Genomic DNA, 144179 nt, shown 5'->3' with positions numbered 1-144179 from the left:
AAATGCCCTTATGTCCACACTCTAGGCTCATGCTCACAGCATGGCAAGGCTCACCTAGTAATTATCCAAGAATTCTCAGGAAATTTTTGAGTTTATCAATAAATGCTTGGTTCTGAGACGTTCATAACAGCTTTATAGTAAATAAAGGAGGAACAATCTAAACGTTACATCAGAAAACACTTAAGCACATGGTATGTATATACTGATATATGATATATATTTTACATTTTAATTTAATGAAAAATGCAGTGGAATTTCTGGCTTGCTTAATGACATCAAACCTTCAGTTCTTCGACAAACCTTTGGTGACCATTTGTGAATATTGTTGTTAGGATTCACAAACAAGTTTTTATCTTTTCCTATGTTCTCTTTTGAGAAATATAGACTATATCTTACTTTTGTTTTACTTCAGACCCTGAATAACAATGATACTCGATACATGTTTGCAGATTAAACCAACCTTTATCCTCCATGCCTCATAAAAATTTTCCCTTCCAGCTCCAATTTTTCTACCACTCTTTATTTTTTACAGTATTTGGTGCTTTAAGGGAAACCGTATTTTCCAAGTTAAATGTGGTGGCACATACTTGTAACCAACACTTACAGGATAGATGCAGGAGATCATGAGTGTGACACAAATTTGGGCTATATAACAAGCCCTTCTGACCACCCCCTTTCTCTGTCACGCACACACACACACACACACACACACACACACACACACACACACACACACAAAAACTGGAGAGGGGTCTTCAGTTTGTCAGTGGTTAAAATCTTTTTAAATATTTGTTTATGTATTTTATGTATGTGGGTGTTTCATGCACCTACATCTGCACACCAGAGGGACTTGGATCCATTGGACTACAGTTATAGATGGTTGTGAGCCACCATCTGGAAGCTGAGGATTGAACTCAGGTTCTCTAAAAGAGCAGCCGGTACTTTTAACTGCTGAGCCATCCCACCAGACCAGGAGAATTTAATCAATTTGTTCTGACTATATAAAAATTAAGTTTTGGTTCCACTAGTTCCCCATTGTTTGGTTCACCATTTTTCTATCCATGTTGCTTCTCCCTAACAAGTCTATAGAGTGCATATGTCTCCCTCCTCTCTTTTATTTCTCCCAAACCAAAAACTGAAAACACTTCAATTCCAAGAGTCCCTGCATGACTTCCTTTCTTGCTTCTCCTTGAAGGCACAGCCCTGTCTTTCCTCAGTCATGTTAATAAGATTAGGTTTTGCAGTTGTTATGGTGTATATTCATCTTAAAGGCAAAAGATCAGACAAAAGAGGTTGTCATACAACCAATGACCCTTGTCCATTCCCTGAATCCACGTACACATAGAAGACCGGAATGAAGTGCACAGAGTTGTTTTCTGACATCCACATGTGCACTGAGACATATGCACACATGCAGATGTGCACATGCACATACATACATACATACCCCCTTTCACACAAACTGTTAATAAAAATAAAAGTTAAAAGAACTGGATCAAGTTATCACCAGTCCTTGCTAACATGAGACACTGTGAGCATTTATTTCCATGTGGGATGAACTTGCCCTTGTACCTCAGGCCCTGAAGACTGACGTAAAGCACTCTCTGTGAATTGCTTAACTTTATGAGGCCCAAATGGCATCTGAACAAGCTACACTCTGCAGAGCAGTGCAGTGGGCTCAGCATGAAAACTCAAAGAGTCCTAGTTTGAAAATGAGTCGAAAGATTCCTCCACACATTAACATGCAGTAGGCTCTGAAGAACTAGGAAACTGTCCAAAGGGTAAAGGCAAGCCTTAATTTGAATGGAGTGTTGAGAAACAAAGGCCTCCTCAGAGGAACATATCTATGAAGAACAAAGATCTGCTTCCCGGTGAGGAAATATTGATTAATTTGTCTATGAGTAATAAAGTAATAGTTCTGCCTTGATAAAACCTAATTTCAGGCCAAGGTATGGTGGCATATGCATTTGATCCCAGCACTCAGGTGGCAGAGACAGGTGGATCTCTGTGAGTTTGGGACCAGCCTGGTTTACATAGTGAGTTCCAGGGCTCCTAGGGCTACATTATAGAGAGGCCCTGCCTCAAAACAAATAAAACAAAACAAAAACCAAAACAACCAAACAAAAATCCTAATCTCAAACACAAATAGATCAACTGTTAGTTATTTCTTATGGTAAATCTCCCCAGTTTTTTACTTCACTCAATTGCCATAGAATTTATTGGAATTGTTATCTCTTTATTCTTTTCAAAAGCTATTCTTTTCCTAATTCCTTTTTAAAGATTTATTACTTCATTTTATGTATATGAAGTGTTGCCTGCCTTTATGAACATGCATCACCTGCATGCCTGGTGCCTGTGGAAGTCAGAAGGAATAGAAACCCTTAAAACTGAAGCTATGAGCCACCATGTGGGTGCTAGGAACTGAACCCAGGACCTCTGGCACAGCAACGGCAACAAGTGTTTTTAGCAGCCACTTTCCTCTTCTTCTTTAACTTCTTTGTGGTCAATGATTTCAGGTAGCATAAACCAAAGAATTTCAACGACCACAAATGAAGATTGAACAGAAACTTCTGGGTAGCCCCCAAGGAAAGACATTCCCAGATCTTATCCTTTAAGTGAAAACCAGCAGGGACAGTGCTAGCAGAAGTCAGGCAGGGGAAAAGGGACACAAGGGCAACTTGTAGCCATGGATACCTTTTTGTTATTATTACATTTGTTTATTTGTTTGTTTGGTACCTGCAGTGTCAAAGCACAACCAGCAAGAACTCTGGTTCTCAGGTTTGGCAGCAAATGCCTTTTCCAGCCAATTTGTATGTCAGTCAGACAGCCTAAGACAGCATAGAGAGACAGGGACGTCTTAGGGTCATGACAAGGAAAGGCACTCTCTTCCAGGAGTCTGACTTAATCCTCTTGGCCGCAGAGAAGTGGGAATTAAAGCACAAGGAACAACTGTGTTACTAAGTATTGTCCTGAAATGGGTATGTATATTACACAAAGAGAATTTACTAGACTGGTCACATGATAGAGGCTGTCTTTACATTAGAGAGGTTGAGGATCCAGTAGCTACTCAGTCCATGAGAATGAATGTATCACCATCCCAATCCAGCGCTGATCCTGGAAGATCCTGAAAAACTATTAAAAGCTGTGTTTCAACATCTGCAGAGAATGGCAGCAATAGTGGCATTGGCAACTCACAAATAGGACAGATGAACTTCCAGTAATGTATAAAGGCAAAAAGGCAGAAAGCAAAATTCCTTCCTACCTTCTTGTATCTGCACTCGCCTTGAAGGCATCACTGGTACTTAGGGTGTGTATTTCCACTTCAGTTAATACAACCAAGAAAATCTCTCACAGGTATTTCCAAACTTGCCTCCTAAGTTGATTCCAGATCCAATCAAGGAGACAACTAAAATTATCAAAAGTCCTCCTGTCTTTGCCAACTTGATACCCAATTATATTTCCTTATGTCATGCTTAATTTCCAAATGAAAATAATCCTACCTAACATGATGTAACTCTCCCACATCCGTTAATCTACCCCCTAGAATAGGAGGCAATCCCTGGAATAATTCTTAGGCTTTTAATGTCTCATAACTTAAATATGGGCATAGAAATTTGGAGTTGTTGGGGTTCAACTACCACCACACAAACCACTCAGACACAAGTCTCTGCCCTGGTCTGCGGGGATTCAGCGGAGACATGGGAGAGGGCGAAAGAATAGGGGACAGGAGGCACAAAGAAGGAGAGCAAGTCTGTGTTCTGATCAAGCTCTCAAACTTTAATTAAAAAACAGCGGCTTATAAAGACAAGCAGGCGAGAAGGTCAACGAGGACCCAGGACATACATCACTGCCATCACCCTCCCTATAGCCCTAAACAGTAAATTGCAGGTATAGACTGATAAGAACAGAAGGCTGGAGACAGAAGCTGTAAAAGTGATAAGAACGGACAACCGGCTAGGTGTCCCAGAGGGTGTAAGTGGGCTTGACATTCCTGAAAGATTCCTGAGACAGAGGGTGTGTAAGTGGCTTGGCTCCCAGCAGATCTCAGTTACACAGGGCTGAATTGAACACATAAACCAAGACTGATCGATCAAGGCCGGTAGCTCAGACTCGGGAGCTGAAAGCTATGACCATAAACACTGTCCATGGGGCTTGGGGATTTAGCTCAGTGGTAGAGCGATTGCCTAGCAAGCGCAAGGCCCCGGGTTCGGTCCCCAGCTCCGAAGAAAAGAAAAGAAAAAAACCCAAAACACTGTCCAGGGTCAATTCATGTAGGGGGAAAATCCTAATATGCATATAAGCAGATAGAGGGGATGTGGCAGAGTGGTTGGCATTTTCAGTTTCATTAAGTTTAGATATAACAGTTCAAGCTGACCTCTATCTAGCTTACTCCTGAATAAAAGCTATGACTGGGGAATTTCCAACGACAACAACTATAATAAGCATAACAGTTATGTGATCAACTTAACCCTGCTCTGAATCAAATAATTTTTCTGTCAATTAGTTTGGATCAAAGTGGCTACAGCTATGCTAGGCCGGCAGGCCTAAACACTATTTAACTACAGATGCTATCTTTAGTCATGCTAGATTACATGATAAGAAATCAAAGGGAGGGCTGGAGAGATGGCTCAGTGGTTAAGAGCACTGACTGCTCTTCCAGAGGTCCTGAGTTCAATTCCCAGCAACCACATGGTGGCTCACAACCATTTGTAATGAGATCTGATGCCCTCTTCTGGTGCATCTGAAGACAGCTACAGTTACTTATATGTATAAAATAAATAAACCTTTAAAAAATGTTTAAAAAAAAAAAGAAATCAAAGGGAAAAAATCTGCTTGTGTTGTATAGTTGAACAATCTTAACAAATTAGAACAAAAGTACATATAGCATTACAGGCCTCATGTTTGTAAGTAGTCACATGTCTTCCTGCATGTCAGCCTTGAGAAGATGATAAAAGCCTTTGAGAAGAAAATTAATAAATCCCTTAAAGAAATACAGAAAAATACAAACAGGTAAAGGAAATGAATAAAACTGTTCAAGACATGAAAACGAAAATGGAAATAGAAGCAATAAAGAAAGCACAAATGGAGGGAATTCTGGATATGAAAAATTTAGGTAAGAGCAGAGAAACTACAGACTGAAGCAACAACAACAGATTACAAGAGATGGAAGAAAGAATTTTAGGCTTATAAGATACCATAGGGAAAAAAAATGACACATCAGTTAAAGAAAATGTTAAATATAAAATGTTACTGACATAAACATCAAAAAACAAAAAAAACCAAAAAAAAAAACCAAAAAAAAAACCCAGGACACTATGTAAAGACCAAACGACAGAATAGTGGAATCAAAAAACAAGAAGACTCCCAGCTCAAAGGCCCAGAAAATATTTTCAACAAAGTCATAGAAGAAAATTTCCCTAGAAAGAAATGCCTATAAACATACAAGAATCTTACAGAACACCAAATAGATTGGATTAGAAAAGAAAATTCCCCTGACTCATAACAATCAAAACACTAAATTTACAGAACAAAAAAGAATATTAAAAGCTGCAAAGGAAAAAAAAGTCAAGTAGAATTTATAGGCAGACCTATTGGAACTACACCAAACTTTTAAACAGACTCTAAATGCCAGAGTGCAGACTCTAAGAGACAACAGATGTCAGACCATACTACTATACCTAGCAAAACTTTTTTTTTATTTATTTCATGTATATGAGTACACTGTAAGAGGGCATCGGATCCCAGATGGTTGTGAGCCACCATGCGGTTGCTGGGACTTGAACTTAGGACCTCTGGAAAAGCAGTCAGTGCTCTTAACTGCTGAGCCATCTCTCCAGCGCCTAGCAAAACTTTTAATTATCACAGATGGAAAAAAAGACATTCCATGAAAAAAAACAAATTTAAACAATATATATCCACAAATCTAGCCCTAAGGAGATGCTAGGAAAAAACTCCAACTTGAAGAGACTAACTACATCCAAGAAAACTCAGGAAATAAATAATTTCAAACCAGTATAAGCCATTGGTGTTCTGTTCAGGAAAATTTCCCCTGTGCCTATGTGTTTGAGTCTCTTCCCCATTTTCTCTTCTGTTAGTTTCAGTGTATCTGGTTCTATGTGGAGATCTTTGATTCACTTGGCTTGATCTTTCTACAAGGCTATAAGAATGGATCAATTTGCATTCTTCTACATCGTTGAACCAGCACCAATTTGTTGAAAATGGTGTCCTTTTTCCACTGGATGGTTTTACTCCTTTGTCAAAGGTCCAGTGACCATAGGCATATGGGTTTATTTCTGGGTCTTCAATTCTATTCCATTGATCTACCTGTGTGTCTGTACCAATACCATACAGTTTTTCATTTTTTTTTATATTTTTTACATCCAATGAGTGTTCAATGTTTATTCTTTTTTTATTAGATATATTTATTTACTTACATTTCAAATGTTATTCCCTTTCCCTGTTTCCTGTCCATAAGCCCCCATCCCTTCCCCCTCCCCAATATGGGTATTCCCCCAGCCATTCCCCTTACTGCCCCCCCCATATTCCCCTGCACTGGGGGTCCAACCTTGGCAGGACGAAAGGCTTCCCCTTCCATTGGTGCCCCAACAAGACTATTCTCTGCTACATATGCAGTTGGAGCCCTGGGTCAGTCTTTCAGTAGCGGTTTAGTCCCTGGAAGCTCCGGTTGGTTGGCATTGTTGTTTTTATCGGGTTGCAAGCTCCTTCAACTCTTTCAATTCTTCCTCTAATTCCCCCCAAGGGGGTCCTATTCTCAGTTCAGTGTTTTGCTGCTAGCATTGACCTCTGTATTGGACATGTTCTGGATGTGTCTCTCAGGAGAGATCTATATCCGGTCCCTTTCAGCAAGCATTTTTTTTTTAAGCTTCATCAATCTTATCTAGTTTTGGTGGCTGTATATATATGGGCCACATGTGGGGCAGGCTCTGAATGGCCGTTCCTTCAGTCACTGCTCTAAACTTTGCTTCCATATCTACTCCAGCTTGTTTCTTGGGGCCATTTGCTTGAAAAAAATTTCCCAACTTTTTACTCTTAGGTTGTGTATGTCTTTGTCACTGAGGTGCATTTCCTGTATGCAGAAAAATGCTGCCGGTCCTGTTTACATATCCAGTCTGGGCCGGTCATTGGTTGCCCGTTCCCTCAATCTCTGTTCCATCTTTATCCCTGTGCATCTTGTAAGCAGGACAAACTTTGAGTCCAAAATTTTGTGAGTGGATTAACATCCCCCAAAATGGGAGTTCTGCCTGGCTACAGGAGTTAGCCATGTCAGTCTTCATGTCCCATGATGCAATTAGGTCAGACTTGGTTGTAAGGATGGGTACCTCATTATGGTACTAGAACTCTTACAAGAAGACTTACGAGGAGACAGCCTGCAGAGGTGAGCAGCATTTGTGGTACCCTGAGTACAATTGTATATAGCTCTGATCTTGCCCCCTGAGTCTGGAGGAGCTCTGCAGGACCCCAAGAGCATCTTCCTCATGAAAACCTTTGAGGGCTCCAAACTAACCATCTTGGAATCCTGCCTAACCACCTATCCTAGTTGGATCTGCCTACCATTCCAGCTTGGTCTGACTGGGACACAGTCTTCAGAGTAGGGTCTGCCTGAGGCACATCCAACAGAGAAGGGTAGCCTGACCTTAACTGCCCATTGTTAGCCCCACACTTCTGAAAAGTTCTGCTCCCATAAGGATCTCCAGCCAACACCAAGGAAAACCAAATTCCTAAAGAACAATGTAAGAACACAGTCAACCAGACCTAGGACAATATGGCACCACCAGAGCCCAGCTATCCTGCTATAACAAACACTAGATACCCTAATGACACTGCAGCACAAGAAGAGGATCTTAAAGTCACTCTTTTAAAAGTAGAAGCCTTTAAAGATGACATGAATAAATCCCTTAAGACAATGCAGGAAAATATATTCAAACAGGTAGAGGCATTACAAGAGGAAGCAAATAAACATGAAGAAATACAGGAAAATACAATCAAACAGGTGAAAGATATGAATAAAACTGTCCAAGATCTGAAAAAGGAAATAGAAGCAAAACAAGCAGTCCTGGAGATAGAAAACCAAGGAAAGAGAGCAGGAACTACAGATGTAAGCACCACCAACAAAATACAGGAGATGGAAGAGAGAATCTTGGATATAGAAGATACAATAGAAGAAATCAATATATCAGTAAAAGGAAATGGGGAGGAGGAGGTGAGGGAAGAAGGAGAAGGAGAAGGATTGCCAGGTCAAAGCCCCAGAAAACATGTTCAAAAAAATCATAGAAGAAAATTTCCCTAACCTAAAGAAAGAGATGCCTATAAAGATACAAGAAGTTTACAGAACACCAAACAAGAAAAACACTGAACATACAGAACAAAGAAAGAATTCTAAAAACAGCAAGGGGGAAAGTCTAAGTAATGTATAAAGGCAGAACTATCAGAATTACACCTGATTTCTTATCTGAGAATCTAGAAACTAGAAGAGCATGGTCAGAGATCTTCCAGGCCCTAAGAGACCACAGAGGTCAGCCCAAACTACTATATTCAGCAAATTTTTCAATCACCATAGATGGAGAAACTAAAATATTCTGACAAAATCAAATTCAAATACCTCTCCACTAACCCAGCTCTACACAGGATACTAGAAGGAACACTCTAACCCAATGAGACTAACTATACTCACTGATAAGTGAATATTAGCCCCAAATCTTGGAATACCTAGGAAAAATTCACAGATCATATGAAGCCCAAGAAGAAGGAAGACCTATGTGTGGATGCTTCATTCCTTCAGAAGGGAGAACAAAATACTCACGGGAGGAAATACAGGGAGAAAAAGTGGAACAGGGGTTGAAGAAAAGGTTATCCAGAGACTGTCCCACCTGGGGATCCATCCCATATGCAGTCACTCAGTGCAGTCACAATTGCTGATGCCAAGAAGTGCTTGCTGACAGAAGCCAGATATGTGTGTCTCCTGAGAGGCTATGCCAGAGCCCTACTGATACAGATGAGGATGCTTGAAGCTAACCATTGAACTGAACAAGGGGACTCCAATGGAGGAGTTAGAGAAAAGACTGAAGGAGCTGAGGGAGTTTGCAACACCATAGGAAGAACAACAATATCAATCAACCAGACCCCACCAAGGTTCCAGTGGCTAAACACCAACCAATGAGTACACACGTAGGCACACATGACTCCAGTCACATATGTAGCAAAGGATAACATTGTACAGCACCAATAGGAGGAGAAGCCTTTGGCCCTTTGAAGGCTCATTTCCCCAATGTAGGGTAATGCCAGGATTGCTGTTTGACTGGGTGTGTGGAAGTGGGAGCATCCTCAGAGAAGAAAGGGGAGAGGGTACAGGAGAGGGGGAAAGGGGGATGGCATTTGGGGTGTAAATACATAAAATATCTAAGAAAAATAAAATAAAAATAATGGGTTACAGACCTAAACAAAGAATTCTTAACTGAGGAATGTAGAATGTCGGAGAAGTACCTAAAGAAATGTTCAACATCTTTAGTCATCAGGGAAATGTAAATCAAAACCACCCTGAGATTCTACCTCACACCAGTCAATATGACTAAGATCAAAAGATCAGGTGACAGCAGATGCCGGTGAAGATATGGAGAAGAAAGAACACTCCTCCATTGTTGGTGGAATTGCAAGCTGGTACAACCACTCTGAAAATCAGTGTGGTGGTTCCTCAGAAAATTAGACATAGGGCTACCTGAGGACCCAGCTATAACACTCCTGGGCATATACCTAAAAGATGCTCTAACATATAATAACATATAGCACATGCTCCACTGTGTTCATAGTATTTTATTTATAATAGCTAGAAGCTGGGAAAGAACCCACGTGTCCTTCTAATGGAGAATGGATACAGAAATGTGGTACATCTACACAATGGAGTACTACTCAGCTATTAAAAACAATGACTTTATGAAATTCTTAAGCAAATGTATGAAACTAGACAATATAATCCTGAGTGAGATAACTCAATCACAAACATACACACATGGTATGCACTCACTGATAACTGGATATTAGCCCAAAAACTCAGCACACCCAAGGTACAATTCACAGACCACATGAAGCTCAAGAAGAAAGAAGAGTGGATGCTTCAGTCCTTCTTAGAAGGGGGAACAAAAATACTCATAGGAGCAGAGACTGAAAGAAATGCCGTCCAGAGACTAGCCCACCTGGGGATCCATCCCATATACAGTCACCAAACCCAGACAATATTCTGGATGCCAAGAACTACATGGTGACAAGAGTCTGATATATATAAAAATCTGTCTCCTAAAAGGCTCTGCTAGAGCCTGCCAAATATGGAGGCAGATGCTTAAAGCCAACCACTGAACTGAAAACAAGGTCCCCAATGGAGGAGTTAGAGAAAGAACTGAAGGAGCTGAAGGGGTTTGCATCTCCATAAGACGACCCACAATATCAACCAACCAGACCTCTCCAGAGTTCCCAGGGACTAAACTACCATCCCAAGAATACACAGGGATGGACCTATGGCTCCAGCAGCATATGTAGCAGAAGATGACCTTGTCAGGTATCAGTAGGAGGCCTTTGGTCCTGTCAAGACTTGATGCCCCAGTGTGGGGGAATGTCAGGGCAGAGAGCTGGGATTGAGTGGATGGGTGGGTGAGCACCCTTATAGAAGCAGGGGGAGGGGAGATGGGATAGTGAGTTTTTGGAGGGGAACCCAGGAAAGGGGAAAACATTTGAAATATAAATAAAAAATATACAATAAAAGAAAAAAAAGAAATTGGAGAGATCTCATATTAATGAATTAAAAGTACATCTGAAAGCTCTAGGGAAAAAAGAAACAAACACACCCAGGAGAAGTAGATGGCAGGAAATAATCAAACTCAGGGCTGAAATTAATTAGAACCAAAGAGAACCGAATCCTGACACTATTAATGATGCTCTGTTAAGCTTGCAGATAGGAGCCTAGCATCACTGTTCTCTGAGAGGCTCCACCCAGCTGCTGACTCAGGCAGATGCAGAAACTCAATGCTGAAGAGATGGTGCTTGAGGACTCTTATGGAAGAATAGGAGGAATGATCACGGCCCCAAAGAGGATAGGAACTCCACAGGAAGACAGAGTAAACTAACCTGGACCCTTGGGCCCACAGAGACTGAGCCACCAACCAAAGAACATACACGGGCTGGACCTAGGCCTCCCTACACATGTAACAGATGTGCAGCTTGGTCTTATTGTGGGTCTGGAACAAGTGGAGCAGAGACTATTCCAAAGGCTTTGCCTGTATGTGAGATATGTTCTTCTAACTACAGTGCCTTGTCTGGCCTCAGTGGCAGAGGATGCACCTAGCCTCACAGAGAATTGAAGTGCCAGGGTAAAGGAATACTCAGCGGGGTAAGAATTGTGGGAGGTGGTGACCAGGAGGAGGGCAGTAAGCAGGACATAGTGAATAAGTAAGTAAGTAAGTAAGTAAGTAAGTAAATAAATAAATAAGAAACAAAGAGAACAACAAAGAATTAATGAAACCAAGAGCTGGCTCTTTGAGAAAATCAACAACATAGACAAACTAATTAACTAGAAGGCATAGAGACAGTACCTGAATTAATAAAAGTAGAACTGAAGAGAGGAAACATAACAAGACACTGAGGAAATCCAAAACTCATCATGTCTTACTTCAAAAGTCCCTACTCCACAAAATTGGAAAATCTAAATGAAATAGATGATTTTCTAGACAGATACATATTACCAAAGCTAAATCAAGACCAGGTAAACTATCTGAATAGTCCTATAAGCCCTAAAGAAATAGAAGCAGTCATTAAAAGTCTCCTGACCAAGAAAAGCTGGGGGCTAGAAGGTTTAACTGCAGAATTCTGCCAGACTTTCAAATAAGAGCTAATACTCCTCAAACTATTCCACAAAATAGAAACAGAAGGAGGACTGCCGAACTCATTCTATGAGGCCGCAGTCACCCTGGTACCTAAACCACACAAAGACTCAACATGGAAAGAGAATTTCAAACCAATTTCCTTTATGAATGTTGATGCAAAAATATTCAATAAAATGTTTATAAATCGAATCCGAGAATATATCAAAGACATCATCCACCATGATCTAGTAGACCTCACCCCAGGGTTGCAGGGATGGTTGAATATACAAAAATCCATCAACAAAATCCACCATATAAACAAACTGAAAGAAAAAATAAAAACCACATGACCATATCATAAGATGCTAAAAGAGTGTTTTACACAATCCAATGTTGAAAGTTCATGTTAAAAGTCTTAGAGAGAAGGGATACGAGGGGCACACCTAAATACAACAAAGGCCATAAACAGCAAGCCAACAGGCAATACCAAATTAAATGGAGAGAAGGGAGGCCACTCTCCCCATATCTCTTCAATACAATAATTGAAGTTCTAGCTAGAAAAATAAAACAACAAAAGGCTATCAGAAGGACACAAATTGGAAAGGAAGAAGTCAAAGTATAGCTATTCACAAATGATATGATAGTGTACATAAGTGACCCTAAAAATTCGACCAGAGAATCCTACAGCTGATGCACACCTTCAGTGAAGTGGTTGGATACAAAATTAACTCAAAGAAATCAGTAGCCGTCCTATACATAAGCAATAAACAGATTCAGAAAGAAGTTGTGGGGACAGTACCATTCACAATAGTCGCAAATAACATAAAAAACCTTGGTGTAATGCTAACCAAGAAAGTGAAAGACCTGTATGACAAGAACTTCAATTCTCTGAAGAAAGAAATTGAGGAAAATATCAGAAGGTGGAAAGATTTTATTTGCTCATGGATCAGTAGGAATAACAGTGAAAATGGCCACTTTACCAAAAGTAATCTACAGATTCAATGCAATTCCCATCAAAACTACAACACAATTCTTCAGAGATCTTAAAAGAACAATTCTCAACTTCATGTGGAAAAACAAAAAACCCAAGATAGCTAAAGCAATTCTGAACAATAAAAGAACTTCTGGAGGTATCACTATCCCTGACTTCAGGCTGTACTGCAGAGCAATAGTACATGGCATGGTATTGGTACAGAAACAGGTAGATTGGTGGAATCAAATCGAGGACCCGGAAACTAAAGCACACAGCAACAGACACTTGATTTTTCACAAAGAAGCCAAAACCATGCAGTGCAAAATGGAGAGCGTATTCAACAAATGTTGCTGTACTAACTAGATATCTGCATGTAGAAGAATGTAAATAGATCCATATTTATCACCCTGCCCCAAACTCAAGTCCAAATGGATCAATGACCTCAACATAAAACCAGACACACTTAATCTAATAGAACTGAAAGTGGGGAATAGCCTTGAACTCATCAGTATAGGAGACAACTTCCTGAACAGAACACCAATGGCCCAGGCACTGTGATCAAGAATTAATAAACGGAACTTCATGAAAAGCTTCTGTAACCACCATCAAGACAAAAAACACAGCTTAGAGATTGGGAAAAGATTTCCATTAACACTACATCTGACAGAGGGCTAATATCCAAAATGTATACATAATTCAAGAAGCTAGACACTGACAATCCAAATACCCCAACTAAAAAATGGGGTGCAGAGCTAAACAGAGAATTCCCAACAGAGGAATATTGAATAGTCTAGAAGGACTTGAAGAAATGTTCAACATCCTTAGTCATCAGGGAAATGCAAATCAAACCGACCTTGAGACCTTATACCCATTAGAAAGGCTAAGGTCAAAGACTCAAAGGACACACATGCTGGCAAGGATGTGGAGCAAGGGGAACACTCCTCCACTGCTGAAGTACAAGTGAAAACTTGTACAACCATTTTGGAAATCAATTTGGCATTTTCTCAGAAGACTGTAAATATTTCTCCCTCGTTACTCAGCTATACCACTCTTGGGCATATACCCAAGATGCTCTACCATCCCTCAAGGACCCTTATGCTCATAGCAGCTTTATTTGTAATAGCCAGAAACTGGAAGCAATCCAGATGTCCTTCAACCAAAGAATGGATACAGAAAATGGAACAGCATTGAGCTATTAAAAACAAGGACATCATGAAACTTACAGCCAAATGGATGGAACTAGAAAATATCATCCTGAATGAGGTAACCCAGACCCAAAAGGACATGTATAGTATGTACTCACTCATGAGTACAGAATAACCGTGCTATAATCAACAAATCCAAGGAGCCAAATAACAAGGAGGGCTCATGGAAGGATGTTTAAATCATTCTCAGAAGGGAAAACAAAATAGATATTGCAGATTGACAGAAGGAGGGAACTGTGTAGGAGAGGGGATGGGGAGGGGAGGTGGGGAATATGTAAGGAGAGCAGGGGAGAGGGAAGGGAGACCGTCTAGGGAGACGGTCTCTAAAGAAATGCCAGAGATGTGAGATGAGGAGAGGCCCCAGAGGATCTAAGGGGGCAACTCTAGCTCAGAATTCTAACACTGGGGCATATATATTCTGAAGTGACCTCTTCCTGAAGATAGGCAGGACTCCCAGTAGAAGGATCAGAACAGTAACCTACCCACAAGCCCTTGACCCAAAATGTGTCCTGCCTACAAGACGTGCAGGGACAAAGAGCAGAGTCTGAGGGAATGACTGCCCCAAATTGAGACCCATCCTATGCACAAGAACCAATTTCCGACACTATTAGTGATACTCTGTTATGTTTGCAGACAGGAACTTAACATAACTGTTCTCTGAGAGGTTCCACTCAGCAGTCAGTGGAAAGAGGAAATGCAGAGACTCACATCTAAACATCAGATGAAATTCTGTAAGTCATATAGAAGAGTTGGAAGAAAGATTAAGGGACCCAAAGAGGACAGGGACTCCATGGGAAGACCACAGATTCAACTAACTTTTACCCTTGGGGATTCCTAGAGACTGAATCACCAACCAAAGAGTGAGGGTTGACTGGACCTAGCCGCCTGCACATATGTAGCACATGAGCAGCATGACCTTTATTCAGGTCCCCAAAGAACTGGAGCAGGGGCTGTCCCTGAGCCTATTGCCCGTCTGCCCGCCTGTGGATTCCACATCACTGAATAGACAGAGAGACTTGTCTGGCCTCAGTGGGAGATGATGTGCCTAGTTCCTCAGCAACTTGATGTGGGGGGAGGTTGACACTCAGAGAGGGGCTTCCTTTTCTTGAAAGAAAAGAGGAATGGGGAATGGGGTAAGGACTTGTAGAAGGGGGTACTGAGAGGAGAGAATGGGGCTGATACTGGGTTATAAAGGGAATAAAAAAAAATCTAATTTACAAAAGGAGAAGAGTTACCAGAATTTTGGATGTCTCTCTCTCTTCACGATGTGAAACCTTAGCAAAAAGGCAAGCATCTAAAAACTAAATGTGTGAGTTTAGATACCACAAGCCTTGGACCAAACAAGCACATCCTAGCCAGATGGTGGTGGTGCATGTATTTAATCCCATCACTAGGGAGGCAGAAATAGGAGGATCTGAGCTTACAACCAGCCTGTCTACAGAGCAACTTCTAGGACAGCCAGGGGTATACACAGAAAAACCCTGTCAAAAACAAACAAACAAACAAACAAAATACCTTCTAACTACCAACGTATCCCGATTTAGCAGGACTATCCAGAATGCCTTTGACATTTTCTAATCTCTTGGTATCCTCACATTTTCCTTTCTATCAAGTTATCCTTACATTTCTTATTTTTCATATACATAAACCAAAATCTGGAAATACCATGTCACATAGGCAGAGAAAGAGGACTCCGGGCAACCAGGCTCTACACAGAAAGGACTGACCAGAACACATCTAGTCCCCTGATGCCACCCAAGGTTTGAAGATAGCCTCATTATTGTCACATTTTATGGGTCATGAATTAACCGTGACCCACTTCCCAGTCCACAGAAAGTCCCTAGCAGAAACCACATAGGCCCCTAGCTAGCCTTGTCTGTCTGTGGTGTGAAGTCTCCTCATGCTTTGAAGGTTTTAACCTGCAGGAGTGAGTTTTCTTCTTCCAACATGGATCCAGGGAGATGAATTTATGTCGTTAGGCTTGGCAGCACGTGTGTTTCCTGCTGAATCATCTGAACATCCATTAATAAACTTTTCCACCTGAAGGACAATTTAACTCAGAACCTCTTCCTCTCAAATCTCCTCTCCTCTCCCTCTCTAAACCTAACCATCATAACCAGAGTTGTAGAGCAAAAAACCAGGCCCAGGGAATCATAAAAGACTCAGTTTAGGCACCCGCTGTCATGCATCTGCTCACCATGAGCAGTGTAGAAAGGCAGCAGAAGGCAGTGCACATGTGGAAGAGGTGTAGGGAAAGTGATGTGTGTCTACCTAACTTGTCTCATCCCCTCTGTTAAAGGCAAACTGTCCTAAGCTGGCCCGTGTTGCAGGGAAAACAAAAGATAGGAGAGGAGAATAGGAATTGTCCATAACATTGGCTACCTTTGAGGCAGCAATAATCACCTCATGAGAACAGATTTATCTCGAGCCACCTTACAATACCAGTGACGTAGTGACTGACCCAGTGGCACCCGTTACAAACCTCTAAGCAAGTCTGCGTGAATGTTTCTAGATCGAACTGAGGTGGAAAGACCTACCCTAAATGTGGGCAACATGATTCCATCAGCTGGATCCTCCACTGCATGAAGAGAAGAAAAGTAACTAAAGCACAATGCCTGCTATGTTCTTGTACACTTGTCAGACAGCCCTACCTACAGATGACTTTGTAGATATCTCGTCTTTTCTTACTACACTTTCTCCTGTTAAATTCACATTAGATAGAAACTTGATTAATAAACTAAGAGGTCTCAAAAAGCTGATTGATAAACTAAAAGTTCTCAAAAAAAATTTCTATTTCTCCATTTTAAAGAGGTTAAGCCAAGCTTGGTAGTGAAGGTCTATGTTACAGATAAATCAGGAGGCCAAGGTATGGAGTAAGTTCAAGGCCAGCTTTGAAGTGAGATCAGTTCAAAAATGAAAAAGGGGATGATAGAGTCACTTGTTTTCAAGCATGACAACCTAAGTTTTATCCCTGAAACCCATATTGCGAGAGGAGAGACAACTTCTGAGGTTGTCCTCAGACCTCTAAAATACTTTGTAGCAGGTACACACACACACCTGAGATAGGTCAGTGGTAGCACTTGTCCAGCATGCATGAAGACCTAGATTTAAGCATCCCACTAGGAAATGGTCCGGTAAATAAGTTTGTTGGCTTATTATTCTTATTATGACCATACATGCTTCAAAATGTGGGCAAACAAGTTATTTTATTCCTCAAAGAAAAGTAACTTTTCTTATCCGAGGCTGAACATATTCGTTGTGTAAAAGTGACCACTGCACCATGTGAGGAAGTATAAGCAGCAGAGCACTGTCTAGCATGTGCAAGATTGTGGGTTCAAACAATGCCAAGCAACCAGAGCTTCCAGGGACTAAGCCACATGGACTGACCCTGGACTCTGACCTCATAGGTAGCATTGAATATCCTAGTAAGAGCACCAGTGGAAGGGGAAGCCCTTGGTCCTGCCAAGACTGAACGTGATTGTTGGGGGGAGGGCGGCAATGGGGGGAGGATGGGGAGGGGAACCCCATGAAGGGGAGGGGGAGGGATTAGGGGGGATGTTGGCCCGTAAATCGGGAAAGGGAATAACACTCGAAATGTAAATAAGAAATACTCAAGTTAAAAAAATAAATAAATAAAAATTTTCTGTTTACTAAAAAAAAAAAAGATTGTGGGTTCAGTCTTCGGTGCCACTGAAAGAAAGGGAGAGGTGGGGGAAGGGAGAGAGATACCATGACCATAGCAACTCCTCTAAAGGAAAGCATTCAGTTGAGGCTACCTTTCAGGTTCGAAGGTTCAGTCCATTGTCATCAGGCAAGAAGCATGGTGGCACATAGGCAGACACGGTGCTGGAGAAAAGCTGAGTGTTCTACATCCAGCTCCTCAGGCCACAGGAAGAGACAGTGCCACTAGACCTGGACTGAGCGTCTAAAATCTCAAAGCCCACCTCTAGTGACACACTTCCTCCAACAAGGCCACACTCATACCAACAAGGCCACATGTCCTAATAGTGCCACTCCTTATAAGTCTAGGGGACCATTTTTATTCAAACCACATCATTCCAGCAATCCCAGCCCTTAGCAGGTTGAGAGAGGATTTCTACATTTGAGGCCTGCCTATGTGAAAGACTGGACAAGACACCACGTTGAAACTTGATTTTTCAGCACAGTGTGCTAGCATACCCTTGTAAACTTAGTGATGAGAAAGCAGCAGCAGAGTGAGTTTGAGGCTAGCCCATACTATATAGAAAAACCCTGTTTCAAATTCAAAAACAAAAAAGGCAAAACAACTGCAAAAAAAAAAAAAAAAAAAAACCAACCCCCAAAGTTGGGATTTTCAATATTTTTATTTTCCAAACTTATTTTTAAAGTACATTAAAACATCAGAAATAAAAATTTGGCCTAAGGATTAACATAAGAACACTTATTAAATGTTTTAGAGACACATACTTTGCATACAGTAAGCATTAAGAGAAAAAATTAATGTTTCCTGCACATTAATCATATTCAATTAAATTCTCATTACTTTGAGTTATAATTTTTAGCCCTTATGAGGATAAAAGTTATATATGTCTACCTATATCAATATTGTGAGTATACTGTTATAGACAGACATATATAGCTTATGAAGAAACAAGTTACATCTTTATATACAGATGTGAGGACAGTCAAGAATCCTAGCCCACAATGTATTTCATGAAAATCAAATCAATAATTTCTTCAATGAAGACAAAGAAACTGAACACTTTCTATGTATATGCTCTGTCTTCTTTATGCTATGATTTTTACTTATCAAAGATGGGCCCCGTGCTGGTCAAACAGGTCACACAACAAAGTTAATATTAAAAATTTTATAGGTAGTAATTCTCCCTCAAAAGAGATGCATACCTTTTTATGATGCATATTTTCAAATATTTTAAAGATTTAATTTTATTTTATGTATGCAGGTGTTTTGCCTGTATGCATGTCTATGTATCACTGTGCATTATGGTGGGTCACATGGGAAATGAACCTCTTAGCCATCTCCCAAGACCCAGAGATGTACACTTTTAAAGTGTAAATGACCTTGTTGTTGAATACAAACTTATTTGCTTTATTGGACTAAATACTAGGTTTGCAATTAAGATACATTCTAATGGTAATTTGCCAAAGTTCTTTAAGTAATTTGGGGAGAGGATTTCAAATGTCTTAATTCTTTTTTGAAAGAGCTCTGTACTTTATCTCTCTTATGGGAGTATTGGTAAAAATGATGCTGTGTTGAATCTATAAAAACACAGTTGAAATAGGTAAGAGTAACTTCCAAAAAGAGTATCCAGCTACCAAAACAAAGGAGAATGGATATGCTATCAAACTTTATAGCAAGAATAAAGAAAGGAAGAGAAAAAGAGGAAGAGAAGGAGAGAAGTAGGCAGACCAGGCCTAGAAGGTGAATTTGAAAATCTTGTCCTCACAGTTAAATCTCTGAAACAGACCTGACTGGGGTGCATCAGAAGGCATTGTGGCTACAGGAGGCTAGGCCAGTTCTGGCTAAGGAGCTACTCCATCTCTCAGCATCTCCTGTGATCCTGGAGTCTGGCAGAGCCTGGGAGAGGGTGCTCTGAGCTCAGCGCCTTCTGTTCCTTGAACTTCTGAGCTTTGAGAATAATAGTTGGATACAACAGTTTGTAAAGGTACCCTATTTTGAGTCTCCAAAATTCTAGTGAGATCACATCCTAACTGCATGAGGAAAATGTTTTTACGTTGGGAGCCAGAGTACCTAAAAAATTTAGTTTTAGGAGTAATAATAATATAGTTGCTCACTTCCAGCTTAATGTTAATGAGAGTATTAAACAATTAGTTTTGGGTCTCGGGATGCAGCTCAGCAGTAAATTGGTTGCCTAACATGCGTGAGCCTGGGTTCAAGCTCCAGCCCCATTAAAAAATGGGGAAAAAAGCCAAAACCTAAAAACCTCACTCTGAAAATATTAATAGATCTATTAATATTTCAGAAATTATTTTCCATAGCAATATTTAAATAAAAAATGCTATTTCTGAATATCTATGTGAATGCTGTCAGGTAAACAAGGAGAGCCCAAACCAAACCTCTCAATTGCATCTCTATGAAGCTAGTGTTGAATGCATGATCAAAATGTACCCTGTCTTCCACAGACAAACTGCTGAAGCTGACACACCATGTCCGCTCTCTTGGAATGGTGCCCCCTACTGTAGTACAATCCTCTACTAGTGTAGGCTTCTGGAGTAAGCAAGGTTCTTCTGAAACAGCAATTAACTGGTGATACCAAAAACACTTTGTAAAGCTAGATACTCAACTCACATAGAACAATGCTGTATAGGAAAAGTGACAAGAATTATAGCTCTGTATTGTTAGGTTACTTTCTCATAAGGGAAGTGCCTAATAATGGGCGAGAATTTTAATGAGGTCAGAGGTACAGGTAACACATTGCTATTTTCTGTTTTAACAGTAAGTTTTTTATTTAAACCACTTGCCACCAAAAAAAGTACACTGTTTGCTGTTTCAGTACTTCAAAGACACTAATTCCATATTTTTATAAAAATAACACTTCAGAAAGATCATTTTTTTCAAACACCATTTTAAAAATGTAGCCAAATTACAGCAGTTGACAGAAACAAATGCAGTCCCACAGCCAAACATTAGACTGAACTTGGGAAGTCTTGTGGAAGGGTTGGAGAAAGGATAGAGGAACCTGGAGGGAACAGGTACTCCTTCAGAATACCAACTAACCTGGATCCTTGAAGGCTCCCAGGGACCGAACCACTAGCCAAAGAGGCTGGTCCTAGGCCCACCAGCACATTTGTAACAGAGGTGCAGCTTGGTCTTTATATGGGTCCCCCAACAAGTAGAGTGGTGACTGTCCCTGACTCTGTTTCCTGTCTGTGAATCCTGCTCCTAATTGGGCTGGCACGTCTGGCCTCAGTGGCAGAGGATGTACCTAGTCCTGCAGTGACTTGAGGAAGGTTGTTTCCCCAGGAGGGACCTCCTCCTCCTCCTCAGAAATAAAGGGGAGGAGGAATTGGGAGAGGGACCATGAGAGGGTAGTGGGAGGAGAGGTGGGGCTTCAATCAGGATGTAAAGTGAATAAATAAATAAATTAGTGGGGGTTGGGGATTTAGCTCAGTGGTAGAGCGCTTGCCTAGGAAGCACAAGGCCCTGGGTTCGGTCCCCAGCTCCGAAAAAAAGAACCAAAAAAAAAAATAAATAAATAAATTAGTGGAAAGAAAGAAAATGTAGTCAATACATATCTAAAATCCCATAATACTGACTTAAAAGGTTGTCATTAGTAGGATAGTCCCTGACATCTTTTTAGCAGTTTAGTATAAAGTATTGGGACATGGGTCAGAGTATAAATTGAAATAAACTTTTACACTAAATCTTAAAATGTCAAGAAACCATGAAGCCAACCCGGATACTAATACTTCAGGTGAAAGAAAGTCTAATTGTCAAGTCTTCGGTTGATTCCAGGTTTTGCTTTGCCATGGGACTCAAACTCTTTTAAAGGTTTGTTCAGTCCGAAGAGAAAACCATTCCCTCCAGATTCTCTGGCTGTATTAAACAGAGGGGATAGGGATCTGTTTTGCCGACGTGCTGTCATATTCCTGCATCAAGTCATTGGTGGTGTAATAGTGCATGGCGATGTAGGAACTGGCGAAACCAAAAGAGTTCACTGGCTGCAGGTTTGCTGGGCTGCTCTCCTGCTGGGACGGGCTGCTGTTATAGATGCTATAGTAAGGTTCAATCCGAGTGTTGATGGGTGTCGAGCTGCTCTGCCCACAGGGGTGATGTCCAGCAGAGACTTTGGGACTTGCTACACTTTCTTTTGAATGACTTGGGCCACAAGCTTGGTCCACAAATTTCTTCTGTGGTTTTGGAGACAGCATGTAGGCAGAGTTTGTCTCGTGATGGGAGGATTTGTTTCTATTGATTTCAAGGTTCCCTTTCCCCATGGCCCGAAGTCGAGTTTTCTGTTTGCAGCAGAGGAAGCCCAGGCCAGTGTATCGCAGGCACCAGAGCACTTTCCTTCTCAGCCCAGCACTGTTCCGAGAATATATAAAAGGATTTAATCCTGACTTGAAAAATATCAGAGTAAATCCAAACAACTCAAACTGGTAAAGGATGAAGCTGCCGCTGTCAGACAGAACCACTTGCAGCAGGGAAATCCCCAGAGGAAGACAGCACACTAGAACAGACAACACGATGACCATGCAGGTGACCACAGCTTTGGAATCCTTGGCAGTAGAGAGGTTGACCGCTGATACCAGCTGGAGCCGACTGGCTGAGGGGATTGGCATCTGGTTGGCATTCTTAGTGTATCCATGAGTTTGACTGTGCTGCAGTTTGTTATAATTCTGGTTCCTATACAGAGCTGGCATGGTGCACTGGATGGGATCTCCATTTCCCTTCACAGAGGCCCCCATGAATGGCTGTGGTCTGGAAGCATCAACTGTGATCACAGGGGGGCACTTTTTGACTTGGGCATTCTTCCGAAGGGTTTGAGCAATCATGATATAAGAGACAGACACCACGGCCACACAGAAGGTAAAGTCAACAACATACAGAGACAGAATGGCTTTCCCTTCCCCGTCCATAAGACTGGACATGGGGAGACACAGGTGGGACTTACTGGTTCTCAGTGTAGCCAAGGTGGCAAGTGTAAAGCTGGTGGCCCAGAGAAGAAGGGTAAGGAGCAAGATGCAGGAAAAGGAAGCGGTGCAATTAGGCTGCTTCCCCATCACCATCCGGAGCCGGTGCAGGGCAATCACAGCTACCATCTTGAGGGACATGATGATGAAGCCTGAGCTGGTAAGGTGGAAGGTGAAGCAGAAACTATCTGGGATGCTACTGGCTGAGCTGAAGAACAGCACAAAGGTGAACATGGGGGCTGTGACCCCACAGATAAACAGATCACAGAAAGACAGGTTCAAGATCATGAAATCAAAGTTAGTTCTGAACTTTCTGAAGGCCGGGTCAAAGAAAGACAAGAAGACAATAAAATTTCCATAAGAGCCTAGACAGAAGATGATGGCAAGCAGGACCGTGCAGGTCACCAAGGTGGCTGTGTGGATAAAATCTCGAAGACCCTCCTGGAGAGAAGTGTTATTTCCTCCCTGCAGGGGAGGCGTGTATAGCAAGGTGGCATTGGGAACATTCTGAAGCGGGGCACTTGAATTCATCTTCAGAGAGGTGTCTCTTGTGTTTTAAAAACATCAGCAGGGAGAGAGTCAGGATCTCAGCTCACAGACGATGGGCATGTGCCACAGACGGCGGAGGAGGATAAGCCTGCACACACACAAACACACACCCAGAGGCAGAAACCGATTAATGAGCTAACAATTGCATTCTGTTTTACAAAATTGAAAATTTTCACCTCAATTGCTGTGAAAACCATGTTTAAAGGTCTAATACAGAAAAGGCATTGAAACCATGCACTGGAGACACACAGGGACATAACCTCTCCATTGGAAGTCAACAGTCTCTTCCTGGAAGGAGCTCCATCTGTGTGGCTCCAGAGACTGCAGCCAGGAACAGGGGGAACTGAATCCGTCTGAGGCAGAAGCTGAGCAATGGTGAAGGAAGCTTTGGTGTGGAGAAGCTAGGCGGGTGAAAGACGAGGGGCATGGAGAAGAATGAGCATGGAAATGGAGAGTAGGTCTCTGCAACAGAAGGCGGGCAAGCAAGACAATGTTTAGACACAGGGGAGTGTTGATACATAATGTGTCCCTTCAGTAACTGCTCAGAAATCACTGACAAATCTCATTTTTCTCTAGGGAGAAATCTTTATTTCCCAGCACTTATTTCCTTTACTAGTTTGAAAGTTAAGTTTTTGGCCAATTGAAAACCCTCCTTTGGAAAAGAAAATTTAATGTAGGACTACATTTGAAAGAAGAAGAAATCAAGTAATAAGGTGTCTGAGATTATATTTGTAATTTCTGAGGTGCAAAGCAACACTTTGGTGTTTTGGAGAGATAATGCAATGGTGCTGCACCTGTCTAGCTTAGAGAATGTTTTTGTATTTGCTCTCTCTCTCTCTCTCTCTCTCTCTCTCTCTCTCTCTCTCTCTCTCTCTCTCTCTCTCTCATACACACACACACACACACACACACACACACGCCCCACTATGAGAGTTAGAGACATGGCCTAGTTATTAAATGTATGTACTGCTCTTCCTCACCATCAAATTGGAGGTATAGATTCTGCATTTATTCACTAAACTTACACTTAACTACATGTGTGTCTTGCTCTAGCTGCTGAATGTACATAAGAAACACCTGGTACCTTAAAAGACTAACCTTCCTGCTTCTTTCTATCTACAATCATTTTTCTCTCTTATGCAAGGAAATCTAATATACACTCACACAAATTTTCACTGTTCCCAAAACGCCAAAGATGTGTATGGCCTGCTGTCTATCCTCTCCCAAAGAAGAATCCAGCAAGATAGATGGCATTTAGTGCTCTGCTCTTAACAACTGGAAAACACTTGCTTTTATCTAATATTGAAGGGACAACCAATGGCACTTAGGAGGTCCAGAGCCTGTGCTATCAGCTGGAGCTGGATCTCAGTGGCCTCCAGGTGCCAACCTTTTAGCTCAGGGGTTGCAGATTGGACCCAGTCAATAAGTGATTACTGCAGCTCTAAGCACCAACTAAGGACTATCTAGAACAGGTGTCTCTCAGCATTTAAACACAAGTACAGGCTTGGCAGTGAGAATCAGTCAGATCAGTTCTGGGAGAGGCATGTGACCACCCTGTCCCTCATTAAGACAGAAACAGTCTAGGTTGCTCTTGCACTGGCTGTGGACTGCAGAACACACACTATGATGAATTTCTCCACTGCAACGTGGCATTCACTTTTCTGTAAAATACATTTTTAAAACTAAGTTATATGGGAGATAAAAGTATAAATTCAGAACATTTGCTTATCAATGATTAGAGGTAAGTAATAATGGAGAGCTCTTACTATTTCTAGTTTAAGACTGCAAACCTGTTTGTGAACCCTTTTGGTATTGTTACAGTGCAAGAAGACATTTGGTTAAAAAAATGTTTCTTGGAGTTAATTTATGAAAAGGGAGAAGACAAAGGAGAGTAGCAGGGATTTGGTCCAGGGAAATGACAAGAGCTTAGAAAAACAAAGCAGGAGATAATGAAACGAAACTGTGGCAGTTACAGGACCCAAGCTACAGATGTAGGAGATGAGATGATGAGGCACCAACAGTAATCAAGGAAAAGAGAGGAGGGAAAGAGGGAAGTGTATGTGGGGGGCTGTGGGGGTGACCGAGTGGTGGCATAGGCTACTCAGGACACTGAGGCAGAAGGACTATAAGTTCAAAGCCAGCCTGGGCAACTTTGTGTGAACCTGCAGAAAAAGAAAAAGTGAAAGAAAGGCCAGGTGTTACAGCTAGTGGTGATGTACTTTTCTGGCATACACGAGGTCTTAGGTTCAATCCTGGGGTTGGAAAGATGATTTGGAATTACTGTGGGGGCAAAGTGGCATAATTTAAAAATATAGAAATGCACGGTAGGAAATAAGAGCAATACAATCTCTCAGTACAATTGCTAGTATCTATACAGAGAGCATCTATCTCCCTAAATGTTTCCATAGGAACTAAGCAGTTGTTCCCCAACACCCACATTCTTTAACTACATTCCCCACACACATGCACACACACTTACATGGCCACACTCAAGAGAGGAATCCTTAGGTCAAAATTAAATTACAACAGCTCTCATTCATTGCATGGCTATTACATGCTATGTCTCATACTCAAACTTTATATAAGCTATCAAACTTTACTTCACCATCGAAAAAACCTCTGACCTATGAAACTGCCGTTCCCCAGTAAAAGTTCCTGGAATACAAAACTTCAGAACCAATAAAGGAACTGGAAAAAACTCAACCCAGAGTTCAATACTAATTCTTGGGATTTTAAAAGAAAATTAAAAACAAAAATGTAAGCCAGGCATGGTGGCACACACCTTTAATTTCAACACTTGGGAAGTATAGGCAGGAAGATCTCCATAAATTAAAGGCCAGCCTGGTCTACAAATCGAGTTCTAGGACAGACAGGGCTGTGACACAGAGAAACCCTGTCTCAGAAAACAAAAGAACACAACCACAAAAAAGAAATTGTGTGTGTGCATGTGTGTGTGTGTGTGTGTGTGTGTGTGCATGTGTGTGTGTGTGTGCATGCATTCAGTCCTTTAGAGCAAAGTCAGTAGAGGTTAACTATTCCTAAACATTAAATATTATTTCCACTGCATACATATATGTCACTTTTTATTTCTGGGGTTATAGTCAGGTCCTGGAAGATGTAAAAAGTCATATCAGAATTGCATTACCAGCCTTATACATATTCATATCATATTGTATTCATTTGGTGTGTGTATATCTACTGCTATACTATGCTTTCTAGTTCTATGTGAAGTTGATACAGGTTAGGGTCATTTTAGAGGAAGGAACCTCAACTGAGATAACGCCCCCACCAGACTGGCTTGCAGACAAGCCTACAGCACATTTTCTTGATTGATGACTGATATGAGATGGCCCAGCTCACTATGCATGGTTCTACTCCTGGGTCAGAGGTTCTGAGTACTATAAGACAACAATAGGAAGAACAAACCATAGAAAGCAAGCCTATTAGAAGCAGTCCTCCATGGCATCTGCATCAGTTCCTGCCTTGAATTCCTGCCATGACTTTCTTGTGTGATGTGTTGTAAGATAAAATATACCTCTCTCTCCAAATGGCTTTGCTCGCAGTATTTTATTATAGCAATAGAAACCCAAGACAGGCAGACATGTGGAGTTGTGAGAATAATTTGTGGAAGTTGGCTTTCTGTTTCCATCATGTAGGATTGGTGGCAAAGGCCTTTTCTGTGGAGCCATCTCACTAGCTCAGAATGCCAGGTTTAAGTATATTTATTAATCATAGCAAGATAGAATGAGCAGAGTATAATGACACGTAACTGGGGAAGCTCAGTCACTAGGATCATGATTTCAAAACCAGGCAGGACTAGTTTGGACTACATACATATAGTGACACTTTTCCTTAAAATGAATTAATATACACCTGATTACAGTTAAGGAAGAATGTTGAGGTAACTGGAAGCAAGAATCAGGAACAGGCCTTTAATCTCAGTGCTCAGGAGACAGGAGACAGATTTCTGAGTTGGAGGCCAGCCTGATCTACATAGCAAGCTCCAGGCCAGCCAAGGCTACATAGTGACACTCTATTGCAAAACAAATAAACAAACGAAAAAATGTGTGAAAAGCTGAATGTGGTGGCACAAGCCTGTAATCCCAGCCTCTTATGATCATGAAGCAATATCACCTACTTGAAAGCCAGGCTGAGGGAAGGAGGGAGGGGGATCAGGATTAGGTAAGGGGGAAAAGGGGAGGGAGGGAGGCAGAGAGAGAGAGAGAGAGAGAGAGAGAGAGAGAGAGAGAGAGAGAGAGAGAGAGAGAGAGAGAGAGAGGAGGGGTGTTAGGTCCCCAATACTGTGCTGTCTTTTTCTTTTTAATTATTTTGTTTATTTCCATTCCAAATGTTGAAGGATTGAAGGAGCTGAAGGGGAAGACCAACAGAATCAACTAACCCAGATCCCTGGGAGCTCCTAGAAACTAAGCTGTCTTAATTTTTGAAGCAAACATTAGGACATTTACAAGTTAACTCATGACCTGGATTATTTCATTATATGAAATAAATGCAAAGTTTCTTCATGGAAGGCATTTTTTGAGCGCAGCCCTCACACAGGACTAAGTTCTGTCCCATTCCCCCTGATTCGAATGGATCTAGAAAACCTCAGGGAGGTTAAATAACTTGCCCAAGGTCAGTGAGGTATTTCAAACCTCCCATTTCTTTCTAACCACCTGAACTAGCCACTGAGGCTAGCAGTAGCTGATGGGGTGGGGAAGATCTGGGTCTCTGGTGGAAGGATGAGGCGGTTGTGAAGCACAGTGTCCTATAAACTAAAGGAGTGGGAAACTGCAGGTTTATCCCTAACTGTGATTGGTAATGGGTACGGTGCTTCCTAGAATTGGAGGAAACACAGGCCTACAGGCTAGTCTAGGGATGCCTGGATGTGGGTAGTGGGTTGTGGTCCATATAGAGCCTAGGAGCATACAACAGGCTGCCCAGGAACACAGGTGCGCATCCCACCAGGCCAGGCCAAGCTCAGCCTTCTCCCAGTTCCCGCTAGCCTCACAGCCCTGGTGGGATCCTCCCGGTCTGGGCTTGCGGCCTCTCACCTGCCAGCTGGCCGCAGCGCCGCCCTTCCTCCTCCATGTCGCAGTAGCGACCCTATCTGCGCCCGGTGGCCTGGATGCTCGACCCTATCTGCGCCCGGTGGCCTGGATGCTGCCGGGCTAGAGTCATCACCGTCATCGCCGCCGCCTCCACGCATCCCGGGAGCCTAGGCGAGCCGGGCCGGCGGCGCAGTCACAGAACCCGGGGCGCAGCCCCTCCCTCTGACCGTGGCCGCCCCGCCTGTCGTCACCCTCCCTGCCTGCGGGCCTCAGCCTGGTGGGTGTGCACTCAGACCTGCCAGGGCTGCGGGAGAACTGGCCGCTGATACACAGCAAGGAAAACGTGAAAGCCGCCAGGCAGTTTGAGTAGGTCTCTCTGCAGGCCTCTAGAGACAGCTGAGTGTGCGCTGCGGAGAGCCTTCAAACTGCCCGGCCTCCTTGGCTTTCTCACTAGGCTGTCACTTCGAGTTTAGTAATTATGACAAATTGAATCAAACCAACTTCAACACACTTAGGTGTATTAGATAATAGTACGAGGTTGGTGCAAAGTAAAAAAAAAAAAGGTACTATTAAATACCATGTTGAGTGTAAAAATCTTGGGAAGTGATAGTGTAATTCAGCTAGGCCTATTTTAGTAAACACCAACATAAAACATTAGACCAGTAGCTTCTCCTAAAGTCGACTTGTCTAAAATAACAAACTCTTTAACTTTAGTCGAAGTCGTTACATAACAAACATTTTTAAGTATGTTATGCTCAAACATACCTAGTTAACTCCTTCAGGATTTTAATCTGGTTAATTATGATCGACTTTTCTAATCTTATCTAATACTTAAGAGAATGGTATTCAAATGTCCCTTTTGGCTGGTACTAGAAATCCAAGACTTTGATTCCATCCAGGTGAAATACTTCGTGGCACCATTACTACTACAACCTCACTCTATTTTGTTGAGTTTTCCTTTATAAATACAAACTAGTAATGAGTTTCAAAGTAATGTAGTTTTCCCATACTTTTTGCTAAGAAACATGCTGGAGGGCTTTGTGAAATCAGAACTGCTTAGAAAAAAAAATTCAAGAAAAACCCCAACTAATTTACACATAAATCATGTTCTACTCCCCAGACACTTGTCAATCTATCAGTTCTAAGATAGGTTGAGTAACACTGGGCCCTAGAATCATTTGAAGAAAAAAAAGGACTAAGTTAAGCGTGGAAATTCTGACCCAAATTATATGTCTCTCCAAATAAACTAAATATTGCTTGTATAATTTCAAGCAGTGGTCTTCAGAAGTCAGGTATTTGGGTTTGTGCTACCAAAACTTTTTTCCCCTCCTGAAACAAGGGCTTCTCTTTGTAGTCCTGGGTATCTTGGAACTCACTCTGTAGACCAGGCTGGCCCTGAACTCAGAGATCCATCTGCCTCTGCCTCCCAAGTGCTGGGACTGTAGGTGTGCGCACCATTTGCCTCCTGCTTGTTTTGTTTTAACAGAATGTTGTGCGATGACAGAGAAGTTCCTCTGTACTATCACATGTAATAACCACTAGTCCCACATGGCTGATAACCACTTAAAGCATGCCTAGTGAGCATGGCTACTACACTCAACAGAGCAGAGTTCATTCATTCATTCTGGCCAACTGGGAAGACAATCACAGATCTAAACCTAACAAGGCAAAAAGAACCCACAAAGTTGCTGCTATCCCATCTGTCTTCTCTTAATGAGGATAAAAGTCAGGTATTAAAAACAATCCATTTTATTAGGTTTTAAAACTAGTTACACAATTGAAATAGTCAATTAGGTACTACTCTGTACAGGGACTATGCCTGGGTATGCTCACACTTCAATACTGTACTAAGCCTACTGTGTAGATTGAGACACTCAGCATGTAGATACTAAAAAATAAACTGTAGTATTCCTTTAAGGAAGATTGTAAAGGGTGTGTCACAAGATGACATTCATCAACTTTGAATTATTCCAACTAGAAGATATTTTACACTCTAAAGTTGTGACAGGCAAACATGTTATTTAAAAATGCACACAAAAAGGTACATAAAAATCCAGATATTCTAATGATAAATGAACTTAAAAAACCACCTATGTTTCAGCTTTTGTAACATGAGAAGATAAAGAATATAATTTTAAAAACACACATCAGAAAAAAGAAAAAAGAAAAAAAAAAAAGGCATTCTGTAGGTACAAAAGCAAAGAGCTGTGTGTGAATCTTTATAACCAGTTCCAGACAATGGTCTGTGTTAAGGGCTGCATCTGTACAAGTCTTGTCATTGTCATCTCTACAGTTTATACAATCTTTTACATCTACATAACATACTAAACAAGTCAAATATCAAGTCTTATTAATCTTAATGATTCTGTAGGCGGGCATACAGGTAGAAGGGAGAGAGGGGGAGGGGGGAAGAGAATGAGAAGATGGGAAGGGTAGGGACAGAGAGAGAGAGAGATCAAAAATTACAATCTTCCATTCATATGAAGTGTAATGTATCTCAAGGTGGGGTATAAAACAATATTTGTGAGGATTATAGGGTAAAAAACAATCAACCAGGGTGTTTATTGATGTTCTTTTTTATTTTTAAAATCACACTGTATACACATACAAATCAGTCTAAAATTTATTCACCAAACCCCCAGTTTTTCAGCAATTAGTTCTTACTCAGCACCAAAAACTCCAGTCTGTGGAGACAGACAGACTTCTGCAGTGTGGTTGAGCATTGTCAGGTCCTAGGTTAATTCCGAGACTTGCCCCCTTTGATCCTTTTCTCTTCATGGCTCTCTAGACACAGGCTGTCAAGACTTCGGATTCATGAGCCATGACTACCACGAAACTCAACAGCCTTTGGAGAAGAACTCAAAATAACGAGATGACTGAAATGAGAGACCCTACATGACTGGTGAGCACTCTCCATTCCAAGGACATTGTTATTTTTAATAAGTTTCTAGACTGTTTGGTCATAATGCCATGATCGCACTAGGTTATTTCTAGCCTGAGACTCTGTGACTTTGTCATACATCTCAAAGAAAAAAGTGATCAGTATTGTGGGAACACTTCAGGACAAGTTAGGAAATCAAACGGCAGCTGAGAACCTGTGAACACAGACTAATGAGGCCAAACACAGAAGCCACCAAAATGATGAAAGCTCAACAGAAGCTGTGTTCTGAAACTTGCAGAGTCACCACGGATGATACCTGAGGATCGGAATTTTTGATGAAATGAGCCCAGAATGAGGAATAGTCATCTGCAGTAAGAAAAATAAAATACAAAATTATGTTAGGCTAACGAGACACTCAGTTCTAAAATTCTACCATATAGATTTTGTTTATTCTCCTTATCCTTGTCTATACAAAGACTTCCTGGCCCTCTCTTTTTATAGAAGGTAATAAGCACTTGAGGATTTAGATGAGTTGTGCACGATAGGGAAAGTCCTTCATACTTGAGAGAGGGGAGAGGTGGAGGCAGATTTAGATGAGTTGTGCACGATAGGGAATGTCTTTCATACTTGAGAGAGGGGAGAGGTGGAGGCAGGAGGAACTCTGAGTGTTTGAGGCCCCTGTTCAACATGGTGACTTCTAGGATACCCAGGGCTACATAGAGACAAAAACTCTATCTGAAAATTAATAAAACAAAAAAAACAAAAAACAAAACAAAACAAAAAAAAACAAAAAACAAAAAACAAATGAGCAGAAGAATCCAGATGGTGAGGTAGAGAGAAGGCTCAGCAGTTAAGAGCATATGCATCTGTCCCCAGCACTCACATGGAGGCTTACAACTATCTGTCACTCAGTTCCCTCTTCTGGCCTCCAGAGGCATGGCATGCTCATGTGTATAACACATGCGTACAAGTCAAACTAAAACATCCAGATGAAGTGTTCTCATGATTGTAGAACCACGAGTTGCTAGAATAATCCCAAAGTCCCACTCAGGAAGCAAATTGGCCTGTGATTTCTCTTCTTTCACTTGACTATCTCAGGTTACTAATGCAAGTTATTTATTTTCTAACTGTCTCAATGCAGTCACATAAACTGCCTGTCTAACAGTGGAAACAAAAATCATGAGAAATCCTATAGGAGTTATTTCCATTGACCACAGAAAAAGCCATATTTACAACCAACCCAACAAAATCCTCTGAAAGTACAGTCACAGGCTACCATGTTTGTTTACCTCAGCATTGGAAATTAAATTAGGGTCTCATCTTTGCTAAATTTGGCCTCTTCCTGTAAACTATATATTCCCCAACCTCAAAAGTCATGTTTAAAAGCATTTAAGTGTAGTGACACATAGCTGCAATCCTAGTATTCATGAGGCTAAGGCAGGAGAATCATCCCAAATTCAAGGCTAGCCTAGTCTACATAGCTAGCCCTACCTTCAAAAGTCAAAACAAAGAACTCTCTTCACTTTATCTAAGCAGTTACATCTAAAATGTCAGCAAACCTTAAAACCTTATAGATATTCTTTCCTTGGCTATGCTGGGAATGTCACACATAACTCACCCCTCTATGCATAATAGCATGGTGACACAAGGAGGTCAGTGAGGACAAGCAGCTGGTCATCAGTGAACTGCTGCTTGTGTTCTTGCCAGTTGTCATGATGTGTCCTTCGGAAATTGGATAAGGTCTTCTTGACAGTCATCTGTAATCAACCCACATACATTTTAACCTCTAACAACCAGGGTCACATGTGGGTTATCTTCAGTTATACTATATCCACCTAGACCTCAGCTCTCACGATGTTAGAAAACCAAGTCAATTTTCTGTCACCAAACCACTAACATTCTATTAAAATTACTAGCTTCACTTCAGGACAAACATTGTCACATTGCTAGACCAATTCGATACATATTTCCATACATCTACAAAGGTGACCTGTTTAGCTTTGGAGCATGGATGCTTACTACTAGATAAAACAACCACTATTTCTACTTTAATATTAGCTTTCAGTAAGATGGGAGACTTTCCAGGTACAAAATGCAAGAATAACAGTAGCACGAAACCTAACTTCCTAGTTAATGCTGTCAGGATTCTTCATGCTGGGTTTGGAAGAATAGAAGCTACAGAATTTTATTTTGTTGTACACAGGAGAAATGTCTCTAGCTTTAATAATTACAGAGTAAACTTGACCAGATCAGTGGTAGCTTTTTAAAAAAATAATATATTTATTATTATTTTCTGTATTGCCCTAGCTGTCTTCGAACTGAAGAGATCCATCTTCCTCTGCCTCCTGAGTGCTGGAATTAAATGTATACAGGAAAGTATTTATCTATCAAGTAATACAAGTAAACTATCAGAGAATTATATGCTCTGGAGTGTACATTATTTTGGTAGATTGTCATGTGCTGTTTGATTTCATTAAGAAGTTGGAAGTGGAATTGTCCATAAGCATGTGAATGCTGTGTCCCTCTAAGGTCCCTAGTCTGGGAATGGTTTAGCCTCTTTAACTCTATGGCAGGAAGGAGAGAATGGCAAATCAGCTCAAGAGTAAAACCATGTTTGAGGACACCTGGAAGGCAAATTATTTCCAGCAGAGGCTGCTCTGTTTGTCCAACGAGGTAAAAGCACCTGCAGTGGGAAAACTGAGAAGGAGCCATGGGGAGTTCGCCTTGACTGTGAACTCTAGCTACTTGCCCAGTAACATTATGCTGCTATAAGCACTTGACTCGACGGTATTATCTCGATCTGCTACTTGTTCTTTTACTTGAAAGGGCATACTCTACTCTGCCAGAGATTCATTCTTATGGGGTGCTCCAGCGCTAAAGGAGCTTTACCAGTGGATTTCTGCTAGATGTGCTGAGCCTCCAATTTGATGGTATTTTGTTGCCTGTCTATCTGATATGTGCTTTATTACTTGCTATTTATCCTTTGGCTTGCTGTGTACTTAAATTCACTCATACCAAACTGAAGATATGACTATTATAGATCATTCTTGGGACCATGTAGAACATACTTCAATAGGCTGAGGATCATTCAAATGTGCACTGAGATTCATAAGGAGCTGGGGCATCCAGGTAGGAACATCATAAGGGCTAGAAAGAACACACGCACCAAGTCCAAGCACACCAGCATGACGTTTGACCAACTCTGCAACAAAAATAACAATATGTCATTTACGCTGAAATAAATTTTCATTCATGCTAGATGTACTTTCAGTGTGCATATTTTCCATTTAATATAAATTTACAAGTGTATACATAAAAGCATGATTTTTAGGGCTGAACTAGAAACTGCAAATTCTGAAGATATTCTATAGCTGTCTCTTGGTCTCTTGGCATAATTGTTTCTAGCCAGGAACAAGTCATTGTTAAAACCAACATAAATACAATTTTTTTGATCAGTTCATTCATATTCTAAGTCCTGATCCTGAAACAATTTAAGAGATTAGGTAATATCTTCTCTATTGGACTGTCCCCATACAAAATGCATGACACCCCACCATGCATGATATGAACTGCAACACATGTCTACCTTACAGGGTCTGTTCCTTCCTTCCAGTAGAGTAAGTTCAAGTGTTGTCAAATGCCCACATTCTTGTTTCCTTTCTTGCTCGGCCCCTTACCCCTTGCTGGGTGCTGGGATTAATCAAGCACAGGGCCGCACACGAGCTCTATCTCCATGCAGGCCTCAGTCTCCATCTCCTTTTTGGCGGTGACTGGGGTTGAGCTCAGGATGTGATGCATATGAGCCAAAACCTCACTACGCTGAGCCATGGTCCTAGCTCCTCTCAGAGTTTCTTAACAAAGCATGATGCACACTCTTTTGTAAATACATTTTAGGTGCGTCCATGAACAGAAGGAGAAGGTAATAAAATGAGATTTTGGAGCACAAAAAATTACAAATAATGCCATTTGGTATAAAAAAAGACTTAAAACTAATTGGTACTAATATTTAATATATAAATACTACTTGCTATTAAGTAATTATGATACAACTGTGGCTCTAAAGTATAATAACTTCATATTCTAGGTACTCTGTACAAATTAAATTTCATACTAATTTTTTATTTCTCTGGGGTTAGATCAGATGTTTATCTGTTGTCCCACTTAAATTTCTCTTTAAACAAAACATGGTAGTCAGACCTTTCAGCATCTGGCTTATGCTCAATTACTTTAGAAGCTCCTACAATGACTCTTCATTGTTTTATCAACTGACTAATAAATACAGTCTACACTGGGTTCACATTTTGGGCAATGGATCACACAAAAAGAAATTAACTTGGTAATACATTTCTTTGAAGAGATCTCCCTCATAGAGCCACACATGACTATTCAATATTCCCTTCTCTAGACAAGCAAGGGAACTCTGGTTCCCAAAACATCACCTTTTTTTTGTGTGTGTGCATATATTTATGTTGCATACATGTGTGTGCACATGAGCGTAGAAGCAGAAGTCAACCTTAGATGCTGTTGTTCCGCAGGAGCCTTTCGTAAGTTTTTCTATTTCATGTTCATGTGTATATGTATGTGCACATGCGTCCAAGTACCCAGAGAAGCAGAAAGGAGTGCTGAATTCTGTGGAGCCAGCTCCAGATGTGGATGTTAGAAACCATAGTACAGTACGCTTAACCACCAAGACATCTCTACAGCCCTGTGCTCGGTATTTTGAGTCAAGGTTTTTCACTAGGATCTAGGGATCTGTCTGTCTCCACTGCCCCAGTGCAGCAATTATGGGTGTCACACTTGGCTTTTCATATAGGTGCTGGGAGTCAAATTCATGGCCTAAGGTTTGTAGGGCAACAAGCACTTTAGTAAATGGGTATCTGCACTTGTACGCACATGAGTCTGTGGCATGCAATTGGAGGTCAGAGGAAACTTGTAGGGTAGGTCTTGCCTTTTATCACAGACCCAGAAATTGAACCCAAGTCCTAGGTGCGACAGCAGGTGCCTTTACCCAATGGGCCAAATTACTGGTTGCATTTCTTCCCCCACTTTCGTGTGTTAATGCACAAATTGTAAATTCTCAAAATAGTTTAATCCTATTACAGATACTTTGATCCAATTTTGGATCTGCTTTTACACATTTATATTTATTTGGGGGAATGGTGAAAGAAATGTCTTATTAAAAAGTTATTGTTGCAGTAGTAGACAGGTTTCTTTGTCAGTACAATTTTAGCCTTTAATTTCAGGGCCTATCTTCTTCAAGCCAACTCCTAACAAATAGGAACAATTATTCTCTGCATTTAGTAAAGACCTGAGCACAAACACTTCAAATGCTTAAGCAAACTGCTTATTTCTTCAAAGGAATGGGGATTTTTAACATTACCTGCAGAAGGAATGGTATCTCCCACAGAACCAGGGTCTCGTTTTCTTTTCTTGGGTAGTTTTGTTTTGCAAAGTTGCTCAAAATGACTCTGCATAGCACTGTCCATGGTAAGGAAGTTACACTGTAACAAACCACTTAAGGTAGTAGCAGCCATTTCTCGAACCTGGAGGGATAATCATTTCTATTAGAACTGAGATCCTAAGTCTGAGGTAATAAAGGATCTCAGAGAGGTATGGAAAGCTGAGTGGGGACCTTCCCAGAAATCTATGTAAAGTTTATTTTTTCTTTCTTTTTCATGACAAATGTATCACCAGATTCCCCAGGTATCTGTGGCCTCAAACTAGATAAAAGCTACATAAGGATTATAATAGTATAACTACTATAAAGAAAATAAAATTTCTCCACAAATTAATACATAAACAAAATAACAAAACCTAATGTTAAAAATATAAACAAAATCCCCAACATTTTTCTCTGTATTCCTTGAGAGATTCCTTGTTCTGTCATTTGGTTGCCCTGTTTTCTATAAATATATTGTGGTTCTGGGAATGAATTAAGAGCTTCTTATAAGCTAAGCAAGTATTCTACTACTGAGCCTTCTTTTTATCTTTGCATTTGGAAACAAGGTCTCACTAAGTTGCCTATGCTGGCCTTGTGGTACTAGAGATTAAACCCACGACCCGCCTAGCCTATGTTAGGCTAGTATTCTACCAGTTTCATCCCTAAGCCCTTTTGGTATTTAGGTAGGCAGGATTTTGTTAAGTTGCCCAGGCTGTCTTAGTGTGAACTTGGTGTGGTTCAGGCCGTCTAGGAACTTTCAATCCTCTTTCCTCAACCTTCAGAGTAACAGGGATTACTGCTGTGTGCCACCATATCTAGACAAAATATTCTACTTCATTTGACTGATTTAGGACAACTCAATTTGAAAGACTCAGCAATTCTATAACTATCAATTTCTGTTCAAAGGGTAATACTTATAGTATACTATGATAAAGAATTGGAATGTGGGCAGTAGTCATACTGGCCAGCAGCAACACGTGCTTTACTTTGTGGATAAAGAGAACACATATTAAAAGTAAGCAAGCATGTCTTGTCATTAGCTTGCATTTCTCTGGTCATTATTTGTAGTTTGTATTGCTTTTATGTGACAACTAGTCTACAAAGGCTTGATGATTTTTATATGTCAAAGCATTGTTTTCTAGTAAGTTTTATTTATTTATTTTTTTTTCGGAGCTGGGGACTGAACCCAGGGCCTTGCGCTTGCTAGGCAAGCGCTCTACCACTGAGCTAAATCCCTATCCCCTTCTAGTAAGTTTCTAATATTCTTGTAGAGAAATTTATCTATTTTGATGTCCTCTGAAAGCTTAAAAGTCATCTCTTAGGTTCCAATTAATAGCCAAATCTGCATTTTAGATTCTTTAACTTCCTTAACTAGTAAAGATGTGACCTAAATCTATAATATTACATTGTGTTCTAAGAAGTTATCCATATGTGTGTGTGTGTATGTATGTATGTATGTATGTATGTATATGTACATATGTGTGTGTATATACATCTCCATCACCTCTGAGACCTGAAGTTCCTGCACTGTTCTACTCACTGAACTTTATCTTAGGAAAAATCTGTAGGGACTGCAAGGAGCAACAGGAGCCCAGTCTCTGGCAAGGCAAACAGCACTCTGCTTTATCCAGCTCCTTACCACACACCCACCTCACCTTCCCTCTGCTTTTGGAGATGAGGTCTTACTATATAGTCAAGGTTGGCCATGTTTCACCTAGCTAGCTGCCCAAGAGCTAGGATTCCAAATATGCACCATTACATCCATTTTATGACACTTTTTAAAGTTTCAAGGAGTTATTTCTCACTCCACGATTCTCATTCTCATCCATCTCAGTGATAGGATGCACTTTCACTACAGATCTTGCCTGCCTCCTCCACCAGCCACACTTACCTACTCTCCTCTCTCAGTCTGCCAAGTCCACCCCTGACCCCATATAGACCCATCTTGGTAAACACTATGACAGACAATGAAAGCTCACCAGCAGATTGAGCTTTGGCAATATAATCTGTCTTGAGTGTGTGTGTGTGTGTGTGTGTGTGTGTGTGTGTGTACACGTGCATTTATGTTCTCAAAGAGCACAGCAAACTCTCTCCTGAGGCCTGAAACCAGGGCATTCATACTCATCTTAACCATCTGCATAGTAACTGCAGAGTCCAAAAAGGCTAATCCATGCAATACTCTTTGACTTTGTATGAGAGATTCCCCACAAATACGCATCTCTTGCCTCTAGATGAGATTTAAGATACAAGATTAGTACAAATATGAAATCCATACACAAGCTGGACCCTAGTGTTTGTTATAATCTCGTGGGTATTGTAGTCAATTCTTTCCTAGATGTGGGTTTCAGGACTAAACTCAGGATGCCAGACTTGGCAGTAAGTTCCTTTATTTGCTAAGCTATCTCCTGGCTCATACCAGTAATTTTCTTCCTTCCTTCCGTCTTTTTATTTCCCCTTCCCTTTCCTTTTCCTTCCTTTCCTTCTGTTTGGAGATAAGGTCTCACTATGTAGCCTTGAACTTACAGCAATTTGCTTGTTTCCAGAGCAAAGTGCTGTGATTAAAGGCATGCACCACCAGGCCCAGCTCTATGACAGCAAAGTTTTAATCACACAGCACTGTTATAGATTGGATGTTGGATGTCCTTGTCCTTCTAAAGTCCATGTGTTAGAGGCGAACTCTCCTGGGGCTGCCTGGAAGTGGTAGAGCTGAAGAGGCTGAGCACGTGCTCTCCTTCACATTTAGAGTGAAGGAGACGGTGAAGGGGACGGTGGAGAAAGTCTCTCTTCTATCTTTTGTACACTTTGGGACAGAAGATGAATGATTTTACTCCACCACATATTCATACCACGATACACTGCTTTACCATATGCCTGCAAGCAACGAGGTCAATCTGCTATGACTGAACCCTCCAAAACTAAATTTGAAATACACAAACCTTTTCTCTTGCTGTGGTACTATCTTCAGGCATTGTTATGGTCAAAGAAAGCTGACTAATCCTCTAAAACTGGGGACTGAAAGAAAATGTTATTTCTCAATTTCCACTTTCCCATTTTTGTTCCTTTAGTTTCTAAGAAGCACAAGAAATATAAGTATTTTCACTGAATTTGTTATAAGCAGTCTGTCAGTTCCCTTGGGTCTGGATATTTCCTTGCTGAACACAGAAAAGCTGGCCAGGCTTATTAGGGAAGAGGAGAAACCACCATCCCACTTCCCTTTAGATAAATTGGTTTTCAGTACTTAGAAACAGATACATAAACACAGAAAGTTCTCTATTACAAACAGGTTTTAAAGTCGATAAAGTAAGCAATATTTTTATGAAAGTTTGTGTATTTTCTTTTCCCAAGGTCAATTATAGTCTATGGCTGCACCATACTAATTGTGCCCAATCTCACTTGCCAAGGTCAATTGTATATATGTATGTATTTATGTATTTATTTATTGCAGCCTGCTTTTCCTATACTGGGCTAACTGAGTTAAGAGATTATCTTTTGGTACAATATAACTAAAACCTCTGCATTAGTAGAGGTAAGGGTAGTGGTCATAATTTAACTTTACTGGATAATAGTGTATTCTGTGCTCTTCAATCTGCCTTCATGTATTTCTCTAGTTCCTTAAGAATCTTTACTCTTACATTCTGGTGTCTTAAGTGTGGGAAGGTTATAGGCTACCAAAGGAGAAACATCAACCCAGCCAAAAAAACCTTTTGACCTACAATCTGTCCTACCTGCAAGATATGGTGGGGCAATAGTAGCACAAAACATGTGGGTATAAACAACCAATGTCTGATCTGACTTAAGGCCCACTCTATGGGCCATATTCAACACTGTTTGGGTGACCAAGAACCGGAGACTAGATAACTCAAGAGACCTAGGGTAAAGCCAAACACTACTGGTTAAAACAAACAATCAGCAAAATGACTCTTAATGATATTCTGCTATACTCATAGCTCAGTGAATAGATCAGTGATCACCAGAGAAGCCTCCTCCTACAGCAGAGGCGCATCCCACCACAGCCAGTACTCAGGACAGAGAGGGAGGCTGGGGGGGGGAGAAGAAAGAAGGTAAAGGACAGACCTCATTACACACAACTCTAAACATGAAGGACGCCTTTATCAAATCCCTCCCACAGAAAATCCCACTGGACGAGGAGGTGGAAAGAGTGTAAAGAGTCAGGAGATGGAGGACTGCAAGAGAGAAGACCTCTGAACCAACCAGGCAAGGCTCATATGAACTCAAGAGACCAAAGCAGAAAGCACAAAGTGTGCAAGGCACCAGCAGGTCCTGTGCATTAATACTACAGCTACTTAGGACTTCACATTTTTATGTAACTCTCGAATGTGTGAACCAGTGGGTCTCTGATTCTTGTGCGAGCTCTTAGAACTCTTTTTCTTCTGTTGGTTTCCTTGTCCAGATGAAGTGATAGTTTTTGTTTTGTTTTATTATGTTTGGTTTTTATTTATCAGCCTATTCTTTCCTAAAGGGACAGAAAGGGAGAGGATCCAGAGGGGAGAAGAAGAGTAGAGGGAAGGGAAACTATAATTAGTATGAGAAAATGTTTTTTTCAATTAAAAGGAAAAAAAAAGAAGAAAAGAGTAATTACAACTTTCCTTTACAGGCAAGAAAGCCCAGGTTTACCAGTGATGTGCTAAGCAGCTGTGAGGGGAGAACATCAAGACCACACCCAATAACTTTTATCTGTGCTACAGCAAATCATGACTTCACACAAAGATTAAATGTCTGAATAAACACATCTCAGGAATTGTAGTCAAGGCAGGGCTTGAACTTATGGAAATGCTCCTGCCTCAACCTCATAATCATACATTTTTAAAAGTAACTCAATTTCCATTTGTTCTAACTTAAATTTTACCTCTAACTGTTCATCCTCCAAAGGCGTATAATCAGCCATCTGATGTCTTTAACTGCATCTTCATTGTTTAGGAAAATAAAGAGGTTATAAAATACCATGGTCTGGAGGTAGGTCAGCACTGTATATCTTGCATGCCAAGAACTGCTTCTTGCTGTCTGTGAATGAGAAATACATGATAGAGTATATATGATAGAACTGACTAGAAAATGAGATGACAATGACGTTATATACAAGCAATACAATATTTGAGCTTGACTCTGCTTTCACAGGAATAGCTGAAATAAGCTTAATCTTCTATTTCCTTCTAAGCAATGAGAAGCATGGTCAAGTTCCCAGGCATCAGAATGCCTCAAAGTTCTGTAGTGGGAACAAAAGATGCTGGTAAAAGTCAAAATATTCTCTTGGGAGAGAAATAGTTATAATTAAGACAACTGAATCCTCCAAGTATCATATATTTCTTTATTTTACTTTCCATAGTAGTAGGTAGGGCATGGAAAACAAAAAGAATATGAACCATTCATGTCAGTATGTACTCCATCTCATGGAATGGACTTAAATAAAAAATGGTTGGTTCCTCCCATCACATCTGTGCCACTACTATCTCAGAATATCTTGCAGGCAGGTCTTCTGTTATAGGTCTCAGGGCTTGCAGTGACTGGGTGGTTCTGATGATTACTTTCCTCCTCTGGTAGTGTGCAGAGTGCCTTCCAAGTACCATGAACAAAGACAGTAGGGTTAAAGCTTCTGGTTAAAACTGGATCTATCTCTTGATGTTGGCTGACAGAAGTGTGGTCTTCAGCAAGAGTCTCTTCCAATCAGATTGTGGAGATGAGCCAACAACTTTCTTTGGCAACAGCCTATCATGATTTAGGGGAGGTGTCTATAAATCCTTTTGGCCAACAACTTAATAAATTGTAACCCATTCTTGGCTTTGCAGGTTTTAACTGCTTTAGCAGGTTAATTTATCTGGGGAATTGTCTCCACCATATATGATGACTCCATTTAAATACTTACATATATGCAAATATTTTAAAAAGCTTCCCCACATCCCCCTCCCAATTTAATCCTCCTAGTCTAGCTTTCCCTTTATCTCTTTATAGAACTACATCCTATTTGCTCTTCCTTGCCTAGTCCCTTATCTAAACTCAAGAAACAGGTAAGACAGGCATAGGCTCTAAGGGAAAACACACTATTACTCTGTTAAAGGAACAAGAAAAAAACAAATCCTAATGATACAGCCATATCCATGGATCAGTGCACTGCTCAATCCTCATCAGAGAAGCTTCTTCTTGCAGTGGATCACACACCCACAACTGGACAATGTGCAGAAAGTGAGAGGCTTTGAAGCACCGAATCCTAAATGAGATTCATCCTTCCATCCATCCATCCATCCTTCCTTCCTTCCTTCTTTCCTTCCTTCTTCCCCTCTCCCCCTCTCCCTCCCTCTCCCTCCCCCCTCCCCCTTTCTTTCATCAAACACCTATTTCTAAGGCTCAGGGATTCATACAGAAGAGACGAAGAGATTTTAAGAGTGAGAGGTGGTAAATGGTTCCAAGGAAATGGAATCTTCCAGACACAATAGGACTGATGCACATATGAATTCAGAAAGAATGTTGTGACGGCATGCACAGGATGTGTACATGTTCAAACCAGACAAAGTCCCAACACGGAGTAGGGGAGGTGGGCACATAGACTAACCCCTAACTAAGATGCTATCGGCAGTTGATGCCTACTAGGAAAAAGAAAAACAGTTTTCCCTAATAGTGTCAGGGGTAATTGGCTGACACAAAATGGAGTCCTTTTTTGGGGGGGGTGGGGGAGGTGGAGTGGGTGGGTGGGTAGGCTTTTGTTTCTATTTTAGTTTGGTAAGTCTTATGTTTGTTATAATTTTTGGCTTTTGTTTTGTGGGTGGGAGGGATGTGAAATTGGGTAGGGAAGATATGGGAGGAGTTGGAGGAAAGGGATGAAAAACAAACAAACAAACGAACTAAGTATATAAAAACAATAAATGGTTAGCCTGTTCATATGTATTTGGACACCCACATACACTGGAAAAGAAAAAAAGAGGTCATGAATTTGAAAGAGAGCAAGGAGGGTTGTTATATAGTCAACTTTGCTGGGATAAAAGAGAAGAGAAAAATAGTGTAATTATAATTTCACAAATGAAAAATATTTTTAAAATGCTATTTAGCTTTAGCATTTATTTAACACAGGGTAGAATAAAAAAAATTTTAAGGGAAGAGACAACACTCTTTTTAACACAATGGCATTCTAGGCAGTGAGGATCTATACAAGACTTTCATGACAACTGGAGCTATATTGCTTTACTTCCTATCATGGAATATGTAAGGTACATAAGAAATATTTGAAAAGTGGGAAAGAGAAAGAGGGAGAAAAAGAGAAGACATCAGAATAAACAGGAAGGACATAAAGACAGGAAGCAAAAAAGTGAAGGATTAAGGGGCTCCTTGAGATCAGGTGGAAAAACAGTTCCAACTTCTTGAGGAAACTGATGGGGGGGAAGATTAAATGAGTCTTCAGAAGTCATACAAGTGAGTAAAACACAAGTTCACAAGGCAATAAAGTTTGAATTCAGGTCTGTCGGCTTCCAAATCCAAGATCTGCAGAGTCAGCTGAAGAGCAAATAGGTACAAAAGGAGAGGTCGCTGCAGTTTGTACAGATAGACAACATTACCCCTCTACTGACAGCCATTACAGAAGGAATTCTCAGCCCCCCTCCCAACCTGGAAGAAGTATTCATCATCTAATTCCTAAAGGAATACTGGTACGTTTCATATTGATTCTCTAGTCACTATAATTGTTTGTTTGTTTCTCAATTGGGAACAAGGTAGAAATAAGCTGTGGTCAGTCATTACAGTTAAATAATGACTGATTAAATAATTAAATAAATAGAATGACTAAATCCCATGCCTCTAAAATATCACTTTAGATTGTTGGGAAATATTTTTCAGTGAAAACTGCAAGAACAGCTTTACTTTTTCTATAGTGTGTATGACTGGCTCTGCTCTGTGACTGTTTTGCAATGTAGTCTTAGTACCTGAACCACTGTTAAGTGTCTGTCACAAACCAGGAAGGAAAATGGCAAAAGAGAATGACAGATCCTTTCTTCATTAACACCTGGTATTAATACATTTTAACACATCATCTCTTGAACTCGCCTAAATTCCAAGAAGTCTGTTGCAGGATATTAAATCATACTCTGAACCCCAAGATTGTGTTGTTTACTGGAAAAACCTGTTTCTAGTTGCTCACACCTTTAATCCATTTGGCTGGAATACAGACACACCCTTAGCACACACCTTTAACTCCAAACAATGAAGGTAAAGTTAGTTTGTAGAAGGAAGCTTTCTTTTATAAGTGATTTTAACTGAGTGGCAGACAAAGTGACAAATCAGAGAAAGATCTGACAGAATAGGATATGCCCAACTCTCACAGGAACAGAGAAGAGAGAGAGAACAGCACAATGAAGCAGCTTTACTTAGAGTTTGTCCAGGACAGGTTGCAGAGAGAGAGAACAAGCTAGACACAAATGAAGACAGAATGAGACAGAAAATGAAAAGGAGCCAGAAGATTAGAAGATTGCCCAACTTAGTGTGAGGCCAGTCACAGAAACTCAGGAGAAGCAGAGAGAAGCCAGAATCAGTCAGGCTGGAGAGGAGTTTTGAGTCAGAACAGCTGAGTTGAACCAGGCAGTCAGAAATCAGAAAGAATTAGGAAGGCATGAGCTTATTCAGCATTAAGTCTCAGAGGCTGAAAACATTCTAGGTCTAGATTGCACGGAGGCTAGAAGCTTCCAAGACTAGATCTAAGTTAGCAGACAGAGGCAGTGAGTCTCTGAGATGACAATTACCCCAGGTAAATAAAAGTTACTTTTATAGAATTTGGCAGCTGAACCAGGTATAAATCAAAGCCTGGTTTGGGTTTTTTATTTTTGTTGTTGTTGTTTTGGTTAAAGAAAACGAAAAAATTCAGAGGCCTGATACGATACCACACATTTGATCCCACATGTTTAATCCCAGCACTTGGGAGACAGAAGCAGGTGGATGTTTGTGAGTTACAGGCCAGCATGCTCTGGTTGGTGAATTCTGGGCCAGTTAGGGCTACATACTGACTCTATCTCAAAAGAAAAAAATAGGAACAAAAATCAGGTATTGTGTATCTACAGTTCATTGTGAAATACTCGAGAGTGACAAAGCAGGGCAGACAGAGGATGTAGATGCTGTAGCCATGCACTTACCTGGCTTAGCACCTGAAGTATCAAAGGCACTTGCTGAGGGTAGAGCAACCCCTGAGACATTAGTGATAAACAGAGCTTTGCATCTCTTTTCAACTCATCATAACTATTGTCATTTTCCACTGGGGCGATCTACAAAACAAAACTAAATGGTTACCACATCCTACATCTTACATGAGAGAAATTCCAGCACCCAGGAGGCCAGCCCAGGCTACAGTCAATACGAAGCCAATCATGTCTAAAGAGAGACTGTCTCAAAATGAAAACTTAAAACAAAACCACATTTTTACTTTTAACAACTTGAATGTGAAACTGCAAACAAATATATTAGAAATACAATGAACACCTTATGATCCAATCACTTCTTAAACAGTGACAAAATCATGGATAATCTTGTTTCATTTTTGCTTCCCACTGTCCCCTTTTATCAACTAAAACATCTGACACAAGCCCGTAGATATTCCCTTATGTCATCTTAAAAATATATAATCTAGAAGGACACCATCATACATGAAATATTATTATAGTCACAATAAAAGTACTTGACAGTAGCTAGAACTAAGCCCTAGCACTCGGGTCTCTGTGAGTCTGAAGAAAGCCTGGTCTACTCAGTGAGCTCCAGGCCAACCAGTGATACATGAAACTGCCTCAAATAAAAACAGCAAAATAACCACAAAAATTCTACAGTGCTTAAACTACCCCCACGGCAGCACTGGCACAGCAGATACTCCGGGCTCACCCAACATCATAATAATCATATGATGCTGTGTTTCTAAATGTCTGAAAATTCCTTGCTATCTGATTTTTAACATATGGAGAAAGAAACTGAGGTCTCGTTTAGTAATTTCCTCAGTCATGGTCTCCCTCTGATTGTATCTACTTGATGGTGTATTTTGGTTTCGGTAAGTTCTGTACCCTGGCCAGTGGATTTAGGTTTCATTTTACTGAAATATAATATTGGGCACAGCATAAAAATTGTGTTCTTTTTTTTCCACAATATTTTTTCTTATGCAATAGTCCATCATAAAAGAGAAATTTACAAAGTGGCACTATTATAGCTCATAATCTTCACTGCTATCCAAAATATTTTGTATATGAAAGCTTTTGCTTGCTTAAAATATTGAGTTCCTTCCTATACTGCAATGGTGAACAGTTACTTTCTTAAAGGGTACTTTTATTATTATAAACCCACTAATTTTAACAAATCTGGTAACTTTGTATTACTTTTGTACTCTTTAAAGTGATATTCGCTAATTAAACTCAAATTGGTGCCTTGATTTCAGATATGATATGCCAAAATAAGCTCATTTATCTTAGATGTTTCTTATTTCTCCAAGAAGCCCTGATTTTCATAAGAACTGTTACTAAGAAACCAATGTCCAGGTAACAGAAATACTGTTACCACTCTGTGAAGGTTTCTTCCTAAGTTTTTTAGGTTGAGAAAGCTGGGAAATAAACACATTCTTTAAAGACAGAAAAAGCTTATACCGGGGGTTGGGGATTTAGCTCAGTGGTAGAGCACTTGCCCTAGCAAGCGCCAAGGCCCTGGGTTCGGTCCCCAGCTCGAAAAAAAAAAAAAAAAAAAAAAAAAAAGCTTATACTGATATTTTCTATTTAAATTTATAATCGTTTTAAAGCTACATTGATTGTGTGTGTGTGTGTGTGTGTGTGTGTGTGTGTGTGTGTGTGTGTGTGTGTGTGTGTGTGTGTATCTATGTGTGTAGGCTGTGGAGGTCAGAGGAAAGATTTTTTGCAGGAGTTAATTCTCTCCTCCACCATAGAAGTTTGAACTCAGTTAATTAGGCTGGGTGCTGAGCCATCTCACCAGCCCCACTATTTAAATCTTTCAAGGTAAAATTTATAAAGAGGAGCTAAAGATATGGCTTAGTGGTTAAGAGCATGTGCTGCTCTTGCAGAAGACCCAGGTTTGATTCCCAGCATTCACAATGCAGTTATTTCTAACTCCAGTTCCAGGGCATTCAACACCCATTTTTTCCTGGTCTTTCTGGGCACAAGTCATGTACATATACACGCAAACAGAAAATATACATAAAAAAAACAAATGCTTTAGTCAGACAATGGTGGTACACATATATCTTTAATCCCAGCACTTGAGAGTCAGAAGTCAGTAGATATCTGTGAGTTCAAGGTCAGACTAGTCTACAGTGTGAGTTCTGTGACAGCCAGGGCCACACACAAAAAAAAAGCCCATCTTGGGGGGTTGGGGGGAATGTATGAAATAGGTGTAATTAGGAGACTGTCATAGACAGAGCTAGAGAGATGGCTCAGTGATTAAGAGCACTGACTGTTCTTCCCAAGGTCCTGAGTTAATTCCCAGCAACCACATATGGCTCACAATAATCTGTAATAGGATCTGATGCCCTCTTCTGGTGTGTCTGAAGACAGCTACAGTGTATTCATGTACATAAAATAAATAAATATTAAAAAAAAGAGACTGTCACAGTAATGAAATAGTTCTGTCTTTGTGGCAGTACATATAATATTAATCTGTACAGGTGATACAATGACACAGAATTATGTAGTATGTCAGGTTCCTAACTATGGTATTATACTACAGTTGTGGAATATGTTTAGTGTTAGAGAAAATGGAGTGAAAAGTACCATAAAATTTTATTTACTTCGTAACTTCCTGTGAATCCTTAATCAATAATTATTAATTATCCTTAATTAATAGGTTTTTGAGAATAAAAATAAAAATTCATAAAAATCAGGTGATTCGATTTTTTCCTAACATGTAAAAGACAGTTTAATGCATATAAATATGTGTACATCAATGCCAAATTGGTGCAGACACACCAATTTTCTTTTTTTTCTTTTTTTTTTTTTTTTTTTGAGCTGGGGACCAAACCCAGGGCCTTGCGCTTGGTAGGCAAGCGCTCTACCACTGAGCTAAATCCCCAACCCCCAATTTCCTTTTTAAGCATTGTCCTCTCTTACATTCTGGAGGGCTGTCAATCAAGAGACCCCAGGTTCAAGAGAGGCAAAGGGTCAGTGCCTATTCAGTTTAACCTTGGATTTGGGCATGTGGATCTTGAAGAGGTCCAAGGAGCAATGCCCAAGAGTCGAATCCTATTCTTTCCTGTAATCTAGATTCTATAATCTAGAACCTTGGAGTTATGGCACCTACTCAGCTCTTCAATTTTTACTTGGTTGTATAAACCACCTGGACATTTTCTGGTAATATTAATTTACTACCTTTGCTTTACAAATCAGTAGATTTCTAATGCTTGAAATTAAAGAACCTTTATCAAATGGAAGACTAGGGTGGAGAGGTAGAAGGTGGCTAAGAGCGCTGGTGGCTCGCCTAGAGTACCTGGGGTGGGTTCCCATTGCCCATTACAGGAAGCAGCCCACAGCCACCTGCAGCTCCAGGTCTAAGGGATCTTACACCCTCTTGAAAACACATCAAGCATGCACAATGTGCAAACTTGTGTGCAAACATATATGCACACAAAACACGCATACACATAAACACTTTTTAAAAATTAAAAAATGTAAGACTCTCTATGTTCCAGAACCGGACTCTATTGATTCCTGTAAGAGCAGATTTAAAAAAAAAAAAACATCAGAATAGAAAAAAGTATGCTAATTTTTGAGACAGAAAATCCACTCTGTAGCCCAAGCTGGCTTTGAACTAGATCCTCCCCCCTCAGTCTCTCAAATGCTGGGGATTCAAGGCATTCATCAACATACCTAACTAAGAATTTCTTGATTTCGATGGGCATGAAACTGCTTCATGTAGTACATAGGTTCACTTTATGTTAAATTTGTGTGTGCACGCATGCACACACCACAGTAAGCATGTGCAGGGTAGAGGACAACAACCTAGGGCTATCTGTCCTCTCCTTCCATCATAAGGTTTCTAAATTAACTTCAGGTTTTCAAGTTTGACAGCAGGTACCTTTACCATTGAGCCATTGTGATAGCTCTAGGGTTAACCCTTTAAATAAAGTGTCAATGTACCATATCTGGTAATTTATTAAAAAACAAACACAACATGCAAGTGTGAAATGCATGTTATACAGAAGATGTTTATGAATGAGTAAGAACACAGTGAGAGGGGCAAATGATTATACCCCACTCTTGACCAGTTTTAGTGTTCTCCATATGCCTGACACATTCACTGAACACTTTGCACAGGCAGGCAACTTTGTTTTTTACTTGATTTAGAATCCAATAGATCAGTGTATTTTTTTTTTTAATCTTGTCTTTGCTAATTTAATTTAACTTATTTGGTCTTTGCTAATAGCAATGTGAGTAGTAGAAAATTCAGATAAAATGATATTCATGTTCAATCACAGAACTCAATTTCAAGAATGAAAGATATGTAATATTAATCCACATAATCTTTACTCCACCCTAAGAATGTGAGTAGATGCTACTCTCAATTTGCACATGAGGAAAAAGAAGTTCTGAAAGCCAGCAATGGAGCCAAGACAGATTCCAAGCAGCTTGACTCCTATTCCTGCCTCTTCCCTAGTAAATGTTTGTAATAATAAAAATGATGATGATGATGATAAAAATTAAAGCTACTATATATAGCAAATGATTTATTAAATTACAATAGCTACATAAAGAATACTAAAATAAAGTCTCATTTTACTCATTCATATTTTCTCAAAGGAAAACTAGCCAATGGTTAAAAAAATGCTTGCCCAGCAAAACATTTGTGTATAACTGGGTGTGGTGGCTCATGCCAGTAATCTCAACATTTAGGAGGTGGATTCAGGAGGGTGAGCAGTTCAAGGTCACTTTCTGCTACACAGCAAGTCTGAAGCTAGCCTGGGCTACATAGGATCCTATATTAAAAGAGAGAGAGACAGACACAGAAAAGGATATCTATCTATCTATCTATCTATCTATCTATCTATCTATCTATCTATCTATCTATCTCGGTTGGCTTTCACATTGTGGTGGTTTGAATGGAAATGTCCCACCTAGACTCATATTTGAGTGCCTGGTTCTCAGGGAGTGGTAATACTTAGGTTAGGTGGTATGGCTTTGGGGTAGGTATGGCTTATGGAGGAAATATATTATTAGGGGTAGGTTTCAAGGTCTCAGAAGCCCAAGCCAGGCCCAGTGGCACTCTTTCCTTCCTGCTGCCTACAGATCCAGAAGTAGACCTCTCAGCTATCATGTATGCCAGTATGCTGCCATGCTCCCTACCGTGAGGATAATGGACTAAACTTTAGAAACTACAGGCAAACCCCAATGCTTTCTTTTATCAGAGCTGCCATGATCATGGTGTTCCTTCACAGCAATATATCATTGATTAAGACAATTGTCATATATATATATATATATATATATATATATATATATATATATATATGTTAATAGTAACTATATATTATATGTAAATCTGCACACATATTTTCAATGTTAACTACTATCACCGAAGAATTTTCTGTGACAACCTATCTTGAGATGAAATAAAAATTCAACCAGTGCATAAAAACATAGAAAATATCTTTCCTTATCTTGACTGATATGGATTGCTTTAAGAGTGGATTAGGAAAGTATCAGGATAAAAAAAGTATGTAACTTTCAGAGTTTGAGACAGGAACTTACTCTGTAGCTCCAACACACCAACCACTGAATGATGGATATGAATGACAGCCAGTGGGACATTTTTTCATTTCAACTTACAGTCTTACCTTAAAGAACAGAGGCAGAAGCTGAAGCTGCTCTTTGACTGCTGTAGAAAATGACCTTCCTGCACTTGCCATAAGCAATTTCAATACTATTTGGAAATAAATACACAGAATCAGCCAAGCTATTAAGTTAGGGAGCACGGATAATGATGCAATTCTAAAATCCCTGACAGCTACAGTATCTCAAGTCAGACTGATTCATTAGCAATTAATAGCATCCACAGTAATCAAGTAATTGAGGGTACTAAGGGAAGAAAAAAAAAAACTATGAAATATGAATAGCCTACTAAGAACTTTTAATATATTTCAAACTAGTCGAGAATTCTGAGGCAGTTAAAATAATGACAGTGTAGCTTATAGTTAATTTTTTTTTTTTAAATTAGCTACTAAAAAGAAAACTGAGTAGCCAAAATATATTGAAAATTCTAAGACTCATACTTGGTGATTTTAAAAACTTACTACAAATCCAAAGAAATCAATAGTACAGCACTGACATGAAGGCATGCATACAAACCAATAGAATACAACAAATGCAGAAATAAATCATCACAATGTGTGCTGATCGGGAGCACCAAATCAATGTAATAAAAAAGTTTTCTACAAGCAATGCTGGGAAAAGTTACTGTCCACATTCTAAGCAATAAAGTTAGATTCTAACTTTATAGTCATATTCAAACTAACTCAAGGTGGACTAGAGACATAAACATGAGCCCAAAGTGTATTTTAGAAAGATAAACAAACAAACAAACAAACAAACAAAAAACCAAACCTAAGCCAGCCAGGCATAACAGCAAATCTGGCACTAAAAAGGAAGAGGGGCCCAACTAAGAAAGATCCTGTCTGGAAAAAACAAAATGAAACAAAACAAAACAAAACAAAAAACCAAACAACAACAACAACAACAAAACAAAAACCAACCAACCAACCAAACAAACAAACAAAAAAAACCCAAAACAAAACCAAGAAACAATAATAACAAAACCAATATTCAGATGGCAGAGGAGGGGAAGGAAAAGTGAAGAACATATATTCACAGCAGAAAATATATTTACTTAATAATGTAATAATAGCAAGAACATATAAACAACTATAACTTGCAATCAACAAAATACATGATTTTAAAAAAAGTGAAGAAAAACCAGTATGATGTTACACTTAGGAGACAGAGACAGAGGATCTCTTGAGTGCAAAACCATACTTGGTTCCAGGATAGTCAGGACAACATAGAGAAACACTGTCTCAAAGAGAAGAAGAAAATCTTTCTCCAAAGAAAGTAGACAAATGACCAATTAAGCACATAACAAGATGGTAAGCATCATTTGTCATCAGTTAAACAAAAGTCAAAATTACAACTTTCTAAACCTATTAGGATTAAGTGGGAAAAAGGAGGAAGATCTTATACAAAAATTATAGAGTAGACAGGGATAGGGGACAGCATTTCATAACAAGACTGTAAAACGGGTGGCCACTGAGAAAAACAACAGTTGGGCACACCTCACAAGTAAGCACAGACATCTACTCTTAGGGATACACACAAAAAAATTGAAAAATTTAAATGTCAACCAACAGATGAATAAATAAAGAAAATGCAGTAAAATGAATTTCTTATTTATGGTTCAACATGTGGTGCTTTAAATAGAATGGCCCCAATTGGCCCACTGGGAGAGGCACTGTTAGGAAGTGAGACCACTAGGGGAGGGGTGGGCAACATCCCAAAACCCAAATAAACACCCCCCCCCAAAAAAACCCAAAACCACCCAAACTCAAACAAGCTAACAGAAAAAATTAAAATTAGAAAACACATACTGTTTTATCATAGGAAAAATTTTGTGTGTGTGTGTGTGTGTGTGTGTGTGTGTGTGTGTGTGTGTGTGTGTGTGTGTGTGTGTGTGCGCGTGCACGCGCGCGCATTGGGAAAACCTCCCAAATAAACTAAAAAGAGCTCTGTTTTCAAGTGAATTTCTACCAGTTTTAAAGACTCACTGGTTTTTAAGAGTTTAATGCCCTGAGTCCGTTCATCTTCTTCACCAATGCCATTTTCTTCCATAACATGGTTCTGAATTTCTTCATCCACATCTGTGAGAGGTTTCAGTTTTTCTAGGACTCGCGCAGTAAACTCAGGGATACAAGGAGATGTTGTTGGAGCAGTATTTGGCAAAGAAACATCGATCATGAATATGTAGGTCAGAACACTGTTAAATAAAATAGAGAAGAGTAGGGAGTCTAACATGAAAATGAAAACTGAGGTTCAAAAGTTACAGCTCAGCCAAACCAAATTTTCAAAAGATAATTTCCAGGGAGGTTCTCTGATTGTTCCCAGTGTAAGACATGCTATCGAATTCTGAGGGGCAACCCTGTAGTATGATGGCTGTTCATTGGTGGCTTCTGAGCACAGTGATCCTAATTCATATTCAATGTCTTACTTTTCAGAACATAATAATGAACAAAACATGAGGACAACACCACCACACTCACTGGGAACATGTACTGTTAGTATTAAAACGAAGTACAAAGACTCAAGACTCCAAACCAAAAAGAAAAACTACACATACCTCCCTATCCTTTCTCTGACATTTTTGTAAACCTGGGTGAGTTTCGGTTCCAGGTACTTCAGAAGTCTGTGCAATAGTTCAGGGACTCTCCATTCTTGCTGGGCAAGGCCACCTTGTAGCACATAGAGTCGGCTACAATTAAAGGATAGAGACGTTATGTTACACATTGCTTTTCTATGCTGAGAGTATAAACAATTCCTATATTACATTTTAATTTTTTTTCTGCTTTCTCTTAGATCACCACAAATAGCTTCTTCTCACTAAATATACCTTCCACAATTCAAAATAATAACATCTTGAAGATTGCCTTCCACATCCTTTTTCTATCTTTTTTATATGTTTACCTTTTTATGTTTAAATCTATTTTTAGTGGTATTATATTTACTACTATTAAGTTTTGAAAGAGCATATTCATTGACCTTTCTTTTAAATATTTATTTATTTAGTGTGTGTGTGTGTGTGTGTGTGTGTGTGTGTGTGTGTGTGTAAGTAGGGTTGGGGCACATGCATGCTGCAGCATAAGGGTGCAGGTCAGAAAACAAGTCTGTTTTCTTTTGCAACCATGAAGAGTAACAAAACCAAACTTACGGTATCAGGCTTGAGACAAGTGCCTTTACCAGCTCAGCTCACTAGCCCCATTGTATGTCTTCTTTTGTGTGTGTGTGTGTGTGTGTGTGTGTGTGTGTGTGTGTGTGTGTGTGTGTGTGTCTATGTATGTCTCCTTTTATCATGTGGTCACCATGTGGGTTCCAGGAATTGCACTCAAAACTGTCATGCTTGCAGGCAAAAAACTATATTGCTCAGCCATCTCACTGGCACCTGACCTAATGTTTTGAGAATAATAATTTAAGTGTTCTCACTAACGAACATTCCTTTATTATAATTTTTAATAGCTCCTGCTTTTCTCTACCTTCACAAACTCTGCCACTAAACTCTCCTTTATATCTGTTTTGTTTCTGTGGTGATACAGAGCATATGTTAGGCAAGAAATTGAGAACTAAACTATATTCCAGGCCCTCTTCTTTAGGTTTTTGGTAAAGGAAAATATGAAAAATAAGATTATGACAAAGAAGTCAGTATAGCACCTCAAAAGCTATGGCAGCACAGAAGGCTGTGTGTGTGACTTATGTTGGAGCTGATACAAAGTTACAAAATGAAACACCAAATCTCATGGGGGAGAAAACTGAACACCCAAATGTGTGGACAATCACAAGACCACATGACAGAGAGTTACTCCTGCCCACCTCTGCCCTCATCCCTGGCCCAAGAGGAAACTGCATAGTGCCTCTGGATACAGGAATATAGGAGCAGTCAGCGGCAGGAATCTGCTGGGTCTGGCCTGTGCCCAGAACTGGAGAACCAGTCAAACAGCTCCCTGCACTCAAATCCCTTGGGGAAGAGAGCTGGAACTGAGACCTCAGAGGAAACTACTCTCTGCCCACATTCTGGACTCAAGAGGAAATTGCCTAGTGCCATCTGTGCCCTACTGGGCACAGGAACCTAGAAGCAGTCAGGGGTAGGACACTTAGGGTTTCTACCCGAGCCAAGAGATGAAAGCCAGTTTCCAGGAGCACCTACACACCTGAGAGCAGAACTCTGTTCCTAGGTCCAGCTGAAAGAAAACAGGTCTATGGGAGTGCTGACACACAGGTCTACAGGAGGGTCACGCCAGTGTCAGAGACAGCAAGACAAGCTAACACCAGAGACAACCTGATGGCAAGAGGCAAGCACAGGAACCTAAGCAACAGAAACCAAGGCTACTTGGCATCATCAGAGCCCAGTTCTCCCAACAAAGCAAATACTGGATATCCAAACACACCGGAAAAGCAAGATTTAGATAAAAAAAAAAAAAAATCACATTTTATGATGAGGATGGAGAACTTTAAGGACATAAATAACTCCCCTAAAGAAATAGAGGCCAACACAAGTAAATATATAGAAGCCATTAAAGAGGAAACACAAAAATCCCTTAAAGAATTACAGGAAAACAAAATCAAACAGGTGAAGAAATAGAAAAAAAAAAAAAAAACCGTCTAGGATTTAAAAATGGAAATAGAAACAATAAAAAAAAAAGCACAAAGGAAGACAAACTTGAAGACAGAAAACCTAGGGAAGAGATCAGGAGTCATAGACACAAGCATCACCAACAGAATACAAGAGATAGAAAGAGAGAATCTCAGGGGTAGAAGATACCACAGAAAACATCGAAACAACCTTCAAAGATAATGTAAAATGCAAAAAGCTCCTAGCCCAAAACATCCATGAAAAACAAGACACAATGAAAAGATCAAACCTAAGGATAATAGGTATAGAAGAGAGTGAAGGCTCCCAACTTAAGATCAAAAACTCAGATGACAATAGATGCTGGTGAGGATGTGGAGCAAGACAAACACTCCTCCACTGTTGGTGGGATTGCAGACTAGTACAACCATTCTGGAAATCAGTCTGGAGGTTCCTCAGAAAACTGGACATTGCACTACCTGTGGACCCAGCTATACCTCTCCTGGGCATATACCCAAATATGTTCCAACATACAACAAAGACATGCTCCACCATGTTCATAGCAGCCTTCTTTACAATAGCCAGAAGATGGAAAGAACCCAGATGTCCTTCAACAGATACAGAAAATGTGGTACCGCTACACAATGGAGTACTCAATTATCAAATACGATGACTTCGTGAAACTCATAGGCAAATGGATTGAACTAGAAAATATCATCCTGAGTGAGGTTTTCAAATGTTATTCCCTTTCCTGGTTTCCCGGACATAAGCCCCCTATCCCATCCTTATTCTTCTATAAGGGTGCTCCCCTCCCCCTCCCCCCGACATTCCCCTACACATTTATTCATTAGTTATTATAAAATCTTTGGTGTAAACCATACAGGTTTTCTTTTTACATACCATGCATCTACAAAGGACCCCCCTTCACCACTCAATGGTGACTCCAAGAGCAGCTCAAAAAGCCAATGAAGCTTCCGGGGATCTCTGCTTTCCTGTGTTGAAGATATAAAGTAATAAATTAGGCAAAAGACATAACTCTGTAACTCAATCAGACTCAGTTATATTACAAGTAAGTATGAAAAAGGCAAGCCAAACTAAAACCAAGGAGTGAAATACAAATTTAATTATCATTACTTGTATTAAAAGGGAGAAAACTGTTAGCAAAATGGACAACTTAAAAGCACATAAGCAATGGGCATACTTGGTATTAAGAACACATATAATTATTACATTGCTTTTACTATGTGTAAACATTTCCCAAATTTTCTGAATAGACATGAGAACCAGAGCTACACTCAAAGACTGCAAGGAAGGCTGAAAAGCACCATCTTCAATTATGTACAAAAATAAAAGGCATAAACAAAGTGTCGAGATCAAACGGGACACAGAATCTGATACATGTGAAGGCAGTGTCAGCAGGGGCACTAGCAGAAAGTGTGCTTACACAGGATGTGGCTATACAGGTTCCCCAGTCATTGTACGTCTCCACTGTCATGTTGGACAGTGCTGTTCTCAGCAGCGGACACAGGAGCTCCCAAAGCTTCTCCACCTTCTCAAAGTAAAACACAGGAAAGTTAGTGGCACACACCATTCTGTAAACAGCTCCTCCTGGAAATACACACAAACAAATAGGACAGGACTTTGTACACCACCCAAATAAGGGATCTTACTATAATTCCTATAATGTAGTACACAAAGTATACATAATAAATACAATTTCTTTCTCAGAATATCATTAAAAAAAGAGCTCTGATATGAAAACAGGAATTCACTTTAGGTGAGATTTTCAATTCAAATTGTGATAATCAAGGAATGAATGTATTTGTGACTTCAAAACTTCAATAAGCACACAAATCATCCTGTGATCTTCAAAACTTTGTTTAATCTCAAGGGGAAATTGAGATGGTCCCTTTCTAACAACTTCATATTTAATAACCACACTTTACAGCCATGTAATTTGTTTTTTTTTTTTCTTATTGGCTACTTTTCATTTACATTTCAATTGTTTTCCCCTTTCCCAGCCCCTAAACATCCTATACCATTGCCCCTCCAGCTTCTTCTATGAGGGTGTTCACCCTCCCCAACCACTGCTCCTCCCCATCTCCCACCCTAATATTTCCCTACACTAGGGGATCCAGGCTTGGCGGGACCTAGAGCTTCTCCTCCCATTGGACAAGGCCATCCTCTGCTGCATATGCACCTGGAGCCATGGGGTCACTTTAAGTATACTATCACATCATCTGCAAATAGTGATATTTGGACTTCTTTACTTTCAATTTGTATCCCTTTGACCTCCTTTTGTTGTCTGATGCTCTGGCTAGGACATCAAGTACTATACTGAATAGGTAGAGAGTGGGCAACCTTGTCTAGTCCCTGATTTTAGTGGGATTGCTTCAAGTTACTTTCCATTTAGTTTGATGTTGGCTACTGTTTTGCTGTACATTGCTTTTACTAGGATTAGGTAAGGGCTGTAAATTCCTGATCTTTCTAAGACCATTTGCTTGGAAAATTGTGTAACTAACCTTTTACTCCGAGGTCGTATTTATCTTTGTCACTGAGGTGTGTTTCCTGCATGCAGCAAAATGCCGGGTCATCTTTATGTATTAGTCTATTAGTCTATGTCTTTTTATTCGGGAATTGAGTCCATTGATGTTAGGAGATATTAAGGAATAGTGATTGTTGTTTCTTGTTATCAATGTTGTTAGAGATGGAATTATGTTTGTGTGGCTCTCTTCTTTTGGGTTTATTTTAAGATTACTTTTCTTGCTTTTTCTAAGGTGTAGTTTCCACCCTTGTGTTGGGAGTTTTCCATCTTCTATCCTTTGTAGGGCTGGATTTGTGGAAAAATATTGTGTAAATTTGGTTTTGTCAGACAGTATCTTGGTCTCTTCATCTGTTGAGAGTTTTGCGGATATTTGTGTTCTCTTAGGGTCTGTATGACATCTTCCCAGGATCTTCTGGCTTTCATAGTCTTTGGTGAGAAGCCTGGTGTAATTCTTATAGGTCTGTCTTTATGTCACTTGACCTTTTTCCCTTACTGCTTTTAATATTCTTTGTTTTGTGCATTTGGTGTCTTGACTATTATGTGATGGGAGAAATTTCTCTTCTGGTCCAATCTATTTGGAGTTCTGTAGGCTTCTTTTATGTTTATGGTAATCTCTTTCTTTTGGTCAGGGAAGTTTTCTTCTATAATTTTGAAGATATTTACTGGCTCTTTAAGTAGGGAATCTTTTCTCTCTATTATCTTTCTATTTATCTTTTCTATTTCTTTCTATTATCCTTAGACTTGATATTTCCATTGTGTCCTAGATTCCTGGAAGTTTTAGGTGAGGAACATTCTGTGTTTAGCATTTTCCTTGACTGCTGTGTCAATGTTTTCTATGGTAACTTCTGCCCCTGAGATTCCCTCTTCTATCTCTTATATTGTGGTAATGCTTGTGACTATGACTCCTGATCTTTTTCCTAACTTTTCTATCTCCAGGTTTATCTCCCTTTGTGATTTTTTTCATTGTTTCTATTTCCATTTTTAGATCTTGGATGGTTTTGTTTAATTCCTTCACCTGTTTGGTTGTGTTTTCCTATAATTCTTTAAGGAATTTTTGTGTTTCCTCTTTACAGGCTTCTAACTGTTTACTTGTATTGTCCTGTATTTCTTTAAGGGATTTATTTATGTCCTTCTTAAAGTCCTCTAACATCATCAGGAGTTGTGATTTTAAATCTAAATCTTGCTTTTCTGGTGTGTTGGGGTATCCAGGGCTTGCTGTGGTGGGGGAACTGGGCTCTGATGATGCCAAGTGGCATTTATTTCTGTTGCTTTGGTTCTTGCCCTTGCTTCTCTTCATCAGCTTATCTTTGGTATTAGTTGGTCTTGTTGTCTCTGACAGTGGCTTGACCCTCCTGTAAGTGTGTGTGTCAGCCCTCCGGAGACGGGCTTTCTCCCACTGGGATTGGGTACAGAGAGTTGTGTCCCAGGGTCAGGTCTGGGTGCCGGCAGAAACTGGAAGGATCCTGTCCCAGACTGCTCCTCACTGTGTCCAGTGTGTCGGGGGGGGGGGGGGGGGGAGGAGAGGAGGGGTTCCTCTTGGGCCAGGAATGTGAGCAGAACAGGTGGTCTCACCTGTGCTCTCAAGATTGTTAGCACTTTTGAGAATCCAGCTCTTTCCCCATGGGATCGGAGTACAGAGGGCTGTGTCCCAGGGTCCATATACTTTGGTTTTGAAAGGACAAATAGGAAGGTAGTATTTGGGCTAAAAAGTACCAGATTTGTTTTTTTGTTTTTTAATATGTTTTGGTAAAATGCTAATTTAATATTAGCTCCACTAACAGAAATGACAAGGATGTGTGGGTTGTATATAAACTTCCATTTTGAGAGAAACATGCTTTCTGGGTTTTGTTTTTCTTAACATTTTTATTTATTTCAAAGCTGGGTGTGGTAGTATACATATCTTTAGTCCTAGCACTGAGGTGGCAGAGTCTAACAGAACTCTGTGAGTTTGAACCCAGCTTGGTGTACCAGGATATCCACAGCAACATAATAAGACCTTGTCTCAAAACAAACAAAAACAAAGCAACAAAAAGATTTTCTTTTTTTACTACTGTATGTAGGTACATGGAATTATGTTATATACAGATCCCAGAATAGGGAACTGAATCTCCTGGAGCAGGCAGATGTGAGCTGCCCAATGTGGGTGCCAGGTATAGAACCGGGTACTTGAACAGTATACACTATGAACTACTACTGTCTTGGCTCCTTTCTATGAACTGAATGTTACATACAGACCATGAAAAAACTGTTTTGTTGAGGCCTGCTCCTTTTAACAAAGCCATAGCCATTTTTTATTCAGTCTCCATCTTGCTAAAAAGGTGAAATTAAGTTCAGGCTCTCAGACTCTACTTCCCAGAAGGAATTATTCATAGCTGACACTAACGAATATTACTAATAAGCCAAAAAGTTATGGCTGAATCACTTATACCCTGTTATCTGAATGTTCTGAAATTCCCCTGCACCACCTGTCTGCTACCCCTTACCTCACTCAGGACCAATCAGCCTAACGGTTGGTTGATGATACTTTGTCTAGTTAGCCAAAACTGCTGTACCACTTCACTGCTTGCCTTTGAACTTTTGAACCTTGTTTTTCGTATAAAATGCCTGCACTGAGGACAGACTGGTGCCACAATTAGGTTTTTCCTTCTTGTCATCCTGGATGTTCAGTTTTACGGCATCCATTCAATAAACTACTCTTGGTTAACTGAGATTGGTGTACATTATGGTTTGCGTGGCCATCCCCAGACACCAACAGTTTTCATTTCCTTTCTCCTTTAAAGAAAAAAGAATATCCCCTGTATCCCTGGCTAACCTCAAACTAGGTATGTAAAAGAGGATAACTTTCAACTTCTGATCTTCTTGCTCTACAACTCCAGAGTGCTGGGATTTTAAGCCCATGTCACGAAGTATTAAGACCTAACAGAAGGCTCTGTACATGCTAAATAAAGTGTCCACCAACTAGTAAGATCTCATGTAACCCTTGGTAGGCTGGCCTCTCAAGTCCTGGTATTACTTACGTGTCCTGGATAAATGATCAACAAAACCCCAAAACAAACAAAGAAAACCCTCCAATTATTGATCACATCACCTTCTCAAACGTCCAATGCTTAGAACCTCTGATTAAACCAGCTATAATTTCTGCAACACATCTCTGGGTACTTTCATGAGAATCTGCAACCAAACGTTCTAAATGGGGCTTCAGAACAGGCAAAAAAGCATCGTCAAAATTTCTAAATATACCCTATAAAAAGAAAGACAAAGTTAATTCAGTATTATCTTTTTAAAAAGATTTAATAATCTATTTTAAGTATGGGAGAACACTGTAGCTGTCTTCAGACACACCAGAAGAGGGCATTGGATCTCATTACAGATGGTTGTGAGCCACTATGTGGTTGCTGGGAATTGAACTCAGGTCCTCTGGAAGAGCAGTCAGTGCTTTTAACCACTGAGCCTTCTCTCCAGCCCCCAGTATTATCTTTTTAATATTTAAGTTTGCAATTTATTCTCCCCATTAGAATTTAGCTTCTTTAACAAGGTTAGTCACAATAGTAAGAATATTGCAAACTGATATTACAATGAGTTTTTTGTTTCTAGTGCTAATACCATCAATAATTTAAAAGGTTGTCTTTAAAAAAAAGTAAGCCACAGCAATATGAACTACGCAACTTAAGTACCACTTTAGATTAAGGCAGACAATAGGTAAGTTCAAATTTATTTATAAGCCCATAAACTGGGAGTCACTAAATTTTATGAAAACGGTACACAAGCATAATTACCTTAAAGAGGCAGAAGCGCCGGGGACTAAACTTATCTCTTCCTTTTCTGTCTTCTAAAGATAGAAATGTGATTAACTGCTCAACAAACTTAGGGTCAGAAAAACGATCATATATAATCTGTTCTGCCTATAAAGGTGAAAAAAAAAAAAAAAGAACAATATTCAAGGTTTAAAACCTACTTAAGAGCACAAGACTTATAGCTGTAGTTTTGTTCTAGAAATTTTTCATTACCCATAGAAACTACAGTACTTTCTAGAACCAAAATAGTAAATTCAATTAGATGTAAAACTAAAATGCAACTCTTAAAAATATTTAAATTTTTCCCTTTACTTCCCCAGATTTGGATGTCATTTTTCATAGTATGAATTAAAACCATTTCCATCTTTGTATAACACCAACCTTGGTGAGAATCAGGAAATTTAAACATCAACTTGAAGAAAACTTAGCTCTCCCTGCCCATTAATTAATTATTAATTAACTAACTGACTTTACATCTCAATCAAAGTCCTCCCTTCTCCCAGGCCCCCACCCGCTTCTTGGAACATCAATCGCTGTAGGACTAAGCACATTGTCTCCGGCTGAGGCTGGACAAGGCAGCCCAGTTAAGGGAACAGGATTCACAGGTAGGTAACAGTCAGAGAAAGCCAATGCTCCAGTTGTTGGGGGACCTGCATGAAGACCAAGCTGTACCTCTGCTACACATATGCAGTGGTGGTGGTGGTGGTGTTTAGCCTGTGTGCGTTGTTTGGTTGGTGGTTTAGTCTCTGGGAGCCCCCAAGAGTCCAGGTTAGTTGGCTTGTAGGTCTTCTTGCAAGTGCCAACCCAACTTCACTTTTTAAAGCTAATTAATTTTCACAATGATAATGAAGTATATTCAATGAAGAAAAAATCTGTTTCATTTTTGTGGGTTCCTTTCTTTCTTTCCTTTTGTTTAGTTGATTACAGACAGTCTTATTCTACAGTCCAGACTGGCCTTGAACTCATACCAGTCCTCCTTAAAAAAGCCTTGAGTGCAGAAGTTACACTCGTCCTCTAAAATATTTCTTTAAAATCTAGATATCTGTGCTGGGGAGATGGCTCAGTGGTAGGAGTAGCATTGAAGGTCTGAGCTTGTTCCCATCACCCAGTGCAGATAGCTCATGACCTGTAACTCCAGCTCAAAGGGAAACCAATACCTCTTACCCCCCATCTATACCCAGGTGTACACACCCATACTCAGATAAGCATAATTAAAAACAATAAAAATAAATCTTAAACACAATGGAAACCTAAATTGGCCATTATGTTGCTCAAGAGCCTCGTATCATCCAGAACTAACACAAGCTGCTAGCAGTACTGTATAGACCAGTACTCCGTGTAATATTACATTCAGTAGTAACTTAAGGGCAAACCTAGAAATGTTAATAGTGGTGTCAATTAGCCGCTGAGTGATGAACATAGTATACATTTAAAGAAAAGACTGGACTAAGAGCTAAATCAGCAGTCAAGATCCAATTACAACCACAGTAGAATGCATGCTTACCTCTGTCATGTCCTCCCTGCTTCTGCCAAGTTTAGGCTGCTCTTCCACACCAGCATAAACAACCATGTTCCTGCACAGGAAGAGATTTCTTTATAATATCAACAGAAGAAAATGATACAGCTTCAACGGTAAATGTTAGAAGGAATTTTTAACAACGTTTGATTAGAATGAAGTGTAGGAATACGAGGAGATTATAACAGTCTCTGCTTTAAAGTCTACAGATCTCCATGCCTTGGTAACAAGTGACAGAGAGAGAAAAGTGTTTTTGGTTGAGAGCAGCTGGGCAGAGCCTCCCTAACCACACAGTGTGCATGGCACTAGGGAAAGCTCAGAACTACAGTGTAACAACTGGGAAGAAGTGAAGCACAGCAGTGGCAGGAGCTCAAGAAAAACAGGAAGAAGGAAAAGGCCTTTAAAAGTGACTCTGAACCTAGAATTGGATCTAACAAAATTAAGTTCAACAAAAAAGAAAAAAAAAAAAAAAAAAAAAAAAAAAAAAAAAAACGTTTAATGATAAGGAGTGGGGTGGTGGAGGACCATGGCTTACTTTGGCCAGTTGTAGTATCCCCAGTGAGTTTTTTCAACAAAGCAACTTGACTCCCACTCTTTTTTTGTTCTTGGTATATTTTTGCTGTCATAATGCAACCAATGGTTATCAGGTCTATCACCAGCAAGAACTGTGGCAGGTTTAGGACATCCACCTAAAAAAAAGACATTCAGATTTAATAATTTGAAAACAATAACTCCATTAGCTGTTCCAGACTTTCAATACATAATTCTACTACCTTCTTTTAAAAAGGCAGTGTCACTTTATAGCCTTTGCTGGTCTAGAACTCAAAGATCCACCTGCCTCTGCCTTGAAAGTATTGGGATGAGATATGCACTACCATTCTCTGACTATAACTCCCTTAAAAATATATACTTGTATAAATTATACTTGTGCACTGCCTGATATGGGTGCTGGAAATAGAACTTGGTTCTTGCATAAAAATAATACATGTACATAAACACTGAGCTTCCTCTCTAGCTCTACCTGCAACACTTAACAAGAAATCACTTTTAAATAATGTCTTTAAAAAAGACCATATTATTGTCTATATGGCTCACCAGGTAAAGATACCTGTTAACAAGCACAGTAGCCTGAGTTCAAGCACCCTGACCCACATGGTTAAGAGAGAAAAACTCATTGTTGTACTTTGACCTCCACATAAACATGATGGCATATGTGCACCCGTGTACACAAATATGAAAAGAATTGGCATGAGTAAGGTTAGGGTTAGGAGAAAGGGTCAGGTGGGAGGGGGCAGAGTTTGAGGAGGGAAAGGGGGTTTATGTTGAACTATTGAGGGAAAGATGGGATATATGGATTTGGGATTGTTAACTGTTAGGAGAATATGATTACTAAATTATAAGGGCTCGTTAAAACATTTGGTTCTGAATTAATTTCAAGCTTACAAAGCTCAAGGAATTTTTTAACATTATTCTTCACTTACAGTCCTCATACTTTTACATATTACCCTATAGATATTTTAACATATTCTCTTTCCCTACACACATACATATTGGAATTGTTTTATGGGAATTGCTCTCATAATGTCTCTACACCCCACAGTACAGAATACAAAAGTATTTCCTAAGAATGTTCTTTTATATATCAAAACAGTTCTCAAAATAATTAAATTAACATTGATTCTGTGTCATTAATTTTATCAACACACCTTACTAAAATTTTAGTCCATTTATCCACATGTATGTTCTTTATTTCAAAAGAAAGTTTCTTGAGACATTTTTCTGTAGACTATAATCTAATCCAAAATTAAAATATTACACTCTCAGGGCAGCGGTGCATGCCTTAATCCCAGCACTTGGGAGGCAGAGGAAGGTGGATCTCTGAGTTTGAGCCACCCTAATCTACAGAGTAAGTTCCAGGACACCCAGAAACCCTGTCTCAAAAAAACAAAAAAATAAGTAAATAAATATAAAGGGGGAAAAATTCCAAGAACACAGTAAGAAAAGTAGATCTTTTCTAATCTTCTTGCTCAGAAATACTCAATGGATTATGTTAACACAGCTCAAGCTGACTTTTGAAATCTGAACCTTTCTCCCTGTGCTACCACTCCTAACCCTGTGAAAACTCAAGGAAATGTTCTACGTGTTATTTAAAAGCATTGTTATTTACTTGGGGTATTACTTACTGATTTCATAAGGGTTGATGGTCAGCTTTTTGTGAGTTCTCTTTAGCTGCTTGAGAATACCAGCAACAGCTGAGATAGCCATCTACAAACAGGTTAACACGTATATATCAACATTTTGAAAAAACTCTCTTATGACATGCTGTACCATAGTAAAAACTGATTTTATTTTCAAAAAATCCTCCTCCCAAAAGGAGCTCATATTCACTCTAGGTAGGAGTGTAAACTCATGCAGACTCTATGTGCAGAAGTTTCTCAAAGATTAGGTCCCCCAAAGGACTCTGTATCCTGTCACAAAGATACTTGAATATCTATGTTCAATGGTGTACTTCTGACAATAGCAACGAAGTGGAATCAGCCTGGATGTCCATCAACAGACAGATAATGAAAATGTGCTACTCAACCATAAACGGAAAAATGATATTCACAAATGGATGTAGAAATCATAGTAAGTAAAGTATCCCAGACGTAGAAAGACAACCAATACATTGCCGTCTTTTATACAGATCCATAGCTTCTAATTTATAAACAAGTTATTTATGTCAGTGAGCCCGAGAAAATAGAAGTCATGATGCTAGAAAGGGGACACGAGAGGGGAAAGGTTGTAAGAAAATGGGAAAGAGGGGGTGGCAAAACAAAAGATTTGAAAGTGGAAAGGGTAATACCAGGTGAGGTTATTGGAGAAATTAACCAAAAAAGTGCACATGAACACGTTAGGCTTCGCTGGATGGCTCTGCTGCATAAGCTCAATGACTGAGTTCAATCTGATCATCCAATCCATCAGTGCAAGTAGAGACCTATCTCCCAGGAGCTGTCCTCTGACTGCCACATGTATACTGCAGTGGGTGTGTGTGTGTGTGTGTGTGTGTGTGTGTGTGTGTGTGTGTGTGTGTGTGTGTGTGTGTGTGTGTGTGTGAGAGAGAGAGAGAGAGAGAGAGAGAGAGAGAAGAGAGTAGATATTTAGATTAAAGAGAAAAGAGTTAATTAACTAAAGAAATACACTGTTTACCACTTGCCACTGGTGGGAGGAGCACAAACATTCAACTAGGAATCTACCAGCATCTCCACCTTTGAACCTCTGCTCAAAGAACTGCCCTTCCTTTTTAGGTCAACAGTAGCTCATCCCGTTTGTGTTGGCCTCTGGGCCTTTTAATGGGTTTCTTCTAGAAGTGGACAAAGCCAGAATCCTTCTTCAAGCTCATTTGTAACACTTTTAGAACAAAGCCAAAAATTGAACACTTAGATTTGACCCTCTGCTTGCAAAATGGATTTTTGAATTTTTAAAAGTCAAACTTTCCTGTCTGTAAGTTTATTCTCTGCTATAGCTACAGCATTAAATGTATAAAATGCCTGATTATGCCTCCCAATATTTGTTGAACAAGTTATTATTGTTTCTGAGCAAACAGAAGAAGATGCTAAATCATTCCTTTCAAGGTATTGGTTAGACGCTGTCTATGAAGAATTTAAAGAGTTTGTTGAGGTAGATATTCTCAAACCGAACACAGTAACCAAAATAAGTAAAGTATGTACCTTTCGAACAACAATTGCATCATGGTTGAGATTTTCAACAAAAAAACGTATGGCACGAAGAGGCAACACTCTGTCATCCCTTAGGAGTAAAGACAGAAGCCCGATTCCTATATGCTCAAATTTCCAAGGCCTGGTAGTTGAGAGAATGAGAGAAGGTACTTACAAATCAGATTCCTCTTAAAACCCACTTAAAACAAGAATCTGTTCTGAAACTTTTTCTTTGCTTTGTAGCCTCAGACTCCTGAAAACTGGGATCACAGGTGTGTGAAACCCTGCATAACTCTGTTTGACATAATTTCAAGTTTCTCAAGAATTAAGACAGGCCTACTGAAGCAAACTGCCCCTATAATTACCCACGCCCCACCCAAATCTTCTAACACAAATTATTCCATTAATATAGTCATTCCTTTTCCAATGCACAGGATCAATAGAACAGTTAAGACAAATGTTTTGATGGTTATAAAATGTTTTAAAAAGAAAATAATTATACTTACAGATTTCTTTGCTCCACACCATCTAGTAAAGTATTTACCAAACATTCATAGTTCCTTTAAAAAAATGTCAGATAAAATATGATCTTACTATGCTCTTAAGACAAACATCACATAATGTAATATAAACTGACTCTCCTCTTACATCTACCATTTGATCAGACTAAAAGTGAAAAGAGACACTGAAAAAAAGAACACAAACTACCAATTGTTTCTTTTCTATTATTATTCTTAGTTTTTTATTTTTATTTTACTTATTCATTTATTTATTTATTCACTTATTTATTTGTCGATTGATTGAGATAAGGTGTCATACTACATACAGGCTAGCCTTGAATGCCTGATCCTCCTGTCTTGGCACAAGAGTACCAGCATTGTAAGTATGCCCAGGAAACTATTTCTGAGTGTTCCAAAGTAAAAATTAAAACTGTAATCAAAGAGTTAGCAGTATACTCTGTCTGTATAGTCTGCTGCTATCAGAAATCAATTGAACTAGCTATGGGAATTCAGTATTTACAAAGACACTATAGAAAACAAGCTTGGGGGGAGGGTTGTAGCTAGCTCCCATATTCATAACTGATTCATTGGGATACTAAGGCAGGAAGAGCTCTTAATCCCATGAGGTAAGACCAGACTGGGCAATATTCTGATTAAAAAAAAAAAAAAAAGGCACTTTCAAAAACAGTAGGTAGGCATAATCATGTACTAAATCAAGTACTAGTTACATGGTAAACCCAAAACTGAGTTAGGAAGGCTATTACTTTGTTTCCACGGACTTGTATTGGTTTCCCAAGCTAAAAAAAAAAGTTTACTCATATCCTAATACCAAATTTAATCAAAAAGAGATTACTTAAGAGCTATAAAGTAATGCACTGAACTTGAATTTAGGACTTAATAATAAAGTGTACCAATTATATTATGCCTGTATGTATGTATGCATTAGTACCTAAAAAAACAATGAAAAAAAATTCATAGTGAAAAAGATACAACAATAACTGTTTTAGCCTTTTATTTTCAACTCAGTACCTAAAAGTAAAAATTTGGGCCCTTTACAACAATCATCTGCAACTTTTTGCATTTCCCCAGAAATTAATGTGCAAATGGTTAAGTTACACTTATATTTTGAGCTAAAAAAAAAAAAATGTATTGACTGAAATATTTTGTCTTAGCAGAAAGTTTATCAGTTACCTTACAGCATCAGCATTCTTATCCTGTTGACGCTTCTGTCCTTCTTTAATCTTTTCTGGGCAAAGTAGTGTCTGGCTAATGGAAGGATTCTTTGATTGTTGAAGTAATTCTGCTATTGCAGCACATGACTTTGGAATCTTATTAAAAAGAAAAAAGTAGAGTCATGATATATAATGTGTAGTATTTAATAAAATGATAGAGGGGAACTTGCTTTCAAGCATGATGATCTGAGTTCAATTCTTAGGACCATATCTACATGGGTAGATGGAGAGAGGTGATTTCTACAATATGTCCACTGATCTCTATATGTGCCATGGTATGTGCAAACATGGATGTGTATATGTATACGTAATAAGTCAAGAAATGTAACAATTATGCTTTCAGTTCAGGGAGCAAACTCATGTCATCAGGTTTAGGGACAAGCACCTATTCACTTGTGCCATTTTGCCAGACAGACCAATGATTTGGGAATTCCATTTCAAGTTACTTTTATTATTAATTTATAAAGAAAAAAAATCTACCTGGATATGGTGATATATGCCTATAATCGGAGCATTCAGGAGATGAAGGCAGGAGAATGAAGAACCCAAGGCCAGCCTGGGCGGCAGAAGATCATACATAATGTAGGGAGGAACCAATTCTAATATAAGGACAGCTTCAAAGAGCAATGGATGAATTTACATACAGCAACAGCTATAATTCTGGTCATTAGGATGAAAAGCATAGCCAACCTGAGGAAAGGAAGAACTCAACTATCCTCACCAGTCTGTCCATCCTGATGCACTGAGGAAGTGTGAATGTGTGCATTAAGCCATACTCAAGGAAGGTAGCTCATGCATGTAATTTTAGCATATAGAAGGCTAAGACGGGAGCATTGCTACAAGTCTGAGGCTAGCATGGACTACAGAATTAGTCACTGACTTTCTAGCTTAAGTGATGCCCTATCTCTTATTTGAGAACCAGTGAAATTTCTTTTCTCATCCATCCAAAAAAAAATTTTAACATTCGGCACTGTAAGTTAGGAATCCAGCTAATAGTAAGCCTTCTGTGACTTTGGCTAGGGTAGTTAACCTCCTAAAATACAATCAACTCTTTAAAATCCTGCCATGACTGGCATGATGGGTCATGTCTGTAATCCCATCATTCAAGAAGCAGAGTTGAGTTTGAGACCAGCCTGGTAAAGAAAGAAAGTTCTAGACCAACCAGAGGAGAGGAAATCAGAGAGAAGGGAAAGTGAGTGGAGGGGAGGGAGGATAATGCAATGGCAGCATCTATGGGAAAATGGTAAATGCAGTAATGTTAACCTGATTAATTTCCAGACATATTACAACTTGGTGTCCCACCATCATCTATAATAGTGATCACTAAAAAGTACTAGATGGAAAGAGAAAGCAAATGCCTTTTAAAAATTATACTAACAAGCCAAATTATTAGTGAAAAAAGAAGACATGGAAAATAAAAGCCAGAATTTCCACTAAAATATGAGTGAACAAATAAATGGTTTGCTTACTGTGAAGTCTAAGCCAATTGTTTCATATTGTCTATGAATCTTTTCAGCAAGGTCATCAAATAATCTCACTATTGATGGCTTTTCCAGTGACATTGCTTGGCTAAGTCCTGAAGAAACAAGTGCTGGCCAGGTCTGCACAATACAGTCCCAGTCATGAAGGTTTGCCAGGCACACGCCACTGTGATTTCCAAGTAGACAATATAAGGCGCCCTATAAGAACAAACACATTTTACAAAGAAAGCTGAGTCATGGTTGAGTTCAACATGGTTCTTAAATTTTTACAGTGATTATTTATATACTTAAAGCTAATTCATAAATAGGTTTACATGTTTTATGTGATATTTTTAAAACCGTGAACTTGAGGTATAACCAAGTGGCATTTAATAGAGGATTTGTTTAAAGAATGACTATTTAGTCTGTTTAAAAAGGTAGGCATGTTGTAAAAAACAACTCCACTCTTACTTTCCTTAGACATGACAATGGCCTTGAAATGTACCACTGAATATTTTTAGGACCTAAAGTTTGAAAGGATTTATCAAATACCAGCCTTATAAGGCCAAGTTGCTAATTATGTTACTGAGTATATAAAAGATTGGTTACTCAGGAGAAGGGTGGATATGAAGAGACATTGTATGCATGTGTGAAATTGTCAAACAATAACTTAAAAATATCTGTTAAAAAAAATCCAGCTGCTTAACTAAGTTTGACAAGATTGGTCAAATGAGGCAGACCTTCCAGAAAGAATATCTAGCACTGGGGTAGGAAGTCAGCCATCATAAATGAAGGAAGAAAGGAAATAGCTGGTACCTTGGCATAAGTTTCAACTATTCATCTCCAACAACGTGATTGAAGAAGATGTACAAACTACATAAAAGAATGGCTTGTTCTAACAAACTTTACTTTAAAAGTAAGTAACTAAGCCTGGCTTACAGCCTACTGATTTCCATCTTACAAACTAACTGCAGGAACATGCTTAGAGCTCATCTTATCCTCTCCAGAAAGCTGGCACTGATGAGTATTTTTTTTTTCCTGAAAGGTCTATTTATTGCCTTCTGTTTGTTCCTCTCTTTTAATGGTATCTCAGTCAGTTTTATTCTTTGACCTCTAATTTTTCATTTTGTTTTGAAATGGGATCTCACCATGTTGTCCAGGCTTGCCCAAAACTCTTGAGTATGAGGGATCTCCCACCTCCCCTGTAACCACTAGTACTATCCAGAAGCACAGAGATGGAAATACCCATGCGTTAGTCCCCTCATATTTAGCCATCAAGTGCCTACTCTTACCTATCCTTAATATCTCTCAATCTATCTACTTATAAAGATTCATTTACATGTCACCTCTGATATCTCTTAACTTTCTTTTTCTACTTTTATCTATTGCTCAAAACAACCTTATTTCTTTCTGTTTCTGGTCCTCCTTTCACATTGGTTATGCTACTTCAACTTACCTATTTTCCACAGAGGCCTCTACCCTGTATTTTCTCCATAACATTAATCATGATAAAATGTTCTGATACTGTCAACTTACACACATTTTAAGAGATAATGATAAGTGGGCTGGAGAGATGGCTCAGTGGTTAAGAGCACTGACTGCTCTTCCAGAGGTCCTGAGTTTAAATCTCAGCAACCACATGGTGGCTCACAACCATCTGTAATGAGATCTGATGCCCTCTTCTGGTGTGTCTGAAGACACCTATAGTGTACTTACATGTAATAAATAAATAGATCTTTTAAAAAAAGATATGACAAGTAAATATAACAAAATATTAATTGCAGACCTTCAATGACAGATCTATGGATGTTTATGGTGAAAGTTAAACCACAACTTATACCTTGAACTGCTGCTGTGTGACATCCTTTCTATCAGGCCGTAAGAACTCCAAAACCAAGGGGATGATATCTCTGCAACAGAAGTTATAGGCTCCTAAAGCAGCAAAAAATGTTTGCTGAGCTTTGTTTCTGACCTGGGAAAAATTGACAAAGATTTAAAAAGATGTCTAATGAAGTATAAAAACAAAATGATTATAATTTAGATGTTTTCCTAAAAAACAAAAAAAGTAATGGAATAATTATTAAAAAAAGAAATATCATCATGTATTCCCTTTTGATGAGAGGCACGTTGAATGGCACTCATAAGCAATAGCTTATTATCATATCTGAAAGCAAACAGCAGACACTCAAGTTGCTGATGATAAGAAGATCGTCCTATGTCTACACACAGGAAATTATCAAGTTAAAAGGAACTGGTATACACACATCTTGTAATTTCTCTGCTCTATGTGTTAGGTCATAATCTTTTGATCCCATACCATGTAAACAGGTACAGTACATGTTACATTTTAGCAAATCCCTGAAACCTGAGGATTATACACAGAAGGAGTCATACAGCCATTCCAGATTAGCCTTCGAAAGTTCACAGAATTAAATGGGAGTACAATTCTACTAGCACAATCTTTAAAATTAAAAACATAGAGAAACAATAGAAGCTGGAAATGGTGGCGCATATGCCACTAGTCCCAGCACTGTTCAAGGCCAGTCTGGCTAAATAGCAAGACCCTGTTGGAAGAAAACACAGGGATCTAAAAAGAGAAATAATTAGCCAGGAATAGAGGTGCACAAGGCCTGCTGATCTACAAAGAGAGTTCTAGAACAGCTAGAGCTACAGAAAGAAATCCTGTCTTAGAAAATGGAAGGTAGCAGGAGAAATTATACTACAAACATAAATGATTTTGGGTACTAAGGCAAGATTTCAATCCATTTGAAATTTGAAAGGTATTTCTAATGTCATTGGGGTGGGAGTGCTAGATTTTAGTTCTAGTTCTCTTGTTTCCTTTTTGGGAGACCTATATGAGGGAGTATTTAAGCTATACTGTTAAAACAAGGATATTTAGAGTGTATATAACAAATAAAAGTATAGAGAGTGTAGAACCTCACCTGACTGTATGAACTTGTTGATAATCGAAGAAGATCTCTGATCATATCTTGATGTATTTTTTTGTACTCACAACCCTCAACAGTTAGTGTTCGCAACTTTAAAAAGAAATAATAAATAAAGTTTTGGATTATTTACTGAAAGTCCATTTAATTGTGAAAAATACCACAGTAAGTATTTCTTAGAACGGTGCATCGAGAGTTGACTGCTGAGATACTCGCCTCGTGCTGCAGCATCACTCTGTCAATTAGTAGTGCTCTGATATGTTGCTTTTTTCCATGGAGCTGGAAAACAAATAGCAATCACCTCAACGTTTTCACTAAGTGACTTCAACAGTGGATTCCTGAATCCCCTAATGAATATTACTTCAAAACTAAGGGTATAGCCAGACACAGTGGGACATACCTTTAATCTCAGAAGTAGATGGATCACTTTGAGTTCCAGGCCACCCAAGGCTATACAGATTGACCAAGTCTCAAAATAAAACCAAACAAGCCAATAACAACAACAAAAGAGCCAACCCAGACCATGAAAATGGACACAGGGCAGAAAAAGTGACTGAAGAGCAAAACCAACTGCCACATGCCTGACGACCCGAGTTCAGTCCTGGGAGCTGAGAAAGTTGTCCTCTGAACTCCACTCTCACAGATGCATGCCTCCACACACACATCAGTAGATTTATAGAAAATAATCAGCAATTGCTATCCTTCAGTCATCAAAGCCCTCCAATTTTATCTTTTGTACAAACACTTCTATCTGCATCTTAAAAGCCTTGATTCAGGCTTTTCTCCGCCTAGATTCTAAATGTGACAGGACATTCTATAGTATATTTATGTATCTTCCTTATATTCGCATCAAATCCATCCCAGCTTTCAGTTAGGTGTGGTGGTCATGTTTACGATACATATTTCTTTTACTGGCTTTCCACTGCTGGATATAAAACCAAAGGACTTTTTACAACCAAACTACTGACCTAAATTACCTTCAGGCCTTCCACAGCCTGACATGGCTTCCACTCCTGCTCACATACTCTTCTATCTCCAGTGTCCAGCACAGATAATATAGGTATTTAGAGACTCAATGTGATCACCATCATTGTTCAGAAAAGCTTCAGACTATTTTTTCCTTCCACATATCTAAAGAAGGCTAAACTGATATTGGATCACTTAATTAACACAAGAAATGCCTTAGATTCACATGAAGTTCATACCTGTGGGCAATTTTCCTTTTTTTTTTTTTTAAATTTTCTCATACTTTTATAAGATAGCCTGAATGCTAAAATGATCATGAGTAACAAATGTTATCACTCAATAAATTATTTTTAGGGCCTCACACATGCTAGAAAAGCATTCTAAAAGTAAACAATGGACTAAGAAACAGGATTCGTTTGACATGTTTCATGCTTATAATCCTCACATAATATTCATTTTCTAAAATATTTTTTAAAAAGTCATATATTTTATTATTATATAGCAAGAATCCTATAGCAAAAAGGAAGAGGAGGAAGAGGCTGGTTTCATGCAATACTCTTAAAGCCACTACTTATAGGGAAAATTTCTTCTATAAACAATAACCTTCAAATCAGGATTATGCTGTTTTTCAAAAATAGTAACTTAGAATTTCAGGTGAAAATACTGACCCGATTTTCCATTGATTTCTTTACTAAATTAAAGCTTTTCCAGCGGGAGTCAAATTCATGTTTATGAGATCCTTGGAATTGCAGAAGGTCTCCAATGATCTGTGTTAAAGAATTGTAACATTTATTCAGAAGTCACCAGTTAAGCACATTAACAATTATGGAGCTGTGGGGCCATTTCTACCTTTATGATAAGAAACAATGATTTGGTATCATCTTCTGAATTATCAAGTATGTGGCCTAAAATAGGAGAAGAAAAAAAAGTTTTAGCTAATATCTTAAATTATTATATAAACCCCAATCTGCTGTCTAAATGGGGGGAGGTGATATTCACCCTATTTCAACTAAAAAAAAAATTAAGTAAAAGCACACCTGCCACAGGGTATAATTTTAAAGTGTAGGAATGCAGGGAAGTTACAGGTATATATACTTACTAAGAAGTTTCCTTATGACACTAGCAATTACTTCTCGGTGGTTTTCTTTGGATAGGTCTATTTAAGAAATAATAAAGAGAAGGTATTTTAGACATGGAAAGTTCCTGATTTTATTTGTTTTTAACAACAGCTTATCTGAAGGCCCTTCTGAAAAGAAAAGGGGAGAAGACAGATGACTTTGCCTTTAACATAGTTAAATTAGTGGCTGAGCACGACACAGACTAACATTCAAAACTTCAAGTTTAAAGCTTAAGCAGAGAATTGAGGCACACACCTGTAACTTCAACACCTCAGTGGGTAAAATGGGATGGCAGATGGTTCAAGGCTAGACTGGTCTACAAAGAAAGACCCTGTTTCCAGTCAGTACATAAATGAATAAACAGACAAACATATCCGAGCATGTGAGTCACATCTGCAATCTCAGCACTTGGGAATAAGAGGCAGAAAGATCAGGAGCTGAAGGCAAGATGAGCCGCAAAAGACTGCTCTCAAACAACCAAAATAAAATAATTATTTATGAAATATTTTGTCAAGAAGGTAGGGAAGAGATGGTTTGGGTTAAAAGCACTTGCTGCTCTTACACAGGATGGGAGTTCAGTTCTCAGCACCCATATGGCATCTCATGACCAGCTCTAGCTTAAACTCCAGAGCATCTGACACCTTCTTCTGACCTCCATGGGAATGGTACACATACATACATGCAGAAAACACACATACATGTCAAATAAAAAATAAGTATATACTTTTTTAAAGTAGGGGAGGGGAGAGAGAGAAAATACTATTGGGTGGCCCAAATCCAATAGTTATACACCTTAGAAACTAATGTATGTAGCTAATTAACCCATTGGTAAGAAAATTTACTGTCTTTCTATTAAAGTTATAGTCCAAACTTTGAATTAGTATAATAGAACACAGTTGATGGGTGGGACTATAACATCAAATTAAGTCTCAGTGGTAGAACACTTGTCTATCCTCCTCCAATCTCCAGCTATGATTCTCAACACCACATCAAAAATTTTAATTGAATTAAAACTCACTAGATGAACAGCTACAAAAATCACTAGAATATAAAGGCTCCAATATTCTCATCCACTTTAATGTATCATCCTAAAACAATAAAATATGGCTGGTGGGATGGCTTGGCTGGTAAAGGTCTTTCTGATGACTGACAGCCTAAGTCTGAGCCCCAGAATCAACACAATAGAAAAAGAATCCACTCCAGGAAGCTGTCTTCTGACCATGGAGTGTACCTGTACACACGCAAATAAGTAACTGCACTTTTAATTAAAAAAAAAATAAAATGTACATTATATAACAAAGCTTACATCTAGACACAGAAAGCAATGAAATTTACAGACCCAATCTCTCTTATGTATTGTCAATTCTTTATATAATAATTTCTAAAGCCAGAGGCAGAGACAGGAAGATCTCTATGAGCTTGAGGCCAGACTTGGTTACACAGTGAGATTCTGTCTCAGAAACATAGACATTTAGTTTCTTCAGAGAGAAAGAAAACGACTGTTGTATAGTGCATATATTTTATATACTACAAAGAATCTAAGATTTATAACTACAAAACTACTAGTACCATTCTAATCCTTACAAAAAAACCACACAGAAACCTCTATAGATCTACGTCAATTAGTATTCACATACCATGTTCCAGTCCGGTATACAATTTTGTTTCCTCTAAGGACACCATACTTGGTACCCTGTATAAAAACAAGAGAGTTTGCCTTTATTAATAATATAAATACAAAAGGCCAAAGGGGAAAAAAAACCTCATTGTTACAATGTTTACATTAAAATAAAGATAATGCCCTGTATCAAATTTCTACTCTTTAGTACTTCAATTCCTTATACTTCTGAAGATTAATGCTGCTGTATCAGTAAGAACATATAAACTGACTTAAAGAAAATGTTAATTTAGTGCCTTCAAGAAAAAAAAAACATCTCTCAATAGACATTATATTGACAACTGAATTTTCAAATGGAAAAGCTTAAACGCATTGATAAGTATTTATACATCTGCAAAAAGAAAACAGATTTATTATTTATATAATTATACTTTAAAACTCAGTCAACTTTTATTGCTGAAGTAACTAAGACAGCATACATGGCTCTCTAAATAATTATTACTCTTCCTGTTTTTAAATCACCAATATTGACCTTTCCTAACATAGTAGTAAAATGTGGTTTCTAAATGAGTATTTAGAAATGTTTAATCTTAATTAAAGATGAGTCATAAGCCAGGCATAGTGGTCTGCAATCCCAGCACTCTGGAATGCTGAGGCATAAAGATCAGTGTGGCTGCAGAGCTTCAGGCAAGCCTGGATTAAAAAGTAAAACACTTGAAAACACAAAAATCTGCCCAAAAGAAATATGTCAGTATAACCAGACCCAGCTAAGCTGAACAGATGGCTAAGAATTACCTTTAGGTTTATGAGAACCCATTTTATGGGAGAGTAAGAATTTATATCTCCCTTGATTTTTCCCAATTTCAAGGTTTAAGACTTGGCTCAAGCTACTTTAATATGAGGAGAAGATACATTCTAAGATGAAGAACATTGGCACAAGTGCAAAGGAAGAACAAAATGAACAAATCCAACATAGGGCAATGTAATAATACACAAAAACTGTTATTATCTAATACTATAAGCTTGCAACATGTCTAACAGAAGGAAATACCACTTTTAAATTAACATACCAAGGGTACCCCAAAAAGCAGCTAAACTCAAAGCATTATGTCTGACTTACAAATCCTAACCATAGACAGCTAATGACTTAGAGTACTCAAGTGTCGGATCCTCAACTATGCTGTTGACCATAACTCAGATCCTAGGAGAGCAAATCTTGAAACCAAACCTACAGAATATAAACAAGAATTGGTTCTTTTTCACTAATGTATTTTAAGATTACTTAACATTTTATAGTATAAAATGCTACTTTGCTTTTATGAGATTTTCTAAAAGTAGGTTTTCTATAAAGAAACAAGTGTAACGAGGGTAAGTTTCAGCATTTTTGTTAACACTTTATGATCAAAAATAAGTGTGTACCCACAAATCCAAGTCAGAAAAGCATAAGAAAGCCTTACCAATGAGCTTCAAGTCTCTAGTGCACTAAATAGAAAAGAACAATGACCAAGTGTGTGGGAGCCATCACCACCTTCTTGGTGGAACATGGGAAAGGATTTGTTGTTATCCCTGGTGTATGAGAACAGAAACCTTCACTGAGGATACAAAACCACTAGTTGTTTCAGTAAAACTCTAGCTCTATTTGTTTCATATTCAGTACCATATAATACTAAATCAGTCATACTACTACCTTAATAAGATTAAAAATAATTTGTATTGTTATTTTCCAAAATTGTTTCTGCATAAAAAAACATATCAAATGTGTGTAGAGAAATCATGGTCAATATAATGCTTGCTGTACCAGGCTATGAGGTCAGACCCCAGAACCCAAGTAGAAAGCTGACTGTGGTGCCCAGTGCTGGGGAGAATGTACAGAAGAAACTTGGAGGCTTATTAGACAAAGCAGCAAACCCAGGTAAGGGAGAAACCCTATCTATCTCAAACACTAAGGTGGAGAATGATGGGGGAAGAGGTCCAACAGCAACCTCTGGCCTCCATGTATAGACCTCACGCAAGACACACACAGCACATATACTACACACACTATCACTTAACAATCTATAGACCCCACACAAGACACACACAGCACATATACTACACACAATCACTAAACAGTCTACAGAGAGCTTCAATATATGGATCTCTGGCTCTTCTAATAGCAATCATATTGAAAAACAAGGACTACCTGAAAAGCCTGCATCTAATTTCTTAAATTTATGTGTCAACTCTGAATTGCTTTCTATCATTCATCCTAAATTATTTCATGGTCTGTTGCCTAATATCAAATAGGAAAAATAAGAAATCTACTTTTTAAAGATTTTAAAGTATTGAATCTTAAAAACAGTTTATTCATTTCCTACTTTTGGAACACAAATTAAAATACAACTTCCATATCACTCATATATAAGATAATTATATTTAAACTTCAATTATATTTAAAATTTAAGGTACTAAATTTTGTTACCAAGATTTCTCTTTATATTCACTTATCTAAGAATCAACTTTAATTTGATCTCATTCTACCTATCACAAATTAACTCTAGTTGGTTTGACTTATTTTACAGCAAATGTATCTGAATGAGTATATACATCATATATGGTAGCAAAACGTTCATATACTCGAGGTCAGCCTGTGTTACACAGAGAAAACAAACAGAGCAATAGCAGCAAACTACAATTTAAGTTCCATATTCCCCTGGTATAAAGTCCACTCTGCTCACTCATTCGTTCATTAATTCATTTTAGCAGCTAGTATCATTTGCCTTGAAAACTAAACACAATTCTAGAAAAACAATTCCAATATGTCTTACTATAAGCAGTTTTACATGTTAATAATAGTGGAATAAAATCAGTTCCACTGTTCCTAGACCAGGCCACCCACTTGAAAACAAAATATCTTTTTTTTTTTTAAAGATTTATTCATTTATTATATATAAGTACACTGTCGCTGTCTTCAGACACACCAGAAGAGGGCATCGGATCTCTTTACAGATGGTCGTGAGCCATCATATGGTTGCTGGGAATTGAACTCGGGACCTACTGGAAGAGCAGTCGGGGCTCTTAACCACTGAGCCATCTCTCCAGCCCGAAAACAAAATATCTTAGACTACCATATTATCTGTCTTATTAGATAGCAATTGTCTTACACTTAGGAAGAATTAAAACAATTATCACTGGTGGCAAACAGAGGATGCTAAAAAAAAAATGAAGAAATGACAAAAATATAAAGGCAAAAAATACAAGTCAGATGTGTACAAAAATTGGATCAATACATAAAACAGACACAAACGATATTATATATAAGTATTCCACCTTGCTTTCCCAAGAACCCTTTCCCATCCTGAATAAAATAAATAAAAAGATTTGCAATCAAGTCACTGGCAGGTGTGCCCCCATAATATACAAGTGTTTCACAAGAGACAGTTGGCCATCTCTGTGTACCCAGCTCTCTGCATCAACAGCAGATGAAACTAACACAACTGAAAAGCTACCAGGGGACAGAGGACTGCTAGGAGGAACTTTATACGCTGGATCTTTAAAAGTAAGTGTAAGAATAGATTTTCATGTCTGACACACAAAGCTTTTAAAAATCAATGAAAACAATCAGAAGGTGAAGTAAGGAGAAAACAGGGTTACTCACCGTGGAGTAGTAACTGTTTCCTTTCCTGTGTGCAGCTTCCCCAGCAGTGCTGGGTAGTTTCCTGGAGGTGCCAAGAGAGGTTAGCTAGCCCTGCCCCTCATTGTATATGCAACACAACCTTTCACACATCAACGAAATGGTCTCAAGCTTAGATGGTAAGAATTTTTTGAGTGGACAGTTAGTAAAAGCTGAGATCCCAAAAATGATTTGACTATGATGTAACAGATCAGAGGAAAGGCAAACAAAGTAAAGAAGTATTTGGAGATGAAAATGGTGACTCCTCTACCTTGAGTAACCCTGTTTTTTAGATGTTAGTTTCTGCATCCTGTAATATCTGGTTAGGCCTAAAAGATGATAACAGAAAGTGAACTGAAAAAGGAGAAAACTGAGGATTTCAGGACTAAAGGTAATGTCCAAACTTCCTGTGTGACAACGGAAAGACATAATACAATTTTCACATCTATACAGGTAGAACTGTACCTCCTAACTACTGTAGCAGTAGTGCCTCTCTCAAAGTCCCAGTAGCAATGAAGGGAGAAATTCCATTCTAAGATTCATTCAGGAATGTATGGCATCGAACAAAACTGCGAAAACTTCAAACTGTTTTGTTTCAAGTTGTATTAAGCTGAAAACATTTTTAGCCTTAATTACCCTCAAGGACCTTATGCATACACTTTGACACTCAAAAGTTTATGGCAATTACAGGTATTAAGTGACACCCCCCTCCCCAAACACACATGCTCCATCTTCTACTTTTAAACTTTGGATTTAGCTTTTTGTATGTCACTCAGTGTATAGCATAGAAAAAAAAGTTTTGCATTTAGTAGCCATTTCCCTAATAGTGAAATGAAGATCGTCAGATAAACTCCATTAAAAACAAAGCTACTTAGAAGTAAAGTGGGCTTCCGTTTTCATCACAGTTTTCCAGAGGACAAATACAATATCACCAACAAATACAGAAACCAGACCTGATTTGATACTGAGTCACTTGACTAACAGAACATGATACACTTTTTTATACATAAAACTTAGATGAAGAATTTAAACACACATTGAAAAATAGTTTTTGAGTTACCAATAGTTTCCCGAATTGATGTGGTATTTTAATACCTGAGGCTTAACACCACTATAATGCATATGTGGGTTTCCCTCCATTGCCCTCACACTAAGAGTATATCTACCTCAGTGTTCTTTAACTCTCTCAGCTTCTAACTGCGACAGTCTCTGTGCACTGTACTCTATGCACTCTTCACACTTGGGTGTCACAGATGCAGCCATTATTTAATTTTTTTTCCAACTCAATTCAGATGATTTTTAACAACTAATTTACTATAAGAGAGTAAGCATTTTAGAAGTTTTAAAGGCTATTTTATTAGTTTCGGATTCAAGTGAAAATGGTGCACAAGGGAAATAAAAGCACAAAGTTGTGCTCCACATTTCTGGATAAAAACAATTCAAATTACTGCTAGAAATATTTTGTTAGTTATTTAAAAGCCAATGGAAAGTTCTTGTTTGTTTGTTTTCTTTGGTTTATATTTTTAATTCCCACTTAATAGATAAAGCCCTGGCTACTTCTCTAGAGGACCTAGGTTTGATTCCCAGCGCCCAGCACCCACACACACGACGGCTCACAGTTCCATGGAGATGTGATGCTGCCTATGCATATAAAATAATGAAATAAAGTAAAATATTCAAGTTCATGTTTGGCAATTTAAATCAAAGAGATGATGACCTGTTTCTACTCTAAACAACGTAGTTATTACTCTGCATAGATACAGAACCTGTGTTTTAACATGTAAATTGTTCTTTGACTTTAAAAACTATATTTAATGCATTCTGTATGACGTAATTATATTTTGTATTAAATTTTTATCCAAAAGTGAGGGTTTCTGCATCTCCCTACCCGCAAGTTCTTTCTGAGACAAAACCCAACCTTCTGCCTCAGCCTCCTACAAATTCAAGCCTGGCTAAATTTAAAAAATCTAAAGCATAAAACTTTTCAGTCTATTTTTCTGGTGGAAAACCTCATGAATAGAATTCAGTGTCTATTTCAGAGCTTAAATAGTATTGTATTATATTCTGTGGCATTTATTAATATACTCTTTTTTTTTTTTTAAGGAAAAAGCATCTCATATAAAAATCAAATGGGCATTCGTTCAAACTTGCAATCTTCCTGCCTCAGCCACTTCAATACATATGTGAACCTCTGAATCTGGTTATAAGGAACGTTTGTCACAATGGAAGTTCACTTCGAAAGAGAAGACACAGCCAGGCTTGGTGGCTCACACCTGTAATCCCAATATGCTGGAGGCTTCAGGTAGAAGCACTGGTTTCAGGCTTAGCCAGTTCTACAGAGGGACCTTAATCTCAAAGAAACAAAGAAACAAAAACCCAACCAGTCAAGCAAAGAGAAGACCCCAGAAAGACGAAGACTTGCCTCAGTTCACTACATGCCAAGATGTGCTGCAAGGCAAGCCCTCCAGCCTCCTCATCCAACTGCATTCCACCATCTAAGACACATGCTTGAGCTCTCAGACCAATCACGACACCAGATGGCCACAGTCCTTCCTTATCAGCACTTCCTGTACACCTCTATCGACACACCCACAGCGCTTTGTGTGCTATGCAAGGACCGTTTTTACAGTATGGCACAGGGTTAAAATCATTAGAGAGAAAAGGTTCAAAGGGTTCTCATTTTTAAGTATATTTGAAAATTAATCTTTCTTAATAAAAATAAACATTGATAAAATAGATGAGAGAAAAAAATCTAATTTTTTTTCAAAGACTCACCAAGTTCAAAGACTCACAAGCTTAAAGAAGATTTTACCTCCTAAAATTATACTACTATTTCTAAACTTAACACTCTGAAGTTCTGTAAGAAATGTTTTTAGGATGAAATAATAGGAGGTATGTTTTGGAAAGTATAATTCCTAGCGACCATACAAAGAATGGTCATGCCCCTAAACACTCTTCCAGCAAAGCCTTCTGTGTTTCTATTAAAAAACAAAAAGCAAAAAACTGCAAATAATCTCTCCGATCCCCAATTTTTAAGGATAGTTATCTACTCACTTTTTTTTTATGTGATCTTTATTAGCTTTCTCAGCAATAAAATAGATGCTGGGAGAGATTTCACAAGAACTCAGCTGCTAACTTCTCATGCTAAGCGGTGCTTCATGGCACCCCCACTTTGCACCTCCCGGATGGCAGCACCAGCAGTGGGTTAAATATTCTATATGATGCACCAAACGGCAACATCGAAGGAAATGTTCGTAAAGACTCTTCTATAGGATTGGTTTTGGCTGCAGGATCCTAACTCGATGCTGACTGCTGGCTAAATAGGATTTGTTTTGTTTGTTTGCTTTTTTAAAAAGAAGAGTATAATCTTAAATTAATACTTCCTGTTGTTTTAAAATGTACTATCATGTAAATATATTCTAACTTGCAACAATAAGAAAAATCTGATTAAAAACCTTAAACAATTTCACAGACCTAAATTATACCCTAGGTATTTTTTTTTTTTTGCCCTTAAACCTACAAATACGAAAGATTAAATAATTCAGAAACAATATCAAGAACAAAAGCAGTAGCCCACGAAGTAGGTAAACTTAGTCAAATATCAAAAGAGTAAGACATGTTTTTTGGTTTGTTTTTTTGATTTGTTTTGTTTTGTTTTTACTTACAAGTTAGTAACTGGCTCTCCTTTCAGTGGAGGTAGAAGGTTCCCTGAACCAATCAAGCAGTTGTGTACTATAGTCAGACTCTGTAGAATATCATCTCTAGACAATACAAGAAATAGTCATATTTTAGAAGATATCTAATATATTTTATCAAGTTTATCACTTACACAAACATATTTATTGCTAATATTAGGCCTACTTACACTTAATCAGGCTTTAAAGAATCACAAATAATAACTAACTAAACTCTGAGGCTAGTTTAGTTTAATTAATACAAAGATCTTTACCACTAATAAGTAACAGGAGAAAGCATGTCTACCTTATTTCAACTCTTAAACATAGAATTGGGGGAAAAAAAATCTAGCTACAAAAGAATTGGAAAAAAAAAAAAAAGATAAAAGATAAAAAAAACTTTACATATGTGCTTCCAAAAAGCAGTTCAGCATATTGTATAAGTAGGTGCTAGTCAATGAAACTTCTTCCACCTTATGTCTATCAAAGATTTCTGGCATTTGATAAACACTAAATTTCATCTTCTTATTATTTCTGGAACTTTCAAAAATTTAAACTATAAAGGCCCAAAGGATTAAAAAATAGCTATTTCTTGTTAAATTCTTATGGAAAATAAAAATCTCAGTTAAGTAACTTCAATGTCAACAATGAGAACTACTAAAAAGTATCAATGAATTTCTATATTCAGTAGAGATAAAGGTATTTCCTTTGAAAGGGATATACCTCACCTAAACTTTCTAATACAAGCAAAGGAAACTGCTCAGTAGAAAAGTGTTTCTGCCAAAAAAACCAAAAAAACAAACAAACAAACAAAAAAACCTGGGATGGTAATGTGGGGTTAGTTTTCTATTTAAGGTGTTTCGGTTTTATCAGTGTGGTGGGTACAGGCCTTTGCTCCTAGCACTTAGGAAACAGAGACAGACAGATCTCTTAAGTTCCTGGACTATATGGTAAGAACCTGTCTCAAAATAAAACAAAAACAGAAAAAGAAGATATAAACAAACAATACAAAAACCTTAAAATGTTTAGATGGGACCGGAATTATTAGCACAATGTCTATCTAGCACGCATGATGTCTTGGGTTTGACCCAGCCTTGCATAACCTAGGTATGACGGGACGATTATGCTACTAGCATTTGGGAAGTGGAGGCAAGAGAATCAGAAGTTCAGGGTCTTCAAAAACCCAAACTAAACCACACGTCCAAAACAACAGTTGAAACATTGGTGAATTTTGTTATATAGTGTTCAATGTTTTTCTTAGTACATTTAATGCACATTTTAAAAACAAACATTGGATATGTTTATGTATCATGTGGCTACAGATGAAATAGAGGTTAAGAGTACTTGTTTCTCTTGCAGAGGACCTGGGTTCAGTTTGAGCAACCACATGGTGGCTCACAACCAGCAACTCTAAGTTCCAGGGAATCCAAAGCCTTCTATTATATGCACATAGTATAAACATGCAGGGGAAACACTCATACACATAAAAATCAAATAAACCTTAAAAAGAAGATTTAAAAGAAAAAGGAAATATATGCATATAACAAAGGTTGGGGCAGGCACTGAGGTTTTAAAAATACAAATTGATAATAGAAGAAAACTAACCTAGACATTTCAAGTTCTCCATCTCCACAACGCTGGAGTTTGATAAGCTCAGGCTGAAGAAAGGAGTGTAACAAATAGAAGGCAAAAGAGACCTCCTCTGAAGAAGGAACATGCCACTGTATCCCCAGATTCCACAGATCTCCAGGCTTTCCCCAGTCCTAGAAGACAGAAGCTTTTCACTACGTTGTTGAGTCCAAGAAAAACATGTACATATTTCTAAATACTTCTAAAGTTTAAAGGCAGACATATAAGTAATATGAGGTAATATATACAAAAGAGACTTATAAAATTTCATTTTTAATTACTCCTGAATGTCTCCATAAAAGGTACTTAATAAGCATTTACTATAGGAGAGAAAACAGGTTTATATGAAGCCAGCTAGTTCAGGACTAAAATTATATATAACTCTTGAAGTTAGATATGGCACACACAGCTACTGCAAAAAGGTAGAAGACTACCCAGGCACCAGCTATCACAGCACAGGAGTAGATGACACAGGAAGATCACAACTTCAAGGCAAACCTACGCTACATAGCAGGAAGGAAGGGTAGAGTTTTAGCTCTGTGACAAGTTAAAAAGCACAAGGTTACTACATTCCAGTAACAACTTTTTCTGGAAAGTTTTTTCATTTTGTTTGTTTATTCATTTATTTATTATAAGTACACTGTAGCTGTCTTCAGACACACCAGAAGAAGACATCAGATCTCATTACAGATGGTTGTAAGCTACCAAGCAAGTGGTTGCTGGGATTTGAACTCAGGACTTCTGGAAGAGCAGTCAGTGCTCCTAACTGCTGAGCCATCTCTCCAGCTCTCTAGTTACAGCTTTAACCAATGTACGAATTGGGACTGGGGAGATGGCTCAACAGTTAAGAGCACTGAATGCTTTCCCAGAGGATAGGGGTTTGGATTCCATCATCCATGTAGTGGCTCAAATTCTCTAACTCCAGCTTCAGATCAAATGCCCTTTTTCTAGCTTTGTGGGCAATAGGCACCTATATGGTTCAAACCTAAACACCCACAATTAATAAATAAAGAAAAAAAATTTTTTTAAAGACTGGGCATTTCTATACTCAGCTAGTTCATGGAAAATCATCAGTGAATTACTTATATATTCTTTAATCCTAAATGATTGAAAATGCTTGCCTTGATAGGGAAGTATTCAGAAGGCGGCTTGTTAAAGCCACCTGGAACACTGCAGTACTCTGTGGGGTAGATTAGTGTCGTAGAACGAAGAAGATGATGCAGAAGGTTGCAAGACAGTGTGTAGCCTTGCTTACAGGTCAGGTGTAAGGTTCGTTGGAGAATCTTTACAAGCTGCTCCCTATATAGAAGTAACTTCTTCCCATCCACACGAGTAATCTGAAAAGACAGGGAGAGAATACTTGAACGCATTTGGTTTTAAGTCTAGAATTAATAATCAGTTCAAGGTTCATTCAAAACTTGACACTACAGTAGCTTAAAAACAATGTTTCTATAAATGGCTTTAACTCATTGTAAAATCATTTTAGAAGTGTCATTTTTAACTATACTTTAGTAGTTAATTTTTTACAAAACAAAACATATTTTCTAACTTTATGCGTTCACATGCCAAGGTAACATACCTTTCAAAAGAATCAATATTTCTTCAAAGGGACAAAATGTCTGTATTTAAATTTCTAAACTATCTCATAAAGAAAACTCAAGTTTGAATGGTGTAAAAGATTTAAGAGTTGGGCATGGTGGCACATACCTTCAGCTTCAGCATTCTAGGGGCAGGGGGCAGGGGCAGGGGCAGGGGCAGGGGCAGGGGCAGGGGCAGGGGCAGGGGCAGGGGCAGGGCAGGGGGGCAGGGGCAGGGCAGGGGCAGGGGCAGGGGCAGGGGCAGGCAGGGGCAGAGTCAGGCACATCTTGGTGAGCGGGAGACCAGCCTGGGTCACAAAGTAACAGTCCTTACCCCACAAAAAACAAAACATAAAATTTAAAAATCCCAATCTGTTAAACTCCCAAATAAGTTATTCATCTTTCATAGAAACATGGACTGGGAACATTTCCATTGTATGTGACAATGATAGACTTTTAAATATTCCATCTTCCTGAAGCTAAAGCCTGGCTTGGTGCTGTGTGTAAGAAAGAGAGATCACCATGAGTTCCTACAGATTGGATATATATGAGAACTTGAGTCATCAAAACAACACCAATAATATTAAATCCCAGTGTCTGACTCTCATATGCTTTACACCAGTATGACAAAAATAAAACTAAACTACAGAAGCAAACAGTGCTTTCTTCCAAATGCTTATAATACCTCAGACAGAAGCTGAAGGTTCCATAGCAACTCCTTGTCTAGCTCTTCTTCATTCAGTACATCATCATCTACAATGGCAAGATAGCATCAGGAAAGAATCATATGAGCCCAATGGATATACTACATTAAAGTATTTCTATTTTCTATTTCTAATAGTTCAGAAAATCTTTCAGGGAGATGTAAGTCTTCATAAAGGTAAAGTCACTTCAGAAAAGTGAAAAACTACTTCTAAGAAAGTCGCCAGGCTGTGATGGCACATACTTTTAATCCAAACACTTAGGAGGCAGAGACAAGCAGATTTCAGAGGTCAAGGTCAGTCTGGTCTACAAAACAAGTTACAGAATAGTCAGGGTTACACAGAAAATTCTGGTTTCGAAAGAAAGAAAGAGAGGGGGGGAGAGAGAGAAAAAGAAGTGGGGTGGGGTGGGGGGAGGAAGAAGGAAAGGGGGAGAAGATGGAGAGAGAAAGACAAAAAAAAAAGAAAGAAAGAAAGAAAGGAAAAAAAATCCACTATATAAACAAAGAAAAAAAATACACATGATGATCTCATTAGATGCTGAGAAAGCATTTGACAAAATTCAACACCCCTACATGATAAAAGTCCTGGAAAGATCAGAAATTCAAAGCCCATACCTAAACATAGTAAAAGCAACATACAGCAAACCAGTAGCCAACATCAAACTACATAAAGAGAAACTTGAAGCAATCCCACTAAAATCAGGGACTAGACAAGGCTGCCCACTCTTTCCCTACTTATTTAATATAGTACTTGAATCAGACAATCAGACAAAAGGAGGTCAAAGGGATATAAGTTGGAAAGGAAGAAAATATCACTATTTGTAGATGATATGATAGTATACTTAAGTTACCCCAAAAGTTCCACCAGAGAACCCCTACAGTTAATAAACAACTTCAGCAAAGTGGCTGGATATAAAATTTACTCAAACAAACCAGAAGCCTTCCTTTACTCAAAGGATAACAGGCTGAGAAATAAATTAGGAAAACAATACCCTTCATAATAGTAGCAAATAATATAAAATACCTTGGTGTAACTCTAACCAAGCAAATTAAAGATCTTTACGACAAGAACGTCAAGTCTCCGGAGAAAGAAATTGAAGAAGATCTCAGAAGATGGAAAGATCTCCCATGCTCATGGATTGGCAGGATCAATATTGTAAAGATGGTCATCTTGCCAAAGCAATCTACAGATTCAACGCAATCCCCATCAAATATCCAACTCAGTTCTTCATAGAGTTAGAAAGAGCAATTTGCAAATTCATTTGGAATAACAAAAAACCCAGGATATCAAAAACTACTCTCAACAATAGAAGAACTTCTAGAGGAAATCACCATTCCTGACCTAAAGCTGTATTACAGAGCAATCAATAATGATAAAAACTGTACAGTATTGGCACAGACACAGGCAGGTAGACCAATGGAATAGAATTGAAGACCCAGAAATGAAACCCACACACCTATGGTCAACTTGATTTTTGACAAAGGAGCTAAACCCATCCAATGGAAAGAGGATAGCATTTTCAACAAATGGTGCTGGTTCAACTGGAGGTCAGCATGTAGAAGAATGCAAATCAATCCATTCTTATTTCCCTGTACAAAGTTTAAATCCAAGTGGATCTAGGACCTCCACATAAAACCAGATACACCCAAATTAACAGAACACATGGGCACTGGAGGAAATTTCCTGAACAGAAGAACACCAATGGCTCATGCTCTAAGATCAAGAATTGACAAATGGGACCTCATAAAAGTGTGAAGCTTTGGTAAGGCAAAGGACACTGTCATTAGGACAAAATGGCAGATTGGGAAAAGATCTTTCCCAATCCTACATCCAATAGAGGGCTAATATTCAAAATATACAAAGAATTCAAGAAGTTAAGACTCCAGAGATCCAAATAACCCTATTTAAAAATAGGATAGAGAGCTAAACAAAGAATTCTCAACTGAAGAATATCATGGCTGAGAAGCACCTCAAGAAATGTTCAACATCCTTAGTCATCAGGGAAATGCACATCAAAATAACCCTGAGACTTCACCTCACACCAGTGAGAATGGCTAAGATTAAAAACTTGGGTGACAGCAGATGCTGGCAAAGATGTGGAGAAAGAGGAACACTCCTCCATTATTGGTGGGATTGCAAGCTGGTACAATCACTCTGGTAATCAGTCTGGAGGTTCCTCAGACAATTGGACATGGCACTACCTGAGTACCCAGCTATACCTCTCCTGGGTATATACCCAAAAGATGCTCCAACATATAAGGACACATGCTCCACTATGTTCATAGCAGCCTTATGTATAATAGCCAGAATCTGGAAAAAACTCAGTTGTCCCTCAGGAGAGGAATGGATACAGAAAATGTGGTACATTTACACAATGGAGTACTATTTAGCTATTAAAAACAATTGTCTTCATGAAATTCTTAGGCAAATGGATTGAGCTAGAAACTGAGTGAGGTAAAAGAATCACAGAAAAACACATGGTATGCACTCTCTGATAAGTGGATATTAGCCCAAAAGCTCGAATTACCCAAGATGCAATCCATAGACCACATGAAGCTCAAGAAAGACAGCCAAAGAGCAGATGCTTCCGTCTTTCTTAAAAGAGGGAACAAAAATATTCATAGGAGGACATACAGAGACAAAGTTTAGATCAGAGACGGAAGGAAAGGCCATCCAGAGCCTGTCCCACCTGGGGTTCCAGCCTATATACATACAGCCACTAAACACAGACAATATTGCTGACGCCAAGAAGAGCATGCTGACAGGAGCCTGACATGGCTGTCTCCTGAGAGGCTCTCCCAGAGCATGACAAATACAGAAGCAGATGCTTACAGCTAGCCATTGAACTGAGAACAGGGTCCCCATTAGAGGAGTTAGAGAAATGACTGAAAGAGCTGAAGGGGTTTACAACCCCATAAGAACAACAATACTAACCAACCAGAGCTCCCAGGGACTAAACCACCATCCAAAGAGTACACATGGACAGACTCATGGCTCCAGATGCATATGTATCAGAGGATGGCCTTGTTGGGCACCAATGGGAGGAGAAGCCCTTGGTCCTGCCAAGGCTGGACCCCTCGCGCCCCCCCCCCCGCTGTAGGGGAATGTATGGGTGGGGAGCTGGGATGGGGTAGGTGTATGGGTGGGGAAACACCCCCATAGAAGAAGGGGAGGAGGGATGGGATAGGGGGAAACGGGGAAAGGGGATAACATTTGAAACGTAAATAAGTAAAAAAAAAAAAAAATTCCTATTAAAAAAAAAGAAAAGAAAGAAAAGATGAAAAAAGGACAGACAGAAAAAATAAAAAAATAAAATCCACAAACCAACCAAGACTTCTGCCAATAGACATCTTACAAAAAGACTGACATTTTCAAAGTAGTTCCTGACAGCTGTTTCATGAAAATATTAATTCAATCTGGCATGACTGCAAAGTTACTTACTAATCTGGATGACATATTATGTGGAAGGGGGACATAGGGGCGGGTACATCTTTAATGCCAGTACTTGAGAGGCAGAGGCAGGTGGATCTGTGTGAGTTCCAGGATAGCCAAGGCTACATAGAAACCCTCTCTCAAAAAACAAACAAACAAAATATAAATGCTACATAGACTAAAGATCTATTGATATTATCAGTGTTCTAGGAACAAAAAAAATTTATTTGATATTACACAGACAGAATGAGGTTTTACTTCTCGAAACTTACTCATTGTAAGCTGAGTTATAACACCATAGCAGTGGGGAACAAAGAGCTTCAGGGATTCTTCTGGGCAACACTGAAAATGCATTATTAATAATAAGGTGTCATTTATTTAAAGTAAACACTTAACAGTCATAAAATATGAAACAGTACTATTTCTATGGCAAGAACAATTTGTCTTAGTAATAAGTATGTATGAAATACCCACACACTCATAAACCAAAGAGGTTGGAGAGGAAGAACGAATATTTGAGCCGACCTGGACTAAAGCAAGATACAGTATCTAAACAAAAAGTAAGATACAACAAAACTTACCTTTACAGCAGCTCGGCACATGTCTGCCACCATGCGACCTGCAACTCTTGTTTCAAATATATGTGAGACAGAAAAGTTAAAGACCTTCTGAAGGGCTACCTGTTGATACAGAAGAAATGAAAACACTTAAGTGTTAGAAAGCAAACATCTTGTGGAACATTAAAGAAAATAACACTATTCCAACAGTAACTAAGAAGTAAAATTTTAACCATTGTTTACATTCAGGTCTAAAACAGTTTCTGTGGATGGTAGCTTAAAACACTTGAAGGGGCTGAGAAGATAGCTGAGCAGGTAAAGGTAACCATCACCTTTGCTTGAGTTTGAGCCTCAAAACTTGCACTGTAGAAAGAGAAAACAGACTGCCAAATGTGGTCTCACATGCACAGTGGCACACACACCCATATACACAGAAGAGGGAGAGAGAGGGAGGTAAGGGAGGAAAAGTTAAAAACAAAAACCATTTTGAGAGCAGGAGTTGTTTTGAAATAGAAATCCTATCTACCATTACAGTAAATAGACGCTAGCAATTTAATCACCTCCAATAATTAATACAATAGAACAGAAAAGTTTTTGGATATCTATTTCTTAAAATTTGTCATTCTGACAAGAATAAACTTTAAATTGCAGTATCTACTTTAGAGAACTGAAACATGCAAGTGTGGGGGCTTACATCTATAATCCTAGTGAGTGGGAAACTGAGACAAGAGGATCACTGCATATTAAGAGCATCCTGGGATACATAGCAAGTTGCTGGACAACCTGAGTACAGATCCAAGATAGTGTCACCAAACCAAACCAAACCAAACAAAACCCAAAGAGACTTGAAGCAGTTTACTTGATTTTACAACAATGTCACAAAAAATTTTAATCTACATGAAGGAATGGATTAAAACAAAAAAGTTAGGCACAAGGTTTTCTGCTAAGAGATGGGTTATGTTCACTTCTTTAGATTCTTTAGTCTTTCTCTTTTGTTGCTGGGTTTTTGTGTCTTGGTTTGCTGTTTGTTTTTCTGTTTGTTTGTTTGTTTGAGATAGTCTCATGCAGCCTGACTGGCTTGAGGATGACCCTGAACTCATGTATTTCCTGCCTCCTCCTCTCAAATGCTAGGTTGAGAGCCTATGTAGCAGCTCCTGCCTTTAATCCCAGCATTGGAGAGGCAGAGGCAGGTAGGCTGTTATGTTCTAGGGCAGCCTGGTCTACATAATGGGCTCCAGGACAGCCAGAGCTACATAGTGAGACCAGGTCTGGAAAAGCAAAACAAACACTGAGACAACAGATGTGTACTACTTACTAAACCTGACTATGCTCATAAACTATTACATGTGGGTGCAGTGTAGCTGAGTTTCTAATCAGGATGAACATATTAAATGTTGATTAATCTTGAAGGAAGGAAGGAAGGAAGGAAGGAAGGAAGGAAGGAAGGAAAGAAGGAAGGAAGGAAATAGAAACATATAAAGATCATATACCTAGAGGAATGAGATGCTCTCAGGTGAATGGATGTTTATGCCTTAGAAGGACATCACTTCTAGTTTATTATAAAATTATCCTGCCAAGAATTTAATTCCTATTATGTGATGCAAATTTTTTTAAAACTTCTCTCAATTAATTACAAATTTACAAAATATGGCCAATATAAGGCAAGGTGATACTCCTCTATATAAGTACTTGAAAAAGGATGTGGGAATCCTCCTTCAACACTCTTCTTCTGTTTAGACAGTTAGTATATTCATTAACATTGACCCCAAAGTCAATAATAACTGAAGCCTGTTCAAGCTTACCTAATGTAGTTATTATTCAGCTAGGACAATTCTCTTATGCCTAGAAACATCAGAACTCATGCATTATGCTTCAGTTTTAAAATGCAAAGTCACCAAAGAAAAGCTTAGAAACGCGAAGTATGTATCACTCTGTGCTCAGTTTAAAGAACATTTGTGTCTGCACATAATCTGTAGCAGAGGGATGCATGACAATTAACAGACTCTTTTTACCCCTTTACATGCACAATGATTTCTGCAAATATATCTGCAGATACTTTTTGCATTGAGGAACAACAAGGTTTTTTAAAACCTTCAGTTGAGCATAAAGGATAAACTGGCTGATACTCAATGCAAAAACATCAGTTAAATAAAAAGATTGAAGTTACTTTTGGTAGTAATTCTCTCTTACCATAAATATGTCTTTGGAACATTGTGTGAGGATTGTACTAAACGTAGAAGACAAGCCTAATTCAACCAAACTCTCCAAATGAGTCATTTTCTCTGTTTCTGTCTCTTCCCTTGTTTGCTCCAATGTGCTACTTTCTATTAGTCCAAAGCATCTGAACAATCCAAACAAAGCAAAGTTTAGGAACAAAAACCTGGTGACAGTCAGGTAAACCTCTATTGTTATTACTACTCAAAGACACATCTATTCAATTTCTTCATAACTCATAAAAAGACTGTCCTTTTTACTACACAGTACCAACTTCAGCTTTGGGTAAAATCTAAATAAAAGATTACAGAACTAAAGAAACCAGTTTCAAGGTAACATGCACCCCCCATCCCCGATCTATCTGAGAAAAGTTAGAACTGAGTTATCAACTTACCTGTCCATAAATTGTAACACAAAATCCTCAAATTCAGCTGTTGCTGAACAAAGTTCTTTTTCAATCTATAACATTGTAATGTGGGAAAAAATTACAAATATGCTTAATTCTCCCCCCCTGAAATAATGAAATTCAATTATAACCAAACAAGCAGATCGGATACAAGTTTTTTTTGCATCGAATACTATCACAAACACCATAACCACATATATCAAGTCAGAACTACTTCACTACTTTATTTGAACGAAGGCAACCAACTTTGTTTTCAACTCTAGTTTTCAAAATGCTTCTAAAGCTGTAAAAGATAACATTGTGCTATTCCATATCCAAATGATACAAGTTTCACATGCTTACAAAAAAGAAAACATTTGACAACTTCAGAACACTGCTCTCACAATGGAGGGTAGGGATAGACTGGTGCTACTACTGTCTAGGATAGCAGAAAAAGTCCATATTTTAATATTTTGTGTGTTTTCCATAAATATTGTACAATGGAAGGACAATCTTCCATAACAAAGAATTACTTGGTTCAAAGGTATCACTGTTAAAAGACACTATGTAAATCTTAGGCTTACAGCCTCCTGCTTGGAACTTTTAAGAATTAGGCTTCTTAACCCTCCCCTATTTACTTGGCACTTTGGTTGTGTGTAATTATAGGCTCTAACTTTAGTTTCAGTAGTATTCAATGTGTGTGTGTGTGTGTGTGTGTGTGCGCGCGCAAGTGTTCTTTCCTTCCATCTTTACAAGGATTCTAGGGCTCTATTTCCTATCACTAGGCTTGCTCACTAAGTACCTTTCTGGCTGAGGTATCTCATTGGTCTCAGAACACAGTTTGTGTCTCTAATTTCTAAGACTATTAGAAATTTCTGGTTTGTAGTGAGAGATTTAAATGGTTTCCTTTTGGTAAAACTTCACTTAACTCTATGCATCTTAACAGCTCCATAACAACCACAGAAATGAAGAAAAAACCCTCTGTATTAAATGCCACTGCTCCTGGAAAGTTATTTACGTAGACAATGGATGGAAAAACAAGGCAACACAGTCTACGCTGAACAAACTTTGCAAACAATGACAACAAACTGAAATATGCCAGCAGTTATTTGGAAAAAAGGCCTGTGCTTCCCGTACCGGGTACTAAAGTTATCTCACTACCAAAGATTACATGGCTCCTAGTCACACAGGTAACTCTAGTCCCAGAATAACAATTGTAGTTTCTATAAAAACAGTTACTTATTTGTAATGGGGACTGACCCTAGATCCTCATGCATAATAGGCAAACACTGTACCACCTTTTATGATTTTTATTATTCAATTTTTGAGCCATGATAAGTGATACAGGTTTCCCTTGAACTAATTAATTCATGACCCTCCTATCTCGGTTGTCTGGGCACTGTGATTGCCAGTGTATGCACCACACCAGCTTCCCTGTCCTTTTAGTAATTGTACTTTCTGGAACCTATCCAAAACCGTGTATTGTTTTGCTTTTTAAAAGAATTAAAGATTACTATACATACAAGGAAATATCACATTTTAGGAAAGCCTCTTATAACCAGAAAGCATCCTTACTTCTGTGAGGTCATCTCTTTCTTGCAGTACAGATGAACAGTCTACTAAAGGCACCAGAGTAGAAAATGTTCCTATAAATTGGAATGTGATCTATGGAAAGAGACAAAAGATTTTTAACATTAATTATGTCACTCTATTTCAGCACAAGTTATGCCAAAAGCTAAGTATAAATATTCAAATTATCATAAGGAAAATCTCATAGTGATCTTTCTGGGTAATTTTCACTTGGAATTATTATTTTTGCCTATTTGGGGGGAGGACAGGAGTGAGGCAAAACTAACTGACACAAACCTGAAACTCATTATACAGCCAAGTGTGAACTCAAAATCATGGTGCCCTTCTTGGTCAACCCCCCCAATTGCTGTGATCATGTGAGTTAACTACTATACCTGACTCTAAATATTTAGAATTCCTAATAATTAGCTAGCTGTTCCTTTAATAATGGTTATAGTAAAATTTACTGCCATTATATATTAAGTTTAAAGACATAGTTCTCCAATCTTCTATCACTAAAAATTTACTTTTCCTTCCACCTGAAAATATAACATTACAGGGAAATGCTAACCTGTCAGAGAATAGGAAGAGAGAGAGAGAGAGAGAGAGAGAGAGAGAGAGAGAGAGAGAGAGAGAGAGAGAGAGAGAGAGAGAACAAAGCAGTAATACTAAGTCAGGAAAAAATATGCAGAAGTAGAAGCTGGAATTTTATATCCTGTAATTTTTTCCATTGTTATTCACAGGGGAAGGAGATTTTGTTATTCTGAGACACAGTCTCACTATGAAGTCCAAGCTAGTCTCAAACATTACTCAGTCTCCCAAATGTTTGGACTATAGGTGTCTGCCACTATGCCCAGCTTCTGTAACCTGTAACTTTTCACCACACTTCCTTGGTTACCCATATAGATAAATAAAAGGGCAAGAGACAACATCCTAAAACTTTTACTGTATCTAAGAAAACCTGCAAATATATAATGAGTTTTAAAAATCAACAATAGACATATATAGGTCAAGGAAAATTTCAAGGGAAGGTACTATGGAAATCAATTGTGCACAAATCTCAACTTAAGCATTTACAAACGTAACACTATCTAAAGGTATCTAACTAAAAAGAAAAGATATTTATTTAAACAATAACAGCCACAAAACATAATCATCAATATGCTTACCATGCATTTACTGAAGTCGTTTGGATCTACCCCAGGCAATGCTCTCATCAACAGAGGTAGCATGTGTGTTGGACCTTCGGGAAACCATTTGCTGCCTGATACCAAACTTCGGGCTACTCCAATTACACAATTTAAAGTAGCTGTGAGCTGGTGAGGTTCTGTTAATGTCTCTAAAGCAGGGTATGTTCTATAGTTTAAAACAGAGTACAGTTTCAAGGTTAAATATACTAAGTTCATAAACTGCATTTTGACCTGCCTAACTGTAGATAGCAGGATGCTGAGTGGAGATTTCCTACTTCCATGAACAACACAGATATAATTGCATCCCTATCTGATCTCCATATAAACTTCAGTGAAAAAGAGCATAAACTTTCACTGTTTCAGTCAACTTAATTAGCAGCATACTGAACTAAGGAAGACCAAGGTACAATTATTCTACTCAGTCCTCTTACAAATATCTTTTAGTCTTTTCATTTTGGAGATAGGGAACCTGCAGCACAGGCTAGGATGACCTTGAGTTTCTGATCCTCTTTCACCATCTTGTCTTAAAGTTCTGGAATTACAAGCTTATTTCTGCCCTGGCAGGTTTTACATGCAGTGAACCCATAGCTTTGGACATGTTAACAAAGGGCTCTACCAACTCAGCCACATCTCCCCACCTTACATCCCTGACACAGGGTCTCACTGACACTTGAGGTCACTGACTGGCTACACGGGCCAGCCAGCAAATCCCAAGGATCTGCCTGCCTTACCTTTCCAGAGTTGCACTTGCAAGCACCTAGCTTTTAAAGTGGACACCTAAGATCTTTACTCAGAACTTCAATTATTTCCCCCTACAAATCTACTTAATACAGAAGAAATATGTAAGCACTGATTTACACAGAAAGGTAAATAATAACAATAGTGTCATTTAATTCTTTTAGATTTAATTATTCTAATTTTATGTGTATAGGTGTTTTGTTCAAATGCTACGCTTATATGGCATGTATGTGCCTTGTGCCCATGGTGCCAGAAAAGAGCATTAAATCCCTTGGACTTGGCAGAGCTGACAGAGCTGAGCTTACCTCGGACCTGCGTGAGTGAGCTGAGCTTACCTTTCAAGCACAGGAGGTATCACTAACTCCGGTCTCATGAGTGCAAGGTTCTGCAGTGCCTGGGCTGCTTCTAGACTACCAGTTTTGCTGAACATAGCCAAGAGGACAGGCTGAATAATGCACTGTACAAAGTCTGTAACATCTTCATCCGTAAGCTTATGGCTTTCAGGCACAGGAGTTAACCAGGAGGGCTTCTTGAATCTTTCACGATGTAATCTTCTAACAACACTATTTGGCAACCGCTGAAGGAGTTTCATTAACTTGTTCTGGGAACACAGAAACAATAGGTTCAAATTTCCTATAGGTTCTACTCAGGTTCAATTTTCCTACACAGATATTTACATTTTTTCTCACACAAAAAAAAAGAAAAACAAACACTCTGAATACAAAGAACTTTATGTTCTTACTACACAGAACAGCATACTATACCAACTAACAGAGTGACTTCTAAATTCAAGGATTTCAATTGTTTTGTTTTCCTTTAGACAGAGTTACACTATGTAGCATAGCCTGGCTCTGTAATCTTCCTGCCATAGTCTTATGGTGCTAAGACTACAGTTATGTGCCTCCCTGCCTTGCCTTAAATTCACATTTTAAAACAGCCAGGCATGGTAGCACACACTAATAACAGTGTTCAGGAGGCAAAGATACAGGGATCTCTGGTAATTTGAGGCCAGCCTAGTCTGCATAGTGGGTTCTGAGCTAACCAGGGATAGACAGTGAGACCCTGTCTTAAAAGAGAAGGGGAGTGAAAGTACCTTGCTACCAAATAAAATTTTCCAGTATTTATTTTTTTAAAGGCACTTAATCAGTCAATTAAAAGATAAAACAAAGCTAAAATAGCGACAAGATAAACTGAAGTGATGTGTCTTTGCTTTTGTGGCATTATTATTTTGTTGTCATTATTTTGTCACTAATACCCATGTGCATCATGCTAGTGTGTGTGTGTGTGTGTGTGTATGTCAAACACACAGATTTGAGTCTAACCACTTACACATAGCCAAGTCTATACAACAGACAAGAAATATTACACTTCTAAGATAAATAGTAAATATGACTGTATCTTTAAATCTTCAAATACTACAACACAAAATGAACATACTTACCAGCCAACGCCCATTATTTGAAGGATGATAAAAAGATGTGATGCTGTTAAACAGACCAGCTAAATGTTTTTGTACTAATTTACTTGGTCCACCCTGTCCAGACACCGCCCCCAAAAAGGAGAAAGAGAAACAGAGAGAGAAACATTAGTATCGGTAATATACTATATATAAAGCGATCAATAAATCAAATCCTAGATATAAATGTCTAATGTGGATCCCCTTTTCATACAGTTGTACCTGTAAATCCATAATCAAAATGTAACTCCCTAGTGATCTTTAGACAAATCAGTTTAAAAACATTCCAATAAACACAAAAATATTTACTTAATTCTAAATAAAGCTGAAAAGGTGTCATCTTTGAACGTAGGGGAACAGTAGATTTTACTGTTCTTAAGTAAAAAACAAGGATACTATAAATTAACATAAAGACTGTCATCTTTGTATAATCAAGAATAGGGGCTGGTGAAATGACTCCTGAGAGAAAACAATGGCCTCAAGCCTGACAGCATTTGAACCAGGACCCACATGGTAGAAAGAGACAACAGACTCCCTATGCTGTTTTCTGACTGTCCCATGGATAAAGTGGCTCCCATGTACGAGTACACAATTAAAGAAAAAATAAAGGATGACAACATAAGCCATACAAAGCACTCCTTAAATAAGCCATTAGAAAAGTTGCTTAATTGTATGAAACAAAATAATTTACACAATACACTCATATACATTTTATGAGGCCCATTTTGATTAAAAAACATATTTTTATTTATTAATCTATTATTAAAACAATTAAAGAAAAAAGATAAAAGGAAAAATAAGCATTCATTGAAAGGGCTATAACATGGGCTCATACCCTCCACTTTGACTCAAAATGATCTTTTAACAACAGCAAGGAAGACAAAATGTCAAATTATATTAAGAAAGGGTATACTGGTTCATACTTATAATTTCAGGCAGGGGCAAGAAAATCTCTCCAAGTTAAGAGGCCAGGCTGATCTACATATTAAGTCCTAGGTTAATCAAGGCTACATAACTAGACCCTGTCTTGACCTCCCTCTCAAATCTCAAAAAAAAAAAAAAAGCCTGTTATTATTAACGTGCCTTCCCATTCAAATGTGGGCATAAATGAAGCCTATGTCTGTGCTTCTCAACATAGAAACCAGAAGAAGCCAAACTACTCAAGAAACCAAAATGATTCCACAACAACTCAGTATCACGGTTTTCAAATTTTCAATAAAATAATTAGCATAACTGTTTTTAAAATTATACTTCCACATCACAAAAAGTGGCAACTAGGAACGAAGATGTGTGTGGGAAAATGAGAGCAAAATTAACTCAAGGCTGACACTGCCCAATTTAGTGAGACCTTCATATTATGCATTAAAATACCCTTTTCTCCTTGAATACAAGAAAAAAACTAAAGTTCTATATAGCAATGGGAGAAGTTTCAACTCTAACTGTAATTCTGTATGAACATTCTATCTTTTCCACAAAAACATTATCAAATATAGACTAATAATTCAAAGAGGTAAGAAATATTAAAATAAATCCTCTAATTTTAATATAAAGTTTCTTTAATAGTATATTTATATTTTAAAAGTAACACTGAAAACCATATGGAAATTAACAAGTAAAGGATTATTACATATCTGAGATATGGATACACAACATTAGAAAATAGCTGAATCTTGTCATATACAAGGCCCTAAGTTCAATTCCCAGCAAAATTGTAGGTAAAATGAAAGGGGAAAAAAGAGGGGGAGGAACAAAGAAAGAAAAGAGAGAGGTAAAGTGAAGGAAAGAGAGAGATATAAAAAGTAAAGAAAAAAAGAACGAAAACTATTTAATAATCAAGTGACTATTAAAACTATTTAATAACCAAGCAATTAACATGGGCTTGGATCAAAAGGTTAAAGAAAATTTAGATGTATTTTATAAAACACATAATTAACTACAAACCATCATTGCGGTGATCCATATTACGGCATGTCCTATATCATAAGCATTTGTTAAAAATCTTGGGACTAACACTTGACTACTTCCCACTGGGAGGTTCAGGCTTCTCAGAATTCTTGTAAATATCTTTTAAAGCAAAACAAAATAAATATAGGAATAAAAAGGTTCATAAGTATCACAGTAAGTCCTTAAATAGCTAAGTGAATGTTAGGTATTAGTCTTAAATACACCTTCATCCTCCACACCCCCATGTAATTCTGAGCAAAATCATCGGTGACTAGTAATTTGCTTTATTCTTTAGAAAGTACATATAACAGATTTATTGTATGACACTCTGAGGTTAGTGGCAACAGATATGAAGCAGCTGAGTCAATGTACTCAAACAATGAGATATTTATAGTTAAACATAAAGGGAAAAAACGAAGCTTGTGCAGTTAAACATGAGCCTTTTCCTCTTTCACCTTCTGAGTGCACACATTACTTTCCTATGCTCGCATTCTATGCCAGTGATGCTGGACAGAAGCAGCTCTAATACCAGCAGCTGGCAGACCACTCTCCTTTCAAACTTTAAAGCTCACTTGAAGTCTTCCCTAAGTCTTTGCATGTTAGACATGTAATAACTGTATTTTAATTTAATTAAATTTATACTTTAAAGCTATCATTACTGATAGGGTACCAAATGAGGGGGAGGAGCTCCTTCTGTTCCTTAGTTTTTAAAAGCTAACTACAGTGGAAAAGAACAAAACCAAAGACAGCAAGGACCTTTCTGTTGATTACCAATGCTGTTCTAATGTCAATTTCCACCTTCTGAAAGATTTTCCAAGAGGTTTCTAATACAGATGAAATGATACTCCTCTGGAGATATTCTAGCTTTAAGTACTAAGGGGTAGGGGAAGCTGGTAACACTCTAGAATGCAATCAAATTTAATACAGAAAACTCTTTGGAAGGAATGAACTTATGATATTCCTCTTTTTTTTTTTAAATCTTCATTAACTTGGGTATTTCTTATTTACATTTCGATTGTTATTCCGTTTCCCGGTTTCCAGGCCAACATCCCCCTAACCCCTCCCCTTCTTTATAGGTGTTCCAATCCCCATCTTCTCCCCATTACCACCCTCCCCCCAACAATCACGTTCACTAGGGGTTCAGTCTTGGCAGGACCAAGGGCTTCCCCTTCCACTGGTGCTCTTACTAGGCTATTCATTGCTACCTATGAGGTTGGAGCCCAGAGTCAGTCCATAATAATTTACTTACTACTTTCTAAATTATTCAGTCAAAATTATACTTCATGTCCTCCAATGCAAGACATGTATAACATTTGATACTAGAGTTAAAAAACCCTTTACCAAATAATGTTAGTTATCAATACTATGATATGCACATATTCAAATGTTCTAATTACCTTTGGTACATATGGATCCCAATCTATGTATCCTATATTATCTGTAGCCAATCGAGCAAAGAGATTTACTAATTGCTGAAAGTAAACAAAAACAAAATAATGTTAAGCTGATGCTGTTGTTTTAAAATGTTAATTATAATCCTTATTCTGTTGTTTATTTTCTTGAGGTGATTCTCACTATATAGTGAGAATGGTCTTGAACTTATGATACTCTTGCCTCAGTATTGGGATTAGAGTAGGTGCAATCATACCCAGCTCCTCATTTGTCCCTTTCAGCAATCATTAGAACAATGGATATAGTTTATGACTTTTAAAACTTCAAAATTTAAGATCTGGTTCATGCTATGCGTTTGAAATCAATTGTAACCAAAATACTCCTCAAAGGGGAAAAAAGTCACAAAGCATTAGGCACAACGAAAGGTGAAAGGAATACGTATTTATCTCCATCAACTGTCCAGTAGCACCTATAATGACTACAACTAAAACAAACAGCAATCATGTACTTTATACATGTGTACTTGTTAGAAAATAGTAAGTTGAAAGAAATTAACTGGACCTGGAGAGATGGCTACATGGTTAGGAACGCACAATGTGCTTGCAGAGAACCCAACTCAACTATCACCCACATCTGGTGGCTCAAAAAATACCTGTACCAAAAAGCCCCACCGCTGTTCTACCTGTGACAAGGGCTATGTTTATCCTCAAAGCTTCAAGTGATCAGTTCAGCCACCAGCCTAAGTCTTCCTCCAGTTCTTCAATGCCTACTGATGTTTCTGAAACCATCATGATGTTCCTATAGATGGAGCCAGAACTGCTGGACACAGTAGCCACCAGGAAGTGCCCTAGGTGGGGGTGTTTTAGAGATCACCATTTCCAAGGCTCAGGATAAGTACTTTGTGGTGCTGAAAAAGTCAGGCCCTACCCACAGCCTGGTGCTGAACCAAAAGGACATGGTCTTTGGTGGTTGAGCAGAGGTAGAAACAAGTACCTGATACCTGCACTCCACCCTCAACACACTAAGCACTGCAAAAACAAAACACCACACATGGCAAATCCCAGCTCTAGGGAACATGATGACTCTCACCTCCTCAGGCACCAGTACCCACCCACCTGGCCACCAACAGAAAGACCCACAGGTGTGAGCATATGTGCATGTATACGCACTTATAAAACTCTTTCTAAAAAAGGAATTAACTGTAATGTTACTATTAGAAATTCTAAAAAACAGGAGTTAGCTATTAAATGATCTACATATTTAACTCCAAATATAAAATTAAAGAAGTGGGGGGACAGAATACTTACCCCCTCCCACTGTGGGAGATTTTGCACTGAAACCCAAAGGCCAATTAATTCATCAAACCAAAGTCTGAAGAAGAAAATGTTGTTATGAATATCAAGTGATTACAGAAAGTGTTTCAAAGCCAGGTAGTCTTTGTACTTCTAAATCTATTATTCTTACTGCTAACTACCCAACCTAGAAAAAATAATACTGAAAGTTTCAAACTTATTGGATCAAAGGAATACTTTTTGTCTGAGTGTTACCTTTCTTGTTTATTTGTACTATTAAATGTAATCTCATTTACTGTTCTGAATTGTTACATAGCTACATTGTTACATTGTCCACTGTTACTCAACAACTGTAACAACTTTCTCCCTTATATCCTTTGCAACTTTCTGCTTTTCTGGCATTTTTCCATTATAGTTGTTCTATTTCTTTTCTCTTCTGATATCTTAAAACCATCATTTCATTGGGCTTGTCATATAAGGATTACTCTCTTTAAAATCATATGCTCAGCTCTTAACCTTCACACTTGAATCATAATTATAAAGAAGCTTCTAGCTATAGTTACTGGTATTGCTATATTTCTTGCTGTATCCTAGAGTATGTCGAATATGCACACTTACTTAAAACCTTTATGATGCAGTTCTGGAGGAAGGGAGGTAGGAAGAAATATTTCAAAATAACTGACGGCCTTTTGCATTGTTACATCAAAAGGACACATTAAAGGCCTCCATTCTTCTAACATTTCTGCTGTTGCATCTGCTGGAAAATATCTAGTAAAAAAAAGAAAAGGTTTTCATATATCTGACTACTGAATTAAAAACCCTACAATACTTATATATGATTGACAAAAGTGAAAAGAAAATTAGCACCACGTGCCTAGTACACATAGGACCTGGGTTTGTTCCCCAACAGCAAAAGAAAACGAGCCTCATGAAAGAAGGGAATATATGTCATAGGATATCAATCACACTAGAAACATCAAGGTTTCCATAATAAAACATACTTTTACAAAGATACAATAAATGACCTCCCACACTCACTTAGAAGAAAGTAAACTTTTTTTTTTAATCTAGCAGACATTCAGAAGATGCTTTGGGGTTGAAAAAACACTGTTACTTAAGTTGCCTACAAAGTTCAGCAACTGAAAAACTCAATAAAACTCGTCCCCATAGAAGATAAATAATCAGTAAAAATAAAAAAGCATTGTCCCAGGAATTTCTAGAATGAGTCCATGGGACCCTCAAGAAACCACAGGTACTTCTTTATACCTGAGAGGATTGAGAAGACCTGTTCTAAAGCTCTGATATTCTACACCTATAATCCTAATACTGCAAGGTGTAGGTAGTAGTTCAAAGCTTACATGGCAACTTGAGATCCTGTTTCAACCTCTCAATCAATCAATATGAGGTATAAAGTACTGTATCTGAGAATTCTGTATTCTTCCCAAAGAAATCAACTTTTAGGTTTGACCTAACAGCATATTGTTAACCTATCATACTTTTAAAAACCTGTTAGCTTAAAAGCATATTTTATTACTTTATATGAAAATTAAAACTACATTGCTAAGAACGCTTCTATTAAGTTCACCACACATTTTCTGTCAGGTACTAATGTAGCAAATTGCAAATTAAAACAGAACTACCACCAGTAAATTACGTTCTATCTTCAAGAATCGTATATCAATTCCCCTTCCCAATATTTCTGAGTCAGTTCATAGCAAAGTAATAAAAATTAAAAACTCCATCCTCTGCTTTCTACATATGTACCCTGGTACAGATCCCTCCCCGCCTCCCCATACACAGGCACCTACACATACAGACAATATTAATGAATTAATTAATTAACTTTTTTAAAAAGTAAATTTTTACTCAAGTAAAATTTTAGTTAAGAACTGGGAACACTGTTGTACTCAATGACTAGTACTAAAATATCAGAAACCATTTATAACTTTAATTTCCTTTTCAAAGTACACTAAAGATGGGGGAAGGCCTACAGGTAAAACAAGAGGTTTTATAGATTGAGTGCTACTTACGGTCGGCAGCTTTTCACGAGGGTTTTGAGAACATTTTCTATAGAACTAGAGGAGAAAAAGCCATTTGATATATTAGCTTGGGGTATTTAAAGAACACAGTTAATTCTGCAACCTGTACATCAAAGATAAACACACAGGTTCATATTATCTGTTTATATATAATTGCTAAATCTTCTCTGCTATATTCAGAATTACAAGGATTATCTACCTAGACCTCTTAGTCTGCTTTTTTCCTTAACCCTCGTTTTGTTCTCTCTCTCTCTCTCTCTCTCTCTTTCTCTCTCTCTCTCTCTCTCTCTCTCTCTCTCTCTCTCTCTGTGGGTGTGAGTGTGTGTGTGGTGTGGTGTGTGTGTGTGTGTGTGTGTGTGTGTGTGTGTATGTGTGTGTGTGATAAAGAAGACAAGTAGTTAACAATGCCATAGTACACATACAGAAAGTAAGCCCAATGGCTGAAAATTCTAAAGAATAATTTTTATTATAGTGCTTCTGCATCAAAATATGAACTGTGGTATAATGAAATATGGAATATGGTGTGCTTCTTTCTGCCAGCAGTGGCAGAAGTCTTGATAATCAACTAATCAAGTTGTTTATCTTAACTCATCTTTAATACTCCAAGGTACTTCACTGTAGTAACAATTATCAAAATCAATGGCTGTTCTATTTAAACAGCTCCTCAAAAAGTTAATTGAAAAAAAAAAAAAGAACTCACACAAACTTTAATGAAAAGGCCATGGATACTGGTTTAAATACATGACCAAAATAGAATATTTAGGATATCAATTAGACCATAGTCAAAACTGGTCAGATGCAACAAAACAAAGTGGTATCATGAAGTGAAACTTAAAATGAATCTGTGACTACTTACAGCATGATAAATACAAATAGAAACACCAGAGGTGTATACAGTTTTTCTGAAAGCTTATGAACTAAACTATAAGAACATTCCAAGGGACAAGCACCTAATATATTATGTTAACATTAACCTAGAAAACAAACCAAAACTGCAGCCTCATTACTAACTACTTTAGACATCATCTTTCACTTTCAAACCGGGAGGCTTGGGGGAGAGGCTGAGGGTAAGTAATTTACTCACACACACACACACACAAACACACACACATACAATTAAGAAATATAGTATACTGAGCATAAACTTTTCTCTACATTTGAAGCTTCCTGAAGCCTATGGCTGTACTTATTAGTCTGGATACCTAATGTGCTTCTAGTAAGGCTATTCAAATCTGCAGGGACAGTTAAATTATTTCTGCGTGCTTACAATAAATAAACACTTTTTATCAGGGGACAAATAGCACAGATCTTGGATCTTCTTTCAGTTTGAAGAGCCAGTTAGTAACAAATTATAGAATCAACATGTGGAAAGCCGTCTGGTTAATTTAAGTTTAGAATTTAAAAGTGAATTCTGAAACATAAACCGTCTTTCTAAGGAAAAGAAAAGATAAATGACCCCGTGACTTCCTAATGTCTGTGCTTACATTATCTTTCTATTTTACTAGTTTGGTAGCAATTGATTTCAGATTTAAATGTTGCAGAAATACTGCTATTTCTCCCAAGTAACGTCACGACACCAAGAAAGAAACCATTCTAACATTAGAAACTGTTCCAAAAAGTAAGTCATTAAAGACTGCACAGCTAAGTGTTGTCTTCATTCTAGAAGCAAGCACAGGAAGTTAATGATAACATTCCTGTAACTTGTTACCAACTCAAGGGGTGAGTTTTAGAGTGTGTGATTTCATTCACATAAAAGTCAATTCCAACCGATCTTCCACATAAGGCCTGCACCATGGAATTTATGCTCTTTATTCAGAAAAGGGTACAATCTCTCTAACCTGTGATATCTGTATAGTGACCTTTTGTGATTCTTGTAATCTCTCAAGATGAAGGGAACAATGTTTCTGTTTAAAAATAAAATAAAAGGTTAAGGCTAGATGCTACTAATTTTTAGAGGGAGTGAATAATCACTACATAAATTCCAAATGTTGGAAATTTATAGTACTCAACTAGTAACTCAAACTGCTAATGTTTAAAAGTGACTAAACTTTAGATGGAGTTTCTCACACCCCATTTTCTCTTAGAAATGAGAGTTCATTTACAAAAGAAGGCCATGGAGAACACAATGCTTCAGTTTGAACCTAAGAGTCAGACAAATCTGAATTTGAAAACCAAGTCCACTGTTCCTAGGAGTATACTATTACAGTTTAGTACTTTTCATCATGACAGATAATACCTACCCTCTCATAAAGCTATTTTAAAATTAACTGAGATAATATATTGAAAACTGTTGGGTAGCTCAAAATCATTTATTAGGCATCACAGCAAATATTAGCAACTATTAATTCATACTTTGCAAAAACTATTGCACGTGCAACTTCCCAGAAACAAAAAATTGTGCACCTTTTACTGTTACAGCAATTCTCTTGCTATCAATCATGAATCTATGATTCAGAACATAACACCCCAATGAGAAATTTCTTTTCATCACCTTACTATTCTGTACAAAAAGTGAATTCCTAAGCTCTTGTCCCAGTTTGAGCCTCATGTGAATTTTTCTCTGCACTTCAATTTCAACTAATGTTCTCTGATTGTACCAAGACAGGACAAGGAAGAGTCAACTATTTCTGTTCCCAGTTACTAAAAGGTGAACTTCAAGGTCATGGAGGTTGTAGACTGACTCTCCTAGTTCTTTGTATCTATCAAGATAAGATGAGCTTTTATTTTTAAAAAATTAAAGAATCATTTATTTTATGTGTATGATTGTTTTGTCTGCATGTATGTCTCTGCATCACTGCATGCCTGGTCACCATGGAAGACAAAAGCTGAAGTTGCATATAGACGGTTGTTAAGTTACCATGTAGGTACAAGGAATCAAATTCATGTCCTCTGGAAGAAAACACTTAACCACTGAGTCATGCCCAAGATTTACTTATAAACCCCCCCCCAAACACATGACACATGACATATTCAAAATAAAAATAAGCCCAGAAGTATTCATAGATTCAACTGAACTAAAATTTCTGTCAGACTAATTCTATTTGCTCTTTTTACATATGAATTGGGAAACAATAATAATGGTATATTCCTTCTTTCCCTGTCTTGAACTCATAATTAAGTAGTATTTTTCCCCCTTAGTGAGACTTCCAGGTCATAGAAGAAGAGAAGGAAAACAAAGAAAAAGGGATTCAGATCAGGCTTTGGAGCAAAGAGGATGCTACAGACATGTAGGTCTTGGGGCCCCTAGAGTTTGTAGTCTCTGCCCTGAGTGGGGGCGGAGGAGGACAGAGGGGAGCTAGTTGATAAGATTAGGACAGGAAATTCTTCCATCAGTCATTGCATTATCTGGCTAGTTTTAAAATAATAAAACTGTCTACTGTTTTCTATCCACTGGGCAGTTGTTGGCGGCTTAGCAAAGCCCTTGCCTGCTGAGTGAAACCAGCGCTGACTGATCTTGGAGCCTAGCCAAGAGCACAGGCAGAGTTCCTGGAAAGGCGGAAACTGATTTTTTAAAAATTTGCATGAATAAATGTGTCTCAAAAAACAAAACCAAGACAACAAAAGCAAATGAACCTTTGTTGAATGACTAGAGAAAGCCAGATGAGGGTAGATCTCAGTGGTACAACACTTGACTAGCAAGTCAAGGCCCTGGGCTCAATTGCTAACAACCGCAAATGGGAATGGGATAGAGATACACAGGTAATTAAAAACTGAGTACCAGGTCAGGTGTGGTGGCAGGACTGTTGGGAGCTGGAGGCCAGCCTAGGCTACACAGCATGGCCCTAGTACCTGCCCTTCAAAAAAGAGAGCGAGCGAGAGAGAGAGAGAGAGAGAGAGAGAGAGAGAGAGAGAGAAAGTAAGTAAGTTAGCTAAGCAAATTTTTCCTACAGGCATATTACTATGCAAAATAGTATACATGGTAGCCTTAAAATATATAAGGGAAAAACACTTACAAAGGAAAAATACTAAAATCTGTTTTCACAAGAACATTAAGTTGTGACAGGACATGGATAGAAAACAGGAATCAGAAATACAATTTTGTATTTTGTAATGAATTAAAAACCCTACCAAGTCAGGTAAGGTGGTACATTCCTTTGTCCCAGGACCCAGGAGACAGAGACAGACAGTTCTCTGTGAGTTCAAAGCCAGCCTGATTTACATAGTGAGTTCTAGAGCAGACAGGGCAACATGGAGGCCTTGTTTTAAAACAACAAAAACTCTAAAAACTTCTTTCAATTACCAACAATCTCAGTACTTGGAAGTCTGAGATAGAAGGGAAGGGAAGAGAAGGAAAGAGAGAGAAATGTTTTGATTATCTTTGCTCTAAGCACGACCAATTTTTAAAACAGAATGAAATACATGGCACTCTAAGCAGTGGTTTCCATAAGAACAAAACACACCAGGTACACACAGAGCTGAAGAGCTGAAAGACCAACACTTAACAAATGAAGCCCTTCTATTTTTAAAAGTCATCTAAAAATAGTACAACAAGCTGTCAAATGACAAAGCTGTTTCAAATATGTCAAAATACATCTAAGAAATATAGAAAGCAAAATGTCAAATCTAAGAAAGCAAGTCAAATAAAATGGTTCCTTATAAGTTAAAGGATGTTAAGAAATAGTGTTGGTAAAAACTAACAACCTTATTCTAGACTATAAAAGCTTGCAACATTACTATACCAAAACAATGTTAAGCAGAAAAACAATAACTATCCAAACAGTTCCCTTATTGAAATTCAGCAGAACAATGAAGTGCTGGGAAGAACAAGCATTGCCGTGTGACTCACTGGTTACTCTGGCATTTCTTTCTTTTTTTTTTTTTTTTTTTTTTTTTTTTTTTATTATTATTTTACTTTTTTTTTTTTTTTTTTTTTTTTTTTTTTTTTTTAACTTGAGTATTTCTTATTTACATTTGAGTGTTTATTCCCTTTCCCGGTTTCAGGCAAACATCCCCTAATCCTCCCCTCCCCTTCTTTATGGGTGTTCCCTCCCCACCCTCCCCCATTACCGCCCTCCCCCCAACAATCACGTTCACTGGGGGTTCAGTCTTGGCAGGACCCAGGGCTTCCCCTTACACTGGTGCTCTTACTAGGATATTCATTGCTACCTATGAGGTCAGAGTCCAGGGTCAGTCCATGTATAGTCTTTAGGTAGTGGCTTAGTCCCTGGGAGCTCTGGTTGCTTGGCATTGTTGTACATATGGGGTCTTGAGCCCCTTCAAGCTCTTCCAGTTCTTTCTCTGATTCCTTCAACGGGGGTCCTGTTCTCAGTTCAGTGGTTTGCTGCTGGCATTAGCCTCTGTATTTGCTGTATTCTGGGTGTGTCTCTCAGGAGAGATCTACATCCGGCTCCTGTCGGCCTGCACTTCTTTGCTTCATCCATCTTGTCTAATTGGATGGCTGTATATGTATGGGCCACATGTGGGGCAGGCTCTGAATGGGTGTTCCTTCTGCCTCTGTTCTAAACTTTGCCTCTCTATTCCCTGCCAAGGGTATTCTTGTTCCCCTTTTAAAGAAGGAGTGAAGCATTCACATTTTGATCATCCGTCTTGAGTTTCATGTGTTCTGTGCATCTAGGGTAATTCAAGCATTTGGGCTAATAGCCACTTATCAATGAGTGCATACCATGTGTGTTTTTCTGTGATTGGGTTACCTCACTCAGGATGATATTTTCCAGTTCCAACCACTTGCCTATGAATTTCATAAAGTCGTTGTTTTTGATAGCTGAGTAATATTCCATTGTGTAGATGTACCACATTTTCTGTATCCATTCCTCTGTTGAAGGGCATCTGGGTTCTTTCCAGCTTCTGGCTATTGTAAATAAGGCTGCGATGAACATAGTAGAGCACATGTCTTTTTTATATGTTGGGGCATCTTGTGGGTATATGCCCAAGAGAGGTATAGCTGGATCCTCAGGCAGCTCAATGTCCAATTTTCTGAGGAACCTCCAGACTGATTTCCAGAATGGTTGTACCAGTCTGCAATCCCACCAACAATGGAGGAGTGTTCCTTTTTCTCCGCATCCTCACCAGCATCTGCTGTCACCTGAGTTTTTAATCTTAGCCATTCTCACTGGTGTGAGAAATCTCAGGGTTGTTTTGATTTGCATTTCCCTTATGACTAAAGATGTTGAACATTTCTTTTACTCTGGCATTTCTGCTTAAGAGCCTATAACAGTAGTCTTCAATTCAAGGGAAGCAGAAAGGAGGTAGGTCAAGAAATAAAAAAGTATTTCAAAACTGAATTCATAAATTTAATATTATTCCTTTGTTTAGGAGACAGCTGTCTCCCCAGTGCTGATATAAAAGCTGTGTAATGTAATTAATGTACACCCAGACTTTTCAAAACTGAATTTCTTAAAGAGAGACAAAGTAACAAATCAACAGGACACTTTACAATGTAGTCCCTGAAAGGTAGTTACACAATACTATGTGTCAATCACTGTAGGTCAGGGTCTCAATATAGTTAGACTTTCTAAGAGCACCAATTTTAGTCTGAGGCATATATGAAGAAAAAACCTAGTACAGATAGGAATATATAAAACAAAACACTTTATAAACGTCCACAAAATACCTCACATACTTTATCTCAGAGCCCTGGGAACATGGAAGGGTGTATTAAGTGAAAAGAAGACCAGACACAGAAAAAAGGCTCACATCTTAGAAAGACCTGTTCTTACAAAATCAAAAAACAGGAAAAAGGGCATGATTAATCAAAGCAAAAGACTGCTGGGATGGTGGCATGTGCCTTCAATTCTGGGGAAGCAGAGGCAGGTGGAATACTGTTGAGTCTTTGAGCCACATATGGGAAACAGGATGGGCTGAAAGGTGGGCATACGTGTGTGTCAGCGTTGGCAGGGCAGGATATTTGAACCTAGTATTTCACACATGCTAAGCATGTGCTCCACCAGAATAAACCCCAATCTCACAGGGTATTTTAATGACTTTTTAAAAAGATTTATTTTTATTACTTTTCAATTATGTGCATGTGTGGGTGTGGGAATAGGCACACAAACGTAAGAGCAGGTACCTATAGAAGACAGACACATCCAATCTCCCTGGAGATGGAGTTACAGTAGATCACTGTGAGTGACCCAAAAAGGCAATGGGAACTGGGGAACCAAATTTAGGTTCTCTGCAAAGAGCAAGATACTGAGCTCTGTAGTACACCATAGGGCACTTTTAAAGGATAGTGACTGAGGAGAACCTAAACAACCTTTAGTGGCCAAAAGCTAGATACATAAAATACCCTATAATTTGTGATCTATCCCAAAATAATAACAACAACGAAATGTATGAAGCTAGGTATGGTGGCATACTTCTATAATTCCAGCACTGAGAAATATGTTTAAAGCAACTATATTTTGTTGCTTTTTTTTTTTTTTTTTAAATCTGAATATCTAGTGGAACATCTGATAGTCTTAATACAATGTGTTGTTTTTAAAGACCGGTTTTCACTTTGTATCCCTAGATAGTTTTCTACTTACTGTGTAACCCAAGCTGGCCTCAAATTCATGGCAAACCTCTTGCTTCAACCTCTTGATGTTGGAGTTTGATGCATGAAGGATCATCAAATCATTAAACTGGCAGTTGGTAGAGACACAGAATCATGCCAGGCTGAAGACAGTTTAGTTGGTATGAGCACCTGACCAGCAGGCACAAGGCCCTAGGTTCAGTCTCCAGCAATTCTCACACACCCTAGTACACATGAGTTTCATGTTGCTGGCATTCTTCTACAACATAGTATGAAACACAGCAACACAGACCAGCTCTAGCAAAACGGGGATAAATGATCTAGAGATCAAGGCTAATCGTGGTTCTGGAGTGAATCTGAAACTTTATCTCAAAAAGACAACACTAGACAAGGATGAATTTTCTTGTTTCTTTCTTTTCTTTTTTGCTATTGTTGAGACAGGGTCTCCAGGTAGCCTTGGCTGCCTAGAACTCGTAGACCAGATTGACTTTGATCTAACAGAGATCTGCCTACCACACCTAGCTATGTATTATTCTATAAAGTTGTAGTTTTAAACCCTACTAGGAAATGACAAAAACCAAGGACTGGCAAAGTTTATAACTGGCATAGTAACACTGATACTTGTTCAGGCATGTGAAAATCCAGCCCTTGGAGGATGAGCAAGTCTGTTCTGTAGTGGGGGGTGGAAGAACCCGCCATTTCTCTAATTGTATATAGTGAATCCCCCATGAAAGATGTAAGGCCCCTTACTTAAAACATTTACTTAATGAATTAAAATACTTAAATTGCCAGGTTGGGGTGTGGGAACTGGTTTGTAGAAAGATGGCTCAGTGGTTAAGAGCACTTGCACCTCTTACAGATGGCCCAGGTTCAATTCCTAACCCACATAGAGGCTTACAACCACCTGCAGCTCCAATTCCAAGACTCAATGCCCTTTTCTGGCCTCCAAAGTCTGCTAAACACATGTAGTGCACATGCGCTCACACAATCTCACACAAACATGCACAAATGAAAACAAGTAACTTTTTAAGAAAAAAAAAAAAAGAGACTGGCAGATAACAATTGCAACTAATAACAAAAGAATGATGAGAGTGAGTGTCTGAAATGTCTCAGTGAAAAAGCTTTGAGAAAAAAAAAATACAGATTCAAGTAGCTTTTAAAGGGAAAAGTCAAGTTACATAGAAATGAACACATTAAAATATGAATTTGCACTGGGCACAGTAGTACACACCGTTAATGGTATTACTAGGGAGGCAAAGGTGGGTGAGTCTTGGTGAATTTAAAGACAACCTGGTCTACATAGGTAGTGGGTTCCAGTTCCAGAACAGCCACAATTATGCAAAGAGAGTTATTTCAGAAAAATAAAAAAATAAAAAAACAAAACAAGGAAAATGCATTTGCTTATTTTAACCCATTTTTCCTCATTGTATTCAATCCCCTAAAAGCACAGGTGGCCAGGCCTCAAAGAAGTACTTTAATACTTACTTAGGAAATGAATTTAATCTCAGGTGCTCTGTCTTGGAATATAATATTCTTTCTACCATGTCATAAAGTGGTCTCCATGGTAACTCTAAATCATCTCTTGAAAGAAGTTCCTTTTTTCTAATTAAGAAGAGAAATATATGCAATCATTTATACAGGTGCATGATTATCAAGTATACTACACAAAAAGGACAGTGTTTTACTACACAAAAAATCACAGTGTTTGTTTTGCCTGTCTCTGCCCAAAGCCACTCACTGGTAGAATGAAGTAAGGAAGCACTTGGTGCTCCTCAACACCAAGCAGTGCCTATTAAAGAGCACATTTAAAATTGTGCCACCATTACTACTACTCTAAAGAGATTTCATAATTTTACATTTTTTTGGAAGATTTATTTTCTGTGTGTGTTTTGCTTGCCTGTGTGTATAACATGCACACCTGGTACTTTCAAAGATTGAAGAAGGCGAGAGATATCCTAGAAATGGAATTATGGATACATGTAGGTTCTGGGTCCTTTGCTAGAGCAGAGAATGCCCTCTTATCTTTCCGGCTCTGAAGTTCCATTTTGGTACACCACATGTGTGGTTTCTACTCTTCACTGGGTACAACAATGGTTTATACCCCATGGAGCAAACAATTAGCATATATAAAATCTAACCACCAATAGCTGAGCATGTACAACTAAAACCTTCACAGAGAAAATAAACTTTTAAATCAAAACATACAATTAAACTTTGGGAAACTGTTCTCTTCTTTTCTCAAAACTGATTCTCATTCATTGAAGTTAAAAAAGCAAAATCTTTCCAGGAATAACAGAAAATAGACTTACTTTAATAAGTTGATCAAGAGACGGGCAAATCCCTGCATCATGCTGATTTCTAGTTTTGGAATTGATACCAGCTCATACAATAACTTAATAAAAAGAACATGATCTTCTTTGCTAAATTTTCTCCCATAAAGTCGAATATAACTGCAAAAGGAAAACAAAGCTGTTAAAAATTAATCTAGACATTCATATTCCTTACTACACTGTCTATACAAAGCTGATGTTCCATGCTATAATAAATGGAAAAATACACAGAAACACATACGCACGCGCACACACACACACACGCACACGTGCATACACACACGATAAAATCTGTTGCTCAGTCTATAAAAAAAGGAAATCAAATAAGTGTAAAAGCTTATAAAGGAAATCCTGTAACGTGCTACAACATGGACAACCTGCCAGGCATGGTGGTGCTTATCTAAAACACCAGCACTTGGGAAGTGATAAAGGAGGATCAGGAATTCAAGGCCAGTTTGGATTACATAAGACCCTTCAAAAAAGAACTCCTGCCTGAGAAATGTTAAGAAATTAAATATATAACGCACAGCTTTAAAAAAAAAAAAAAGAATAAAAAGTCAACCATGAATGTGGACCTTAATTTTAAAAACTACTAAATATTTTATATTTATACAAAACAATTATTCTGTACTTTAATCAACACATTATCAAGCATTTAATAATAAAGCCAATTTAGAACATTGTTGTCTTATCAGATCACATCCCCAGCATTGTAAGTAAATTTAAGGCCTGACACATTCTACCACTAAGCTGTACCTCCATACCCCTACCATTTGTGTACCCACATAATCCCAGCAGTAAAAGGACAGGTAATATCAAAAGTTCATAGTCAGTGATTTACACAGTGGGTTCCAGACCAGTCAAGGCTATATAGTGACACCCACTCTCCAAAAAAACAAAATAAAAATGAACCGACAGTTTATCTTAAAAGTACACATATTCAATTTTTAACTTAGAAAAAGTTTTGGCAATAAGCAAGCTTAAAAATAATGAAGAGTGTTCGTGTCCCTTGCTCTCTTCTAGGCAGGGTCTCACTATATAGCTGGCCTGGAACTCACCATGTAGATCAGGCTGGCTCTGTGAGAGCCAAAGTTATGTTCTAAGTTTTAATAACTACATAAAAGATCCACAAAACGAAAAATGTCTCTCACCTAAAAGCCCCTTGGTCAAGGACAGATACTTAGATGCTGGTAGCTGCTGTTCATGTGAGATAAGGGAGGACCAGACTGCCTCCATCTTAGGTTTCAAAGCTATCTTATAGCAAAGACTATCAAGCCTCATTCCTATTGCCTGTCTCTTGTCTCTATGTCCCAGCTGCAACCTTAACTACAAATGGTTCTGGTAGTGCCAATTCCAGGAAACGGCAAGCATGTCATTGTTTCAAAAAGTTGTTTATAAACATCTTGCAACCTTAGCCTTGTTTCTAAGGGGTTGTTATGGCTATCTTATTAACGCTACCCACCCCTACATACCCTGCCCCATCAATTCCCCCATTTGGAAACCCACTCACATCCAATGTTTACCTCTCAAACCCCACCCTTGGGGTTTGGCGGGTAGCATACGTACACAAATAAAAAACCTTGATCTACATTGATTGCTTTAATTAATTTGTCCATAATGATTTAGATCAGTGGTCTTTCTCTTCCTAGCTTTGGGATTAGCATAACAAGCCACATTTCCATTTCCCTAAACAAGATTGGTTGACCCAAATGCACACAGGACAAGCATCAGGGTATGTGCTTGTCACAACTGGATAAAGGAGGAAGATACAAAGCTTTGTGCTTTTGTCTTTATAAGCAAGCACCTGGCCAACATGGCTCTTTGGCCATTGGAACTGGACTCTCTTTTTAGGAACTCCAGCCCTGCCTCAGTTGTTCTTCATGACTCCTTCATATTTTTAAAGCCAATACCACCTGGGTGACTCTTATATTACAAAGTTTGGTTGCCAGTTTCAAGGTATATTCTTATTTATGAACACATGAAGGTGCAGTTTTAATACACTATTAAGCAAGCATTAATTTTAAATCCTCTTTCATAAACCTTCTTTTCAGGACAGGAATTATCATATAAAAATCCATCCTAGTCCAAAATATCCTGGAGATGTGTTGTTGCCTCCTTCATTGGTTTATACCAGATTACAGTGAGAATTTTGGAGTTTTGGTTTCTTTAAAAACACAATAATAAGAATATGTTTTCATTTTGGGGCTGCTATGGACTAACCACAGCAGCTGACTATATCCTGTGCACTAGAGGACATGGTTTTATCAGCTGCAGATGGTTTCTGGGAGGAGGGGTATGTGTGCTTGCAGTTTGTTAGTAGTCGGCTCAAAAAAGAAAAAAAAGAGAGAGAGAGAGAGAGAGAGAGAGAGAGAGAGAGAGAGAGAGAGAGAGAGAAAGAATGAATATGAATTCAGAGAATTTGTCAAAAAAAAAAAAAAGCGACAAGAAAACAAAATGAGAGACTTCTAACTTCCATTCCTCCATAATATAAGCTGTTCTTGGGATGAGCTTCCAAGCCCCTCCTCTCAAGTAGAGTGAATAGGAGTGGATTTACTTCATCATTATTATTAGATGATGTTTCCAAGCACAAGTTGTCCTTGACTGTATAAAGCCTAAACATGTGACCTTTGCTCATATGACCCTGTTCAATCTTCAAATTAGCCTCAGAATATAAACTGTCTAATGCTCTGGATAAAGTTACTACTGCAGGAGACTTCAGTGAGCCTCAGTTTCAGGCTCCTCTCACTCAGGATCATACCATCAACTAGAGTGGTAACACTGAATACAAAAAGTACTAACCATAAAAAAGAAAAAAATTTGAATTGGTTTTTAGATAAAGTAAATGTAAGTTAGTAAAGTGCTTGTTTAGGAGAAAGAAAAATATCAACCCCAGAACCCAAGTTTGTTTAAAATAGGTATAATAATGACCCCTGCAATCTCAGCACTGAAGAGGCAGAGACAGGCAGAGTTTTAGGACTTGCTGGCAGTCAGCCTGGCCCTCTGTTCTAGGTCAGTAAAAGACCCTATCTCAGGAAACAAATAAGTACATGGTGCTTGAGAAATCATACCGTTAATATTATAGTATTAAAAATTAAAAGTCAAACTTAATAATTGGGATACATATCTGACAAAGAATGTTTTGCAGGTACCTATTGGGGATTGGTTCTAATGCTTTGATTTAATTGGGAATCTGCTCATCCAAAGGCTGAAGGTCCCTGCCCCCAGTTGGTTTTTGATCGATCAATAAAGATGCCAGCAGCCAATGGCTGGGCAAAGGGTAACAGGGTGGGTCCCTTAGATTTGCTCCAGTCAAGACTCAGAAGAGGGGAGAAAAAAATCTCCATGATTCTTAGGGAAACAGATCAAATTTAGAGCTACAGAAGTAAAAATCCTATCCAAAATGTAGGTGAGAAGGAATGTGGTTCCCAAAAGGGCTTACACAGAAGTGTCCTGGGCAGCAAAATTTAGGGGGACACCCAGAAGGAACAGGGCAGCAAAGATTGATCATGGATTTAGGGGGTGTTGAGTCAGGAGTACCGGAGGGAAATCTAAGATAGTCAGATAGAGGATTAGAACTGCCCAGTCTTTGAGCTAGCCAGGGCATTTCAGAAACAAGCTGGTGTGCGTTTGCTTGTGCATGTGCGTGTCACACACACAAGCTCTTTCATTCACATCCAAAGGGTGCCTTTCAGATGACTACCAAGCAGATATTTAACATCATCACCATTATAAATGGTAAAAGCACATTAAAACTGTAACAATTCACAGCTGCAGACCATCTAAAAACATCCAGTTTGGGAAACATCCTAGATCAAGAGGACCTTTGACATGATACTGATGGAAAATGCAATGTCTCCTAAAGGCCTGCATGTTTCAAAGATGCAAGTCTCCAGCTTGGCATAACTGGGATATAGTGAAAAATTTCAAGCAGAAGGGCCTGCTAAGTAAAGTTTTATGCCATTAAGAGCATCCCCTCATAGGAGGTGATATAATCCTTCCCTACCTAGCAAACTGTCAGCAGCATTTGTTGGTGGACAGTTTGCTGTGCCCTAGGCCTCCCAGTTCTACCTCTATTACCAGCAATGGCCTAGGAGGAATGGACCCAGTCATGGACAGGAACCCAGAAAACTATGAACTAAAAGAAATGTTCTTTTTATGTTGATTCAGCTCATTTATCTGTTACACAAATACCCTAGGAAAACTTGCTTAACCCTATCTGGCAAATTAAACACAGGGCCCTCTTCAATGACCCAGAAATTCCACAACAGTGTGCATACAATGAATACATGTACCAAGATGTACATAAATTACACATTACGTTAAGCAAAAGTAGCCGAAACATACTAGGTGTGGAAGCATACTGTGTAACTCTAACACTTATGAAATATAGTAAAAAGGATCAGGAATTCAACGTCATCCACAGCTACTCAACAGATTGGAGGCCAGCCTATGAGATGTGAAGTTACACACCCAGACAAGCAGCTGAGAGGTCTATTTAACATGCCAAAATGGACCTGGCTTCCAGACTCTCCCAGCATCCCTTAGTCCTTACCTGTTACAGAGTGGCTGGCACATCCCAACCTCTACTCTGAACCCTCCAACCCAAGGCCTGGGATGCCATTCTCCCAGATGCTCTTCCCAATATAATCCAGACATTTTGGTTACTTGCTCTGTTTTGTACCTTTGACCTTCTAACTGCTGTGTTTGGTTCCCCTCCTCCTCTCTCCACATGGTTCAGGGAGGGTTATGACCACCCAGGACTCTCCTAGATGTTCTTGCCTCTGGCTATTCCTTATATCTACAATAAACTTTCTCCTCCACCATACCCAGGAACAGTCATATCCTTTTCTTTCCTTTCCTTTTTTTTTTTTTTTTTTAAGATTTATTTATTATATATGAGTACACTGTAGCTGTCTTCAGACACACCAGAAGAGAGCATCAGATCTCATTACAGATGGTTGTGAGCCACCATATGGTTGCTGGGAATTGAACTCAGGACCTCTGGAAGAGCAGTCAGTGCTCTTAACCGCTGAGCCATCTCTCCAGCCCCTTTTCTTTCCTTTTTATTTCTTTTCTTTTCTTTCTTTTTTTTTTTCCATTCATGAGCTATAGAAGACCTTGTCCAAAATACAAAGAACCACTAAACAGCCAAGAATGCCATTTTAAAGAATAAGTGATGTTAATCTATGGTGTCAAAGTGTTATGTTAGGGCTCAATTGGGGGAAGACTTGACTTCTGAGCGCAGTCCAGGATAAAACTAAGACTGTTTCAAAAACAAAGAAAACTAGCAGTAGCTCCTAAGTAACACGGAGACCTGGCATGGTAGCACGAGCTTATGAACACAGCAGTCTTAGCACTTGGAAAGATGAGACAGGAGCATTTGAGCAAGGCTAAACTGGGCTACAGAGCAAAATTGAAAACCTCCCACGAAAAAAAGCCCTCAAACTAACAATAAAAGTTGGTCACAGTAAACAAACTGGTTCTAAAAGACAGCTTCCAAAATACTACTCAGCAAAATTGGCCTTAATGCTACTCTTCTTTTCTAGTTATTTCTCTCTTGAACTATGGATAAAAGAAATCTCTTCTTCCAACCAGGAAGAGTCCTGGGATTACAGACATATACTGTGATGCCCTGTTTTACTTTGCTCTGGAGCAAGAACTAAAATTTTTGTGCGTTCTATGCAAGCACTCTAAAAAATTACAGGAAACAATTTCTTGAAATGTTTTATTGGATGTTATTTATGTGCATCAGGCAATGGAAACATAAGAATAAATAACAAACAGCCTCGAGGCATACTGCATCAAAATTAATCATTTCAGTTTGATGCTCCTGAATATAAATTTTCATATTTATATGGCCCATTTACCCATTCACCCATTTCCCCACATTAAAATCCCCCAAATTAAAAGACATTTCTGAAGTCCACTTTACTCAATTAAAAATCCTACCTTAATCCCACCAGAGCCCATCCACGACATAACCAAGACCTTGAACTTCAACCTCCAGAACAGGAAGAAAGAAATATTTGCTCTAACATCATCCCATTTATGGAACTTACAGCATCCCAAACAGTCTGAGTAAGCCTCATTCTTTCAGGGGCAATATGGAACAACACCAACAAAATAAAATAAAATAAAATAATAAATAAAAAATTAAATTCATGAATAGTCCTAAGGGTGTTTAGGAGAATTAAGGGAAATAGAGACTAAACAGCACTCTGCTGGTTCCTGGCACAGTAAGACCTTTATAGTGTGTAACACAACATCTGTGCCACTCACTCAGCATTCTACCAATACTCTCTTCTAAGACGTTTCATGTTACAGATATTAAATTGTAACTTTTTATTTTTATTTCTTGTATTCTTGTAACTCAATCAGTAATTGATGACTATATGAGCTAAGAACAGAAAAAACAAAACTGTCGTGCCAGTAGCAAAGAGGCTGTGAGCTGGGGACTGATTAGTGCCCTGTCAGTTATCACTGTCTACAGCATTCCAAGACAGCACTTGCCCCACCACAAAAAACAACAGGCCCGTGCTGCAGGGAAAGATCTGAGGCTCACCACTGTAGGCTGATGTGCACAGCAGCATTATGGAAGAAGTCCTTCGTGTTCCATGTGCTGTAGCAGTCCTGGCCCCAGAGTCAAACCTCACAGCCCATGTTTGCTTGTTTGGTGGGTTCTTAATTATCAAAATTCCCCAATTCAATAGCTGAGGCTGGCCTTTGAGTTTCTATACAGCCCAACCTGTTCTCAAACTACCTAAACTACCATACCCAAAGAACTTCTTTCTACTTAACTTCTTTCTCTTTTTCTCTTTCTTCCTTTGGAATTATGGTTTCTTGTGCAGCTCTGACTGTCCTTCCACAGAACAGGCTGACCTTGAACTCAAAGATCCTCCCTGCTTTGCTTTCCAAGTGCTGAGATTAAAGGTGTGTGCCACCATGCCTAATTAATTTATTTTTCTTTCTTCCTTCCTTCCTTCCTTCCTTCCTTTTCTTTTTTACCTTTTAAATCAATTCTTTGGGTGTTTCACATCATGCACCTCAGTCCTACTCATCTCCCTGGCCCCTTGCAACCTCCCTATGAAAATAAAACACGCAGACAACTACAACAAAAACATAGAAAACATTTCACCATGGAAGTTGTGGTCTGTCACTGTGTCCCACAATATATTCCTCTGTTCACACATCTTCACTAGCAAATGTACATTGCAATGAGTCATTGGTCTGGTTAGAGACTCTGGCTTCTATGACACCATCAATACGGGCTTCTAATCAAGACTCCTCTCAGTTATCCTATTATTACCCTGTGCCATGACAATTCTGCCCCTTCCACATCTCAATCATTTGTAGATGATAAAGATTTTGGATGGGTCGATTCAGAGTACTAGATACATGCAGGCCTTGGTGGTAGCTGAGCTGGTCAAAACTGCTGGCTCTCCCTTATCTGCACTACCAGGGCATATATTCTAGCACTGCTCTGGCTAGGCCAGCCAATGTGGACATCTCCTGTTCTCATGTGCTTGGGGCCAGCTCACCTGCACCCACACTTCCAGAGCCAACTCCACTAGGCTGCCTAGTTAAGGAATGGGGCCCACTCTCCCAAGCTCACAGACTGGCTCACCTTCGTCCCCTCCATGAAAGACAGCTCTACTGTGCTACCCAGAGGAGGTATAGAGCCCACACTCCTGTGTGTTACAGACAATGAGGGGGCAGAACTACCTCTCTCAATTTCATGACCCTAGGGTCAGCTCTCCCAACTGCATGGGGTGGGGAGATGGATCACCTCTCCCCTACCAGACCACATCACAGCAGGGGAGTACAGTGCCTAATTTCCTAAATGGGTAGAGAAAGTCCCACATACAGGCCAGCACAGTATCACAATGTGTTCATTTAAAATGAGTTTATAGACCCTAAAGTCTCTAAAATTCCTTTTAGCTCCAAAGTTCACTAAAAGTCGGGGCTGGGAGGGCATTTATTCCACAACGAGAGACACAAGTTGGGAGGGGAGGAGAGGAAAGAAGGGGATTCAGAAGAGGGCATGAGTTCCCTTAGAACCAGAGCTATGGATGGTTGTGATCCAACCGATGGGGGTGCTGGGAACTATACTCAATCACTGAGCCACTTCTTCAGTCCCTTGTTTCACTGTCTGGATATTTTGTTGTTGTTGTTTTCTTTTGTATGTTTTTTGTTGTTGAGACAGGGTTTTATTATACAGTCTTGGCTGGCCTAGAACTCAGGTAGATCAGATAGCTTCAAACTCATTGAGATCTACTTGCCTCTGCCTTCAAGTGCTAGGCTTTAATACCAATACACCTGTCTCTTATTTATTTACTTATTTATTTTTAAGATATGGTCTCAATGTTAGCCTAGGCTGTGCTCAAACAAACCTCCAACCAGAGCAGCTAAGATAGGCAACAATACCAGGAGAAAACACACAGGAATTTGGTTCAGATTCCTGGTTTATCAAATAACTGATGGATCTGATCAAGTTTAAGTCACATTTAAATAAAGGATTAACTTTTGTCTATGAATAGACACCATGACCAAGCCAACTCTTTTTTTTTTTTTTTTTTAATTAACTTGAGTATTTCTTATATACATTTCAAGTTTTATTCCCTTTCCAGGTTTACGGGCCAACATCCCCCTAACTCCTCCCCCTCCCCTTCCGTATGGGTGTTCCCCTCCCATCCTCCCCCCAATGCCGCCCTCCCCCCAACAATCTAGTTCACTGGGGGTTCAGTCTTAGCAGGACCCAGGGCTTCCCCTTCCACTGGTGCTCTTACTAGGATATTCAGTGCTACCTATGAGGTCAGAGTCCAGGGTCAGTCCATGTATAGTCTTTAGGTAGTCCAAGCCAACTCTTATAAAGGACAACATTTAATTGGAGCTGGCTTACTGGTTCTGAGGTTCAGTCCATTATCTTCATACCGGAGAGGCATGGCACTTCAGGAGCTGAGAGTTCTACATCTTGTTCCAAAGGCAAACAGAAGACTGACTCTTCCACAATGGGCAGAACTTCAAAGCCCACCCCCACAGTGACACACTTCCTCCAACAAGGACATACCTCCTAATAGTACCACACCCTATGGGCCAAACATCTTCAAACCACAACTCTCCAATTCACTGGAAGGTGAAAAGCAATGAACACTAAATTGAGTCATACAGAACAGATTTCTGAAGCAGGGCCTCCACAAGGCTGTATGTAAACCTGAGAGCTGAGGAAGACGGACTTCAAGGTCAAGACTAGACAGAACTGTAGAATAAGTACAATGAAAGTCTGGCAGTTCAGTGAGATGCTGGCTCAAAATACAAATAAAAAGGAGTCTGGAGAGATGGCTCAGTGGTTAAGAGCACTAGCTGCTCTTGCAAAAGACCCGGGTTCAGTTCCCAGCACCCACACAGTAATTCACAGTTGCTAACAACTACAGTTCTAGGAGATCTGACACTTTTTGTGGTTACCAGGAACTCATTCATACAGGAAAACATTTATACAAATAAAATAAATCTTTTTAGAACATTTAAGAAAAGCTGGGTAGGGACACTTGCCTAACATGCATGATGTTCTAGGTTTAAATCCAGAGGAAAAACAAAGATAAGTGGGATAGCAAAGGGGCACAGTGGGGTCCACCTGTAATCTTAGGGGGACAGACCAAAAGAATCAAGAGTTCAAGGACTGCGTCACCTATGCAGGCCAGTGAGAGATTCCAGAGATCTTATCTAAAAAAGAGATTTAGCATGAATATATAGCGAGTTCAAGGATAGCCTGAGCTGTATATTAGGACCCTGTCTCAAATAGCACCACCAACAAAAACCTATTAGATACCACCAAATGTATCATAATATAGAATACATCTATATAAAATTTAGTCATTAACAGTCCATCTTGAGTTACTAACGTGCCTTAATGATTATTTTCTCATCTTTTCATCCTATTATTTGGAAGTTAGATGATGCAATGAAAGTTCCAACTAGCCCCCATTTTAAAAAGAGTGGGCCAGGGGTTGGGGATTTAGCTCAGTGGTAAGGCTCTGGGTTCGGTCCCCAGCTCCGAAAAAAAGAAAGAAAGGAAAAAAAAAAAAAAAAGAGTGGGCCAGGGAGATAACTCAGTAGATAAAGGAGGTGGGATACCAAGCCTGATGGGCTAGCTGAGTTTGATCTCTGGAGCTTACGAGGAAGAGCTGAAAATAGACCTTTGACCTCCGACCTCTTGGGGAGCCACCCTCATCTCAACACAAACACAAAAGTAAAAGGGCCTTAAAATAGTTTTCGGGTTGAAGATATGGATTAATAACAGAGCACACAAAACCCTCAAGGGGCTGAAGCAGAAGGATGGCTGTTAAAGGATGAGTTCCTGTACAGCTAAGGAATAAAACTTGACTTTATTGTAAGGAATACAATGAAAAATAAAATGGAACATTTAAGAAACACCCTGCATAAGGGACCGCTGTAAGTATGTGTGTGTGAGCTCGATAAGAATGTGCCCTGAGGGAGAAATGTATACGCCCCAAATAAGCTTGGCCAAAAGTAGCTGAAAAACCCAGGTCTGGCCACCGCAAAGCATTTGCTCCCGGAGTCCTAAAGAGATGCGGTCACTCTGAGAAACGACCTATTTTCCCAGAGTCATTGAGTCCACCGACCCAGAGGAGTTCATGCAGCAGACCGAGTTCCAGCAAGCAGAAGGACATGTTGTCCTTATCTGACGCGCCCACAGGACTATGGGCCAGGCCGGAGGCTAGTGAGAACTGACTGTTCTGGGAATGCGATCCTATGTCGCCATCTACTGGGCAAATAAAGAACTACAGCGGGGCTGGGGATTTAGCTCAGTGGTAGAGCGCTTACCTTGGAAGCGCAAGGCTCTGGGTTCGGTCCCCAGCTCCAAAAAAAAAAGAACTACAGCCTTTTACCTTACTTCCGAGTCCTAGGCTTCTGCTTCTCCTGAGCCTCTGTTCACTACAATTGTGTATCAAAAAAAGTAACCTATCCAGCTTCTGCTTCTTTTACAAGGTAACTTTTCCCTGCTTACATCTGGGAACTCCATCTGCTACATGCTAACAAGAAGTTGTCATTGTTTGCTGGCACCTCTGCAAGTATTCAATTTGCCTTCAGAACACAAACTATACAAAGCTCTTTCAGAGATTTAGAGGTGTAACTCAGTGATACTTGCCTACCAGGCTCCATTTACTCACTGCAAAAGTAAATCAATCCACTCTAAATCTTCCAAAACAGGGCTAGAGAGGTGGGTCAGAAGTTAAGAACACTGGCTGCGTTTTCAGAAGATCAGGGTTCAATTCCCAGAACCACATGGCAACTAACGAATGTCTGTAACTTCAGTTCCAGGGCATCTGACATCTTCATACAGACGAACATGTAGGAAAACCACCAATGCAGATAAAATAAAAATAAATTATTTTTTAAAATGAATTTTCCAAAACTCATGAAATCCATTCAAGTGGAGAAATAAGAAAAAATATGTACCTATGTTTATGTTTCTAAAATGTCTTGCTGTAGAAAATGTCTACACTTCATTGTTGACATGACAAAACAAAACAAAACAAAACCACTAAACACCTATTGAAATCAGTCCAGATTGCTAACATAGTCATGCCTTTGGATGGTCAACAAGGGGAGATGGTGAAACATTTGCAACAAATCTTGTTTATAGAATACTATTCTCACACCCATTTCACAGCAGCAACGGCAATCCACAAGTGACACAAAGGACAATGAGCTCCTGCTTCCTCTCCTTTCCTGCCATGAAACCCTAAAATCTCTATGAAACTGTAAGACAAAATAAATCTTTACTTCCCAAAAGGATTTTTTTCTTTTTTAAGTATATATCTAGGCTGGAAAGATGGCTCAGTGTTTAAGAGCACTGACTGCTCTTCCAGAGATTGACTTCAATTCCCCGCAACCACATAGTGGACCACAACCATCTGTAATGCGATCTAATCCCCTCTTCTGGTGTGTCTAAAAACAGCTATAGTATACAGCTAAGTTAACAATTTTAGTGATACTAATATAACTTTTTTAATAACTAAACTTTAAATACAAGTAAAAAAACTATGATAGATTAATTTTAAAACAAAAGTCTTAGGATCTGTAGTTGAGTAAAAGAAAGCCCAAATAGCATGTATGTAGAAGGCCCTGGGCCCAATCTCCAATTTTTGGTTAAAGATATACTTTCTTGTGAGCTCAATATTAAATGGATCTAAACTACCATTCACTTTTTAAATTTTAAACATAACATTAAGAATATTTTTGTTTTGCTAATGCTTTAGGTTACAAAAAACAAAAGACTAATTCTAGTACTAATGAGTACCTCTCTCCTAAATACTGGGCATAGAAGGCTGCAGGGTAAAAATAAATCTCAAAGTAGACGAGGGGAAGATAAGCACAGAAAAGCATAAGAAGGAGATCAAAAGAAAAAGGCTGGGGATAGATGAAATATGGAAATAAGCCAAACCAAGACTCCAAAAGGGAATCCACACGCTATGTGTTTCTTTAATATCCCATTCCAGTGCTAAACCATACAGGGGCTTTGTTTGCTACTGCTGCTTGTGCAAAATAAGGCCTTAACTGGCTTCCTATAAGTTTCAGTGAAGAAAATATAGTAAAATTTTTTATTAACAAGAGTCACTACAAATGAATCTCACATAACAGAAAGTTGACAATTAGAAAAATGGTGTCTGAGGTTGAGTTTATTGAAAAGCACCTCTCAGTATTTATTCATTCGTTCATTTGTTTATTCACAGTAGGGTAATGTGTCTCACACTCTGTTAGACTATGGACGGAAGACCACTACTCAGCATGTACTTCAGGGTGGAGGTACCTGCTTAGTTTGTGTATGAGAGTCTCAGAACCAGCACAATGTGTGTGTGGGCGGGGGGACCACAACTGGGTGTGCATCTCACATACAATGATATTCTAAGATCCTGCACAAAAACAGACAGTATGTCTCGCACAAGTGACATCCAGGCTTCAGGCCATCTCATGGCACTATCTGTGCTTGACTGACTGCCTTTCTTGATGCCTCAATACAGGTGTTAAATACATATATTTAAAACGCTACATTTAGAAATCATATTTTCTCACCAAATTTTTTGGTAGAAAAAATTTCCTTTACTGGTGTGTCCTGAACAACAGAAACAACAAAAAACTGGGACACTAAGAGAAACAGCATATTGGAACATCCTAAAGACAAATCTTTCACTGATAAGTCTCACAAACCAAAGACGCTTATGTCTCTCAAACCAAAGACACTTCCTAATCCTTTAAAAGAACCAAAAAAAAAAAAAAAAAAAAATTGGAAAAAGATTGGATGCTACTTTTACTATATTGTGTTAACCTATCTGTCTCAATGTTTTCATTTTTTAAAACAGAAGTAATACCATGCCATACTTGTTGTCTTTGAACTATGTCTAATCTCTAAAAGGATAAAAGTTTCAGCATGAAAAATCATTAATAAACCCTTTTTAGACTTGTGAGACATTTGCTACCCAGCCTGATACCCTGACTTCAAGCCCTAAAGTCCATATGGTATATCTTCACTTACTGACTTATTCCAGCAAGTAAATGGCACAAGTGCACATGTAGCAAGACAAACACACTAATCAACCTTTAAAAGTATTCTGCCCATGAGGTCTGACTATAGTAAACCTTAGACAAAGTAATGCAGATAGAGGGAGAACTCAGAAGTAAAATCAGTCACAAATTTTGCAACTCACTATAGGTGATAAGTGATGTTCATTATATTACTGTTCTCTTCTCCATGTTTGATATTTTCCATAATAAAAATGGTTAGCATCAACAAGTTTGTTCCGCAGGCAAAAGCCATTTGGCAAGCAATTCTAAAGACCTGACTTTGATCCCTGAAAGCCACAGTAAAAGAGCAGGAGAGAACTGTTCCTTACAGTTGCACTCTGACTACCCCTACATATACACAATAATAATAGAGCAAAAAAAAATATTGAAAATGTGTAAAGCAAAAGGTTTTGCATTTAAAAAACTGAGAACCAAAAGTGAGGTTCTGGCACAAAGAACCAGTTAAAAGGAAAATTTGCTATTTCTAAATGATTAACTGCTGGCTGGCTTTTGGGAGGTGAAGGCAGGAGTCAGAAGTTAAGACCAGCAAGTTTGAAACAGGTCTGAGGCAACTAGAGATCCTGTCTCAAAAATAAAAGTAAGTCAACCATGGTGTCTCATGCTGGTAAGTCCATAATCTGCAGCCTAGCCTACCTAAAACCTTGGGGGAGGGGGTGTCATAACTCCTTTACACGAAGCCCATTTTTAATCTTTAATAAATATTAAAATAATATCAGAGAAAAAATAGTTCCCAGGAAACATTCCCATTTTCATTCACAAGCAAACAGAAGGACATGATAAATAACCTTCTCACTTCTTCAGAATTGTTGGCAAAAAATGAAATCTACTACTACATTTCTTCTAGGTCATAGCAAATATGATCACTTGAGGATTTTGTAGATGTTAAGCAAAACACTAGGCTTTTAAAAATGGGGAAGAGGGTGACACAACTATAAACAAACAGGTCACCTTAATAGTCTCAGAGAAGAAACACACCCAAGATCACAGTGTGCCCTATCAAATTCAAAATGTCACATGGCAATGCAATTCCAAGAATGAGTTTTCAGTATTTAACTATTCCAAAATTAAATTCTACATGATAGCACTTCTTGCTGGTTATCTACATAAAACGAGTCATCACCCTTAAGCCATCTAAACAGCAACAAAGCCTAGTGCTAATTTACCAAATTCATTAACCAGAAATTAAAAAGTAAACATTTAACTCTACTCACAAATCCAGGCTGGATGTCTTCACACATTGACATAAACATATATTGTACACCAAAAAAAGGTTGCATATATTCCATGAAAACAATATTCTTTGGCAAGGCTATCAAACTAACAAATTTTATTTTTACTGTGCCCAAGATACACAAACACCTACGGAGAACACACAAAAAAGTATCTCAATTTTAGTCCTTTAAAAAGTGGGTTTTCTTTGATTACACTGTACTACACTTTTATGGATCCTTAATATCACAAACTTCTTTATAATCCAGTCAAAAGAGCGGCTAATCTTGACATTTTATGGTCACTATAAGAAAGACAAATTAAATGCTTTAATTTTGCATCTTTTAAGTAAAAGAGCTATTTTCACCCTTTCCGTTGGAGAGTTCAAAAAACTTGTCAAAGGCGCCGCAATAATTAGCACATAAGAATTGTCCCATAAAGAGATACAGCCGACTATTGCATTATAAAACCCTGAGTCATCACCCAGTTCACTCAGCAGATCCTGGTAAACACAAATGACATGTCCTGTGCAATCACTCATCGGTAACCATATGCATAAACATAGCCTTACCAAATTATATGTAACGCACCAAACAAAACAGCAAAAATCTTATATAAAAAATTCTGCCAAAGTAAAGGTGCACATAGAGCAAATACCTCTCCAAACTTTTTGCTCCAGCATTACTTTTCCCCAGCTCTAATTCCACTGACACAGTAATTTGCCGCTAGTGTGTGCAGAAAACAAAAGAACCCCTAAAGTTGAGGTTAATGTCGTTAACATTCATCTAACCAACTCAAAACTGCACAGTTTGGCCAACAAAGCCCGGGACAATCTAACAGCACTCTTCACTATTTGCCTTAGAATCAGCTAGGTCTTGGCCAAGGAAATGTCACAACAGGAACATATACTTTCCTAGAATTCTAAGACAACATTCTCAACATCAACGTCTACTCAATCCGAGAATGCGCTGACTGCCCATTTAAAACTAATCGTTTCAATTAAATCCAGGAAGCCAGAAGAGCAACCCCAGTCCCACAAGAAACATAGTAACACAGAAAAACACACACACAATCTCTTACTGTCCCTACATCCTCCTTCCTACGGTGAGAAGCGAAAAGGCGTGGATCAACGAGGAAGAAAAATCCAGAGGAAGCACAGAAGCGAGGACAGGATTCGCTTCCCCAAAGACCGGACCTCTCTATCCCGCAGCTCCACGCGCAAGAACCCCAGGGAGGACCAATGGAAGCCACTCGTCCCTGTACCCGGGGACGCCGGTGGCTCCCCAGAGCCTGGCAGGTGAAGAGAAAAAGGACCGGAACACTGATCGTGAGAGGCGAACAGCAGGACCCGGAGGTCCCACAGAAACCAACCAGGAGACTGAGCCCCCCCCCCCATCCCCCGGCTTGGCCGCGCCCCTGGAACCCTGCACCAGGCCAGCGCAGCCTGGACAGGACAAAGTTGAGCAGCGGCAGCGCAGACAAAGAGCCCGGCCCACCGACAGCTTCAGCCCACTTACGTGGAGAGTTTCCGCGTCCAGAAGAGGCCGCCGGGCCACAGCTCCTGGAGCTGCACTGCTCGGCCCAGGTTGCTCTTGATCTGCGCCAGCTGCAAGTCGGACTCGGCGTCCAGCCGCTCGGCGTAGGGCAGAAGCTTGTTGTACACGATCTCTTTCTGCGGGACGAAGGCCCGCGGGCCCAGTACCGGCCGCCCGCCAGGCTCGGGGGGCTCCCCGCCACCCGCCCGCTCCGGAGCCTCCATTAGCCCGGGGCCACCCCCGGCCCGCCCCCTCGGCCCCCGCCCCGCTGCGGGCTCAGCCTCCTCTGCGTCGCCTCGCCCTCGGCCCGACCGCTGGGGCCCCCCACCCCCCGCCCCGGCTGCCCGGCGCGCTGCTGGACCCCGCGCGGCACCCGGTTCGTTGGCGGTGGCAGCGGCTGCTCTGCCGGGACCGCTCCGGCTCGTCTGGTGACGCTGCAGCCGCTGGGCCGGGAGGTTCCGGACGGGCCTCAAGTCACTTCCGGGGCGGGGCGGGGCGGAACCAGGAAAGAGGCGAGGAGGTGACCCAGCGGCTTTCTCTCCGACAGCTGAGTTTGGTGTCAGCGGCTGTGGTTTCCACGCGAGGCTGCCCGCGAGGAACCAGAGACACTCCCCACACGCTTCTCCTGCAGGATCTAGCAAGATACCCGTTCACGCTGGAGGAGGGGGTGCGGGGGTGTGGACAGCGAGGCAGTATGAGCAAAAAGAGTTCTAGGCCAACCTCCGCTTGGTACTGAGTTTCAGAAGATCTGGCAACATAAGACACTATCTTAAAAAAAAAAGTTTATGGAATAGGTAAATACTGGATAAGTACCAAGATATCTGGGAATTCTAAATGAAGGTATATCACTTCCCTAGAAGTTATTTTTAAATTAATCTGTAAGGTTGAGTGCAATGCTATTTCGATTAAGAAAGGAAGAAGATATGTCTGTCAGCTGACAGATAAGACTGAGGCTGCCAGCTTGTTTTCTGGTAATTCAAGATTCAGGCTAGTTAAAGATTGCTTGTCAGAAGGGAGTGAATATATTTATTGAGACTATTCAGTAAATGCTGGAGAGTCGAGATTGATCTTAAAAGTAACAAGAGAGGACATGACATGGCTCTGTCATCCCATCATTTGGGAACTCAAAATCAGGAGGGTTGTGAGTTTAAAGCCAAAGTGAGCTAAAAAGAAAGAAAGAAAGAAAGAAAAGAAAGAAAGAAAAGAAAAGAAAGAAAGAAAGAAAGAAAGAAAGAAAGAAAGAAAGAAAGAAAAAGAAAAGAAAGAAAAAAGAAAAGAAAAAAAGGATCGAAAGGATTGCCAGCTGGTCTATGAGTTTCACTAGTGGTAGCCCACTTTCCTAAGCTGAGTCACAACCCTAGGACTTCAAGAAAATATTTTACAAAAAGAGTCACCATCTCAAAAGAGAATGTCTAAACCATAAGCCTAAGAGCTGCAAATACTATGTAAACCAAACTGACCTTGAACCTTGGGCAACCCTGCCATTTCTGGTATGTACCACACCTGACAAATTTTCACTTTAAAATGTTTTATACTACATTTATTTCTTTCTATGTGCACATGCTGAATGACTTACAGGAATTTGTAGTGGGTTGGCCTGATGTCGTTTATATTTTAGTGCTAATTTAGGTCCCCTAAAACTGTTTGCCCCAAAGACAAGCCAGTCTGCAGGTAAGACTCTGAGGGACACTGCCCCTAGTTAGTTCTGATTGGTAAGTAAAGTTGCCAGCAGACAGTAGCTGGGGGAAGAGATGTGGGTGGGGTTTAGGTTTTCTGGGCTTGGTGCCTGGAGGAAGAGGAAGGAGGAGCAGCAGAAAGGAACCTCTGTGGAAGAAGAAGCACACAGGAGCGGGAAGGAGAGTCGCAACAGAATAGCTGAGCCATAAAAAATGTTGCCATGTGGGCTGGCCAACTGGAGTTAAGAGCAGCCCAGACAGAAGTTAGCAAGAAGTAACTTGAAGTTATCAGTAGAAAGGTAAGATTCTAACAGCATGGAGGGTAGGCAGTTGTCCAGCTATTGTACAGCCTAAGGCATATTTAAAAATGTAAGGCTATATATGTCTTTCATCCAGGAACTTAAATGGTCTAAGTCAGAAAAAAAACTCATGCCAGGATTTTTTTTTTAAATATTTTTTTACAACAATTATTTCCTTTACTTTGTGGTGCCTGGAAGTTGAACTCAGATCCTCAGGCTTGGCTGCGGGTGCCTTTACTAACTGAGCCCAACATTTCCATTTTTAAAGAACCTCTCTGGCTTTGTGTGAAAACTGCATTTGTACAGATAAGATTGAAAACTGGAGGACCCTTTTAAAAGATGACATATTAGGCCAGGTGTCATGCATAACAGTAACCCTAGCACTGGAAAGGCAGAGATGTGTAACCACAGTTTCAAGGTCACCCTGGTCTATATAGATGCCACCCACAAAAAGGATAATAAAGAACCGATGTTCAGTGAAATCGAGAGGTATTTCAGCAGAGTGGTCTGGGCTTAGTATTTGAAAGTGGAGAGTAAAAGAGAAAAACAAGATAGCATGATGCCGTAAGTGTAGCTTGGGAAGATAGGTTATAAAAGTATCTCTTTTCACCTGATAAAATTGTCTCCAAAACTTACTGCCTCAGTCTGCGAACCTAGGCCTAGTCCTGGAAGCTTCTAGCCTCCATACAATCTACTCTAGGCCTAGAATGTTTTCTGCCTCTGAGATTTATTGCTGAATAAGTTTGCCTTTTCTAGTTCTTTCCCAATTCTGGCCGGCTGGTTCAATTCAGCTTTTCTGGTTCAAACTCCCCTCCAAACTGATTGATTCAATCTGACTTCTCTCTCAGCTTCTCCTGAATCCCTCTGTTTGGACTTAAACTAACTCTTCCAATCTGTTCTAATCTCCCGGCTCTCTCTCATTCTCTGGCTTGTTCTGTCTTCAACTGTGTCTAGCTTGTTCACTCCTTGTAATCTATCTTTGTAAAACTGTCCCAGCAAAGCTGCCTCCTTCCTTCTATTTATACAAAAATAAAATAAAGGACTGGGACTGCAAAGTGTTTTCCTTAGGGGGAAAAAAAAGGGAAATAATACAATCTCAGGATTCACAGTGTGACCAAATATCCTACAATAGTGAGTAGATAATAAAAACCCTTCACAAGAAAGACAAGCAGGAATAGCTTTGGGCAAAGGAAGTATATTGAGTATGTGAATATACATGCGTTGAGGAGGGACTCTAAGCTGGTATATAAATGAGTGTATAAGTATATAGGAATGAGAAAAGTATGAAAATAACAGACCTCTAAGGCAGCCCACATTTAAAAATGGGCAATAAAGAGGAGGTGGACTACAAGGCATATTCATTCCCAAGAAGCAATAAGGAGCAGAAGAGATGGCTCATGACTTTAAAACATGCACTGTTCTTGTAAGGATTAGTTTGGTTTTCAGTACCCAAAGCAGGCTGCTTACAAACATTTGCAACTCCGTCTCCAGCTGATCCAGGGCCTCTAGTCTCTAGGCACCTGTAGTGACAAGTTCACAGACCCACACCCACACTCACATACATGCGCATAATTAAAAAAACTTTCAAAAAACAAAGATACGAAATATTTAGGAAGAGTGAGTAGGGATTATTAAGACTGCAGTATTTCAGAGGGAAGAAGTGATAAGTCTGTCGTGTGTTTGAAATGTAATATGGTTGGAGTGTAAGTGAAGAGAGAGTAAAGGACTGATAAGGAGAAAACAGAAAAATTAATGAGCCAAAATCCCAGCCCTCAAAGTCTCAGTAAACTTGGTCTGACACACACACACACACCAGTGTGAGAGCAACTGCACTAAGAATGGTGACAAAGCAATGAAAAGAAACTGGAGAGATGATGCTGATCCCACCAGGCCAGATCAAGACCACTACCACTATTTTTGAGCCAAATTTGAAGCAAGCTTTATTAAATACTGTGGGGTGGTGGGCAGTGAAAGGACCCTGATTCCTGATTGAGATAAGTCGAATCCCCAGGGATTCTAAAAGGGACTGCAGATGCATTCCCAGTCTCCCAGAATATCAGGGCCTCACTTAGCTGTGCCCACAAAAGACCCCTGTAGAGAGGTTTGAGACAGACCAGTCACTTAGGGCAATGCCCTAAGCCCCTCCTCCTCAGGTGAGGATGTGACCACAGGTTACATAGGCTCAAGACAGAACAGTCACAGAAAACAACATCCCAAACCCCTCCTCCACAGGTGAGGACGTGAGGCTCAGGACAGAACAATCCTAGAAGCAGGACCACACCTCCAAATATGTAGATGAGGTCTTCCCAAGCTCTCCGGCCAAACCTGCTGTCAGACACTGACCCGTCCAAAAACTGTAAGAGTCGCGTTCAAAATTAAAGGTGTGCAGGAATTACTCCATCTTCTGAGAGCTTCTGTCATAAGAGCTGTGCGGCTTGGGGAAGAGATCTGCTCTCCTGAAATCGTCCTCGCCCGCTAGTTAGTCAGTCCCGCTTCGAGCTTAGCCTGGCCCGGGCAACCTAAGTGGCTGGCAGCAGCTGAAAGGAGCAGAACCCGCAGCGGTGGCGGTGGAAGCTGTTCTCCCTCCCTGCCTGAGTTCTCTCCCCGTCGCCCTAACCTAGCCGGGCAAGAGATCGCTGTGAAGAGCACCCAGGCGCCTGAACCCTACAAAACACTGGACAGAATGACAGCAGGTCTATACCCAGCAGTCCCAGAGAATAGCCTAGAAATACATTAGTCCAGTGCTTATAACGGTCAAATCCACAGGGATATAGCTCACTTTCATCCAATCAGGTGCAATCATAAAATCTGATGTATGTATTTCCTGCCTACATACCCCCGTCTGTGTGTGATCAATCACATCTTACAGAATGGGGCAACCAAGCTTGTTTACAGAAGCAAAAATACCACAGCTTATTATGTTACATGACCAACACACCCAACATTCCTGGAACTTGTCTGTCCTTGGGCAAGTGGGACTTACAGGATAGAGGCATTTTTGTTTATAGATCTCTTAAGCACAGTAACTTAAACTTAAAACATAATTTTAGCTCTCACAATGGCTCAGCACATGTTGCTTTTTCTTTGTTTTTTTGTTGTTTGTGTTTTTGGTTTGTTTTTTGTTTCTTTTTTTTCTTTTTCCTTTTCTTTTTTTTTTTTTTTTTTTTTGCATTTGTTGAAGTCTGTTTTGTCTTTCCCACCATGTGGGTCGCAGGGATCATGTTTAGTGTCAAGTGCCTTTACCCAGTAAGTCATCTTACCAGCTAATAATTTTTGTTTGTTTCTTTTTCAACACAAGGGTTTTCTGTGTAGTTCTGGATATCCTGGAACTCACTCAGAAGACCAGAGGCAGAGATCTTTCTGCCTCTGTCTGAGTATGCCGCAATTATTTGGGAACAAATCTTTTTAAAAAGAATAGTATTGAACCACTGTATTATTACTGCTGTATAACCTGACTCAACTTAGCAGGGTCTTGTTTTTACCATTGTTCCACCCTCTTTTAAAGACACTATTTCACTTAACTCAGAATGACCATAGGCTGATCTTTAATTCCTGATCCTCTTGTCTCTGTTTCCTCAAATGTGCTGAGCTTTCAAGCATGTACTACCACAACAGGCTCTCATTCTATTCTTTTTTTTTTTTTCTTATAAGAACAACATTTAATTGGAGCTGGCCTACAGGTTCAGATGTTCAGTCCATTATCATCAAGGCAGAAACATGACAGCATCCAGGCAGGCACGGTACAGGTGGAGCTGAGAGCTATATCATCGTCTAAAGGCCGCTATGAGGAGACTGTCTCATTCTATTCTTGCCTAATTGGTACTGTTAAGTACTGACAAAATTTTAATTAGGTTTAAATTCCCCTATTGGTTCTGATTTGATAAGGACTTAGCATAAGTGACTCCATGCTTTTTATACATTCATTCTACATCAGTCAAGAAAGTAGGGTGTTTTGGGGCATAGCGACCCACACCTTTAATCCTAGCACTCCATAGGCAGAGGCATAAATATCTCTGTGAGTTTGAGGCCAGCCTGGTCTACATACTCCTGGGCCAGCAGTAACTACAGAGTGAGATTCTGTCTTAAAACAAACAGAAACAGCAACAATAAAAGATGGTATGTCTAAAAATGAGGCAGACTAAAGTCTTGGGCACTAGTCAAGTTTATTCAGAGCATCAGACAATTTATACCTTGAAGGTTAAGAAATCACCTGAGTGATGTGTACAGTCACAACAACAAGCCACATGTGGCAAAACCATGTTTTTTCCCATAGGGCACATGAATAACAACAGCTGAGGTAAATCCACTCCTATGCACTACACCTCAGAAGAGCATGGAAACATATTTCAAGAACAATTCCATTTTTAAAACACTGAGGTCGCAAGACTTTTGTCTTGATCTCTTAGAGTTTTCTCACAAGTACTCAGAATTCTCTATGACTCCATTCTTGAACTGTGTCCTGACAGTATGTGCTTTGTTGTTTCCTGTGTGTGTGTGACACTGAGGACTGAGTGAGTTGGGTGGGTGAGTATGTGCTTCACCACCCCACTACGAGTCTGTATCTCCAGACATTTTTACTGTCTATAAAACAGCTTCACCAAGTTGGCCAGGCTGGGCTTGAACCTACTCTGTAGCCCAGGTAGATTTTTGTTCTTTTTTTTCTTACTTTCTTACACATATGCTATGTATCTGTTATGGTGTTCATGACATGGTGTTCAAATAAAAGTGAGAAAACAACTTTTGGGGAGTTGGTTCTATCCTTTTACCCTTACACCAATTCCAGGGATCCAACTTCGGTTTCCGGACTTGCATAGCAAAATGCACACAAATATTAGGTTTCATTGATGCATTTTCAAACACAATTTATGTTACCTACCTCGTTTCAATACCTTTGCCCTTAAAGGACTCAACTCCCTGCCCCTTTAAACCCATCCCCCTTTCCGCTTTCGTGTCACATGTGTTCTATTGCCCTTCCACGCCTCTTTAAAACCTCTTTTCTCTATGTCATGGTTTCCTTCCTAGGAATATTTAACAGATTATAACAATAGCAACAAAATGGAATATTTCATTTCTTCCTGTTCCACTAGTCAGTGAACTTGATAAATCAACAACCATACAGAAATGATATATATTTACATACTATATTTTTATATATTATATATTATGTACATTAAAATTTATACATATATAAAAATGTATAAGGGCTGCAGTTATGACTCAATGGTTAATCTTCTTGTAAACCATACTCATAACCTTGCATGAACATATAAACACATATGTGCACACATATACACACACATGAAGAGCTAGGCCCTACTTGTAAAAAGAAACATGCATTATTTGACTAAGTCTGAATCTATAGTGCTTGTCTTTAAGAATATTGTCCAGATCCATCCATTTTCAGAATTTCAAAATATCATAATTTATCTTTTTTTATATTTGGGTAAAATCCCATCCATGCATATGTATGTCACATAAAAGATGATATGTATGTACCACACTTTGTTATCCATTCATCTGTTAATAATATCTAGGCTAATTTCAATTCCTTGAAATTGTGAATATAGAAGAAATAAATGTGGATGTGCAAATATCTTTGTGATAGTCACTTTAGTATATGGCCCAAAGTGATATAGAGGGGTTATACGATAGTTTTCTAGTTGGATATTTCTAGTCATTTCTCTTCTCAAGTCATCATTCACAAAACCAGTCTAGGCCAATTCTTTTGTTTTACCTAACTAGAGCATATTTTAGAATATTTAACAGATTATAACAATAGCAACAAAATGGAATATTTCATTTCTTCCTGTCCCACTAGTCAGTGAACTTGATAAATCAACAACCATACAGAAATGATATATATTTACATATTATATATTTATATATTATATACATTAAAATTTATATGTATATAAAAACATATAAGGGCTGTAGATATGACTCAATGGTTAATCTTTTTGTAAAAGACTCAAGTTCAAATCTTAGGCTTCTCAAAACATACTATAATTCCAGTTCCAAGATATCTGATGCCCTCATACCCTCTGAGATCCCCTGTATATATGTAGTGTACATAAACTCATGCAGGTACACACACATAAATTTTTTTTAATATTGTATGCTGAATTTTAATATATTTAGATTTCTAGGATACAGATATATTTATATTTTATTCATAACATATGTAAGTTTTGCTTTGTTTACTTGAAATTAAGGGGGAAAACCAAGTTCTCTGTTAATGTTGAAATGGACAGGAACAGAGACTCTAGAAACTTCATGATAAAATAATCACTTGGTCATGTGATTGTGGTGCAATCCTTTAATCCCAGCACTTGAAAGGCAGAAGCAGGCAAGACCAACCTGATCTACAGAGCAAGTTCCATGGTAGCCAGGGCTACTCAAAGAAACCCAGTCTTGAAAGACCAAAACAAAAATGATAAAATAATAATCATTTAAAAGACTAGTATGGCAGGCCTGGGCATGGTAGTACTCCCATCTCTCAGGAGGCAGAGGCAGAGGCAAGAGATTTCTCTACCTCTGCATCAAGCCATCCTGGTCTACATAGCCAGCAATGATCACCTAATTAAATTCTATGGTAGGAGTAGAGGGGGGGAAATAATTCAACAGAAGTCAAAGTACAGAACTAGAAGTACCTGTAAAAGTGTTAATCCCTCTGAGTCCGTGTGTGTGTGTGTGTGTGTGTGTGTGTGTGTGTGTGTGTGTGTGTGTGTGTGTGTATACTGGAGAGATGGCTCAGCCAGTAAGGGGACCTGAGTTCAATTTCCAGCATGCAATTTAAAGACCTCACAGCTGTCTGTAACTCCAGCTTTAGGAAGATCTGACTTCTTTTTCTGGCCTTTAAGGCACCACACATGCACATAGCACATATAAATACATGTAGGCACTTACATGTACACATATATCTATTCTTTTAAAGCTTTATTTTTAATTATGTATTAAGTGTTATGTGTGTTTATGCATGCTTGCATGTGGATACGAATACCGTGCTCAAGGAGGTGAGAGAAAGGTGTTGGGAGTTCCTGGAATAGGAATTCCAGGCAGATTTGAGCTACCTGGTGTGAGTGCTGGGACTGAACTTGAAACCTGTACAAGTGAATGTGCTCTCAGTTACTGAGTCATCTCTCCAGTCCTAGAAGTGAATTGTTGAGGACAAATGCTGTGTCGTTGACTTGAAAATCCTAAACCTGGCAGTCAGAAAACAATAAATATTTGTTGAATTAATGAATATATAATTCACACTATAACATCAAGATTTTGATATATTTCCCTCTAACAAATCTGTAATTTTTTGCTTAATACAAAGAATCAAATTATAAACAGTAGCATTTCAATTGTCATATGTGATTGTAAGAGTCTCTGTAGAATTGTTCATGTAGACAATTCCATTCTTTGTATATGATCAAAGTCATGTGTGGACTGGACATGTTAAAAAAAGTGGATCATCTCTTTGTACATTAGTTATTACCTCTCCACTGACAACCATTAAAAAATATTACATCTCAGTCAGTTGTCCATACAAATCTTCATTGTCCAGTCATTTCCCCACCCATCTTTATCAGACCTGTTGATCTGGAACTGTACAAGTTAAATTCTCTTCCTACACACATTTCCCCACCTGCCAAGTCCTCTGAGGGCTTGGCAGCTGGCCTGATTGTCATGATGCTCCCCAGACCTCCATTCTCTGGCCACATCTCTGCCTGTCTTCCCCCAATCCTTTTGCTACTCTGTCACCACAGGTATATTCAACTGCTAGGAAACTTTCACAGTACCCTAAGTTTCATCGTTCAGTCCAAGGATACCCAACAGAGTCCTGCAAAACATCAGATCATCAAGATTAGACCCCCTCCCAATACCAGCTACAACAGGAACAGCTATCCTACTAGTGAAAGCCCTGGATATCCTATCACAGAAACTCAAAAGCAAGTGAACTTAAATCCAATCTTATAAAGATGATAGAGGCCTTTAAAAAGGAAATGAATAAATCCCTTAAAGAAATACAGAAAAATACAACCAAACAGGTAGAGGCCTTTAAAGAGGATAAAAATAAATCCTTTAAAGAAATAACAGAAAAATACAATTAAACAAGTGAAAGAAATAAATAAAACTGCTCAAGACCTGAAAAAGAAAATAGAAGGAATACAGAAAACACAAACTGAGGGAATCCTAGAGGTGGAAAACCTAGAGAAGAAAACAGAAACAACAGATGCAAGTATCACCAACAGAATACAAGAGAAAAAAAAAGAACCTCAGGTGTAGACAATACAATAGAAGAAACTGATACATCCATTGCATTAGTCAAGGTTCTCTAGAGTCACAGAACTTTTGGGTAGTCTCTATATAGTAAGGGAATTTATTGATGACTTCAGGCTGTAGTCCAACTCTCCGACAATGGTCAGCAGCAGCTGAGAACGGAAGTTCAAGGATCTAGCAATGGCTCAGTCCTGTAAGGCAGGCAGGCAAAAAAGAGAGAATCTTCCTTCTTCCAATGTTCTCATATAGGTCTCCAACAGAAGGTGTGCCCCAGATTAAAGGTGTGTGCCACCATGCCTGGGTCCCAGATGACCTTGAACTCAGAGATCTCCTTGCCTTAGACTCAATGCCTCAAGATTTCCATACCAAGACCCAAGTTAGAAACTTGTGTCTCCCAGCCTCAAGATCAGGATCAAAGGTGAGCCTTCCAATTCTGGATTGTAGTTCATTCCAGATATAGTCAAGTTGACAACTAGGAATAGCCACTACAGCAGTCAAAGAAAATGTTAAATCTAAAAAAATTCCTGACACAAAATATACAGGAAATCTGGGATACCATGAAAAGACCTAACCTAAAATAATAGGAATAGAAAAAGTTGAAGAAACCCGGCTCCAAGGACCAGAAAATATTTTCAACAAAATCATAGAATAACATGTTCCCAACCTAAAGAAAGATGCTCATAAACCTACAAAAGCTTATAGAATACCAATTAGACTATATCAGAAAAGAAAGTCTTCCTGTCACACAATACTAAAATATAATATAAAACATTAAATCTACATAACAAAGAATATTAAAAGCTGCCAGGAAAAAAGGTCAGGTAACATACAAAGGGAGGCCTATCAGAATTATGCCCAACTTCTAAACAGAGATTTTAAAAGCTAGAAGGACAGATATCTTGCACCCTTTAGAAAACCACAGATGGGGTTGGGGATTTAGCTCAGTGGTAGAGCACTTGCCTAGCAAGCACAAGGCCCTGGG

General features: G+C 38.9%; 2 protein-coding genes across 2 annotated transcripts; both read right to left on the bottom strand.

The window, feature by feature from the left end:
• Window positions 1-21259: 21259 nt before the first annotated feature.
• On the bottom strand, window positions 21260-23305 carry Gpr75 (G protein-coupled receptor 75). Its single transcript, XM_032916756.1, has one exon. The coding sequence runs from the start codon at window positions 23229-23231 to the stop codon at window positions 21609-21611; it is 1623 nt and encodes a 540-aa protein (XP_032772647.1). The 5' UTR covers window positions 23232-23305; the 3' UTR covers window positions 21260-21608.
• A 6725-nt stretch (window positions 23306-30030) lies between these two features.
• Psme4 (proteasome activator subunit 4) lies at window positions 30031-133349 on the bottom strand. Its single transcript, XM_032916519.1, is given in 48 exon segments — window positions 30031-31544; window positions 32797-32935; window positions 34247-34380; window positions 36559-36721; window positions 41486-41511; window positions 41514-41640; window positions 45744-45872; window positions 51419-51504; window positions 53399-53607; window positions 53968-54099; window positions 56869-56960; window positions 57413-57517; window positions 61602-61754; window positions 62290-62415; window positions 63812-63881; window positions 64359-64512; window positions 66007-66088; window positions 67534-67663; window positions 68028-68081; window positions 69213-69349; window positions 70723-70932; window positions 72554-72685; window positions 73656-73751; window positions 73875-73937; window positions 75293-75391; window positions 75474-75529; window positions 75724-75780; window positions 77380-77435; window positions 84678-84773; window positions 86292-86449; window positions 87437-87652; window positions 88578-88645; window positions 92301-92370; window positions 92610-92708; window positions 94776-94926; window positions 95194-95258; window positions 96760-96849; window positions 97923-98109; window positions 99017-99282; window positions 100123-100215; window positions 102079-102201; window positions 103479-103553; window positions 104781-104844; window positions 105384-105533; window positions 106796-106840; window positions 115761-115877; window positions 116585-116725; window positions 132937-133349. Coding segments are annotated over 47 exon segments (5529 nt in total). The 5' UTR covers window positions 133179-133349; the 3' UTR covers window positions 30031-31544; window positions 32797-32800.
• Between the last annotated feature and the right edge of the window lie 10830 nt (window positions 133350-144179).

This window comes from Rattus rattus, chromosome 11, assembly GCF_011064425.1.
Source record: "Rattus rattus isolate New Zealand chromosome 11, Rrattus_CSIRO_v1, whole genome shotgun sequence".
In the NCBI taxonomy this organism is placed as follows: domain Eukaryota; kingdom Metazoa; phylum Chordata; class Mammalia; order Rodentia; family Muridae; genus Rattus; species Rattus rattus.
This window is presented reverse-complemented; position numbering and strand designations above follow the sequence as displayed.

Excerpts from the sequence above, each read along its gene's own strand:
- Gpr75 (XM_032916756.1), bottom strand. The coding sequence starts at position 23,231 with ATGAATTCAAGTGCCCCGCTTCAGAATGTTCCCAATGCCACCTTGCTA.